General features: G+C 50.5%; 7 protein-coding genes across 12 annotated transcripts in view; 3 read left to right on the top strand and 4 right to left on the bottom strand.

Annotated features, from left to right (window-relative positions):
- Nucleotides 1-1,033, top strand: part of SELENOH (selenoprotein H) — a 3,509-nt gene extending 2,476 nt beyond the window's left edge. For all 3 annotated transcript variants that reach the window (XM_034762180.1, XM_034762179.1, XM_034762178.1), the window contains exon 5: nucleotides 776-1,033. The gene's annotated coding sequence lies outside the window, so the exon portion shown is untranslated. The remainder of the gene's footprint in view (nucleotides 1-775) is intronic.
- A 491-nt stretch (nucleotides 1,034-1,524) lies between these two features.
- On the bottom strand, nucleotides 1,525-11,782 carry BTBD18 (BTB domain containing 18). Its single transcript, XM_034759550.1, has 4 exons — nucleotides 11,720-11,782; nucleotides 11,086-11,218; nucleotides 7,503-7,669; nucleotides 1,525-4,866 (listed from the first exon to the last, which is right to left on the bottom strand). Exons 3-4 carry the CDS (start codon nucleotides 7,627-7,629, stop codon nucleotides 2,807-2,809), a joined length of 2,187 nt encoding a protein of 728 aa, XP_034615441.1. The 5' UTR covers nucleotides 7,630-7,669; nucleotides 11,086-11,218; nucleotides 11,720-11,782; the 3' UTR covers nucleotides 1,525-2,806.
- A 21,830-nt stretch (nucleotides 11,783-33,612) lies between these two features.
- CTNND1 (catenin delta 1) lies at nucleotides 33,613-77,920 on the top strand. Of its 4 annotated transcripts, XM_034762169.1 has the most exons (14): nucleotides 33,613-33,783; nucleotides 34,118-34,176; nucleotides 60,796-60,914; nucleotides 62,809-63,116; nucleotides 65,045-65,116; nucleotides 66,137-66,295; nucleotides 66,595-67,127; nucleotides 73,156-73,619; nucleotides 73,704-73,887; nucleotides 74,294-74,411; nucleotides 75,057-75,210; nucleotides 75,566-75,583; nucleotides 75,852-75,920; nucleotides 77,661-77,920. In XM_034762169.1, exons 4-14 carry the CDS (start codon nucleotides 62,922-62,924, stop codon nucleotides 77,903-77,905), a joined length of 2,211 nt encoding a protein of 736 aa, XP_034618060.1. In that variant the 5' UTR covers nucleotides 33,613-33,783; nucleotides 34,118-34,176; nucleotides 60,796-60,914; nucleotides 62,809-62,921; the 3' UTR covers nucleotides 77,906-77,920. The 4 variants fall into 4 exon arrangements, with proteins under 4 accessions (XP_034618060.1, XP_034618061.1, XP_034618062.1 ...); XM_034762170.1 differs by lacking the exon at nucleotides 60,796-60,914; XM_034762171.1 differs by lacking the exon at nucleotides 75,566-75,583 and having other exon boundaries at nucleotides 33,613-34,176.
- Nucleotides 77,921-84,232: 6,312 nt separating this feature from the next.
- Nucleotides 84,233-85,183, top strand: LOC117871785 (olfactory receptor 11L1-like). The gene has a single exon (XM_034759549.1). The coding sequence runs from the start codon at nucleotides 84,233-84,235 to the stop codon at nucleotides 85,181-85,183; it is 951 nt and encodes a 316-aa protein (XP_034615440.1).
- Nucleotides 85,184-98,374: 13,191 nt separating this feature from the next.
- LOC117871784 (olfactory receptor 10Q1-like) lies at nucleotides 98,375-99,307 on the bottom strand. Its single transcript, XM_034759548.1, has one exon. The coding sequence runs from the start codon at nucleotides 99,305-99,307 to the stop codon at nucleotides 98,375-98,377; it is 933 nt and encodes a 310-aa protein (XP_034615439.1).
- A 9,537-nt stretch (nucleotides 99,308-108,844) lies between these two features.
- Nucleotides 108,845-110,641, bottom strand: LOC117871783 (olfactory receptor 10Q1-like). Its single transcript, XM_034759547.1, has 2 exons — nucleotides 110,476-110,641; nucleotides 108,845-109,797 (listed from the first exon to the last, which is right to left on the bottom strand). The coding sequence occupies exons 1-2, from the start codon at nucleotides 110,639-110,641 to the stop codon at nucleotides 108,845-108,847; spliced, it is 1,119 nt and encodes a 372-aa protein (XP_034615438.1).
- Nucleotides 110,642-125,122: 14,481 nt separating this feature from the next.
- LPXN (leupaxin) lies at nucleotides 125,123-132,529 on the bottom strand. Its single transcript, XM_034762168.1, has 7 exons — nucleotides 132,428-132,529; nucleotides 128,965-129,119; nucleotides 128,558-128,613; nucleotides 126,644-126,746; nucleotides 125,944-126,126; nucleotides 125,422-125,595; nucleotides 125,123-125,278 (listed from the first exon to the last, which is right to left on the bottom strand). The coding sequence occupies exons 1-7, from the start codon at nucleotides 132,438-132,440 to the stop codon at nucleotides 125,138-125,140; spliced, it is 825 nt and encodes a 274-aa protein (XP_034618059.1). The 5' UTR covers nucleotides 132,441-132,529; the 3' UTR covers nucleotides 125,123-125,137.
- Nucleotides 132,530-140,712: the final 8,183 nt, after the last annotated feature.

The raw sequence follows: 140,712 nt of genomic DNA, 5'->3' as shown, positions 1-140,712 counted from the left end.
AGGAATAGAGTCCAGCTTGTGCTCTCCAAGCGGTGGTGTCTCTGCAGGGCTAATGGGAGCCGAAACACACAGTTGTCACTAAAGACAGCAGATCCGACTCCATGCACCCGGGGTCACTTCTGGAACCCATGTCCAATCAAATACCGGCTAGGGGGCATGTTGCCTTAACTGGACATGCTGAACTTGGCAGCAGGCTAATGCTAGGGATGTGAGAACGCGGCTGTCAGAGCCTCAGTCCATTCCAAGCCCGGAACGCCTCGAGAGGAAAAGCTAGTCCAAGCTGCGTTGGCTTGTTCCTGTGAGGGTGAAGTGTCTCCTTTCTCGGACATGGAAGCAGGGCTGGATCCATCAAAAATGCCTTGTGGTGGGGAGGAGGTAGCGGTGCTTCAGCGCCATGCTCTGTATTCCAACTGCTGAGCAGAAACCCCATCCACCTCATCGAGACCCTGCATGGTCTCTCCCCCATGGTGGGAGCCCTTTATCTGGGGGGGCTAAGGTAATATGAGTGTATCACAACACACCTGAGAATCCAGGTGCTGGGCTAGTACACTGACCTCTGGACCGCCCTTCCTCTCAAGGAGCTGTCACCCCTTAAGTTGGCAGGCTTGTCAGTGGCTTAAGGGTGACCTCAGTGTGACTGCTGCTAGCCAACAAGCTAATGCAGGTCAGTGTTTTGGGCCCAAATGACTGGATGCTTAGTGCAGGAGTGAGGTGGCGGTATATCATTTCCTGTGTGAACAGCCAAGGCTGACACCTCTCTTTCTCATCCCGGCAGCCGGGTCTAGGACCCATCCATTCCTTGTGTGGACCGGAGCATCCATGATGAGGCATGATGAAGTGGGGGAAGGGGCCAATGGTCAAACCTCAGTCATGTCTCTGAAGCTGCAGCTCTTCCCACTGGGAGTGGTGGGCCAGATGATGCCACTCTGTCCTTCGCTTCTGCTCTCACAACCGTCCTCTGGCCTTCCTTAGCAGATGATCTTTCACTGTTTTGTGGTTAGACTTCTTTTTGTAATAAAGCTTCTAAAAAAAACGATTTGTAAGTGGCAGCAAGGCGGGTGAGGGGTCAGAGGTCACCAGGCAGGCTGGTCAGCTGGACTGCACCTTCTCCTGCCACTATGTTGCACAGCTTACAGCCATCAGTGGAGAGCCCCCCTCCAGGACATGCTCATGCATTCTGCTAGGTATCTTGCCAGGTGTCCTGCTCCCTGCAGGAGGGAGGAAACGGCTCCTGGCAGTTTGCACTGCATGGCTAGGAAAGCAGGGTGGTGCAGTCCATGTAACAGAGAGCAAATCCAGCAGAACGAACAAGAGGCAAATACAACCATTTATTTCAAACAAGCCCCACCCTCTCACGCTCCAGGCTCTCCTTGCTATCCCGTCTTCTCCATTGCTAAAGGGGCTGGTGCAGCACGTGGTCGGTCCCTGCAATGAGAGAAGTGGAGGGAGCATGGCACAAAGCCCACATGCTTCCTGGGGTGGGGGGGGGGGGGGAGAGATGAAAATACATGCTGATGTTAAGGGTAACAGATGTTCTCATTAGGACAGTGATGCGTGAAGATGAGCACTAAGTAACTATGGAGCTGGTGTTCTTTGTCAGTGGAGGGATACATGTGCTGTGGGAAGCAGCAGGGAAGAAAGGGGAGCTGGGTAGTAACAGGAGAACATCAACTCTGGAGGAGATGCACAACAGGTCAACGGGGTAGCAATGTGATCATGGGAAATGAGGGACAGTAGCTTTGCCAGGCAGGAGTGGAGTTTGCGCCTGAGATAGCCGTGACTCCAGGTAGGTAGGCTGGTACCACTGCTGGCCAGATATTTTGCAAAACTAGAATCCTGGTTGCAGCCTTAGGAGCTTCTAATAGTGCTCCACCAGCATCTGTGGCCTGTGTCCCCATGGCCAGGCTTAGGAAGGTTAAGATGTTTACGTACATAAATGTAGTGGCTTAAGCTAAATGCACAACGGGCAGGAAAGAAAATGAAGACAATTAGGCAAGGCCTATCCTGGGTGCCAGCACTGGGAGGTGGGAGTGTGAGCTGCGAGCACTGTTAGCATCACCTTTAAAGAGACTCTACAACACACAGGGGTGCGGACTACCACCCCCAATGGATACTTCCACCGTTTGATCCATGTTGGGCCCATTCATTCCCTTCTCTCGCTGCACCCACACAACTGCCTTGTACTTCAACAAAATGTCCGTGGGTCTGAAAGTGGCTGTGACAACAGAAAAAGCGGCTTCACCGTGTGCAGCCCCTCAGCCCTCTGTCCCAACACAGGTGGAGGCTGGGGGACTCCAGATGACTGGGAAGGGCTGTTCTCTTTCCACCCCTCGCCAGCCTCCTCCCCTCCAAACACAGGCTGCTCAGCAGAACTGAAGCAGTGGTAAGAGATGATTCAACCACAGAGGTCAGCAGAGCGCCAACAAAGTAGTAGGTAACACTGGGGCCACCCCGTTCTCAGTCCTAGTGCACCATCGAGCGACCAGTGCATTTCTTGTTTAAATCCCAGTGACATCCCTGTGTATGGCTCAGCCCCCTCCCAGAATTAACGGGGGGAGGGGGGAGAGATGCTGCACCTCCATCCTGGCTTCAACCCAGCTGTGCCCTCCAACTGATCCCTGTCCCCCCCTTGCAGAGCGGTGGGAGAGATCTTCCACTATCAGGCTCTGCAGAGCTTCCCCACTCCAACAACCTGATTCATTTTGTTACTAGCAGCTTCCCATAGTCAGTCTCAGCTATGACAGCTACACCTCGGTGGCCGGCTGGCTTCCATAAGCCAGACTCCCTCCCCCTCTGCTAGAGACCACTAGTTCAGAATGTCCACTTCTTCATCAGACTCCGAGGAGGGGTCAGGCCTGACGCAGGTGCTGCCAGCAGGTACCAGAGCCTCCTCAGCGCCAGCCATGATGTCTATCTCGTCACCCTCCGGACTGTCCGGGGGCTGATGGTCCAAAGGGCCATGCTTTGGGCAGCTTTGGGGCAGCCCCCAGGGTGCCTGAAACTGGGACCCTGTCTCCATCCCAGCAGCCTGGGTGGTGCAGAGTCCCTGCCCTTTCCCCGCGCTGCCTTCCGCAGGAACACGGGGCAGTGGGCCCGACGGAGCCTCCCTGCTGCCAGTTGCCAGCTGTGGATGCTGAAGAGTCTGGGGGCTGGCAGGTGCCAGGGGCACTGGGCTGCATGAGGTGGGGTGGTGACCGCTGGAGAGAGCTCTCCTGGGTGCAAGATGGCCATCTGCAGGCTGCCCCGCAGGATCCCCATCTGCAGTGCTAAGGGCGGAGTGACCACCCCCCACCTCCCATCCTGGCAGGGGGCCCTTCCCTGGGTCGTCCCACTCTGGCCACAACTGCACCTCTGGGGGATGCCACGCCTCGCCTGCTGCAGCAGCACCCACGGGTGTTGTATTTGGCCCACGTGAGGGGCCCATGGAAGGGGCACAGCCTGCTGTCCCTCCTGGCCCAGCAGTGCCCAGACCCTCCACGCCACTGCCTGATAGCAGCAGGTCCAGCATCTGCTCCAGCGGGGCTGAGTCCCCAAACTCCTCACTCTCACTCAAGGGCTCCAATGCCGCCATGTCCAGCTCGTAAGGGTCCCTGCAGCCTCCTCTCCCATCTGAGGGCCCCTGTTCTACCATCGCCTGCTCAGGAAGCGGCACAGCCTCCAGCCTTCCAGCCAGCAGCTTGGTGGAGCTGGCTGCCCGCGTCTCTGGCAGCTCTGGCCAGCGCGTAACGTTGTGCGGTCCGGAGCTGGGCGGGGAAGCCACACGGGAGGTGCTTGTCTCTCCCACGGTCACTGGGGCTCCTTGGGGCTCCCTGGCTGGTGGCTCTTGTACCACCTCCCAGCAACTCCCGTTGACGACCTTCCTGAGCTTCACGCTCCCCACGTGCCCCTCCCCTGGGGTAGTGTCTGAGCCAGAAGCCGATGTACTGGAGCTTCGCTTCCTGTTGCTGGTCTTTGGAGGCACAGGGAGGCTCCCAGCATGGCAAGAGGGGCTGGCCTGCTCTAGCCCACCTGCTTCATCCCAGCCTGGGGTCTTCTGCCGCCAGAGGCGCCGGATGGAGGTGGGGGTCTTGCCGGGTGCTGCAGTGGGGGGTGCCTTTGTGGCACAGGCATTGTGGGGAGGCGGCAGTTTCGGGCGGCTGAGCTTGATCTTCCTTGGCAGCGGTGAGCAGTCTGTGGTGCAACCCTCGCTGGGAAAGGCCTGCTCAGCGCTCCTCTCGCCCGGTGACCCTTCAGCCTTGCCCAGGGGGCTCCCCACACCGAGGCTCCTGTCTAAGCCCAAGGAGCGGCTCTGGGTTCTCACGTTCCCGGTCTCCACAGGAGCCACCGCACCCTGCATCCCCGGCTGGGCTCCCCCGTTCTGAGGTACTACAGCCTCCCAATACTTGACGCTCTCCGCCTGACAGGCGGTGCTGCTGGCACGTACCCCACCATCACCCAGGGGCTTTGCCGTACGTTGCTTGCCTGCCCCCAGGGGGTGGAATGTCCGTGGGGTGGTGGGAGCCGGCGGACAGGCCTGCGGCACGACACTAGCAGAGATAGGAGCCAGGCTGGGCGGCTGTAGGCACTTCCGGTTCAAGCGCCGACCCAGCACCTGTTTCACCAGCTTCCCACCCTCCAGCTGCAGCGACTCCAGTTCTGCTACTTGGAACTGCCGGGCGGCAGCCAGGATATCCCGGGCCTCCTCCCGGGACACTTCCATCTCCGAGGTGTATAGGAAATCCACCAGCTTCCGCAGAGTCCCGATCTTCAGACCCCGCAGCTCCAGCACCACTTTGCACCCTTTGGAGGGCATTTGCCTCTCCAGGCACTCCATGAAGAAGGGACTGCAGGCGGAGAGAATGCAGCAGTGAGCCGGGACAGCCTCTCCTGCAAACAAAGGAGTGGACCATCAGTGTCATAGGTTAGCTGGGCTCCGCTACTGCATTAGCTATTACTACCCTGTTCCAACCCCTTTAACAATGGTGCTTTATTGGGTTTGGGTTGGCCTGCTCTGTGCTGCTCCAGTCCCCAAATCCTCTCAAGAACCCTGCTGTGTGTGGGACTCGGCTCCTCTCTATTCGGTATTAATAAACCTCACTTATGCAAAAGGGCAGTTCACATTTTAACTACCCCAAAGCCCTAGTATCGCCAACCCACAACAATTCAAAAATCAGGAGTTGGACCCCACCCCAAAAATCATGAAATTGGCTTAAAATCGTTATTTTTATTTGCCTTCTGATTTCAGAACCTTTCGGGGGTCCTTGCTTCACCTTTTCAAGCTTTCTTCCACAAGCACAAGGAAGGCTAGAAACACACGTTAAAAAAAATTAAAGCAAAGATTTTCTTCCTCTCTTCCAATTCCCGCAGCCGGGGCTATAAGAAAAGCACCAAATATTGCAAGACTCGTGATAAAAAATCACATGAGTTGGCAACTCTTCATTAGGGTTCCTGAGGCAACTCTAACTCAGCCTGCTTATGCTGGGATTTGGTTTCATTCTTGTCTGAGGAGAGATCATATCTCCATGGCCCCCTCTCCAGCCTTTCTCCCCCGCCCCCGACAAAGGATGCCACTCCCCGAGTCACTTCTTAGTAGCAAAGACCGTGCTTCCATTTCATACCAGGTGGAGGGTTAATTCAAGTGGATGCTTTTATTTCTGAGGTTCCTTCCACTGCTCCAGTTAACTGCATCGACAGCCAAATAAAACTAACAAACCCCACTCGAAATAAAATTAAGTTGTCTGCTTCCTTTAAAAAAACAAGCCACCCACACTTTTCTCCGTATCCCTTTTCTATCCCATGACACATGGTCCCTGAAGAGAAACTATGCAAGGGAGGGGCTCTGGGGAGAGCATGCATAAGCTACTAGGGAGGCCTGAGTGGTTCAGCACTGGTCCTGGGGGTTGGGGGCAGGAGGAATACTGGATGAGATCGGTGTCCCAGGATTAGGTCTGTCCTCTTAGGCATAGAGTGTCTGGACTCTGCCCAGACCCAGTGGACTGGAAAGCATGTGGGATCCAAAGATTTGGGTCCAATCCAGCAGTCTCATGACTATCCACAAAGGGGAGATTCAGACAGACCTGTGCCCTGGAGGAGCAGTGATTTTATTGAGAATGTATCCACTTTTCTGGGTGCCTCTCCTGCTGCCTTGAACCCAGCCAGGACCCCCAACCCAGCCTCTCCCTAGCACTGCTACTCAGGGCAGCTCGGAATACTGTAAGGATGGCCACCTTGGGTGCACCCATCTTTGGTTCTTGAGGACGTCCAGCCAGGAAGTTGCTCCAAACCCTCCCCTCCAGAAGGGGCAGAGAACCATAGGGGCAGGTACAATGCTGCCAGAGTTTTCAGTATTTCAGACTTCAACCAGGATGTTATCTTAAAGGAGGGATTTTATTTTTCATTTAATTTCCTCTTTCAAAAACCACCTAAGAAAGAGCACATTGAGCACTGGCACATCAAGGCAAATGTTATTTCAGCGAGGGACTGACAGGCATGTCTCTAGCTACAGAACAGCTGGTTTATGTGTCTCTGGAGTTCCATTCGGACACAGCCAAAGCTACCAGCCAGCAAGAAATAAAAGCTTCCTTACATACAGAAACAAACAATATACAGTATGAGCAAGACAGTGAGATGCATGGCCATGTTCCCCAAACACACACACTCTCTCGTGTCCATAACTAGAGTCCTGGGTCTTGGTTCACACTCTGTGTGCACCATCTGCTAAAAGTAAGATTCTGAAACAAAGGGCCAGGGAAACATATGGAAACCTCACTAATTCGAAGGATGCCACTCCCAAGACACTTCTTCTTAGCAGCAAAGACAGTACTTCCAATGAATATTAAAAAAATTAACTTTGCAGAGCAGCGGGGACTTTGCTTATAGATGCAATGAGATAGGAGGCTGTTGCTTGAAACTTCCCCTCATCCAATGAAAGTTTAAACAGAATAACAAGACACTTACAAAATATTACTGAGACAGTCACCCCCACGCTTAACAAATCAGGAAGCTTCAAGATTAGTTTGATTAATGAGTCAGAGACTTTCACAGACCAAAATATGCTCAAGTTGTCAGCTGAACATGAAGCAGCTGAGGGCAAAGTTCATATAAAATGGTCTCGCAATGCTCCAACCAAGGATGTACACTTAATTTCCATATGTCTGCTGACAGATAGCTGGCACCATGTAGGAAGGCTGCTATTTGCAAAATTTGCTCTTTGGAAGGACTTCCACTTTTGTGCAGACCTTTTTCTACTTATGATTCCCAAACATCATCAAGCCCCTCAATGCCGCCTATCACACAAGGCCGCATCAGTATCACGGTCCCCAATGATCCAACAGCCACTGCAAACAGCAAACCTAAGGGCCAAGCGTACCTATAGCGCCCTTTATGTTAAAATGTAACTACATACTCATGTATAATTAATATTCTCTGGAAATGTACATCAAATCACATCATTAGGGGCCCGGGCAAGGTGACAATTCAGCAGATACAAGAAAGGTGGGTACCAATCCCCTCTTTCAGGTTACCTTCTGCCTGCAGGATGACATCACAGAATACATCTGCCCTCTGCTGGCGATGGAGCTGCAGGAACGCCATGCGCAGGAGGCGGGAGTTCCGATAGAGAATCTTAGAACCGGCCACAGGGGAGCACATGGCAGCAGAGCCTCCCGCTCGTTACCAGACACCAGATTCCCTGCAAACGGAACACAGTCCTGGGAATACAGTCGGCTCTACCTAGCACAGCTCCCTTGGTGGATTTGGTACTATAAAGGGGAAAGACTGGAGGCAGGAAGTGAGCCTATGCAAGCTTCTGCCAAACCATCTCCCCCTGGAAGGGCAGTGACTGTTATAAACTATTTTATTCCTGGCTCAATGATAAATTGGGAGGGAGTCAGTGACGAGCCACAAGGATGATTAAGGGATTGGAAAAATACACCTTAGAGTGAATGACTCAAGGAGCAAAATCTATTTATCTTAAAGAGAAGGTTTAAGGGTGATTTGATCACAGGTTATGAGAACTACCTGGGGACCAAAAATCTGATAATTGAGGGCTCTTCAATCTAGCAAAGATCTGATAAGTTCCAATGGCTGGAAGTTGATGCTAGCCAAAATCAAACTGGAAATAAGGTGGACAATTTTAACAGTGAGGGTAATTAACCACTGGTACAACTTACTATGCCTTGTGATGGATTCTCTACCACTGGCAATTTTTCATTCAAGATGGGATGTTTTTCTAAAAGATCTGTTTTGGTTCAAACAGGAATTAATTCAGGGAAATTCTCTGGCCTGTGTTATACAGGAGCTCAGACCAGATTGTCACAATGGTCCCTGCTAGCCTTGGGATCTATGTATTATCCATGTGCTACTTTCCCTGAGGTAATGTTGATATATTTAACTAGCGGGGGCACGGAGCACAGACTCTCACAGAAAAGAGTATTGAATGGTACTGAAATATGATATTTTTTCCATAATTCAGTACACAGCCTGTCACCTCTGGGTCACTGGCCCCCACCCAGCCAGCTCAGGGGATTGGGGAAACAGATAGGGAGTCAGTCACCAATGGGCACTGGTTCCAACCCGGCTCAGGGTTGGGGGAACTGGATAGCTCACAGACTGCCACGTGGAGTCTCTCACCACCCTTCAGTGAGGAAGTGGATGACTTGGCTTGGGGAATTAGCGAATGGGATAGAGAACTTCCTCTCTAGAGCGGATTCCAAACCAGCCACAGGTTGGGGCAGGGAATAGCTGGCTTCAGAGCATCAGGGAATGGGACAGGCAGAATGGCTCCACCATTGCAATACTCAATTGTCTCAATAGACTGGCAAGTAGGATATGGACCTTTCCCTATATGGCCTTATCTACACTCCGAATTGCAGGCAATTCTCCCCCCATTTGTCTAACGCCACCGCTGCTCCACCGGCCCTAGCAATGGTGGGAGCACTACGGTCAGCCACCATCATGACTCTGTTCTGAAGTAAGTCAGATGACTCAGGGGTAAAAACGCAAGCAGGTCTACAATAATGTCTCTGCTGCTGCCACCACTGCTTGATCAACAGTGCAGATACAGCCTAGGCCATGAGGACAGAGGAGACCCAGTTCAATTCCCTGCTTTACCACACACACCTGGTGTGACCTTGGGTAAATCACTTAGCTTTTCTGTGCATCAGTTCCCCATCAATACAATGGGGACAACTGCGCTGCCCAGCTTCACACGGGTGTTGTGAGAACAAATACATTAAAGGTGCTCAGATACTAGAGTGATGGAGTCTGTGTAATTAACTAAGGCCTTGACTACAAGGGAAAGTTTTCTGCTGTATCCTAAGGTGTGAATTTAAACCAGCATAGTTATACCAATTATATAATTACAACTGATGCACACCTGGGCACTTTAAGGGCTGCTCTACAGTTTTTGTACATGGCAGGGGTGTTTTTTTTTTAACTGGCAGCGTTATACCAAGACAATACCTAGCGTGGATGGAGTTCTCCCTGCATAGCTTATTCCCTTTCCCATACAGGAACAGCTAGAAGCACTTTTATACTGGTATACTAATAGGTAGTCTTATACAGGGCTTTTCGTCAGTAGATCTCACAGGAGGTCAGTATCATTAACCCCATTTTACAGATGGGGAAACTGAGACACGGAGGGGTGAAGCGACTTGCCCAAGGTCACCCAGCAGGCTAGTGGCAGAACCAGGAATAGAATCCAGATTTCTCAAGTTTCAGTCCAATGCTCTATCCACTAGTCATAAATGCAGCCACACAAGGGCTCTGTATCGCTTTAACTATACCAGTATTGTTAAACTGATACTTGTGTGTGTGTGGACAATGGCTTATTCTGGGGCGAGGGTGGCCTTTGTTCAGTTTAGCTTATGTTGTTCAGGAAGGTGTTCCTGCTTAAACAAACAACAACAACAAAAAAGTCACTTTTATACAGGAATAAGAGTCTACACAGGGCACATCATCGATATAACTGTATCAGTATAACTGGCAAGACTTTCCCACATAGACAAGCCCTGGACAGATAGATATTGTAGGCAGGGCGAACCACTATAAGCATCCATTTTTGCTGGTTCAGCTTTCCCTGGTCTCAAAACAGGGATAAGCTCTACCCATACAAACTATCTATCCCCGGTAGTCACACGGCACCCATCGCAGCAATATCTGATTGCTTCACAATCTTTATTGTATTCAGCCTCCCAATATACCTGTGAGGTTATCCCATTGTACAGATGGGAAACTGAGGCTGAGGCTACACCTAAAAACGTAGGTAGACCTAGCTATGTCGCTCAGAGATATCAAAAATTCACACCCCTGAGATATAGTTAAGCCAATTTAAGAATTTTTCCATCAACCTACCTACCGCCTCTTGAGGAGGTGCATTTACTACAGCAGGGATCGGCAACCTTTCAGAAGGGGTGTGCCTAGACTTCATTTACTCACTCTAATTTAAGGTTTCACGTGCCAGTAATATATTTTAACATTTTTAGAAGGTCTCTTTCTATAAGTCTACAATAGAAAACTAAACTATTGTTGTATGTAAAGTAAATAAGGTTTTTAAAATGTTTAAGAAGCTTCATTTAAAATTAAATTAAAATGCAGAGCCCCCTGGACCGGTGGCCAGGACCCGGGCAGCGTGAGTGCCACCAAAAATCAGCTCATGTGCCGCCTTTGGCACGCGTGCCATAGGTTGCCTACCGATGTACTACAGTGATGAAAAAACCCCTTCTGTTGCTGTAGTAAGCATCTACACTGCTGCGGTATCGCTTGTAGTGAAAACAAAGCCTAAGTCACTTGCCCAAGGTCACACAGGGGGGTTGTGGCTAAGCAGGGAATTCAACCTGGGTCTCCTGAGTGTCCTAACCACTAGAGCATCCTTCCTCTCATGGCTTTACCAGTGCAGCTACCTCCATGTCTGTAATTGGAGCAAATCTCTAACTAGTCCTAAGCTCCCCTCACATTTTAGTGTCAGACACCTTCAGTGCTGAGATGTAATTAGACACTGGTTTGTTACCACCAACCCCTGCTTGTTTTCTTTCAGGGATAAATTGCCCCACCCCGATCCCCACCCCCTTTCTGCTGCTGAGGCAGGGAGCAACAGTAATGGGGTACCTGTTATTTAGGTTAATGGAGTGTGCACAGGGATGTTGGAAAGCTGGGGGCTGCCAAACACTAGGAATCTTAAGAGCCACCCGGGTGTGGTGGCAGCATTGAGGATGGGAGCCAGTCAGAGACGGGACAGGTGCTGCCAAGACACAGATAAGAAACATGGATGTTTCAGCATAAGAGGCAAAAGGATCCCGACATTCTTTTGGCCACAGACCCCTCCCTCCCCTCTCCAAATACACAACACATTGTTCAGAGAGTTGTAACCCATGCAAGGGGCTTCCCCTCACAACCATTCCCTGCTACTCCAAAAAGATCCACGTTCCTTCTCCATTCCAGTACACCACCCAGCTCCTGCGTTGAAGGGGGTCCATTCCCTCTTCATGATTAGCCCCCACACGCTAAGGGAGCTCAATTCCCCCCACAGCTGCCTCTCATACACAAGGGAGGACTCCATTCCCCCATAGTCGCCCCTCACACACATACTAAGGAGAGCTCCATTTCCCCTCACATACTAAGGGGGGGCTCCCTTCCCCCCCCGTTCCCCCCACTAAGGGGGGGCTCCATTTCCCTCCCCCAACTGAGACATGCTCTATTCCCTGCACCCCAATCATCTGCCTCCTGAACGGTGCCCACCGACCCCTCTCTGCAGCACTCCTTTACTGCTACTGCTGCAAACGCCAGCTCCTGCAACACTCAGCACGAGCCCCTCCCTAGCGCCTGCACGCGCGCCACGCCTCCGATGGAACCTTCCCCGGGAAGGGACGTGGCTCCTCCCCCCCCCCGCCGAGCCCAGTAACAGCCCTTTCATTGGCCAGACCCTCCGGCCAATCACAGTGGAGGAGCTGTTTTGGCGGGAGGAGTTCGAAGGGAGCCGTTGCCCCTGAGGAGAATGGCGGGTGGGAGGGGGGGAGTTTGCTGGATCTCAACCCAGTGAGCCGGGGAGCTCCAGGCCCCACCCAGATCCCAGCTCCTGCCAGTCAGTGCCCACCCTGGCCACCAAAACCACATGTCCCCAGCCCCCTGAAGCCAAATGGGGACTCCCTGCTCCAGGCCAGCCCCAACCCACCAGAGCTTGGGTGTTTCACTTAAAGACCCAGCTCCTGGAGTCCCGTGATTTTTTCAAGACTCTCAGTTCGCATTTCATTTCTAGCCCTTACGATTGTGCACAAATGCTCGAAAATGTGACACCCACTTGCAAGGGCTCAGACATCTAAAAGCAGAGAAAATGAACCCAAACTGTGTGGATTTAAGATCTACAACTCAGGATTTTTAGGCCAATCTTATGATTTTGGAGACCCTGACTTATGGCGTTTGAACGCTTGGGGCTTATGACGCTGCAGACCCAGAGCCCAGTCACTGGCCCTGGCCAGTCAGCACCCACCCTGGCCACCACCACCATGCCAATAGCACCAGGGGGATCCCTGACCCGTCCCAATCACTGGGCCTGCCTGGCAGTGTCCACCCTGGCCACCACCACCATGTCAATAGCACCAGGAGGATCCCTGACCCGTTCCAATCACTGGGCCTGCCTGGCAGTGTCCACCCTGGCCATCACCGCCATGTCAATAGCACAAGGGGGATCCCTGAGCCATCCCAATCACTGGGCCTGTCAGGTTCATACCCTCTGGGACACCTGGCATTGGTCACTGTCGGTAGACAGGATACTGGGCTGGATAGACCTTTGGTCTGACCCAATATGGCCATTCTTATGTTCTTATGCCTGCCTGGCAGCGCCCACTCTGGCCATCACCACCATGTCAATAGCACAATCAAGCACATGGGGAATTCCTTGCCCCTGTCCCAAAACTTAATTGCTGGACCTGTTCCATCAGTGCCCATACAGAAGGAGCACAACATTCCCCTTACAGACCCGCAGCACTTGCTGAGCATGGCTCTATTTGTGACTCTGACAAGATGGGTCACTGAGTTGCCAGGCATCTAATTTTCGACTGGAACAACCGGTCAAAAAGAGACCCTGGTGGCTCCGGTCAGCACTGCTGACTGGGCTGTTAAAAGTCCTGGAAGTGGCCAGCATATCTGGCCCCTAGGCACAGCGGCGGCCAGGAAGCTCCGTGCACTGCCCCCACCTTGAACGCCAGCTCCGCAGCGCCCATTGACCGGGAACCACAGCCAATGGGAGCAGGGCCGGTGCAAGGATATTTTGTGCCCTAGGCAAAACTTCCACCTTGTCCCTCCCCTCCACCTCCTCTCCCCCCGGAACATCGCCTAGTGGTTACACCAGCCCTGAATGGGAGCTGTGGGGGTGGCGCCTGTGGGCGCAGGAAGCATGCACCGCGCTGAGCCCCCTGGCCCCTCTGCCTAGGGGCCAGACATGCTAGCCGCTTCCAGGAGCAGTGTGGAGCCAGGGCAGGTAGGGAGCCTGCCTTAGCCCAATTGCACCACTGACCGGGAGCTGCCTGAGGTAAGCGCCGCCCAGCCAGAGCCCGCACCCTGAATCCCCTCCCACACCTCAACCCCTACCCCAGCCCTGAGTCCCCTCATGCACCCAAATTCCCTCCCAGAGCCTGCACCCCTTCCTATACCCCAGCTCCCTGCTTCAGCCCAGAGCCCCCTCCTGCACCCTGAACCTCACATTTCTGGCCTGACCCCAGAGCCCACACCCCCAGCTGGAGCCATCACCTCCTCCCACACCCCAAACCTCTGCCCCAGGCCAGTGAAAGTGAGTGGGGGGGGCTGGAATAAGTGGGGGCTCAGAGAAGGGGTGGGGCAGGGGCATTGCAGCGGGGCAGGGCAAAGGTGTTTGGTTTGGGTCAGGAACCTCGAGTTGGGTCCTCCCACTGCTTGACTCTGGGCCCATTTCTCACTTCAGGTCAGCGGGGGAGAGAGAGGAAACATGGCTTTAAGATTTAAACCACATTTGCACCTCCCAGTATTCTGGGCTTCTCCAGCCCCCAATATAAATTAGAGTCGCCTCAGGGCTGCTCTGATCCACAGTCAACCTGCCCATGGTCCCCTAGGGACTGTGAACAGCTGAGAATAATGAGACACGAACCAGGACATCACTTGTATTTTCTGGCATAAAGCCATTCCACAAACTATATACCAATGCCTTACACTGGGGTTATTTTCACCTATAAGGCAACAATTATAATGTAGCCCCAAATTAAGTGAGATTGGCTAGTTTTGAGGGAGGGGAAGTCAGGATAGTGTTAAAGGTGACATAGTCGTTATAGCACCGGACTAGAACTCTGAAGACCTCGGTCCCATTTCTGGCTCTGGCATTGCCCTGCTGGGGGACTATGGGCAAATCATGTCCCCTCTATGTGCCTCAGTTTCCCCATCTGCAAAATGGGAATAAAAATATTGCCCTTCTTTGTAAAGCACTTTGAGATCTACTCATGACAAGCACTACAGAAGCGCTAGGTATCAATTGTTATCATTTCACTGCTAAGACTCTAGTTCCAGTCTGTCCCAGATTAACTTTCAGCAGGATTTAGCCTCCTATGTGACTTTTGATAGCTTCCTACTATCAAAAGCTATCAGGAGCTTTTGATAGTAGGAAGTAAGAATTAGGCTCCTAAGTCACTTATTAATTATTATTATTATTATACAATGGCTGTAATTAAGATTCCCCTGAATCTTTTCTCATCACTCTATGAAATAAGAATTGTCTCTCTTTGCATGTGTCTAGGTTTAAGAAGTTCTGTTCCAGTGTAACTGCTGAGGGCTGCTAGAATAGATACTCTGTATGCCACCTAGCCCAGTGCTACACTTGGAAACCATTTTGTCGATGGCAATGGACAGCAGACCAGTTATATCGCTGCATTCACCCATCTTGGGAATGGTCCCAGGGTGAGGCATGATTCATTTCTCTGCTTTGTTTTATATAGCACAGAGCTGCACACTGTTGCCACTCAAGCAGTAGTACTAGACGTCGTAATGAATAATATGGTTAGTCAGGAAAGGGATCGCTAAGAGCCCAATGGAACTGATCTGACACCATCTATTTCCTAGGGCACACCCTTACAATTGGTCCTCCACCTCCAAGCAGCTCGAGTTCCCTCATTTTTGTCTGCATAATGTAGTGGTCAGATCATAATCAGACAGATCATCACAATTAAAATAGAGATTAAAAGCATATATGCATCTTTCTGTGTGCTTCCTGTAGCAACTTGGCACAAATGTTTTGGAGGCCTGAGGCTCTGTAGACTCATGTGCTGACAAAGATGTGCTGTTGTCCACACATGGAGGTTGAAGTCTCTCGGAACCAAAAGTGTAGAGGACATAATTACCAAAGCAGATACCATGCTCTGCATTTCTTCTCATTCATGTTGTTGCTCATCTTCATGGTCCTGTAGGCCAGTGAGCCAGAAGGCCAGGGTTAAAGACTGGAGCCTAGAGTTAGCAGATTGTTCTCATTGCATTAACTCCCTGTAGCCTACAGGGTCACATCTTGGGAAATGCACCTCCTATGTGGCACAGTTCACAAACATTCCTTTTCCTCTGCTTAGATATTCTGTGGCAGTGTAAAGATGAAAGGCCATGAGTGTATTCTTAGCAGCGGTTTTGAGTTATATTGTCCAGACATTCTGTGGGACATGGCACCATGAAGATGACTGTATCACATGAAAAATGTTCTACACATCTTATGATGGTTACTAAGACAGGAAGTCCATCAACTGCTGTGGAGAAACAGTAGGAGTACATCTCATGTTACTCTGTTTGTAAAGTGGTCAGGGCTCTAAAGTAGGGTGACCACCCATCCCTAATTGGGTGGGACAGTCCCAAAATGTACATTTCAAGGTCTGGTCCTGGGCTGAATGACTCCAGGATGGCATTTGTCCTGGATTCCCTGTGGCGCCACTCCACATCTGCCCAAAGCTCACGGGCGGTGCCAGCCTCTTCTCAGAAGGGGGTGGTGAGCGCTGAGGTGGGCCTTAGCCCCTCCTCACCACCAGGCCCCGCCCCCTGCTCCTCCTCTTCCCCCCGAGGCCTTGCCCCTGGCCAGATCAGAAGCCGGAGCCGGGCACTCAGGGAGCCTGGGACACATGGGGAGCTCCAGACCCTCCACCTGCCATGGATGGCAGGCCATGGGGGACAGGGACAGGGGCTGCTCTTGGGCACCCCGCCCAGGGCAGGTGAAGGGTCCAGGGCTCTCCACAGTAGCCTGGTCTCCCTGGGCGGCTATTACCACTGCCCAGCTCTCACTTCCGTCCTGGTCAGGGGGTGGGGCCACAGAGGGGGGCGGGGCTCCTGCATGTATCCCGTTTTTGCATTTTGAAAAGGTGGTCACTCTAATCCCAAATCAAAAATCCTCCCTGGAATCCCTTCTGGGTAGGTTGGCAGAGTGGGCCACTTTGGAATCAGATTCATTATCATCTTTGTCCCCTGCTGGAAAGTGACTTAGAGCAGCCTCTTAACATGTCAGCTTCACATGTCCCCCTTTTAGTTGACAACAGCCTCCACTGAAAATCCTGGGTGCAAAACAAATGGTGGACCCTTTGGTTGAAGGGGTCTTTGAAATTTTCAACAATATGCAGTTCTAATTCTCCTTATCCCAAAGCCCGGGGGATAATGCCAGCTAAACAACAGAAGCAATAGTCAAGGTGTGAACTACACCTCCCCTCTCTCTCTTCTATTGTGTTATCTTCCAGGCCTAGAGGGGTTATTAACATTATTATGCAGCCTGAAAAACAATGGCTTGTCTGGAGACAAGACACTTCCTCTCTTTTTTATTGTTTAAACTGTTGTCTTTACTCTCTCTTACAACCTTGATTTTTCCAGCAATGGTCTCTTTGTTCTTTATCACTAGACTCCCCCATCCTGCTGCTGGAGAAGGAAGGAGATTGCAGAAGGAGGGGGTTCCTCAGCCTCTCCATTCTTGGAATATTTCAATTTTTTATTTCTCAGCCTCCCTTCCTCTGTTACAAAGGGAAGAGTGAGGGCTGGGGAGAAGGACGGGGATGGGAATCAGACCCATGGGTAGGGGGGCCTGGAAAGAGGAAGAGGAGTTGAATGAAAAAGGGGCTGCATTATAGTGGAGTGGAACAGAAAGGGGAAGAGATTTCTGTCAGTCCTGCAGTCAGTTGGGCATTTGAGCTAAAGGTGTGTGAAAGTTTAGTAGAAACTTGAGGACCCATATAAGCAGCTACTACAATCTGATTGTCAGATTTCAAAGGGTTAGTACAGACAAGTCTGTGTACTAAGAAAACCGAGATACAGCAGGAGGTGGCACTGGTAGTTCTGTAGGTGGCACTCTTCCCTCTGAGACTGAGTCAATATTGGCCCTATGCTTCAATACAGAGATTGGGCCTGCTGAGCTGCTGGAAGTGTGGTCTTTCTGGTAAGACATGAAGGTAGTGTTTTTTGTTTTCGTTGTTTTTGTGGATACAGACTAACATGGCTACCCCTCTGATACTTGACAAGGTAGTGGTGTTGACTTCGGTGTTCTAGCAAAATTCCAGCTCAGAGTGGCAATGTTGGTCTAGAGTTTAGCAGAGAGGACTGGGAGTCAGGTAACCTGGATTCTATTCCTTAGTCTAGCATTGACTTTTGTGATGCTGCTGGACAGGTCTTTTAACCTCTCTGTGCCACAGTTTCTTTATCTGCAAAATGAAAATAATATTACACACCGTACATCACCTTGAAAGGTGCTACAGAAGTGCAAATATTATTATTATTATTATTTATTAGTACTTTCATCTTCCTAAATCCCCCCTGCCCTCTTGAGGGGATACAGCATTCTTCTTCACTTACTGTCCTAAACTGTTATATAGCTTTGCTCTGTTGCCTTGCTCCCTTCCAGAGGTGGCTGCATTTCAGTGGTGATGAATAATGCTATGTAAATGTAAAATTTTATTAATTGTTATTAAATAGTATTACTATAAAAAGATGTAAAATTTCCCCATGATACTAACTACATTTCTTCCAACATTTCCAGACTGCAGTGGGATGGTAGTTGTCTGCCATGATGATAGTTCTCTGAAAACATATGCTCAATGTGTTGCGACAGCCAAAAAAGCTAACAGAATATTAGGAACCACTAGGAAAAGGATAGCTAATAAGACAGAAAATATCATAATGCCACTATATAAATTCATGGTACGCCCACACCTTGAATACTGCATGCAGTTTTGGTCACCTCATCCCCAAAATAAAGACATATTAGAATTGAAAATGATATATAGAAAGGCAATGAAAATGATTAGGGATATGGAACAGCTTCCCTGTGAAAACAGATTAAAAGACTGGGACTGTTCAGCCTAGAAAAGAGACAGCTAAGGGGGGGATATGTTAGGGACTATACAATTATGAAAGGTAGGGGAAAAGTGGATAGGGAAGTGTTAGTTTCCCCTTCATGTAACATAAGAACTAGGGGCTACTCAATAAAATTAATAGGCAGCAAGTTTAAAACAATCATAAGCAGGGCCAGCTCCAGCTTTTTTGCCGCCCCAAGCAGCAAAGAGAAGAAAAAAAAGAAGCCACGATTGGCAGCACTTCGGCGGCTATTCTACCGCGTCGCTTCATTCTTCGGCAGCAATTTGGTGGCTGGTCCTTCCCTCCGAGAGGGTCTGAGGGACCCGCTGCTGAATTGCCGCCGAAGACCCGGACGTGCCGCCCCTTTCCATTAGCCGCCCCAAGCACCTGCTTCCTGCGCTGGTGCCTGGAGCCGGCCCTGATCATAAGGAAGTACTTCACACAACACACAGTCAACCTGTGGAACTTGTTACCAGGGGATGTTGTGAAGGCCAAAAGTATAACTGGGTTCAAAAAAGAATTAAATAAGTTATGGAGGACAGGTCCACCAATGGCTATTAACCAAGATGGTTAGGAATGCAAGCCTATGCTCTGGGTGTCCCTAAATCTTTGACTACTGGAAGCTGAGACCAGATGGGGATAGATCAGTTGAAATTGCCCTGTTCTGTTCATTCTATCTGAAGCATCTGCCATGGGCCACTGTCGGAAGACAGGATACTAGGCTAGATAGACCCTTGTCTGACCCAGTGCGGCCATTCTTTTGTTCTTACGATGCTTTAAATGGTGGCACAATCTACTGCTGTAAGAACCAAGGACAGAAAGGGTTACAGTGCTATGCTCTATCTGACTCTGAAAATAAACATGAACTGCTCAGAATCCCATTTAGGCAGTGACCGAACACTCTGAAATGATAGAAGGTAGAAATGGAAAAGACCTATAGGTCCCATCCAATCCAAATGCCATCATTGAATTTACTCCTATTGACATAAATGAGTTTTAGATAAGGCTCCGTCTCACAGCCAGTACAGGATTGTTCCCTATAGTACATTTTGTAGGGTTTCGTCCTGACCACTGTTGCGTTAAAGGTTAAATAAATTCAGATTGTGCCATCTTTTGCTTATGTTCTATAAGGAAGGCCTAAAAAAAAAAAAAAAAAAAAAAAAAAAATGAGAGGGATCTGCTTTTTCTTTACCTTAGAAATTCTTAAAACCCCAAGACTTCTCTTCCCTATTTTTGCTGGAGGACTCCTGGGAAGAGAATTGGAGTGTGAGCTTCCACATATTGGTAGAAATGGAGGGGGTAGAGGTATGCCAAAACGGTCAGAAAGAATACTGTTCTCCCAACTGTTTCGTGTTTGAATTACGTGACAACAACAACAAACAACCAAACAAACACCAAAGGGCCAGACTCGCAGCTGGTGCAAAGCAATGTGGATCCATTGACTTAAATCAAGCTGATTTAGACACACTGAGAATCAGGCCCAAAGACTTTTAAAATAATAGGATTGCAAATTATTCTAATTATTTATAGATTCCTGTATTTATTTACACAGCACCTCCAAAGTGTGCTAAGTGCTCAAAGGGTTGGTCTCAAAACTGATGTCATTTTTCTTAACAATGACCATCAGGGTGAGTAAATGGCCTGTTTTTTTAAACCTCAGTGATAGAGATGTCAGGGTCCTGCAGGTTGACTTCCTGTGAAGGAGAAATCAGTAATGCAGAGTCTGGATATGTATCTTAGTGTAGCTTGTTTATTTACACTATATACACAAGTCCTGAATCAGATGTGGCCACAAATGGCATGTAGTCAAACTCCTCTTTCAGAGATCTTAGCACAAACACCAATGCCCATGTCTTAGGCAGCCACTCTGCTCCCAGGATTGACTCTAGTTATAAGGCAGAGAGAAAACACTGTTGCTGTTTGCAACAGTTCACCTGAAAAGAAAAGAGCATCACAAAATGAACAAAATTACAGCATTTCTTCAAAGACTCTACACTGCTCCCATGCAAAGAAAATGACCTGGTAAGATTCTCGGTAACAGTGCCATCTGGTGATACCCGCCATAACAGGAGCTTACTTTTATGTTAACTTTGCATGTTATGGACCCCTGACTGACCCTCTCTTTTCTCTACCTCAGAGATTCTCAACCAAGGGCCCCTGGGGGGCCGCGAGCAGGATTCAGGCGGTCTTCCAAAATAAATCAGAGAGCAATGCTGGCGTTAGACTTGCTGGGGCTCAGAAAGCCAAAGCCCGAGCCCGGCCATGCCGGGCCGAAGCCCAAACAACTTAGCTTCGCAGGGCACCCTGTGAGTTGGGGTCTTGGGCAATTGCCCTGCTTTGCTACCCCCAATGTTGCCCCTGGCTTTTGATCTACTGGATATTCAGAAAAACAGTTGTGGCACAGGTGGGCCCTGGAGTTTTTATAGAATGTTGGGGTGGCCTCCGAAAGAAAAGGGTTGGGAACCCTGCTCTACCTTGTTCGGGCAGAAGCTCCACCCAGATGGAGTCTTACATCATCACAGGGTGCTGGGGCCAACTGGAGGAGCAACAGCTCCTGTGCAGCAGTCCTAAGGCACTGGAGGTGGGGAGAAATGAGGGCACACCTCCCTCTCCTAAGGAAAGGCATGGGGCGGGAGTGTGTGTGGCCAGGAGCACCTGTCCTCCCCCACCACCAAGGGATTTAGAGTAAATTGGAGGAGCAGGGGGAAAAATATCCCTCCCCTCTGAATGGGACCCACAACTTGAGGTGGGGGAGGGAGGAGCATTTGTTATCCCCTGCTCCCCTGCATGAGAAATTGGAAGTGAAGTGGAGAAGCCTCCTGCCAAGGAAGATGGATGGGTGGATAGCACTGCATGGGAGGGCTGTACTAAACCAATCACCGATGTGTTGTTCCCTGCACTCTCCCTCTTGTTTTTTTTCCTGTGAAAGGTGTAATGATGAAACAAAAGCCAGCCACTGTTTACAGACAACGACCCCGGAGACCACTCTTTCTGGGAGTGCTGTCAGAGGGGATGGGGAGACATCCGCAATGCGCCCTGTCAAGGCTGCTTCCCCACTCTGAACTTTAGGGTACAAATGTGGGGGCCTGCATAAAAACTTCTAAGCTTAACTACCAGCTTCAATCTGGTCCGCTGCCACCATTCCCAAGTGGATTCCCTTCCCTGGGAAGCCTTGAGAAACTCTTCACCAATTCCCTGGTGAATACAGATCCAAACCCCTTGGATCTTAAAACAAGGAGAAATTAACCATCCCCCCTCCTTCCTCCCACCAACTCCTGGAGGATCAAGATCCAAACCCCTTGGATCTAAAAACAAGGAAAAATCAATCAGGTTCTTAAAAAGAAGGCTTTTAATTAAAGAAAAAAGGTAAAAATCATCTCTGTAAAATCAGTATGGAAAATAACTTTACAGGGTAATCAAACTTAAAGAGCTCAGAGGACCCCCCCTCTAGCCTCAGGTTCAAAGTACAGCAAACAGAGATAAACACTCTAGTAAAAGGTACATTTACAAGTTGAGAAAACAAAGATACAAACTAACACGCCTTGCCTGGCTGTTTACTTACAAGTTTGAAATATGAGAGACTTGTTTAGAAAGATTTGGAGAACTTGGATTGATGTCTGGTCCCTCTCAGTCCCAAGAGCGAACGACTTCCCATACAAAGAGCACAAACAAAAGCCTCCCCCCCCCCCCCTATTTGAAAGTATCTTGGCCCCTTATTGGTCCTTTGGGTCAGGTGTCAGCCAGGTTACCCGAGCTTCTTAACCCTTTACAGGTAAAAGGATTTTGGAGTCTCGGCCAGGAGGGATTTTATGGCACTGTACACAGGAGAGCTGTTACCCTTCCCTTTATAGCTATGACACGCCCAATCTTCATTCCAGAACGAGCTCAAGCTCTGAGGGCTGACTGGGCACCAGGTCCAGGAGTCTTGGTCCTATTTCCACTTGTAGCTCGCAGCTTGATGTGAAGGGCAGTGATGCCCAGCACCTTGCTGCTGCAGAGCTAACAATGGCCTGCTGCACTCCCCTCTCCGTAGCCCTTTGATTTGATGCTGGAAGAAAAGAAGGTGGAGAAGGGTGTTCTTAGTTCCCCTCCATAGTGGGATGGGGAGGAATTCACAGGCTCCAAGGCCCAGATCCTCATGGAAGTTTGTGAATCTGCAGCAGATCGGAGTGTTGATTTCATAATCTCACTGTAGGGAGGTTTTCCCAGATAATCGTCCTAGATGCTTCCTTTTTTAATGTCATCCCATTCCCCTTTGCTATCCCCTGTGTACCACCCTCTTTCTCTCCCTCATTGGGGATTACTCTCTTCAAATGTTTGCAGGCTGTTATTGTTATCACTTACTCCTTGCTTAACCAAGCTATACATATTTATCTCTTTAATCTTTCCCCATAAATCAGTCTCCTCTTCATTCCTCATCTCCTCCGGCTTGTCAATATCTTTCTGGTAACATGGTGCTCAGAACAGAATACATTCACCCCTGATTCTTGGAATCCGGCAGACTTGGAACCAGAGGGTGGGGGACAAAGTGGCTTTATGTCACCTTTATGTCTAGATTCTGAGGCCAGCTGGGAAGAGGGGCAGGGTGTGGCACTGAGCTATGTAGACTCTACATCACTTGGGATTCCCCTAGGCTTAGGGAATTCCTAGGCAGCTATTTAATCCAGTATTACAACCCCTTTGAGCTGTGGACCCAAGAATCAGCTCCAATATTGCAGATGTGGTTACACCCACGTCCACAGATAAGGCTGTCACCTTCCTGTCTTGTGAGGTGATGTACTCAGCCCCAAATCACTCCAGCTTCTTTTCCTTCCAGCTCATGTGTCCCCTTCATTGCGTATTAGACTTCTTCTTTGAGTGCTTGTTCATGTCGATTCCAATCAGGTGTGTGGGCGTCGCGTGCACGGTCGTCGGAAACTTTTTCCCTTAGCAGCCCCCATCGGGTCGGCTAGGGAGCCCCCTGGAGTGGCACCCTCATGGTGCCCAATATATGACCCTGCCAATCTGACCCCCTTCAGTTCCTTTTTACCGTCTGTGGCAGCGTTGGAACTGTGTTTTGCTTGCTTGCAAGTTAGGCTATTATCTAGTCCTACCCAGTTTTTGTTTTAGTAGTTAGTTTATTGTTACCTGTAGTTAGTATAGACTTGGTGAGTGGGATCGTTTCTCCCCTCACCCTGCCTTGGACTTCGGCGCATGCCTCAAGCCCAAGTATTTAAATCTTGCGGTGTATGCAGAAAGCCTATGCCCCATAGTGATCCCCACGACTCGAGCCTGAGGTGTCTAGGGAGGTGCATCAGTGTGAGTGCTGCAAGATTGTTAGGCTTTCACGCCCAGAACTAGAAAGGAACGCGACTTCCGTTTAAAGCAGTTGTTAATGGAAACCGCACTCTGTCCAGCAGCACCTGACTGCCAAAGCCTGGGCCTGAGCTCAGTGTGGAGCGCCCCCGTGTTGGTCCACGAATCGGTACCGAGGAAGGACTCTGGTGCGAGAGACCCTCGGTACCGAAGATCCCCGGCACCACAGAAGGCGGATAGAGGGTGCTCTTCTCAGAGAGCGAGACCATCAGGGGAGGCTTTACGGCTCCAGAGGAAGGACTCAGCTTCCAAGCAGCAAGAGCTCGTGGCGTCAACTCTGTCGCCCCAGTCGGCACCGTTGAGCTCGGCACTCAGTGACTCTCTGACAGGGCAGTGCCTGGTGGAGGCGTTGGAGCCCCCCTCCACCCAGGACACTTTAGAGGCTGCCAAGGAGCTTATAGAAGTTACTGCGCCTCAGCCCCTTACTGTTAGAGAGAAGCCTCCGGCACCGCCTAGACCGGTGCTGTCTAGAGGCAAGCCCGCGATGATGAGACTCCTCATCACCAGACCAGCACCGTTCCTGGCACTGTTCCCAGTCTCCATCACCGCAACACTCCCTGGCACCGGCCTCGGTACAAGATTGCCCGGGGCCAGGAGCGCAATGATCTATGTGTCTGGCACCGAGGGGTCGGCACTGATCGCGAACACCCTTGCTGGGCTGGCACTGAGACACATCACCGGAGCACAGCAGCCATTGTCTGGCACCGGTCTCGGTCGTGGGACAGCCAGCGCCGATCCTCAACACGATCATCGCAGCACCGATCCCTGACTTCCTCTTCACAGCACTGACCGCCAGCTCAGGGGTTTTCGGCACTGGGATCCTCGGACTCTGAGGTCGACTCCTATTACTCGAGGTGCAGTAGACATAGGTCAGATAAGTGCCAGAGACACGTACAGTTGCCCTGGCAGCCACAGTGGCTGCCTGCCATGCAATGGCCCTTTTGGACCCCTTAGGCTTACCATCAGGCCCAGAGTACCCCTTCGAGGGTTTCTAGGTTGGTGGCATCGGGACGTCACCTTTCCCAGTGGATAGACCTGCCCCTCGGGTTACAGAAGCAACCCTCTCCAGACTGCCCCCTCATACTACTGAGGAGACAGCGGAACCGGCTCCAGACCCACCTGTTGCCCAGGTCACATCCGACTGTGTCGAACCACTGGACAAGTCCAATGCAATCCAGGAGCAACCCGAGCAGATAGAGGGCCACGAGGACCCTGTACCCCCACTTGCTTCCTTGTCATCCTTGCCTGATGAGGCGGCGGCAGGAGCGTCAGCTTCAGTCCTCTGCCCATTGACCACAGGGCGCTCCAGGACCTGCTCTGCCACATTGCCCATAACATAGGCCTACAGGCGCAGGAAGTCATCGAGTCAGAGGACCCGATGGTGGACATTCTCACCCCAGAAGGTCCTTCCAGAGTGGCGTTGTCGGTCATTAAAACTATTCACAACAATTATAATACCCTCTGGCAGACTCCAGCCTCCATTCCGCCCACCGCCAGAGGTATATAGAGAAAGTACTTTGTTCCCTCCAAGGGATATGAGTTTTTATTCTCCCACCCACACCCTTGTTCCCCGGTGGTCCCAGTAGTGAATGAGAAGGAGCACAAGGGGCAGCAGGCGCCAGCACCCAAGGCTAAAGAGGTCAAATGTATGGACCTCTTTGGCAGGCAAGTGTATGCTGAAGGGGCCTACAACTGAGGATAGCCAACCAACAAGCTATCCTCAGCAGGTATAACTTTAACTCTTGGGACTCTATGTCCAATACAAAGAGTTGCTCCCCACTGAGTCAAAGGCAGAGTTCTCAGCTCTAGTCGAGGAGAGGAAGGCAGTGGCCAGGACATCCCTGCAGGCCTGCTTTGACTCGGCTGACTCTGCAGCACATACCATCTCCTCTGGGGTGGTCATGAGGAGAACTGCCTGTCTCCAAGCCTCTGGGCTTCCCCCGGAAGTTCAACAGACCCTGCAGGACCTTCCCTTTGAAGGCTCAGGGCTGTTTTTGGACCAGACAAACTCAAGGCTTCACAACTTCACAAAGACTTGAGGGCAACTATGAAATCTCTGAGGATGCACACTCCTGCTACCCAGAGAAAGCCCTTCAAGCCTCAACCCCAACAGCAGCAGATGCAATACCAGCCCCGCCCGAGGCAGGATACATACCGCCGTAGGGGCAGGAACAATACGGGTAGACCTTCTAACCCTCCGTCAGGCCAAGGGCAGGGCCCGACCAAGCCATCGTTGGGATCCAAGCAAGGATTTTGAAGGGATGCCCAAAGACAGCATACCAGCCACTATCCCGGATCCTTCCCCCCACTTTCTGAACTGTCTATCTCACTTCTACCATGCATGGTCCTATATAGCATCAGATTGCTGGGTTCTTCGCATGGTAGAAGTGGGATATTCTCTCCAATTCTGCTCCTCCCCTCCCTCCCAACTCCCTCGCCCGTCCCTCTTCAGGGACCCCTGGCACAAGCAACTCCTTATCCAGGAGGTGCAATCGCTCCTCACCATAGGGGCAGTGGAGGAGGTTCCTCAGGAGCTAAGGGGCAAGGGATTCTACTCCCATTATTTCCAAATCCCCAAGGCAAAGGGGGGGTCTCAGACCAATCTGAGATCTGCGAGGACTCAACCAGTTCATGGTACAGTTGAAGTTCCGCATGGTCTCCCTGAGCCCAATTATTCCTTCCCTGGATCCGGGGGACTGGTATGCCGCCCTCGACATGAAAGACGCATACTTTCATATAGCCATTTGGCTGGCCCACAGACGTTTCCTGAGGTTTGTTGTCAACTGCATACACTATCAGTTCACGGTGCTCCCATTTGGTTTATCAACAGCCCCCAGGTGTTCACCAAGTGCATGTCCGTGGTCACGGCCTTTCTCCGCAAGAGGCAGGTACAGGTGTATCCCTGCCTCGATGACTGGCTACTGCGGGGGCGCTCCAGGGAGCAGATGGAGTCCCAGGGTCTGGTTAGTCAGAGAGACCCTGCCAGAGACTAGGTCTCCTCAATGTGGACAAGTTGAAGTTGTCACCGACCCAACTAATAGAATTCATTGGGGCAGTGCTGGACTCAGTTCAGGCAAGAACCATACTACCAGAGTCCAGATTCCAAACACTGTCAGGCATCATTCGGACTCTCAGATGATACCCCACCACAACCATGAGGACATGCCTCAGTCTCCTGGGACACATGGCGGCATGCACCTATGTGGTCAGGCATGCCAGGCTGAGACTCAGACCACTCCAGGCATGGCTCGCCTCAGCTTATCACCCAGGTCGAGACACTTTGGACTCGGTAGTAACAGTACCGGTGTGAGTCTTAGATACCCTAGGCTGGTAGTTGGACCCTCGCATGGTCTGCAAAGGAGTCCCATTCAACACGCCTCAACCGTCCATGACCTTAGTAACGGATACGTCAGACCTGGGTTGTGGGGCCCACCTAGGAGATCTAAAGACGCAGGACAGGTGGTCGCAGTCTGAAATCCCGCTCCACATCAATATAAAGGAGCTCAGAGCAGTGAGACCAGCCTGCCAGACCTTCCATACCAGATTACAGGGTCAGTGCGTGGTGGCGCTGGCCGACACCACCATGTTTTACATAAACAAGCAGGGCGGAGCCCACTCCTCCCCTCTCTGTTGGGAGGCTGTCCAGCTGTGGGATTCTTTTATAGCCCACTCCATTCACTTGGAGGTGTCCTATCTCCTGGGAGTACGGAACGAGCTTGCGGACCACTTCAGCAGGTCGTTCCACAACCACGAATGTTCCATCCAGCCAGATGTCATACATTCCATCTTCCAAAGGTGGGGTTTCCCCAGGTAGGCCTATTCACCACCAGGAGCAACAGGAAGTGTCCAATGTTTTTCTCTTTCTAAAAGCACAGTCAGGCTCTATCAGACGCGTTCATGCTACCCTGGGGGGACCATCTACTGTATGCCTTCCCACCGATACCACTTGTCCACAAGGTACTGCTCAAGATCCACAGAGACAAGGCAGAGGTAATTTTGCTGGCCCCTGCATGGCCACGCCAGCATTGGTACACCATGCTTCTGGAGCTGCCAGTGGACACCCCGATCGCGCTGCCACTCCTCCCCAATCTGATCACACAAGACCACGGCTGCCTCCTTCACCCGGACCTCCAGTACCTCCATCTCATGGCTTGGAAGCTTCATGGTTAAACCCAATGGAGCTCCAATGCATGGAATCATTGAGGGAGGTGCTGCTTGGCAGCAGGAAACCTTCCACCAGGGCCACTTACCTAGCTAAGTGGAAAAGGTTCTCATGCTGGTGTGAACGCAGTCGCGTACCTCTACTTCAGGCATCTATACCATTCATCCTGGAGTGTCTACTGCATCTGAAGCAGCAAGGTATGGCTGGATCATCCATCAAAGTACACCTCGCAGCCATCTCAGCGTTCCACCCAGGAGAGTTGGGGTGCTTGGTATTCGCCAACCCTATGGTGGGCCGTTTCCTTAAAGGCATGGAATGACTATATCCCAGTCTCGACCACTGGTACCTGCTTGGGACCTCAAACTGGTCCTAGCTAGGCTAATGGGGGCCCCATTCAAGCCACTGGCTACATGCTCCCTCCTCTCTTGGAAGGTGGCATTCTGGTTGCCATCACATTGTCTAAGAGGGTGTCAGAGTTAAAAGCATTAACCTTCGACACTCCCACCCCACACACACACAGAGTCTTCCACAAGGACAAAGTACAGCTCAAGTCGCACCCGGCCTCCCTGCCCAAGGTGGTATCCCAATTCCACATTGGCCAAGACATTTTTATACCAGTTTTCTATCCCAAGCTACAGGCTAATGCCCAGGACCAGAGGCTTCACTCACTAGATGTCCGGAGAGTGCTAGCATTCTACACTGAGCGCACAAAGCCTTTCAGGAAGTTGAACCAATTGTTTGTAGCGGTGGTTGAAGGGGATTCCGGTCTCCTCACAATGCATTTCTTCCTGGATCACGGACAGCATCCATACCTGTTATGACCTTGCCAAGGTCCCAGACCCAGCTATTACAGCTCACTTGACACAAGCTCAAGCCTCGTCCTCTGCTTTCCTGGCCCAGGTGCCCATCCAGGAGATCTGCCAACAGGCAACCTGGTCCTCGGTGCACACCTTTACCACCCACTATGCCATCACCCAGCATGCTAGAGAGGACGCAGCTTTCAGCAGAGCGGTTCTCAGTCAGGGATTCCTTAAAGTCCAACCCCACCCCGATGGGAGAGCTTGGGAATCACCTGATTGGAATTGACGTGAACAAGCACTCAAAGAAGGAAAGTCTTTCAAGATGTGTTGTTCACCGCCATTCCAATCAGGTGTGTGAGCGCCGCATGCACGGTCGTCGGAAACTTTTTCCCTCAGCAGCCCCCGTTGCTTCAGCTAGGGAGCCCCCTGGAGTGGCGCCCTCATGGTGCTCAATATATAACCCGGCCCGATCCAACCCTCCTTCAGTTCCTTCTTGCCGGCTACTCCAACAGAGGGGAAGCAGGCTGGGTATTGGAATGGACGTGAACAACACATCTCAAAGAACAACAGTTACAAGAAGGTGAGTAACCGTCTTTTTGGAAATAGGTGTCTTCAGATGGATTAGCTGTAGTTTTCCAAACCAACCTGTTTTTTTTTCCTGCCAGTGTCTCTTCTCTCTCTAGATCCCTTTGTAGTATTTCTCTACACTCAATGCTGTTTTAAACACTCTCCATTTAGTGCCTAGTCCTACTTCCCTTGAAGTCAATGGGAGCAGGATCAGACCCCTTTGTGGTCATCTGTTGATTTAATTGGCATACTGTTTACATCTGACCCCTTCCAGATCTGCATGAAAGATATAATGCGCACAGGACATAACAGAGATCCCTGCAGCATCCCATTAGATGCCTCCCCACAAATTGATACTCAGTTGTTTATCATTTCCTTTGCTTACAGTCCTTCAATGTACATGGCCTTGCCACAGTGGGGATTTTCTGAAATCCTTCCACCATTGTGCCTAGTACTGGTGATCTCTGCTAGGCAGGGTGGGTGTGCCAGTGTAGGCCAACCACCAGTGATTTTACCACTGTGTCTTCTAGACCTGCTCTGAGCAACATTAGACAGAACGGTGATGAAAATGTAGCAGATGGCCAGTCTACACAGGGGCTTTGATGTTTCATAAGCAATATATGTCAGGGGTTCTCAACCTTTTTCTCTCTGATGCCCCCCCAACATACTGTAAAAACTCCATGGCCCATCTCTGCCACAACAACTGTTTTTCTGCATATAAAACCCAAGGCTGGCATTAGTGGATAGCAAGCAGGGCAACTGCCCGGGCCCCAGGCCACTGGGGAACCCACAAAGCTACATTGCTCAGGTTTCAGCTTCAGCCCTGAGTGGCAGGGCTCAGGGCCCCGGGCTTCAGCCCCATGCGGTGGGGCTTCATCTTTCTGCCCTGGGCCCCAGAAAATCTAATGCTGGCCCCACTGGGCGCCCCCTGAAACCTGCTTGCGGCCCCTTCGGATTCCTGGTTGAGAATCACTGATATATATTGCAGCAGGCAGCCAGAGCTGTAGGAAAAAGATTTTTATTGAGCATGCACAGTGGCCAGGATTAGGTGCTAACGTGCTAAAAGGCCTATGTTTGTCTGGCAGCAGATTGGCCCAGCTTGCATGTCTGAGCCCCTGTGTCACACCAAATAAATTTGTTAGTTTTTAAGGTGCCACAAGGATCCCTCGTTCTGTTTACACCAAACTAAGTTACTCCTGAAACCTGACCCTCTTTCTCCATTTCCATTCATTGTTCTGCACCCACTGTTGCTAGGCTTGGTGGGAGAATTTCAGGAAATCCTCTGTGTAAAGACAGCCCATGAGGTTGGTGTTCCTTAGCCAGGCTAACAGGAAAAAGATCACACTGCAGGAGCGGTAGCTGGTACGAACAGGGCGCTGCTATGGGGAAGCTCCTATTGCTGGGGCCTGAGTCTCCTCTGACTAATACCAATTTTATACCACTACTGCAGTGAAGATGAGGTAAAACGAGAGGAGTATCAGGTCCCTGGGTGTTGATATGGCACTACTGCAAGGAAGCACTTGCTTCTGGAATCCCAGCTGGCACTGATGGGGGATTTCTGGCAGAAAGCAGTGCCACAGGGCTCAGAAGGGAACGTGGAGAACTCCCTTGGTTTAAAAAACAGGATGAAAGAATTTGCTCTAAAATGACAAATATGTACAATCTGCCCACTGATTCAGATATATGGCCTGATCTTTCTCAAAAGTATTTAGGCACCTAACTTTCATTTTAATCAATGGAAGTTAGACACCTAAATTCTTGTGAGGGTCTGGGCCAACGTGCCCTCTAGCATGTGGAACTTTTGGAGTATCAAACACCTCCACATCAGGCATACATTTTGAATCAACAACAATATGCATATCAAGGCCCGATGCTGCTCCAGTGGAAGTCAATAAGAGTTTTGTCATTGACTTCAGTGAGACCAGCATCACACCCCAACTTTGTACCTGCTCAAATGAAAACTGAGTGCCTAATAAAGAAAAAAACTCTGTTTAAAACTTATTTTTATAGAAATATCCAGATAATACCGCCCTCCCAGCAACTCCCCCACTTAACCTGGTGCAGCAAATAGCACTAGATATCTTCCAGGTTATCACTCTTTTGCAAACATAATCAGAGTAAACATCCTTTAGGACCTTGATGAAAGAAAACTTGTTGAAGCTTTTGTCTCTCTCTCTCTTGATTGGTGGTTTGGAATTTACAAACTGTGAATTGGATTAAATTAGTAATACAAAGCAAAAGAGCTATTTTCTTCAGTGATTTGAGAAGAAAAGGAGGGAAGTAAATTCCTTATCCACTCCAGACTTTTAAATTCACTTGCTTAATTGCCAGCAAAAGTCATTGACTGAAATAAAACAAGAGCTGATTGCAACTCCCCAATCTGGGCTCATATAATTAAAACAAAAACAGCAGAATCCTCACCCACAACCACTTCAGATTTGGGGACAACTTATACCTTCAAGTCAGCGGCACTGCTATGGGTACCCGCATGGCCCCACAGTATGCCAACATTTTTATGGCTGACTTAGAACAACGCTTCCTCACTGTCATCCCCTAGTGCCCCTCCTCTACTTGCGCTACATTGATAACATCTTCATCATATGGACCCACGGAAAGGAGGCCCTTGAAGAATTCCACCTGGACTTCAACAATTTCCACTCCACCATCAACCTCAGCCTGGACCACACAAGAGATCCACTTCCTGGACACTACAGTGCAAATAAGTGATGGTCACATAAACACCACCCTATACCGGAAACCTACTGACCGCTATACGTACCTACATGCCTCCAGCTTCCATCCAAGACACATCACACCATCCATTGTCTACAGCCAAGCCCTAAGATACAACCGAATTTGCTCCAACCCTTCAGACAGAGACAAACACCTACAAGATCTTTATCAAGCATTCTTAAAACTACAATACCCACCTGGGGAAGTGAGGAAACAGATTGACAGAGCAAGACGGGTACCCAGAAATCGCCTACTACAGGACAGGCCCAACAAGGACAATAATAGAACACCACTGGCCATCACATACAGCCCCCAACTAAAACCTCTCCAGCGCATTATCCACGATCTACAACCTATCCTGGAAAATGATCCCTCACTCTCACAGACCTTGGGAGGCAGGCCAGTCCTCGCTTACAGACAACCCCCCAACCTGAAGCAGATACTCACCAGCAACTACACACCACATGACAGAAACACCAACCCAGGAACCAATCCCTGTAGCAAACCTCGTTGCCTACTCTGTCCCCATATCTACTCTGGCGACACCATCAGAGGACCCAACCACATCAGCCACACCATCAAGGGCTCATTCACCTGCACATCTACTAACGTTATATATGCCATCATGTGCCAGCAATGCCCTTCTGCCATGTACATTGGCCAAACCGGACAGTCCCTCCGCAAAAGAATAAATGGATACAAATCGGACATCAGGAACGGTAACATACAAAAGCCAGTAAGTGAACGCTTCAGTCTCCCTGGTCATTCTATTACAGATTTAAAAGTCACTATCATTGAACAAAAAAACTTCAGAAACAGACTTCAAAGAGAAACAGCAGAACTAAAATTCATTTGCAAATTTAACACCATTAATCCGGGCTTGAATAGGGACTGGGAGTGGCTGGCTCATTACAGAAGCAACTTTTCCTCTCCTGGAATTGACACTTCCTCATCTATTATTGGGAGTGGACTACATCCACCCTGATTGAATTGGCCCTGTTAACACTGGTTCTCCACTTGCGAAGTAATTCCCTGCTCTCCATGTGTCAGTATATAATGCCTGCATCTGTAACTTTCACTCTATGCATCTGAAGAAGTGAGGTTTTTACCCAGGGAAGCTTATGCCCAAATAAATCAGTTAGTCTTTAAGGTGCCACCAGACTCCTTGTTGTTTTTGTAGAAGCAAGGTTGATTTTCAAATCCGAAATTCTCCCCAGATCCAAATATTTCCCCACACATCTTTTGTACCATTGTCCTTCCTTCATTTCATGATACTTGCAAAGATGGAGAAAACATAAATAAAAAGCACAGGAGACAAATAAAAATGAAGATATTTATTCTCATTTGCAAACAGGCAGAGGAGGTGAGTGGGAGAAAGAAACATACAGATCAAAAGAAACTGGACTGTGAATTGCAGATCACATCAATACATTTATCATCCTGCTAAGCCTGTTTTAAACTTCTTTCTTGCAATTGATTTTTGTAATATATTTTTATTTATTTTGTTCCCCCCCTCCAACAAGTTAATTTCTGCCCGCTTCCTTTTGTTGTTTTTTTCCCCTTTTTTTCTTTTTTTCATTTTTTATTTTTTTATTTTCTACAATAAAGTTTTCTATTGGATAGTGCCGGGTCCCTCATTGATGTCTGCTTCCCATTGGAGCTCCACAGAAGCTGACATCACTTAGGGAAAGAGGGGTTGGGCGTTGGGCTTGGTTGGAAAGCTTAGTTTGTTACCATCACCCCCGCCAGCTTGTCTTTGGCTGGGTCGGGTGCAACTTCCATTTTAGGTGTTGGATCTGAAAGAGGAGGCGAGGGGAAAAAAAGCCAGAAAGGAAGAAGCGGCAGCAGATCCCAGAGGAGAAAGAGGTGGAGGGGGAAAAAAAATCACTACATTGGCCGCTTTGCTTATTTTTTTTTATTTTTTTTTAAAACCAACACATTTTGGCAGGCTTTTGCCAAATGTTTTGCCTCTTGCATTTCCTTTAGAAATTTGTTGGAAAAGTGCACATTAGAGTTTTGGGTGTGTGTTTGCAAAGAGACCATAAAAAGGATCTCACGGAGGGAAATTTTGTTGGAGACTGACATTGTCACCCTGAGAGATTAGAAGGGAAGTTATAGGGCAGAGGAACGGCCACACTGACAACTTTTTTATTTATTTTTGCTTTTATTTCTTCCCCCGGTACTTTAAAAAACCCACAAGGAGGAGAAACAAACTTATAGATCTCGCGAGTGCAGCTCCTGAGAAGGGAGAAAGCCAGGGTAAGAATCGTGTGTTTTTTTTTGTTTGTTTGTGTGTTTTGGGGGGTGGGGGGAGGTTGGTAAATTCATCTCCTCTTGTTTTAACTCTCGTTGTTCAATTTGGATTTTTGTTCCTTTTGTACTGCAAACTAACAACTTCTCCTGGGTTGAGTTGTTGGGAAGCTGTTGTGTTTTTTTTGTGGTGTGTTCTGTGCAGGCTGGGGGAGGAATGTGATTGGGTTTGGAAAGTGGGGTTTTGATTTTATTTGCGCCCTTTAAGATATTTATTTTAAAGCTTTGTGGGAAACTGAGTTGTAGGGAGGTTTTGCAGTTGATAAAGTATTTGTATTAAGTTGTATTCTGGTTGGGAGTGTTGCGGTCTGTTCTTTATGTCCAGATCCACACTTCTGCTTGGGTGGATCCCATTTTTTTCCCCAGGTGCAGTTGGGTGGGGGCCTTTCTCCTTAGTCGTCTAAAAAGAATCCATCATGTTGAGCTAGAACCTCTTCTTAATTCTTAATTTGGAGTGGCGGTTAAAAAGAGTTGGGAAGGGGCTCTTTTTCACAAATCTGAAGTTCTAATCAACGATTTGAAGTGGGTGAGGAATGACTTCGTCTTAAAGCCTCTATTAAGTGTGGCAATCTAAACCCGGTCCACGTTCTACGCCCGAGACTTCGCTTATTTTAAAACTTACTGGGGAAGAAAGCAAAATTAAAAAAGGCTTTAAGCAAACTTCTTTAGGAACTCCGAGTCTAACAGACTTGTGTGGATTTTTTTTTTTGTAAGGTTGTTTCTCTGTAACTTTCCTTAAGCTCTTATGGTCAGTCTCTTGGAAGTGTGTTGAGGATTGGGGTTTTTAGACGCTGCTAAGAATGTACTTTGTGTAGCCAGCTCATTGGGAACCAGGACGTTGGGCTAGTTTCTAGTCCTGAGAGTCGTCATCTGTAAACTTAACTCCTCCATTCAAAACAAAACAAAAGCCTGGAATTCGATACGGCACTAATTGCAACAAACTGGGGCAGAGAGAGTGCTACTGTTCAAAATTATTATAAGAAGTCTAATTTGTCTCCTAAGCATAATTTTAAAAACATAATTTCTCTTCCCTTCACTCTGTATGCATCCGAAGAAGTGGGCTGTAGTCCACGAAAGCTTATGCTCTAATAAATTTGTTAGTCTCTAAGGTGCCACAAGTACTCCTGTTCTTTTTGCGGATACAGACTAACACTGCTGCTACTCTGAAACCTGTGATGCCTTATGTTAGACTTAAGACTCTTGTGGCTAGAGATCCTGGGGGAATTTTCCGAGGGGGGCGGGGGGAGCCGCAAGCAGTCTTGTTTCTGGAAACTTGTTAAGACCCATGTCCTGCATCTAAGCACCTGTCTCTCTTCTCCACTCGCCCCGGTTTTGGTCTTGGGTGCATCAGAGCAAGAAAAGAGGGTGTTCTATTTAGAGAGTGGCTAGAGCAGGGTTTGGAAATGGTCTGTGGGTTTCAGTGATGGCTCATGTTCTATTTAGTACCCCTCCTATCTGGATATAAAAGGTTGGTGAAAGGGGTAGCTGCTGTGAACAACTCCTGGTGTTGACTGTAGTAGCCTTTTGCAGCCAGGGAGCCCAGAGGAAGTGCTCTGACAGCTGGGGGAAGAACACAGGCACTTCTAAAAGTAGATTCAGAATGACTCGGGAGTCCTGCGACTTTGTAGGTTGTAGTACTTCCCACTCCCAAAGCTGATTGCAATACCCTGTTCCTATGATCAATTTTGTAGTCTGTCAGTAGCACAGTGTACATGGGGCCTGGGGTGTGGCCTTGGGCTCACTTATTGCCTTACAGCATTGTCTAACCCCCTCATCCTTGTCCTCCCATGCTAGGAGTTATGTTGGCTGGGTTCTGGGGTGTCTGTGCTTTGAGTGAAGCATGTAATCTTGACCTCTTGTCCCTCCCCTTCCCCTCCCCTCCCCCCCCAAGCTACCTTTCTGTGCCAACCTCCCAATTGGCACATGGAGCAGGAGTGACACTGCATCTCTTTGGACAGGCGTTTAATGTTGGAGCAAGGGATGGCTGGCATTGCAAATGGTATCCTGCTCTTTTCCCCCTGCAACATAGTTCCCTTTGTGTTGGAGTAAGGGAAGTTGCTTATGTGTGTTGGAAGCAGGGAGTATTTTTGGGTGTGCAGGCCTTTCCTGGGGGGTGGGGGGTATCCGGGCCCAAGGTTGTGTACTGTAAATCTTTTTAGTGATGCCTCCCTAAGATTTTGGCATATGGGAGGGGGGGAAAGAGTTGTGAATTGGGATTAGGTGTGTGTGAGGAACCCTATGCAGATTAGACTAAAACTGGCCTGGGCAGATCTAAAAAGATCTCTTCCTAGACTCTCCTGTTATCTAATTTGCCGCCTCCTTTGTTCTTGCAGGGAAGGGACTGTGCCTCTAGGGAGGGTCAAAACTGCTGGGTGGAGCCCATCTATTCTCTTCCTCCCTCCCCATCCCAAAAAAAACCCCCAAGAAAACACCCCAAAAAATCCTGGTAATGTAGCAGCTATTTTATTTATAATAATTTAAAAAAAAAAACAAAAAACCTTTTTCTCTGGCTCAGGCTAACAAGTGACATTGAAATGTCTCCAGTAAAGGAATAGTCCCACAGCAGCCTTGTTAGAGGGGTAGCCCTGTTTGTTTTTGTGGATACAAACTATGGGGAGTCCAGTGGCACCTTAACAGTTAGTCTTTAGGTTTTTAAGGTGTCACCGGACTCCTCCTCCATTTATTTTCCTGCTTTCATTGGCAGCATTTTTGTCAAATAGCAGTGCCTCTCTCCCCTCCTCACCCTGCCCCTTCTGTGCCTCTTGTCCTGAGGGACTGCTGCCGTTCGTCTTACAAAGCTCTCTTTTAGAATTGGGGCTGTCATTTTTTTTTTTGTGGGGGTGGGGAGGGGGAGTAGTCTTAGGTATTTATATGGCCCCCATCACCATATATCTGAGCACCTTACAGTTTTCAATGTATTTCCCCCCCCCCCCCCCCCCCCCCCCACACACACACTCCCAGTGCCCCAGTGAGGGAGGGCAGTGCTGTTATCTCTATTTTAGAGTCTCTCTGTGCCTCAGCTTCCTAAGGCTAGGTCTACACTACCCGCCTGAATCGGCGGGTAGAAATTGACCTCTCGGGGATCGATTTATCGCATCCCATCGGGACGCGACAATCGATCCCCGAATCGACGCTCTTACTCCACCAGCGGAGGTGGGAGTAAGCGCCATCGACAGAAAGCCGCAGAAGTCAATTTTGCCGCCGCCCTCACAGCGGGGTAAGTCAGCTGCGATACGTCGAATTCAGCTACGCTATTCACGTAGCTGAATTTGCGTATCTTAAATCGACTCCCCCCTGTAGTGTAGATGTACCCTCAGTCTTTGGCAGAGCAGGGACTTGAATCCTGGTTTTCAAAATCCCAGGCTTGTGCTCTACCCACAGGACCATCCTTCCCCTCCAGGAAGGAGTCTGTGGGTCCCCTGAGATGCCAGGATTCAGCATTCAGGCTCGATCATGTCTTGAATTCTGTGGGTGCCTTAATAGTAGGACAGAGGCCTTGAATTCTTCTTCCATCCCCCTCTCTTGCTTTGCTTGTAGTTTTTGGCTATTGATAGGATGGCGCATCACTGGGCACCTCACCGAGCCGAACTGGTTGGGGGGGGAGGGAGGGGATTCTTGGATCCTTTCTGTGCTTCCCGGATCCTTTCTGTGCTTCCCATTCATCACTTGGAACAGGACTAGATGTGGCTGTAATAATACTTAGCCTTTCCCTAGTGTCTTCCACCTGGGGCACTCCAAGCATTTTAGAGACACTAAACTTAGTTTCAGCCCCTCCTCAGTGGCAAGAAAATATGGCTGTCCCAAATTTATGGTGGAGAAACTTGAAGTACAGTGATTTCAGCAAAATCACATGGTGAGGTGGTGGCAGAGCTGGGAACAGGTTCTGGGGGTCTTGAATTCCAATCCCTTCTGACTATAGGATTAGACATTTTCTGTATTGTCCTTTCCTTCAGCTCCCCAAAGAAGTTGCTGCTTGCCTATTTATGGTGGAGCAGGGGATTAGAACTGATGCAGACTCAGTTTCCAGGTCCACTTTCAAATTCAAACTGGGCACAAAGATGAACTTGGGGCTCATCCTGTTCATCTCACCCCCTGCTCCCTAATGCACATGGTTGTGAACCTAGCTGGTCACACCAGGTTTTGTGGTTTGGCTGTCTGCTCAGAGGCACAAGTCTGGAATAGCAAAGGGTGATGCAAGGCAGAACTGAGGTGTGTTGAAAGAACTGTTGGTGGGTGAGATAGGAGCTGGACTGGAATGACGAGTGCTTTAGGGAAGAGTGGGGAAGCCTGCATGCTGTATGCCCTGCATACAGTCCTGATTTTAAGCAGATAGCAAAGTAGGGGAGACTGTCACAAACACTGTTTGCTCACATGCTTAAAAGCAGTTTTGAACCTTGTCCTCTCAATGTCTGATTGACCTTGGTTGGGACCCTGTGCATGCAGATGACTTACCTTTCCTTGTGCGGTGCATTCTTGCTGAAATCTTATAAGGAGCCTTTCTGGAAGAGTAGGAAGAGGAAAACAGCTGGCTTGGTGTGTGCTGGACAACTTTGCCCAATTCATGCGGGTTTTCTGTTATATGACTAGCTGTCTCCCTTCTGGCTCTGATGCTAGGCCTTGGTGCAGTAGCTGTGGAGCTCAGGAAGATTGATCTAGAGGACAGGGCTCAGTCATGAGATTTGAGTTTTATTTCTGGCTTGTGCAGTCTCCCCTAAGGGAAATTGAGGCACAATCGGTAAAAGGGGTAGCTCCCTACTTTGGAGGAGTTGTGAGGTTTGACTCAGTGTTAAGATCCTTGGACAAGTGTCATTTGTGGCTGCATCAGCAGATGTGAAGCTCGATGGCTTCAGTGAGCCTTTATCCTGGAAGAAAATGATCTCCTTTCCCATATAATTTCTTTAACAGCCTCTATTGCTAACAGTGACAGGTGGAATCAACCAACAGTTTGGGTTTATAAATGTACAGGTATGTTAGCTAACGGGATGATAAAACTCAAACCCGTTGGCTAAAATGGGTAGCCTTAGTTGTCCTGGGAAATGGCTCTGTGCCTTTCATAGGGCTTGACTGTCTGAGGTACATCAACTGTTGCTGGGAGGACAAGAATGTTTTCTGTAAGCATAATGCTCTTGAAAAAAGTCTGGATTTATAGCCCCTTATAACCAAAGTCTCCTGGATCCACATAGCAGACACAGGCCTGGCATAGCAGTAAAAGCTTCTGCCTTTGTGTCTCAATTCTGGGCCTAGCATGGACAATCCCCCTACATGTGAAGGGGGAGCTCTTGGCCCAGCTGGTCCTGGGTTAGAAGACCCACAGCACCTGGGGCAATGGTCACCAGTTTGTGTGGACTCCTCTCACTGGGAAATGGGCTGACTCCCACCTGTTTTCACATAAGCCACCAATGGTATCTACTTCCAGCCACTACCAACCTGTAGCCAGATTGGAACCAGGGCTCCAACAGACCTCTTCCTCCAGTGATTCACTTGCAAGTAGTGATTTAGTGAAGATGGTTGATGTTTCTATTGGATTTTGCTGCCAGGGGGACTTGTCCTGAGTAGAATTGCTGATCTTGTTAACCAAAGAATTTACTAAGTTTCTTGTTCCCTTGTGTCTTGGGTGGGGACAAGGCCTGGGGTTAGATGTGGTTATTGACACCAAATGGTCATCAAATCTTCTGTTCCTCTTAAAGGAAGAGATGAATTTCCCCATTGGTGATATCACTTCTTATTTAGTGGTCTGTATCAAACCACACAACAAAGAGGGAGGGAACTGAGGGGGTGGCTATAGAGGAAGAGAATGGTTATTTTTTTCTGCTGCTTAATTATCAGGCAGTGTGCCAGGGGAGAGGAAGAGTCACTTGAGCTTTTAATGGGGTGCCATCTGTGCTCCTGCCCCTGTCCTTGCTTGTGAACAAGGAATAAGGACAGGTGTCTGTACCCTGATGCTCACAGTGGAAATTCCAGGTGTCAATCCTGGAAGCCAAATGTGACCGTGGTCATTGACCTCTTAGGCCTGGTCTCAACCTACAACTTAAGTTGATCTGGGTGTGTGTGTGTGTATATATGTATATATAGCACACGCGCTATTGTAAGCGCGGCGCTGTTGTAAGCACTTGTATGTAGACCTACAAACTAAGGGTATCTCTGTCTGAGCAAGAATGATTGGAGGTATCCTTTCCCTGCTCTTAGTTGTCTTCGTAGTGTAGGCAGATCTGGCTCCAACACTGTCATGCTGTTTAAAAACCACTATTAACCATATCTTCCACCATGATGGCTGGTGTAGATGTGTCCTGTGTGGTGCAGAAACTATTGCTGCTTGTGTAGCAAAGACTGGAGTGGTGATGTAGCACAGCCTTGAAGATAATGCGGTGGACATACCAGTGGAGGGAAAGAATAGCCTCTCCTCCAGTAACTAGAGCAGTCTGGCAAAAGTTGGGAATTGGAGGGATATCTGGGGTTTCCTTGAGAAGGTAGCACACTAGGAAACCAAGCAGCATTTGCCAAAGCTGCAGTGAGACTGTTTTTTAAAGCACCTCTTTTAAAATGGCTGTTAATGTTCCAGGACAGGTGGTAAACCACTTCTGGCTTCATGCTTATCTGTATCCAGTGGACTTAACTTGGTAGGCCACAGGTTGGGATGGGAAATGGGGGATGTTGGTGTCAGGCCGTTGGCTAAACACATTTGGACAAGACTTATCTCCATCTCTTCTTTCCCAGCCCTGGCTGCTCTACCCTTAATAGAAGCAATGCCCATTGTGGCAAACTCTGCTCAAAGTTCACTGGCTTCCCTCCACCAGCAAATCCTGGCTGTAGGAATCTGGAAACTGAATGAGATGCTGACTGAAGCCTGCTGGCATATCATTCCCTAGTGTGCTCTTTCAGCAGGCAGCTATTTCATAAAAATGGGGGTTGGGAAAAAGTGGCCTGGACACCACTTCTCTGCCCACTTCCTTCCCTTCAGATTTCTCTTCTGCTTCTTGTGGCTTTGCAACTGCAGACAGGTTATTGTGAACAGATACCAGCTCCTGAAGCATGTGGTGTCCTTCCCCACCCCAAGAGCTTAGGTGCCCTCTAGTAGAGGAGCTGTGTGTGGCCCAGGAGTACACTAACAACATGGAGGCTGAATTCCCATCCTGAATAGGAGCAGGAAAGTGCCTCTAACCCCAGAAATGGGGAGGATTCTTCACCAACCTCATCTCACACTGCTTTCCATCTAATCTCTGGGCCTCTCTAATCAATGCAGGTGGCAAAACAAATCGTGGTGCTCCTTGATGAGACTCTTGTCTCCCATTGAACCCTTAAGTGGGGAACCCCTGCACCCTGTCCTCTCCTCCACCGCCATCCCGACTCCTTTCCTTAGTTGGACAGGCTCTCTGTCTAAGAGAAAAGTAGGTTCTCTCAGCCAAAACAACACTGTATGGATAACTTCTGCAGGTGGGTGAGTCACGTCAACCTGAGAAAATACATAACCGCAAAGGCCTCTTTCCTTCACTAGATCAGTAGTTCACTGATCTCGTTTGCATGTTTCTGGCATGCCCCTGCACTATAGGAGGAGTGCATTCCTCAGAGCGTGTTACTGCATGCAAAGCTGCTGCTACTACCTAGCTATGTGATGTCAGGCAGGTTGATTTTTGTCTAGGGGGAAAGGGGGAGGGTGAAGCGAGTGACACTTTTCCTTTTATGAACTAAAATCCCATATCAGGGGCCCACTCCCTGGAGGGATCCTCTGTGATGTGGAAACAGTCTTGGACCCCAAGCCCCACCTCCTTTGAACGTTCCCTCTTGTCCCTTTAATTACCAGTGTCCTGTTACTGGATGTGGTCCTTGGGAGATTACATCAGAGAGTGACCAACAGGAAACCTTCTCTCCCTCCCCTGAAGCCTCGCCCTGTTTCTGTCTCCAGTAAATGGCCTGCTTGGAAGGCCACTCTGCTGGTCCACAAACACCTGCTCTGTGGCCAGTCTGAGAAGGGCTCACCTCTGTGTGCAAAACAGGAGATGTGGCTACAAGCCAGGTGCGGAGAGGGTGGAAGGAGGAGAGTCTCCGTTGTGCTCTTGCTCCCCAGATTTACGCTGTTGGGAACAAGCATAGGCATTCACTTCTGGCAGCTGATCAGCATCCCAGGTTACAACTACTAGTGCTTCATCGCTAGTATTTCCTTCAATGCCTAGTGTGGGAATTCTCCTACCTCCCCCCAAGGGGTGCTTGTGAGGTTAAGGGGGAGATGACCCCGATTTTGGGGACATCCACCAATTATGGATAGACATGAGGGTCTGCACACCTGAAAGATTCTTTTAGCTTCAATAAAGTGAGAGGTTTAAGGAGGCCAGTGGTGGGTGGAAGTGGGACATATCCACAAGTGGGGAGTGTAACTCCATTGACTCATACCCTGGCACTAAAACCATGTGGGAGCATGGTGCCAGAGTGGATACTCCTGTTTCAGGTGTGAGTGCACTGCTCTAGCAATGCAAGGTGGCTATTTAGCATGCCCTTTGGAGAGGGGACATTCTCCGGCAGGGGGAGGTGGCCTGGGCTGGCTGCCCATTGTTCTGAGGAGACAGGTGGAGAGTTGGGTAAGTTTAGTGAGGAGATGAATCTTTTTGTTGGTAACTGATACAGTAGGTGAATTAAGGGTTCACTCTCGCTCCTTCTCCCCTTGTGCAGATACCTTGTGGCAGAGATGGCACTGTCTGTGTTGCAGCCTTGGTTTATAGTTAAATGTCTGTCTCCAGCCCTATGGAAGGGAGGGCATAACCTCCCTGGGCAATGGGTGGGTAAGCCTGGCATTCTCGTCCATTGGTTCCAGGGAGTCTCCTCTCTGCACTTCGGGGGATGCAGGGAACAGCGCTTGGCAGGACGTTGTGTTTAGAACCTTGCGGGAAAGGAAAGACACAATGTCACTTCCTGTCTGATCAGGAAATGCTGGTTTCCTTCCCTTCTGCCTCCACAGAGGGCAGGGAAAGCTGTTGGGCGGGAGGAGGGGATGGATGGGGGAGGGGATATACAGATGCAATGCTGGGGAAAGGTGCTAGAGCAACGGACCATGGATGATGGAAGTCCTCCAGCTTTGCTGTGTGCCCTGGGGCAGGTAGAGGTGGGGCAGTGCCAGTGCTGTTGAAGGGATGGGAAGCTCTCTACCCTGTTTGCATTGTATTTTTGTTCTCTAACATCCATAATGATGCCATTCAGTCTTTATTTGAATGGGATAGATAGGTGCTGTGCAGGTCTCCTTCCCTCTGCCCTCATCTCCATTTGCTGATGCACTTTAATCTTGACCTATGGCATCCTGTTGTTCCAGTCCTCCTCCTTGCTCACAGTCAGTTGCATGTAATTGTGAGCTCTGGTCTCAAATACTGTGCCAGATGATATATTCACCAAGACCGTTTTATTTTTCTTCTCCTGTGTGTGTGTGTGTGTGTGTGTGTGCGGTTATGGATCTCAGCAGGACCCTGGGGTGGTGTTATCTGGTGGCACATCCATGGTGTGAAGAGCTGTGAGTGCCCACTACAGCTCCACACCCCCAGGGGAAGGTGGTTACTGTTCCAAGTGGTGAAGTGAATCTTCCCCTTTAGTGGTGATTCAGTCTTTGGCTCTCGTATTCTGCTCCTCTGATTGCTTTCCTTACCCAATCACTTCTTTCATCAGGATTTCTAAATCCGACTCCGAGCATGCGTGCATACACAGTTGGAACAAGGGGCATCCGATGAGGTCATGCTGAATTGAGCTAGGTTTCTTGTACCATCTTCTGATACCCTGTGTGACTGGCGCTGTGAGTCAGCTTCTGAGCATACCTGAATATGAGGGGTGGGGGAAAGGAGAGGTGGAGATTTGGCAACCCACAGAGCATCCTTGCTTGTATCAAGCAGAGCAGCATGGTTTGTTTGGAAGGTGATTCCCACCTCACTGTGCAGATTCCCCCTTCCTGGAAATGCTGTATAAGACTGATTTCAGCAACTCCCTGCCCACTACTCCCACACAAAACATGACTTCAGCCTCTCTAAACCACCTGCCTGTTTGTTCAGAGTGGTGAAACAGGAGCTCTGTGAATTAACTGGCAGGGTTTCATTTGAGGGAGATGAGGGATGGGCTCAGAGGAAGAGGTGCATGTCTGGGTGAGGGAATGGATAGAAATCAATTTTGAAAATGTCTTATTTTTCTAGCTGTTCAGCAGTGGAGGGTGTCCCTCCATGACTGAAGTTTGTAAATGGAAAGTAAAACTGCAGGGCTTTCTGAGAGGATCAGTCATTCTTCAGTCAGTGGGATGGTGGCAGAAACATGTGCTCCAATTCCTGCAACTGCTGTTCTTCTGGGATCTCTTTGAATTAGGTTAGGATGGTCAGTAATTCAAAACCCCTCTTCTGGGTGTCTGATATGGACCTTAAAGGTGGGCAGGAGCTTTGGAAGCTTTACTCTGAGGGAGTTTGCCAGTGCATTGCAAGCTGTGCAGTGCCCCCTGCAAATCGACTCCTGGTTCATCCTATTTCCCTGTGTGCCTTCATGCGTTCTCTGATCCCTCAATATACCAGATGCAGGGTAGCCCTCAGCATACAGGCTACAACAGTTGGTCAGATTAGCGCTCCTGTGCTGTAGCACCTTATTCTGCCCCCTAGCTGTGTGGTTTCCCCTGTGTCATGCTGTCAAAGAGGAAATGGCCTGAACCCAGTCGGTGAGATGTGGGCCGCACGGAGGGTTGAAGACCAGTGATGGCAGGTGAATGGGGCAGGAGTGAAGTCCATGTAACTTTGGCATCTGCCCACCAGCTCAATCGCTTTCCCTTCTGGCTGCTTTGTTCAGACTTCTCATATTGTCCCCGTGGTGCAGGGCTAGGTGGCAGTTGTGACTGGCAGAGCTATAGTCTTGGGATGCTGGTGCCATGGGGACATCTTGGTGCGTGCTGTCCGGTGGCACTGCTTGTCCAGGCGCAGTCCCTTAAACTAGACAGCCCTCATTAACTGGTATTCCCAGTGTGATATGCTGCTAGTATTGCAGCATCTGTTGTGGGTACAGATGTGAGTCCTCTGCAGAAGAGTCTGCTCTAAATCCCCTCTTAGATGCTGTGGCTCTGCTAGCCCTCCCCATCTGCTGCACCCTTCCTCTCAGTGTGAAAAGACCACACTCCTGACTGGCACGGTGTTATGTTGTCACCAGGGATCAGCCCTCCTCACCCTGAGGGACTTTGCTCCCATGCAGCTGATAGGAGAGGCCTTATCTCTAGGAACTTGTGGGGCCTCTGTTTGCCGTAAAGCTGTGCTGGAGAGGCTGTGTGGACTTTTCCATTGAGCATCTTTTGAGGAGTGGGGAGAGCAGGGAATGAAGGCAAGGGACATCCTAACCTGTAGGGAGATGGAAATGTTTTTTTCAAGGCTGTAGGAGGAAAAGGGGCGAGGAGCTTTGAGGCTGCTATGGGACAGGGTTCTGACCCAGAGCCATGGTGGGAGGAGGGGTTGGAGTATGGGATCTGGGGTTTTAACTAGCTTAGCTTCTCTGCTGTCTCATAAGGAGTCCCTGTAGGCACAGTGGCAGGAGCCGTTGAGCTGAACTGTAAATCTGTAACCTCCTCCCCGCCCCCAACCCCAGAGTCCCTGATTCTTCACCTGCTATGCCTGTTGTGAAATGGCCTCATCTCAGGCTGGCCCGAGGGGTGTGGGTGGGGGGCAGTGCAGTGGGGAGGGAAGGGCTGTTTTCACTGACAGGGAGCTGCACTGGGCGAAGTGGGAGTTCTGGCTGGTGATTGGCGGATGGGCCACTCTGGAATGCTCTGGCCCACTTCCCAGAATCCAGCACTTTGTGTTTGTTTCTGAGCCATAGGTCTGGTGCTACTGTGACAGGAAGTGGAAAAGCTGGGAGGGAGGGGGAGAGAGGAGACGTCTGAGTGTGTGCCTGTGAAATCCCTTTGTCCCCAGAGAGCAACTCCGCCTCAGCTGCAAATTCCCACAGAGGAGAGAGCTGCCTTTGTGCGGCTAAAGGGTTTCCAACATGTGAAACTCCTGTGCTGGGTGGGGGCTGGGAGTGTGAATCTTGACTTGGGTGCCCATGGCCTGCTATGTGGATCCTGCTATGCCTGGAAGGGAGGCTGGGGTGCATGGTTGCTGGTGTGGGGCAGGCAGCTCTGGGGTATCAATCCAGCACTCTAGTGCATGGCTCCTGCTGGGACATGGACCCTGGCATTAGTGTCCTGGTACATGGCTCAGGTTGGAAGATGTATTCCACTGGGGCATTTTAAGTGGAGAGGAGCTGGTTGGGTGGATATTGTGCAATGAGACCCACATGCCCTCTGGGGGCTGGGGATGGATCTGGCTGAACTGCAGGAAGTGGGGAGCTGAGGCTAGTTCCTGTGGCTGTAAGATCTAGAATGCAGTGGTTTGGCTACTCACAGAGCCACTTTCAGCATGGTACTGCTCTTTCCTCTCAAAGTGGGGAGCTCTTAAGGTCTGTTCCCAGCTGCATTGAGCCCTTCGGGAGGAGGGTACAGGGAGAAACAAGTAGCAGTTAACATGAAACCTGTGACAGGCTTCCCTGCCATGGCCAGTCAGGCCCCTGCTCCAGTTCTCTGCTACATACCTACTCTCAAATCCGAATGTGGAGAGGAGTTCGCTCTCCGATCTCTGAGGGGAGTCAGGAAGTGCCTGCAAAGGGATAATTCATCTCTGTCTAGACAGAAATGGAATAAATCACTTTTTTTTATTCTGCATTTCCCCCCCCTCCCACTCTGTATGGGTCCCCAGCTGTGCAGGGAATGGGGGGCATCTCAGGCGTTTTGTGTAGCTGAGCCCATAGCCTCTTGCCAAGGAGGGCAGCCCTTGAATACACGCATACAAATCCGCCTTTGACTGCTGGAGAGGACAGCTGCCCTGGAGCCAGATTGCTGACATACCAGTGGAACAATCTTTTCCCTCTGTTCTGCTGCCGACCCGCCTGGCTTCCTTCCCTTCTGCCAGCTCCACTTGGTTTTCTCTTTCCCCCCCCTGCAAGTCGAGAGGAGGTGTAACTGAGTTACAGCCTGGACAGGTCAGCGCTCTGGTTGTGCTCCTGTTGCAATGGTGCTTGTGAGCAAGGTGACTGAACTGCCTTGGCCTGGAGGGATAGGGAAATGGGGGCGGAGGAGAGGTTAGAAGAAGCTTCACGTGGAATGAATGCAGAGGTTGAATTTCCTGGGCACCCCAATAAGTGTGGGGGAATTTCTGCTGTTACTCGGTGGGTCTCTTGTATGTCTAAAGCAGGGGTTCTCAAACTGGGGGTCAGGACCCCCTCAGGGGGTTGCAAGGGTATTACATGGGGGGGAAGTTGTGAGCTGTCAGTCTCCACCCCTAACCCTGCTTTGCCTCCAGCATTTATAATGGTGTTAAATATATAAAGTGTTTTTTAATTTATAAGGGGGGGTGGGTCACACTCAGAGGCTTCCTATGTGAAAGGGGTCACCAGTACAAAAGTTTGGGAACTACTGAAAGGGATTTCCTCTCTGCAACAGAGATGGATTTAGGGACCTGCAGCAAACTGGCTCAAACTCTCCCATTCCACTTCCCACAACCTCCCCTGAGAAGCAGAGATCTCCACTGGTCTAGTCATTTGTTCCCTCTCTCCTGTGACCTCTACTTCCAATTCCTTGCCTGACTGCTCAGTCCCCTGCATGTAGAAACTTATCCTCTAGACCTGACTACTTTAGGAGAGTAAAGTCCCATTCTTGAGTCTCTCTCTTGCTTGGGGGGGAGGGGTTGCATCTATTTCCTCCTCCTCCTCCCTTTTTCTTCAGCGCCCCCCCCATGTGGTTTGTAAGTGCCCTGCCCTTCTTATCTCTCCCTCCTTATCAGCTTCTCCTAGTCCTGAGCCTTCCCCATATAAGGCAAGCTGAGGCTGTGGTGTGGGTGTAAGCAGGGATGCAGGTAACTCTCTCACAGGAGGCCTTCCTAATTTAGATATGTAATCCTCATTGCTGGGAGGGGATGGGGAGTGTGGGAGAGGGAGGTAGCCAGACTGTTCTGATATCAGTGTGACTAGTCAGACCAGTCCTGTGTGTGTGACACACGCTAGGGAGCAGCTTTCTCTTTCAATCCGAGGCCAGTGCTCTGCTCAGCATGAGATACGCCCTGAATCTAGCCAGAGCCTCATTGCTGAAGCGTGGCTCATTCCAAGGAGGCAGGGCTCTGTGGCGTTTGCATGAGTATGTGGTGTCTAAAACGCCTGTGTGTGGAGGATCCAGCCCTCCCAGTGGAGAAGCAGCTGACTGGGGGGCATCAGGGAGTGCAAAGCCCATGTTGTGTTTAAAAAAACTGCTTGTGTTTTTTTTTTAAAAACAACAAGGAGTCTGGTGGCACCTTAAAGACTAACAGATTTATTTGGGCATAAGCTTTCGTGAGTAAAAACCTCACTTCTTCGGATGCATAGAGTCATGTGTTTTTTTTAAACAGCTTTCCTAAGAAAGTCCCTTTTACTTTCCTAGGGTAGGGTGTGAGGCCACAACAGTGGGAAGCAGAGAAACAAGTGAATAAAACAGAAAGCAAAGATGAGTTTCAGAAGCACCAAAGTTCACTTGAAGAATCTAAAAGCTGTCAAAGCAGCAGCCATGGAGACCAAAATTCTTGACCTCTCCATGGCCCAGGCTCTCCCTGGCATGTCTCCTGATAGTGCAAACAAGAAGGTGTTGGTGGCAGCATCTGTCCACTGAGAATTGAGCTCTGAGCCCCAGCACACTTCACTCAGCGCCAAACAGCCATGGTGTAATGTGGTAATAGTTTCGTGCTGACCGCTCTCTTCCTCCAGGCTATTCCAGAATCTCCTTTAGGAGGGAAAAAGCTAAAGGCCAAATAGTGTTCTGAGATATGTAATCCCTCATGGGCACTTGGTCTCTGAGTGCCGAGTCACTTCTAGATTGAACAGTCAGATTTCAAGCCAAAAATGTTCCTATTCTAGCAACTTGGCTATCTCCAGACTTTGAGAGTATGTTGGTGAATCAAAGCTTCTGATCTGGTGGTGCTTGCTGTCTGTTCTGCTTTTTGGGGTAGGGCTATGCTGCTAGTTGGTCCCCCTCCGCTTATGAAATTGACAAACTTTTCTTAACCTGAAATTTTGTGTTAAACATTTTTTGTGATAATTTGAGTTTTGTCAGTCATTTTGTTGTGTGCCCCGCCCTTGACCAGATCAATGGGGACCAGAATTCAGGGTCTCTAGATCTTTCAGGAAGGTTGGGGCAAAACAAACTGACTTCATGTGCTATTGTGAACTGAGTGTGTGGAAATTAGGTTAATTTTCCCCCCCTCCATCTACTGTTACTCTAGACTGGAACTGGGTCAGGACTCCTAGGCTCTCTTACTGACTCAGTGTGACTTGCACAAGTCAGTTTGCCTCTTGGTACTAGTGTCCCAGTGGTATGCTAGGGTTAATACTTCCCTCATAGGGGAGTGATGGTTGATTCATGTCTGTGTGTGTGTTTATAAAACAAACAAACAAAAAAAACCCCTCTTCAGAGCCTGTTTGGAAATGGGTAGAAGTCCCAAGGGGTTCTGTGTGTAGTTTTAAAAGACACACACAAAAAAAAAAAAATCCCAGCCAAGTCCTACTGATGACTAGGAGCGCGCCGCTGGATTAGCAGAGGTGAACCAGTGCAAAGTAAGCAAGAGTAATGTGCTACCACGTACTCAATTTACTGACAAATGCCATTTTTAATTTATTTATGCTTAATTTTTACAAAATGCACCATAGTATATGATTTGAATCTTGGTAACATGATGCTTCTGCTATTAAAGGGAAGGTCTGGGCTCCATTATCACTGATCTGAGGGTTATCTCTTGGGAAGATGGGATGGCAATTGACCTTGTACCAGCTGTTTTTTGAAAACTATTGATTGATAACACTCAACCTGTAAACACCATGTCTCAAATCACTGGAGGAGGTTATTTGGAAAGAGCTCTTGGAGTAGTTCAGTCCCAAGCTGATATCATGGGTGTCTCCTGCCTCACCAGCCTGGCTTCAGGTGTTGGGGTGTAACATAAAGGATTCTTGATCTATGAAGGTGTGTGTGTGTGTGTGTGTGTGTGTGTGTGTGTGTTTCCATTCTTACTTAGGGTGTTGGAAGCCACTGATAGAATAAGCTCTTCTAACTTGCCTGGGGGCCTTTGAAGGAGAGTTTCTCCTTCCTTTGGAGAAACCCCCAGGGTTGTGACATGAGGTTTTGTAGAGGTGTCTGTCCTGGTCCTTGGATGACAGAACATCTTGTCCAGATGTCGTCTCCTTTAGTTGGGGTGGAGCTGTTTCTGTGCTCTCTGAGTACTGAAGTGGGGAAGTTGATGCTCATGGAGGGGAGTTGGTGAGGTCATCTCCCACTGCTGTGTATGACAAACATCTTGCCACTATGGTTCTTGGTCACTGACTCCATTGCTGCATCTCAGTTCTCAGGTAGCAGTTGTGCAGTAGTTCTCATCTTGCAGCTTTCAGGTCATCTTTAGACTATTTTCCTCTGAGTCAGACCTTGTCGGAGAGAGCGCTGCCGTTGGGGCTTCAAGGCTTGGGGGCCCTACCCTCAGGGAACCTAGAAACTTCATCTCTAGAACACAATGAACACCCCAACTTGAGTTGGATGAAGTAGTCTGAGCGCACAAGTGGCGGGGGCACTGCAGATCTGCTTTAGAACACGGGCTGGTTTTCACATGTAGAGCCTTGTGTGTGCTCTGGGACCTGGTTATCTGACAGATCTCTCTAATTCACCCTTCTCCTGGCTTGTTGTGTAAACCACAATCTGCTAGGTTAATCTGTAAATTCTTGGGTTTAGACTCTCCACTGCTGGTAGTGAAGCATTCTCTGGAGGGCCTGAGTTCTGGAACTCACTCCTTCCAGCAATGTGCCCTGGAGTCTGAGTGACGAGGCTTATCTTTTTAGTTATTCCTCTGAAACACGGGTGGTTCTTCGAGTGCTTGTTCATGTCAGTTCCAATCAGATGCGTACACAGTAGCTGGAAGATTCTCTTCCCCGCGGGGCCCCCCGCAACAACCATAGGGTTAGGCTGGGCACCGCCTGGAGTCGCGTCTTCATGGCGTCCAATATAGAGCCCTGCCAACGCTGCACCCCCCAGTTCCTTCTTGCCCCCAGTGACAGTAGCTGGAACTTCTCCTTGCTCTTCTCTTGCTTCAGCAAGTGGATTAGCAGTACTCTGTACGCTGTGCATAGTTAGTTTCCACTAGTTAGTTTAGTGGTTTCCTTAGAAGTTTTAGTTCCTGGGGGTTACACCCCTCCTCCCCCATTTGTTGCCGGGGAATGCCACGATGCCTGGGCTTTAAGACTTGCCCAGATCTGCGCTAAACGCATGCTGAAAAATGACCCCCACACCTCCTGCTTAAGGTGCCTTGGTGAGGGTCACCAGAAAGACCATTGCAAGATCTGTCAGGAGTTCCGACTGAGAACCATCAAGGAGAGGGAGCAGCATCTCAAAATCTTCCTTATGGAGGCAGCCCTCCGACCTCAGTCAGACCCAGGCACCGTGGATCCTGCTCCCAGCAAGTTGTCTTTTGGCGCAGAGCGCTCTAGCGCCATCTTCAAAAGAACCGGCGCTGAAGAAAGATGCCAGCAGGGAAGCTAGGCACAGTCATGCAACCTCTCGGTCATTTGAGCCTTTGGCACCGGTCCCAATCGCTGGCACAGAAGAAAGAGTTCGGAGAGAGGTCGATCTTCCTCGGCAAAACCCAGGGACCAGCCCCCAGTGACACCTCAGTCGGGCTATGACTCGGGGACTCATGACTCCTGCCCAAGCGAGGCAGTCTAGTCCAGGCCCGTCTCGCTCACCACACCCATCGGAGCATCTACCGCTCCTGTCCACCCCTGAGGCTTTTGAGGCTCATGGCGCCGTTCTAGCCAACAAGACAGGAGAGCGTCCTGGCACCGCAGGTCTCCTCTCGACACTCCCGTGATCTCTTTAAGAGCGAGCCAGCGATAATGGCACACTGATCCCCATCACCTTGGCCAGCTCCACCACCCAGAGAGTATAGTCAGGCCCCTGCTTCTCGATGCTCTACCTCGAGGAGCAGCGCCACCCTGGTCTTCCTAGTCAGAGTCGGACTCGTACCACTACAACTATAGCAGGAGCAGAAGATCCTCCTCATGGCACCATAGGTGGTCCTGCCCAATGCAGTGGGCCTCTCCGTGGCAAAATCCACAGCAGTGGCCTTTTTCGACTCCGTGGGCCTTCCATCAATCCCAGGGTCGGAGCCAGGGATCCCACTCAGGTGCAGCATCAGTGGCCTCCACAATATTCGTCCTGCCACAGTTGGGACCAGAACTAGTGCCTCGGGCATTAACGCTGAAACCTGCGGCACTGTTCTTGGCACCAGCGCCGACTGCAGTACCACAACTGACGGCTTCGGCGGCATCGGGCAGCCCCCATCACAGCCTCGGCGCAAGACGCAGCCCCGACACCAGCACCAATACCACCTCCGTCATTGGTGCCAGCTGCCACAGTGCCCCCAGGAACCTCACGCTTCACCAGATGCTGGCACTGCTGGCGGTCCTGATGCCAGCACAGACACCCGTGCCTTTTGCACCTGCGGGACCAAGCCAGCCTTCTGCTTTTCCCACTGGGTCAAGAGATCCCTCGGGTGGGTCCAGTAGGGAGCAACCACCTACCCTGGTGGTCTCCTTTCTCCTCACCAGATGAGGCCCTAGTGGGCACATCAGTTGCCCCAGCTCTGGAAGACTCCAGAGAGTTGCAGGAGCTGCTGCACCGGGTCACCCAGAGTCTGGGCATTAAGGGAGAGGAAGTTGTGGATGATGTGGACCCTATGGTGGACATCCTGGCTCCTCTGGCCTCACCCCTATTGCTTTACCACTAAAAAACAATAACGGACATGAACAAGACCCTTTGGCACACCCCAGCCTCACTGCCACCTATAGCCAAGCACAGTGAGTACTTTGTGCCCTCCAAAGGCTATGAACATCTCTTCCCGCCCCCAGCCTGATTTCCCTGGGGGACGCCACCGCTAACCAGTGGGAGAGACAAGGATTTAAAGGCCCTTTGCCCGAGAATAGAGACGCCAAAAAATTTAGACCTTTTCAGGCGAAAGGTTTATTCCACAGGGGGACTGCAACTCTGTATATCCAATCAACAGGCCATTGTCAGCCGATACACCTACAATGCCTGCTCGGCGATGGCTAAATTTATGGAGTTATTCCCCTCGGACTCCTGCACTGAATTTTCGGCTTTGGTTGTGGAAGGGAGACTGATCTCCAGAGCCTCCCTTCAGGCGGCACTGAACGGGGCAGATGCAGCAACGAGGTTTATGGCTACTGGTGTGGCCAGGAGAAGGCGCTCATGGCTCCAGGTTTCTGGCCTCCTCTGAAGTACAGCAAACTATTTAAGACCTGCCCTTTGAGGGTGAGACTCTTTTCTGAGAAAAGTCTGACAAAAGGCTGAACAGCCTTAAAGATTCCAGAGCTGCCCTGAGATCCCTGGGCCTCTAGACTCCCTCCACACAGCAGAGACATTTCTGCCCACAGCCCCAGCAACAGTTCGGTCAGCAAAACAACCAAGACAAGTCCAGAAGGAGGAATTGTAACGGCAGGAGAAGGCAGCACCAACCTTCTGGACAGGGCTCGGGACAACCCAAGCCATCTTCAAGGTCCAAGCTGGCTTTTTGAAGGCACGGTTGAGGACGGTGTAGCACATCTAACAATGGATCCATCCTGCCTTACCTTCTTATCCCGAAAATCCCCTTTCTACTGTGCATGGTCCAGTATCACCTCTGCACGGTTGGGGGTGGGGGGGGGAAGAGAGACACCATCCAATTCTGTGCCCTTCTGCCCTTTCACCATCCCTCTTCAGGGACCCTTCCCACGAGCAGTTCCTTTATCGAGGAGGTGCAGTTGCTCTTATCTTTAAGGGCAGTGGAGGAGGTTCCTCAGGAGCACAGGGGCGAGGGCTTCTATTCCCAGTATTTCCTAATACCGAAAGCTAAAGGTGGCCTCAGACCCATCCTGGACCTGCAAGAACTCAACAAGTTTGTGAAGAAACTCAAATTCCTCATGGTCTCTCTGGCCTCCATCATTCCCTCATTGGATCCAGCAGACTGGTATGCCACTCTCGACTTGAAGGACGTGTACTTTCGTATCACGTACTTTCATATCGCGATCCCCCAACCCCACAGAAAGTACCTCAGGTTTGTGGTGAACAATACCCACTACCAATTTACAGTCCTTCCGTTTGGCTTGTCAGCAGCATCTCGTGTCTTCACCAAATGCATGGCGTTTCTGCACAGGCACTGAGTACAGGTGTATCCTTACCTCGACGACTGGCTGATCAAGGGCCGCTCCAAGACCCAAGTGGAAACTCAAGTCTGATGAATCTGAGCCACCTTCAACAACCTGGGTTTTCTAAGTAAAGCCAAATTGACTCTGTCCCCGGTCCAGAGGATAGAATTTATTGGGGTAATATTGGACTCGACCCAGGCCAGGACATACCTACCGCAAGCAAGATTTCAGGCCCTGACCGATATAATTCGAGACCTCAGATGGTTTCCCACTACCACAGCAAGAAACTGCCTGAGGTTTCTCAGTCCTATAGCTGCCTATACCTGTGTAGTGCAGCATGCCAGGCTCAGGCTTCAACCACTTCAGTCGTGGCTTGCGTCAGTGTACTGCCTGGACAGGATAGTGACCCTGCCTCGCCTGGTCCTTGACTCCCTCCTCTGGTGGCTTGAGCCTCAGGAGGTATGCTCAGGCATCTCCTTCACCAGTCCATAGCCATCTCTGTTGCTAGTGATGGATGCATCAGACTTGGGCTGGGGTGCACATCTGGGAGACCGCAGGACTCAAGGCCTCAGGCGGATCTGGCTCTCCACAAAGAGCAGTGCGCCTGGTGTGCCAGACCTTCCGAGCATACTTAATGGAACCATGTGTATCGGTCATGATGGAGAACGCTACAGCAATGTTCTAGATCAACAAACGGGGGTGGGGTGCATGGTCCTTTCCCCTATGCCAGGAAGCCCTCAAGTTGTGGGACTTGGGTAGAACATTCAATATACCTGCAGGCGTTGTACCTCCCCAGGGTACAGAACAAGCTGGCAGACCACCTCAGCGGGTCCTTTCACAGCCACAAGTGGTCCCTTCGCCTGGATGTTGAGATTTCAATCTTCCAGAGGTGGGGCTTTCCCCAGATAGACCTATTCGCCACTTGATACCACAGGAAGTGCCAGCAGGTCATCTCCTTTCAAATTGCGGCTTGGGCTCCAGTGCAGATGCATTCCTTCTCCATTGGGGAGGTTGCCTCCTATACGCCTTTCTGCCCATACCGCTTGTTCACAGGGTACTCAAAATCCAGAGGGAACGAGCTCAGGTCATATTGATAGCACCAGCCTGGCCCCGTCAGCACTGGTACACATCTCTCCTAGACATGTTGTCTATAGACGCCCCCGATCACTCTGCCCAGACCTTCTGTCACAAGATCGTGGTTGTCTTCAACATCCAAACCTCAAGTCGCTTCACCTTATGGTGTGGAAGCTCCATGGTTTAAACCCGATGGAGCTTTCCTGATCAGGTTAGGCAAGTACTTCTTGGCAGCAGAAAACCCTCTGAGAGACACATACCTTGCCAAGTGGAAGAGATTTTCAATCTGGTCAGTGCAGCACCATTTGCCCCCGATGCTAGCCTCGGTGCCGCTTATTCAGGACTACCTCCTCCATCTGAAGCAGCAGGGGCTTTAGTTATCCTCAATAAGGGTGCACTTAGCCGCCATCTCAGCCTTTTACCCAGGCGAGGAGGGCTGCTCTGTGTTTGCTAACCAGATGGTCAGCTGGTTCTTAAAAGGACTCGACAGGGTCTACCCTAATGTCAATCAGCCTGTCCCTGCCTGGGACCTCAACCTGGTCCTCTCTAGACTCATGGACCCCCCCACTTTGAACCTTTAGTGACATGCTTCCTGCTCCACCTCTCTTACACGGTGGTGCTCACGGTAGCAATAACCTCGGCCAGGAGGGTATCTGAGCTCAGGGACCTAACATCAGAGCCTCCTTACGCCATCTTCTATAAGGACAAAGTTAAGCTCAGGCCCCATCCTGCTTTCCTCCCGAAGGTTGTTTTGCAATTTCACATCAACCAAGACATCTTTCTCCTGGTATTCTACCCTAAACCACATTCTAGCACGGGGGTTGGCAAACTACAGGCCGCATCTGGCCTGTCAGACCTTTTACTCCAGCACTCAAGCTCCCGCTGGGGAGTGGGATCGGGGGCTTGCCCCACTCGAGCCGAGGGGTGGCATTAGGGGCTCTACCCGTTCCGTGCGTGCTGTGGCTCCGGGGGTCTCTGGAAGCAGGAGCTGCAGGGACAGTGTCTGCGGACGGGGCAGCATGCAGAGCCACCTGGCCATGCCTCTGCGTAGGAGCCGGATGGGGGACATGCTGCTGCTTCCAGGAACTGCTTGAGGTAAGTACCACCTGGAGCCTGCACCCCTGAGCCCCCCTCTGAACACTTTGATCCCAGCCTGGAGCACCCTTCTACACCCCCAACCCCAGAGCCTGCACCCCCAGCTGAAGCCTGTACCCCAACCCTCTGCCCCAGCCCTGATCTCTCCCCCTGCTCTCCGATCCCCTCAGTCCCAGCCTGGAGCACCCTCCTACACCCCAAATCCCTCATTACTGGCTCCAGCTGGAGCCCTCACCCCTTTCCGCATCCCAGTCCCAGCCTGGAGCCCCCTCCTGCACCCTGAACTCCTCATTTCTAGCCCCACCCCACAGCCTTCAGCCCCTCCCACACCCCAACACCCAATTTCATGAGCATTGCCCACCCCTGAGCTAGCACAACAGGGCTCCAAGGTGCTACTGTGATAAAGGGGTAATAGCCATGAACACTTGGTCTGCCAAGGTTCCATATTACACACACTCATCCGGAGGAAGATTGTACCTGGTTTCTGATTGGGGAGTACTTGTGCCAGCGTGGCGCTGTTTATATCCATTAGTCATGGATACTGGACAGGCCTGATCTGGTGGACTGTGTGTTTGATGCAGTCTGGTCCTCAAGGCTGAGCCTGAACAAGTGAACCAGACTGACATGTGGGTGTCTGCGTCGTCTGGAGTGCTGCTCACACAGATGTATTCCACCGTGGGTAGAGGGAAGCAAAGGCACCATCTTGTTAAGTGCCCTCTGGCTGGCTGACTGGGAGCACTGATCTCTCTACAGTGCTGGTTCTCCCCCTGAGTGGAGGTGAGGTCATAGATTTCAGGGTGTCACAACTTTCCCTCAGTGTCATGGCAGGTCTGACCCTTGTGTGGGCTACTGTTTGGAAAATGCTGGCATTGTAATTTTGGTCAGAAGGGTGCCTGGCTGAGTCTTGGAGAAGCCCAACATGACTGGAATAAGGACACAGTGGGCAAGGAACTGAATTTTCGCCCCTTCTCTTTGTGTCTCGCAGGCTCTAATGTGAAGGAGACAGGAAGGAAACTGCCTCATTACTGCTACATTCCCATAACTTGTACATCATACTCCTAACCATTGTGTTCATTGCATTAAGTTAGGAACTAAAGAACAGGCTAAATGCATCTGTTAAAACCAGATTCCCAAAGGACATGGGCTTGCTAAGTATGCGCTTGTGCAGATCATGCCAGTGACAGCAGATGCCCATCCAGTTGGGCCTAAGCTGGCAGCTAGGCAGAAAGCTGCAATATCTTTTAGGTACCTCTTACCATAGTATTTTGAGCACCTCACAATCTTCTAAATACTTATCCTTGCAACTCCTCTGATACAGGATGGCGCTATTAGCTGCTCTGCCTCAATTCCCTCCTGTCAATAAAGATAAATCTCACCCAAGGTCCAGGCAGGAGTCTGTGGCAGAGGAGGGACTCGAACGCAGGGCTCTCAAGTCCCAGGTTCATCCCCTGACTACTGGACTGTCCTTTCTGCTTTGAAAACTACCTATTACACTTGGCTAACGGGGCAGCTGATGCCAACGGAGGAAAGGTGGGGAGCTGTTGTCACAAATGTGCTATGAAGAGACAGGAGTAGCTGTCTAATAATGACACTGCTGGGATTGGGGGGCAGACCCCTAAATAAATGGTCTCTGGGGAGGGGGTGGCTTTTTCTCCAGGATGGAGCACAGGACAAAATTCTGCTCTGGAAACTAACACTGGAAAAGCAAAACAAATAAGTCAAAGGTTCTGGCAATGGCTTTGAGAAACCCCTTGGCTTATGGGACCCAAGGGGTGTGATTATGCTCAGTCCTTGGAGACGGAGCTGGTTTCCTGTGTTTTCATTGGCTAGCACCTCAGGGCAGTCCTTGCCCATTGGATAGCGAAGGGTGGGGAAGGTTTGTCTAAGTCAGCAGCACTGCCCTGTCTCAAAGCTTTGGCTTGCAGCCTCTCTAAGTACAGGTCTATGCCCCAGTACCCCATAAATGCTGGAGCCCATGGGCAGCCTGGGGCCCAGCCCTCACCCTTGCTTAGAGTGGCAGTGGAAAGTCACTCACACCAACCATTTGGGGCTAGCAGGCAGCCTGCAAGCACTCGTCTCTGGACAGACTGGGGCCTCTTTCTCACCCCAAAACCATGACCCAGTTTACATGTGGAAAAGGGGCCCATCCTGGAGGAGGGAGTATTTCCCCCATTGAGCAGAAGAGGGGTGTGTGTGGGCGGGGGGAGGGCACTAAGACCACTCTGGCAAGCCATAATAAAACTGTTGCATGCTCCCGAGCTGTGTCAGGCTTTCTGTGGACTCAGACTGGTGTCGCAGCATCAAGATACAGCTCAAAGGTTTTCTTAATCATGAAGGCTTGAAAAATGACTTATTATTATTATTTATTATTAACTGAAGCTTAGATCTTGATATTGCATGATGCCAGCAGCTGGGCTCCAGGTAGTTTCTAGCTTATGCTGGGATCTCCCTCCCCCACGCCCTTGCAAAAGCCCAGCAGGCCTGTTAGGTTTTGCAGGTACCTATCAGCTTGTTGCATTGCAACCCAACTGGACTAGGATGAGTGCTGGAAGATAAAGCAAACTGACTTGTGTGTTGGGAGAGGAGGCAGTGCTGGTAGGGATGGGTGTGTGCATGCATATCATGGTCTCATCTGCTTGTGCTTAGCATGTGCCCAGCAGTAGAACTGGATTTTTTTTATTGGTGAAGGAAGATTACAGGGCGGTGGCCACCAAATGTTCAAATGCAATTCAGACTGTCTCCAAAGCAAACTAAAAATCTCTTGTTGGGCTCAAAGTCCTCTCAGTGCTGTAGTGCCTGATAAGAACTGAAGCCAAGAAAGCTATTGTATGTCTAAAGAGGTCTTGGAGGACGAATGAATAAGACCTGCCAAAAGGGGCAAGCTTGGTTTGGTTTTACTGTCACAATTGAAATGACTGGAAGTCCTCTGTTTTAGAGATCCGTGCATTGGAGTAACTGGGTTTGCTGTATATTGTGTTTGAGGGGCATATGTGGAGCCCAGGGTTGGAATAGCAGGGTACAGTGGGTTGGGGGACATCAGCAGGAGGAAGAAATGCAGCGCAGACTTCCTGTGTCTGTTCTTCAAACCGTGCCTATATCTTCCTTGTAACATTGGGCGCACAGCCTATATGTGGCCCACTCTCCACAAACTGGTTTCTTGCTGGGGAGCATGGGAAAGCAAGCCAGGCAGCTGGTGCAGAGGCCAGACTAGTGCCCGCCCTCCCTGCCATGGCTGTATCTGTTGCTAAAATATCTTAATAGATATGCTGGGATGTGGTGGCTCTGAGATGGGTGAAGGAGGGGGACCCACCCAGGGCCGGCTCTAGGTACCAGCCCACCAAGCATGTGCTTGGGGCGGCGCCTGGAGGGGAGCGGCGTGGCGGGGCGCTCCGGCCCGAGAGCGGGGCTGCGACTAGGCTCGCTGCCCTCCCCGCGGCGCTCTGGCCACCGGGGAGAGCGGAGCCGCAGTGGGCTCGCTGCCCTCTCCCCCCGGCGCTCCGGCCGGTCGGGGAGAGCAGAGAGCCGCGGCGGGCTCTCCGCCCTGCTCCCGGCCCTCTGGCCACCCGGGGCTCTCCGCCCTGCTCCCGGCCCTCTGGCCGCCGGGGAGAGCGGAGAGCCCCGGCCGGCTCCCTTGCCACCCTCCCCTGCCGCGCTGGGGCGGGGGGCGGCGGGTGGCTTTTTTGTCTAGGGTGGCAAAAAAGCCAGAGCTGGCCCTGGACCCACCCCTTGACTCTAATGTAGGTTTCCTCAGGAGAGTGGGTGCTGAGGGTGCCAGTGAAGGGCTACCTTCCCCTGGTGAGCTAGTGGCAGTACATGTGGACGATGGTATGAGGTAGTGGGGACCGGCGACCTTTGGAATTGGGTAGGCAGCACTGGGGCAGGTCTGGTCACAGCCAGTTTGCAGCAGGAATTAAAGGTCTGCTGTGTTGGATGCTGCACAAGGTGTGTCGGGCTGACCCAGAGGAGCCCCCACTAATGAGGCATGCTCTTTTCCCATGACCATCCCAATCCCTTGCAGAAGGGGGTGGAAATGATACTTGAAGATCACATTGAGCAATTCCATGTCCCCTCCCAAAATCCCCTTCACTCCTGTTCAGTTCCAGCCTGCCCTCTGTTGCCTGCCTCCCTCCTTCCCTTTGTTATATTCACTCTGGTTTTCCCCAACTCTGTCTACAGCTCTCTTCCCTCCTGCTTCCTCACTGGTGGTGGCTGGGCTGCTTCTCCCATGATTTTTTACATCTAGACCTGGCTGTGCTGTGCCTTAGCCAATCAAACCCGACCTTCCTTCCTTACAGGTGTGTATGGAAAACTGTTTATTTTAATATTTAATTAAAATCTTTGATTTCTTCGTTTTTCACTATGTAATTCTCAAATACAGAAGGTGTGTCAGAGGGCAGGGTGACACCTGCCTTTTTAGGATTTAGGGTCACAGACCTTCCTCGCAGGTTGTCCTAGTGTCATTGGTCTCACTGGGTTGAGATTCATATTGTCTAAAGTTAATGTGGAAGCTGAATGTTCCTCATGGGGCATTAGGGGAACAGTGTCTAATTGGGTTTGTGAAACTCTGGCCTGAATTAGCATGGACTGGCAAGTGGGTAATCCTCTAAACTGCAGCACTCTGCCTCCATCAATGAATGGGGTGGCAAGAAGCCTCTCCCCTTACCAGAGCAGATATCCACCAAAACTCTAGTCAAAACACCTCCCTAGAGGGCCTCTTCTCACTTGAAGCTGGTGGAGGGGCCTATGATTCCTCTCTCCCTTCCAGCCGGACTTATCACCACCTGTCTTATGACTGTGTCACTCACCCTTCCTTCCCCCAGTTCGTAAGAGGGGAGTGTTAGATGCCCCTCAAATAAAATGGGAGTGTGTTAAGCACTACTGGCTTTGGAGACTTCCCTCTAGGCTACTTACACAGGCTTCTCTCCTGGTCAGGGTTGGCTCCCTTCCTATCCACCAGGGGATCTCTTCGGAGAGAAGACTGTCTCTGGCAGGACTGGGGCGGGGCGTAGAGAACTGCCTTGCACGTACAGATCCTATCCTGGTGAGGCCTTCGTCTAAGAAGGAAGACTGAAAAGTCTCATTCCTAGACTTGAGGGCAGGAGCAGCGGAGAGCACAGATCAGGGTTTCCTGTAGTAGAGGTAAAAACAACGAGGAGTCCTTGTGGCACTTTAGAGGCTTAACAAATTTATTTGGGCATAAGCTTTCATGGGCTAAAACTCACTTCATCAGATGCATGGAGTGGGGAAAATACAGTAGGCAGGTATAAATACACAGCACATGAAAAGATGGGAGATGCCTTACCAAGTGTGTGTGTGGGGGCAGGGAGGGTCAATGCTAACGAGCCAAACTGGACAGTCTCTATGCAAAAGAATATCTGGACACAGATCAGACATCAAGAATTATAAACTTCAAAAACCAGTAGGAGAGCACTTCAATCTCCCTGGACACTCAATAACAGACTTAAAAATAGCAATTCTTCAACCAAAAAAAACTTCAAAAACAGACTCCGAGAAACTGCAGAACTGGAATTAATTTGCAAACTGGACACCACCAAATTAGGCCTGAATAAAGACTGGGAGTGGATGGATCACTATAAAAACTAATTTCCCTCTGCTGTTGCTCACCTTCTTGTCAACTGTTTGAAATGGGCCACCTTGATTGGATTGGCCTCACTAGCACTACAAATGTGATTTCCCCTTCCTTGGTATTCTCAGCAGTTGACAAGAAGGGGTGAATAGTCCACTTCCACCTTAATTGAATTAGCTTGTTAGCATTGACTCCCCCCTCTCCCCACACACACACTTGGTAAGGCAACTCCCATCTTTTTTTGTGCAGTGTATTTATACCTGCCTACTGCATTTTCCACTCCATGCATCTGATGAAGTGGGTTTTAGCCCATGAAAGCTTATGCCCAAATAAATCTTAGCCTCTAAGGGGCCACAAGGATTCCTTGTTGTTTTTGCTGATACAGACTAACATGGCTACCACTCTGAAGTAGAGGTGACACTCTTCCATGTATGGTAGGACGGTTGCCCTGGGCTGGCCAGCCGCTATTGTCCACTGGGGAGGGTGGCAGAATTGACATTTGCTCTTTCTTTGAGTGCTGAGAGAACCTGGCCTTAGGATTGATATTTCATCTGTCTCCTTTGATCTCTTCTCTCCTTCCTTCCCTCAACTGTGTCATGAAGTGAGGGGCTCCTTCCCCTCTTTCTCCCTCCTCACCCGTCTGACCCTGGTGTTCTCACACGCCCCGTGCCCTACACCCTCCCTCCCCCTCCCCCCGTGTGGGGCCCTCATCACCATGGACGACTCAGAAGTGGAGTCAACTGCCAGCATCCTGGCCTCCGTCAAGGAGCAGGAGGCGCAGTTTGAGAAGCTGACCCGGGCGCTGGAGGAGGAGCGGCGCCACGTCTCGGCGCAGCTGGAGCGCGTCCGGGTCTCCCCACAGGACGCCAGCCAGACGATGGCCAACGGCACCCTCACCCGCCGGCATCAGGTAAACACCCCCCCCCTTGGGGAAAGGTGGGCACGTGGGGCTCGGCGGAGCCCTTATGGCTGCTCCTGCATGAACTATGGTGGACGCAGGAGGAGTATCTGGCAGTCTGGCTCCTATCAGAGTTGCCCTGCCCCCTCCCAGAGGAGCTGTCTCCACACCTAATGGATTTGAGTAACTGCTGTAAGAATTTACCAGATGAACTGCAGGTCTGGGGGTGTGAGGTGGCATTGCTTGACCCCCTCACTGATTCATGGAGGGCTCCCCATACATCTGAGTGTAGGATTAGTGTGCTGGGGAACAGATACATGAGCCAATCTCCATAGTGCTGTAGACTCATGGATTGGGACTCCATGACGGGTGCAGCCCTGCCCAGAAAACCAGGGGCCTCTGGCTCCCTTGCCCCAAAAGCCCTGTAACTAGTTGTGAGGCAGGAGGTATTGGCATCTCTGCTCTCCTGGGGTGCTTGCCTGGTATCCTCTCTAACCTGGTGACGTGACGCCTGTTTTGCAAAGTGCCCACCCTGGGGATGTGGCTGGCAGTCCAAGAACTCTCACAGGGGGCTTTGAGTGGCAGTCTGGGCTCTAGCTAAGTGTGCGTGCGCCTCCCCCCCCCCCCCCCCCCCCCCCCCCCCCGAATCTGCTACTGCACCAATCTTAGAGGCTATGTTGTGATTATGTGGCCCCCCCACTGTCTAAGTATCTGGGTACCTCATAATCTTCAATGTATTTATCCACCCCCTAGCCTTGTGTGGCAGGCAGAGCTCCAGATGGGGGACTGAGACCAAGAGATCAAATGACTTTGCCACACACACCTGCATGATCCTGGGAGAGACCGGGGGGTTCAGTACCCTACTGTGAAGTCCCAGGCTCCACCTTTAAACACGGAGTAGTCAAATGGGACAGGGCAAGTGCCAGGAGGGGATGAGGGAAGAGTCTGCCTGAGTCACCAGGGCTCTTAACTTGTACTCCCCGCTGCGGTGGGTCTGGCTTGATCTCCTTTCTGCTCTTGTGGCTATCGTCTGTTGGGTTTTGTTAAGGGGTAGAAGTCAAGACCCTCTGTGCCCTGTTTTAAAGGGCCAGAGGACAGCTGCACTGGCAATGTTGGGCATAGAGGGTTTGGTTGTCTGCCTGAGGATACTGGTGCTACTGAGAGAAACTTCCACTTGTCTAACTCCAACGTAGCTGGGATTTATATTCTTCAAAGGCAGGGGGAACAGTTCCCTGGGCTGTAAGTGGGAGGAGAAGTGAGTGTGTGTGAAGATCATAGGCAGTGAAAAGCCATTATGCTCTGTGGTCTGCTTTTGACTCCCCACGCTGTTCCCTCTAATCTCCCTGAGATTCTGGGATGTGTCATCTGGTGGCCTGTGGCTCCACATCAAAAGAAGATGTGAAATGTCTTGTCTCTTCTCTCCCTGGTGGAGTTGGGGTGTGCGTGCTCAGAAGGGAGCGTTAGCCCTTCTGGTAGGAGGTACATAGAGTTCTGAATAGTCTGGCAGCCATGTGGAGCACTGGGATGTCTGGAGGGTGGAGCACTAGAGATGGCTGCTTATTAACTCCTCCTGGGGACTCCCCAGACTGCACTGGGGAACAGCATTAGTCTCCTGCTTGGCTGTGTAGCACCAACCTTTGCAGCACCATGCCCAGATCTTGTCACTTCACCAAGGGCATTGAGATCTCAGGGCATGGAATCGTCCTGGCTGCTCTTACCACCTCTACCTGCTGCTAACCTCTGGGGCACTGGAATTGGCCGCTGCTGAGTCTGGAGCTGAGACTAGGGTGTGAGGCAGTCAGTACAGTCTTCACAAGGTGGAGTGGGGCACTAACCCCAAGGGCATGGGGCCTGGCCTTTCTTGCTTGGAGGCAACAGGATGATGCATCTGAGGCAATGGATAAGGAAGCATTATAATGAGCTGATGTGGCTTGTTTCAGAACGGCCGTTTCCTGGGCGATGCTGACCCGGAGAGGCAGAAATTTCCAGATCTGAAACTCAACGGACCACCGGTAAAGGACTTCTGGGAAGAGCTGGGACCTCTTGTTGGGGGTGAGGGGGCAAGGCCTGAGTTCAGGGGCTCAGTGGCTAGTCTTTCCTCTTTGTGGAAGGGATCCATCTTTTTAGGTGTTGCTGGCAAGGCTTCCCCACCCCTCTCTGTGCCGTGGTACTTTCTCTGCAGCCACCAGCAAGCAAGAGTGATGCCAGGGAAACCTCTCTCCTCTGGCTAGATGCTTTCTGACTTTTGGCAGAAAACCCTACCAGAAATCCCTTCATCCTGGGCACTCCTCCCATTTCACTTCTAGGGCATGTGCCATGTAGTGGCAGCTGGAGGGATGGGGCTTGGCCTGTGTGCTGGAGAGTGGGCTCTCCGGTCAATCACGTACATGGGGGTGGGGGGCAGCAGCAGCACAGGACCAGTCTCCTTGTAGCCAGTGGTTTCCATTTAAAGGGGGGGACCCCCCTCCCTGCCCTGACCGTGTTGTGGATCGAGAACTCTAAGGGCTCCTGCTACAGCCATGTAGTTGTCATCACTCCTTTAAATGAGAATGGAAGACCAGATCCAACAGGAAACACAACAGCCCTCCAGGCTCAGAGATCCTCTTATTTCCTTTATGCACCACCTCCCAACTGACGCATCTCCCTCCCAACAAGGGGACCATGCAATCCATCTTCCCCCTGCATCAAGCTGAGGAGAGCACCCTGCTTGGCTTCCCCCTTACCCCCGGTCTGGCCACCATTGCTTCTGCCTACTGTGCCAGCCTAGCAACAGTTAGAATGGGGTTGAGGGAGCTTCTGGGGCCTGTGAGGATGGGGGGGCAATGACAGGTGACCCACCTAGATTCTTCCCACAACCCACTGATGGGTTGGGACCCACTGTTTTGGAAATGCTGCTCTAGCCAGGAGATGGCTCAGGGCATCCTTGCCTAGACAGTACAGGTAGAGCTAAGGTCACACAAATGTTTCCTGTGGGTGGGAGCTGGCGCTGGTCACAATCTGGGCTGACTTGGTGTGCTCTTCCCTCATCCCAGGACCGCAGCCATCTCCTCTACAGCACGATCCCCAGGATGCAGGACCCTGGCCAGATTGTGGAGGAGACGTATACCATGGAGGAGGACCCAGAGGGCGCCATGTCTGTTGTCTCAGTGGAGACATCTGATGATGGGACCACCCGGCGCACAGAGACCACGGTGAGGGACAGTAAAAGAAAGGGGACTGTCTTGTCTTCAGTAGTGTTGATCTGCCCCTGCCCCCCCCCCCCCTCCCCTGGGGTTGGTGAGACAGCATATGCACTAAACTTTCTATCCTGCATGTTTTTGTAGCACTGTTAACTAAGGCTGGGGATGAGGGCTACTGGTCAAGATGGAGGGGCACAAGCAGAGCTCAGGGAGTCCAGGCCTGAGATAGCAGGGGAGTTGGGATGATTAGGGGACATCAGCAGCCCTTGCATTTGTAATCTGAGAGCATCTCCTTTTCCCCATCTGTTCAGGTGAAGAAGGTGGTGAAGACTGTGACCACGCGGACAGTACAGCAGGTCCCCGTTGGGCCGGATGGGTTGCCTGTGGAGGGTTCTCCTGTCTCCAATAACTACATCCAGACAGTGGACAGGAACTTCCGTAAAAATGGCAACGGGGGGCCTGGCAGCTACCTGGGCCAGCCTGGCACCGCCACACTCCCCCGTAACTACCACTACCCAGATGGCTACGGTCGCCCCTATGAGGACGGCTACCCTGGCAGCGACCACAGCTATGGCAGCCTGTCCCGTGTGACCCGTATCGATGAACGTTACCGTCCCGCCATGGATGGCTACCGGGCCCCGAGCCGTCAGGATATCTACGGTCCCCAGCCACAGGTGCGGGTAGGGGGGAGCAACGTGGACCTGAACCGCTTTCACCCAGAGCCATATGGCCTGGAAGACGACCAGCGCAGCATTGGCTACGAAGACATGGACTATGGGATGATGCCGGACTATGGCACTGCCAGGCGGGCGGGGACTCCCTCAGACCCCAGGCGGCGACTCAGGTAGGAACAGCAGGCTTTACGCACTGTCGCAGGCCACTTGTCCTCTGAGTATTACGTGCCCCTTCCCTTCCCTCCGTTAGTGCCCAGCAGTGGGTGATTCCAACAAAAGTGTGTACCTCCATGAGGCAACTACTAATAGCTTGTGTGTGTATTGGGGCTGTGGTTATTACTCCTGTGTCAGAGCCTAATTGTCATAGATTGCCCAATTGGCATCTAGCTGACTCTAAAATTACGCAGTTGCAGCATTTAACCTCCTGCAGCAATGAGTTCTATAGAGCTATCGTGCACTGTCCAGAGGGTTTTGTTCTGGATATACTGTCTCTTGATAGCATGCCCCATGGTTTTGATGTTGGTGGGCAAAGTATAATGAGCGAGACAGGGACTGATTCTGAGTCCTGCGACTCCTTGGTTTCCTCTCTTTCCCCCCCCCCCCTTTGCATTTTGTCAAGATGCGCCCTGCCAGTTTGGCAGGGGGTTCTGTTCCTCTGAGCCTGGCCCTCAAGCCTGAGTCTGTTTGGGTTGAACAAAATAATAGTTTGATAGCAAAGGCTGCATTTTGGTTCATGCCACTGCACAACAGCACCAATCCATTGTTGCTGTGCATCGATGTAGATGTGAACGTCTCAGCGCAGTGTAGGCTTAAACTTGCAGCTACCACTGAGCTGGGATCCTAGGATGTGAGGTTTCAGGCTGGAGGAGGATTGATTCTTGGGCTGGTGGCTGACTTGGGTTGCACAGCCCCTTGAAGGAACACCCTGTGGGGGAGAAGCAGTCAAATCTGACAATAGCAGTTGGTTCCCCTGTGCAGATCAGTCACTTCCCTTGCTGATTAGCCAAGTGTTGCTTTGACTGGATGACTGCACTCTGTGGTCCTATAAAAGTTAGGCATTGCTGCTTCTGTGACACTGTATTGTCCTAGGAGGGCTGCTAATGTACTATTACACAGAATAAACTGAGGAGCCAATGTGAGGAAGGGAACCAGACAGGAACAGCCCCACAGGAAGTTGTTGCCTGCACTTAAATATTATCTAAGTATTTGATGCTCCAACCTGCTTGTGTGTGTGTGTGTGTGTGTGTTTATATATAATATTAAAAAAAAAAAAAAACCTGTGGAAAGGCTTTGGCTTTGTGCAAGTGTCTTGGCTCCTTTTAGCTGAGACTCTCTAGGTTTACTCACTGCCTTGGGGCTGCTGTGTCTGAGGGGATCTGAGCCCCAAAGCTGAATGCTCAGTAAAATTCCTAGCATGCATGATGCTGTATAGCTGGTCTCTGATTGCAGAGAATGAAACTATAAAGGCCTGGTTCAGCATCCCGTTAACCCCACTCGCCTCTCTCTGAGCCCTGAAGGTCACTTAGCTCTGGCTCTGGGCTGCCAAGGGGAACGAATTCCAAAGGCTAGAAGCCCTGCCACTCAGCGTAGAGCAGTGGTTCCCAAACTTTAACAACCTGTAAACCCCTTTCACTAAAATGTCAAGTCTCGCAAACCCCCTCTTAAAAATGAATATTTCCAGGGATTTTCTCTTTTTTTACCTGTTTATAAACTATAAAAGCAATGATCTTGGAAATATAAAATTTCTTTTTATGACATGCTTATTACACACTATTTATTATAAATTACTATTTATTACAGTATTTATTACATTATGAAAAGGGCAACATTCTTCCAAGATCTCACTTAGCTTATCACTTTGAATAAGCCTGTTATAAGACAAGGCTCCTATGTTTCATCAAGGAGTATCAGATATGAAACAGCAAGAAGGTATTTAAGAAGCCAACTCAGAGTTCTTCCTACACAAGCATTCAGGTCTTGAGCAGTCCAGGCAAACAACATACGTTACAACAAAGCTTAAACTTGCTCTTCATAATTTTAAAAACAAGATTAGCTGCCTATTTAATTTTAAAAACAGCAAAAAGTATCCATCTCCCTTTCCATTTCTTATAAGGAGTCTTGAAGTTTAAATCTCCTCAGTGTGATAGCAATGCTTGCTTTGATCTGCTTAGCTCTTGGAAGTCCAGGAGCTCCAGGCTGCCGGTCCCGTGCTGCCTGGGGTCCCTAAGGACAGCTCTGTCCGCCATTAGGGAATTTTTTCCCAAGAACCCCCTGTAACATTTCGTGAACCCCCAGGGGTTCATGAACCCCAGTTTGGGAACCACTGGCGTAGAGGGATCAAACTTGCTAGTCCTGAGCCTGGACTGGGAATGAGAAACCTCTTCTGAGCAGCCTGGTCTGCAGCCATTCTGGCCTCTGGCATCTTGATGCCTCATCTAGGTTGAGCAGCAGCCTCTCTTCCATCCAGGTCCCCCACTCTGTCTGGGAGGAGTGGGAGGCTGTAAGATCCATACTCAGTGAAAGAAATGATATAGACAAGTGTCCTGGGGTTGCTGCAGCACCTGCAACGGGCTCTCAAGCTCCCTGTTGGCTTCATGCAGACACCAAACAGGAAGGGGCACTAGATGAACTCTGCTTCTCCCCAGAGCATGCCCCAATCTCCTAGCACAGCCCCATGGGCTCTCATCTGGGAAGGACTGAACTCACTGAAAGGTCGCTTCATGTCAGCATCCTTGCACCTGGCAGCTAGCAGTACTCTGTCATCACTGGTGTCACAAACTGCAGAAGCTGTATGGCTCCCATGCCCTTGTCCTCCAGCTCCCCAGCTGTGGAACAGGCTCTGTTTTATCCACAGACTGGCTGATAAAAATCACAGAAATCCATGGAATCCAAGCATTGTTGGCGTTGGCTCATCACCACTATCTCAATTACCTTTTTGTCTCAAATCTCCCACTTTTGGAGATGGTACCTGGCAAGATTAACAGCCCCAAGATGTTTGTTTTGAGCAAGGTCCTAAACATTACTTACTTTGAAGTGTGCTTGGCGAATTGCCCTCCTGAAGGAAGTCCATTAACAATCCCTTCTCTTCTCTCCTCCTCCCCCTCCCCCCCCCCGCCCCCAAGTGTCTCTACTGGTTATAATCAGCCATGACGGACATGGGTCCATCTTGCATGTCTAGTTGCAACTTGTTAAGGGCACACAAATCCTCAGCATGCGAAACTGAATGAGATCAAAGTGCTGTAGATGATGAATTCTTTCCTCCTTCGCTTTCCCATGGAAACACTTGGACTGTCCTGAGTCAATAGAAACAAGTTGACCTTTCACAGTAGCAAGAGGCATTCAGAACTGCCAGTGTCCTGATGCAGCCCAACTAAGGGTGGCTGCTTAATACTTAGCTGAACTGGGGTTAGCAGATGTAACCGTTAAGGAGTACTCCGTCCTGACCACAGCCATGGCATAGGAACAAACAGTCTACAGTGTGGCTTGTCACTGAGATCAGGTGTTGTCGCTAGAGCTTCAGCCTTTTGTCACAGACTGCAGAGGATGACGTGGCACGCAATCTGTCCACCCTGTCACCATGGCACGTGGCTGTGGGGCACAGGATTGCAGGGTAACCACTGATGGTGGCGAAGCAGCAAAATCTCCATTGACCAGAACTTGCCAATCAAAATGGCTTCCGAGGGTGACTCTCAAACAGAATTGCCACAGGAGTAACTGGTCTGACCTGAAGCTGTACCACTGATCAGATCATTACTCCTTCTGGCTAATACATATCTAGCATGCTCACCAGTGAGTGGAATCAGAAACCCTTCAGATAATCCATGGTTGTGTTGTAAGAGTGGGCATGTCCTAGGCGTGATCAGATGCAAAGAGACAAGTGCACGATCAGTCAAATACTCCTCTAGGCAAAGCTGATTCAAGGTACAGGACCTAGCTGGGGTCTTGTCTAGACTAGAACAGTTTTGCAGGCAAGCCCTCCTAGTGTAGGTGCAGCTTGTACAGCATGACAGAAAGTGGTTTCTACAGGCATAGCGTACGCTAGTTCCCTGACAAACGATACTGGTATAACAGTTCTTGTCAGTATAGGTGTGTCTATACTAGTGCTTATACTGACATAACTGTCCTGGTATGTTTCAGGCCTGGTTGACACTTGTGTGAACACTGCATTGTATGGGTACTGCACGTGCAAGGCATTTTAAGCAGCCTCTTACTGCAGCGCCTCTTTCTTAAGACTGGCTTTACTTTTAAACTGGGCTTCTTGGATTTGCAATCCAAGTAAATGGGCAAATCCATTTTTGTCCATGCGTGTTCCTTGACCAATACCTTTTCTGTTTCCATAATAAAAGGACAGGCAAGTAGGAGTATATTTTTGTGCCTGGGATGATCAATTTAATTTCAACGTTGTAGGGATTAAAACAAAGTAGGGCTGTCGTGTGATTAAACAGACCAAATCAAAGTATGGGAGAAAAGTGTTTTCTCCACTCTGCAGAAGAGGGGTAGCCCAGATGTGCAGAGACTTGGTCAGGGTGACCGTGTCTGTGTCAGGACTGGGAACTGATGTGACATCTCCTCCAGAGTCCCACTCCAGTGCTAACATGCGTATAGGCCAGGGATCGGCAACCTTTCAGAAGTGGTGTGCCGAGTCTTCATTTATTCACTCTAATTTAAGGTTTCGCATGCCAGTCATACATTTTAACGTTTTTAGAAGGTCTCTTTCTATAAGTCTATAATATCTAACTAAACTATTGTATGTAAAGTTTTTAAAAAGTTTAAGAAGCTTCATTTAAAATTAAATTAAAATGCAGAGCCCCCCCAGACCGGTGGCCAGGTGAGTGCCACTGAAAATCAGCTCACGTGCCGCCTTCGGCACGCGTGCCATAGGTTGCCTACCCCGGTATAGGCTTTTCCCTTGCTGGTCCCCATGTAGGAACGCTGTAATTTTGTCTGTATTGCATTAGCACCTAGGCCAGGATCAGAGCCACGTTCTGTTCAGGGAGAATATTTTTGTTTTGCTTTTTAAGTTGTTCTCCTTTTCTTTCTCTCTCTCTCTCTCTCTGTCTCTTCCCCCCCCCCCACCACCACACACACACACACACACACACACACACACCAGTTGATGGGGTGATCACTTCAACATTAGTTATGTGGAAACATCTCTGTCCACATTTGGCTTCTCAAAGTATTTTGTCAAAAGCAATTTTGTGCTTAAGCGGTGCGCGTTGGTAGCTTCAAAGTCATTACACAATGACTCCTGGGAAAAGGAGGAATTGACTGTCTTGATGCATCACTATTACTATTTATTGTGTCCCATAGGAATTGGGTACCCTTGAAATCTGACCCAGCTACTAACAGGAGTCTGTACCCCTTAATGACTCTGTAATTCTGTAGTCCTCTTTGCATTAAACATTTAGAACCAGCCTGGCCAAGGCTCTGGAGAATGCTAAATAGGAGCGATCCTTCACTAGCATGGGGAGAGCAGGCTTAATGACCTAATAGGTGGCTTCCGTCTCTGACTTATCTGGATTTACATTGCCCTCTAGTGGCCAGAGGATGGAACTGTTCAGCAGACCTTTCCCTGTCTTAAGGAAGTAGAGCTGCTGCTTCTGTGTGTTTTAGGGTCTCTGAGGATAATCATGACGTACTGATGTAACACCCAGGTGCCCTGACTGAGATTAGGGCTCTGAGTCAGGCACCATAAGCCTAGTAAGATGCTGCCCCAAAGGGTAGAGGGGAAAGAGTAGCTGCAGTTGCCCTGGGCAATGTCATGCTATTGCACACTTATCTGTCCAGGCCAAGGGAGCTGCTCCCATCACATGGCTTAGGTTGAAGGGCTGAAGAGAAGAGGGTGTGGACCTGGCTGGCCACAGTCCAGCTCCTAGCAGACAAAAACCCACATTTGGCCTCCTTCACCCTACGTGTCAGTGGAAATGGTTCATTGTAGAAGCTAAGAACCATGAAGACCGAGGGAAAGAGCTCTCTGGTCCTGGGGGCCTGTATGAGGGGATGCTGATACTACTGTGCAGAGGCATATGGTTTCTAGCATTCTCAGAGTCCCAGTGTCTCAATGGGATTTCTGTTGTTAACCTCTCTCTGGTTCTGCTGTTTCCCAGCGCTAGGGGCTGGAGACTGAGGTCCGCTCCCCTTCATGGAGCTTATTCCCTGTTCCCCTTTCTAACTCCATTCCTCTCTCCTCTGCAGGAGTTATGAGGATATGCTGGTGGATGAGGTGGCCCCTGATCAGTACTACTGGGCCCCCCTGGCCCAGCATGAGCGTGGCAGCCTGGCGAGCCTGGACAGCCTGCGGAAGGGAGGGCCCCTGCCAGCCAACTGGCGCCAGCCAGAGCTGCCTGAGGTGATTGCCATGCTGAATTTCCGTCTGGACGCGGTCAAATCCAACGCGGCGGCTTACCTGCAGCACCTGTGCTACCGCAACGACAAGGTGAAGACGGAGGTGCGAAAGCTGAAGGGCATTCCGGTGCTGGTAGGGCTGCTGGACCACCCCAAGAAGGAGGTACACTATGGGGCCTGTGGGGCCCTCAAGAACATCTCCTTTGGCCGAGACCAGGACAACAAGATTGCCATCAAGAACTGCGATGGTGTCCCTGCCCTGGTGCGGCTGCTGCGCAAGGCCCGTGACATGGACCTCACTGAGGTCATCACAGGTAATGGGTGGTCTGGGAGTGGTTGCTGGGGAAGGGGACCTGTGTAGTGCCTTGGTCTCACTGGCTGCATGTGCTCCGTCTCAGGGACGTTGTGGAATCTCTCTTCTCATGACTCTATAAAGATGGCCATTGTGGACCACGCGCTGCATGCCCTCACTGACGAGGTCATCATCCCACGCTCCGGTTGGGAGAAAGAGCCCAACGAGGACTCCAAGCCACGCCACATAGAGTGGGGGTCGGTGCTCACCAACACCGCTGGCTGCCTTAGGTATTTGCGGGAGCGGCGATGGGAAGGGGGCAGCTGAGCCTGTGGCACTTCAGGCTGAGCTTGTGCTGTAACTGGAATTTCCCTCCCACCTTCGGGAGGCTGGTGGCTTCTTCTTCACCATAGCTCTTTGGGGAAGGGGCGATGACCAGACTTGGTGTCTGGATGACTAAAGGCAGAATTGCATGGCAGTGGTAGTGCTGGTGATGAGAAGGTATTAATCGCCTCTCCGATGCATGATCAGTCCCTGATGTGCCTCTTATTACTTGTCTAGCTCAGTTCTTCTCTAGGTCAGGGAGAGACTTGGGTGGTTCAGCTTGGTGGGGAGCAGGAAAGTGAGAGCAATCTAGTCCTTCTGAGGTGCTGCCACTGTGGCCGTCTCACCCTCCAGTGCTCTCTTCCCCTCTAGAAACGTGAGCTCTGAGCGGAGCGAGGCTCGTCGGAAACTGCGTGAGTGCGACGGGTTGGTGGATGCCTTGATATACATTGTCCAGTCAGAGATTGGCCAGAAAGACTGCAACAGTAAGGTAATGGAGCAACATGGTCCCATCCCCAGTAGATGGGAGCATGCTGCAAGGGCCAAAGCAGTGCCTGTGCTGGCATTTGGCTCTGTTTTTGTTTCTGACAGTGCCTTTAGGAAGAGATGTTCTACTGACCTGTCTTCAGTCACTGCCTTTCCTTCCTGTGACTCTCCTTCCTCCTTTTCAGCATCAGCTTCCTTCTAGGGCCGGGAGGGGGGGAGAGATTCTGGAGCCACCTGATGTTCTGAAGGTGGGGGTGGGGACTGAGTTTCAGAATGGTTTGAAGCCTGGACTGATCTTTCTGTGCTTGGATGTAGAGGCTGCTCTGAATTAATGGTATCCAAACACTGGTCCATGGGTTGATCACCAGCAGGTGACGGAGCCCTTGGTGCCCACAGAGCAAAGCACAATGTGAGGATCAAGCAGTGGGGTGGGGGATCTGAGGCAGGGGAGGTGGTGATGGAATTATCATCTTAAGCAGTAGCCTGAAGCATGGAAGTGCTGGAGAGCTACTGCCCTAAGCCAAGTAACAGTTACCCCTTCCTCCTTGTGACATCTGAACCTCCACACCATCCCTTATGGCTCTGAAGTATCGGGTGACCAGTAAGCCAGCTGTGTCTCACTGTAAATGACTCTCTCTCCCCTCTTCAGCTGGTCGAGAATTGTGTCTGCCTGCTGCGGAACCTATCGTATCAAGTCCACCGTGAGATCCCGCACGCTGAGCGCTACCAGGAAATGCCTCTTAACCCCGCCAACAACGCTGGGCCCCACGCTGCCAGCTGCTTTGGTGCCAAGAAAGGCAAAGGTAAAGCCTGTCTTAGTGAGGAGGAAAATGAGGCTTCTTATCATGCACTAACAATCTTTGGCAAGAAGGCTAAATCACTGCTTTCCTCAAGACCTCTTGTGACAGCAGTGAGACTGCCCTGCCTGTATCTCTAGCCTTTGGTGTTCAGGGCCCTGTGGTGGGTTGATATGCTGTGTTGTCAGGAAAATGTCAGAAGGATCGCCACTAACTTCAAGCCTTTCCCATCTCCTCTCTTCTCTTCCTCCCCCCTCCCCCCTCCCCCTTTGCTTTCCTGCCAAACCACCCTGTGATCCTGTTGGTATCTCTCCTCTCCTGCTTCCTCTCTCTCCTGTCCTTCTCTCCGCTTCACCGATAGATGAGTGGTTCTCCAGAGGTGAGTACACTCTTGTCTTTTTCCCTCTTACATGTTAGTTTGGGTGTTCTCCTCTGCCCACTTCCCAGTGGGTGCATGTGGGGTGGATGTTCACAACTCTGGCTAAGGAATGATCTCTGTAGGAGATGCCCACTCGATCCCAAGAGCACCTCTAGAGTTATTCTGATTCTCTCACTAATTGGAGCAAGTGTAATGAGTAATCTGGCTGGGAGGTGGTGGAATAAGCTATGCTAATACCTTGTATTCACTACTCTCATTCCATATGAAGGCAAAAAACCTCTAGAAGAGCCTGGTGCCGATACAGTGGACTTTCCCAAAAGAACAAGCCCTGCAAAAGGTATACTCCCTGGTGCATTTGCTCTACCCGTCTCTCCTCCCCCAGCTCCTCCTGATCTTATCTCAAACTCCATTAAATAGAAGCCAGTTAAATGAAGACCAGTTTTACGAGGGGTGGAGATACAGACAACTAATGACATGAATATAAATGCTGCCTAGCATAATAAAGCCATGACACACATGAGTTCTGGGAAGAGCCTCTCCTACTTCCCTTATAAGAGGGAGGATGGTGCAGTGGTCAGGGCACTAGCCTAGGACTTGGGGTCAATTTTTTGCCATGCCATACTGTGACCTTGAGAAAGTAACTTGGCCTCAGTTCCCAATCTGTACAGGGATAACAACACTACCCTGCCTCCCCAGGGGTGTTGGGCATAAATACATTAAAGAGTATGAGGTGCTCAGATACTGTGGTGATTTGGGGTGTGTGGGGGAAGCAGAAAAGCACCAAGGGTGACTGGAGCTACACATGACTTAGGTAAGGTAAGGGCGATAACAGGTATACCTTTGTCATAGCAAGTGTCCAGTAGCTACTGTTAACTTTAACTTCCCTGCTGTGCAAAACAAGTACAGCAGTGGTATTGGCAAATGTCCCAGATTCTTTTGAAACCAGGAAGACTCTGTGTGCACATTACACCTTTTGGTAAAACAAATAGTGAGTGTTAAACTCCAGGAGCTGCAGGCATTCAGAACTAGAACTGGTTGGGAAAGGTGGAGGGTTTGAAACCCATGGAATGAAAACTTTGAAAAATTCAAAACTCTCTTCAAACATCTGTGAACTTTTGGCTTTCTCTCTCTGTTCCCCACTGGAAAATGAGGTGTGGAGAAGAAATAAACTTAAACTCCATTTTTGACAAAATGAAAAAATTCAGACAACTTTTTTGCAGAAACTTTAGCTTTCAAAAAGGCCATTTTAAAAAAAGAAAATTTCAAATTAAACTTCACCAGCCCTACTCCAAACAAAGGAACAGATTCTCATGAGACTTGTATACCCACTGATAAGGGTGCAGAGTCTTTCAGTAAAGCACTTCGCAGGACCGGAGACTAAACCCCTCTGCTTAATGTCACCTGGATGTCACTGCAACACCAGCACTTCCAGCTGATCTGGCTTGAAGACCTGTTCTGTACAGTTGTGGCTGTGAACACTGTTGAAGTGTCCCTGCCGTGCTCATGTGTAGGCAGGAAAGGCTTTTGTAAACATTACAGTTGCTTGAACTAGCTCTGTAGGCGCCAAGAGTATCTACTGGTGATGAGGCTTGAGTCCTCCCTCTCTTCCCTGTACCAAGCTTTCAGACAATGCTGTGGCTGGCTGCTGTGAGCAGTACCTCACCTAAATCTGGCCTGGTGTAAGAGCACTGGCTTAAAGGGGCACTCTGCATCAAACAGCTAAACCTGACCCTTTATTAGTAACCCCTTAGGATTTAAAAATTATTCTAGCACCTATCTGAGTGCTCTGCTGCTTGAAGTGCAGAACACCACTTCATTGACGGAAGTAACTGTCTGGGCTAGTGCAGGAGTGGCACCCACAGTGCTGTGCTGCCCGAGTTTCCAGTGCTGTGGGGCAATGGTTTAAAAACTAAACTGGTTTGATCCAGTTCTTATACTTCTAGTCACTTGGGAAGGGGAGAGGCAAAACCTACACCTTGTGTAATTGTCTAACCTACTGGATAGGCCATTGCTTACTCGGTTACTTAATGAGCCTCTCGGATAAGCCTTACCTGTTACTCCCTGTCTCACTTTGTAGGGTATGAGCTCCTCTTCCAACCAGAAGTAGTCCGGATATATATCTCGCTGCTGAAGGAGAGCAAGACCCCTGCCATCCTAGAGGCCTCAGCAGGAGCCATCCAGAACCTGTGTGCTGGTCGCTGGACGGTGAGTCACTTCCAAGGAGAGACAGACTGGGAACTTGATCTTAAAAATGAGGAGAGAATGAAGCCTTGGAGCTGGGTGGGGCTAGGGCACATCAGAAAGGAGGGATCATCCATCTAGTACTGGCATAGGGGGGGCCAGGCACCCAGAGGCAGATTAAGGTTTCCTGGGGTCCTGGGCCAGAGCAAGTGGGGGGGGGGGCCTTCTGCCCCTTCCTGGGGCCAACCCCTGTTCCACCCATGGTCCACCGCCCCACTACAGCCCCAAGAAGCTCTATCCTCGTGCATTGGCCCTAGGGCTGCAGCGGTGAGAGCTCCTCCAGGGCTGCTGCGGGGGGTGTCCAGGTGCTGGGGCTTTCCCTGTCACCCCTGCGCTTTTGCGGGGATGGTGTGGGGTGTGTGCGAGGGGGGGCAATCAGGCTTCCCCTGGCACCCTCAAGATTTCTGCCTAGGACAGGGTATGGATGCGGGTGCAGGGGCTTCTGCCAGGACAGGAGGTGCGGGGGATGGGGAGCGCAGGGGCTTCTGCCGGAGACCAGGTGTGCCGGGGGGGTCGGAGGGGAGTGGGGAGAAGCAGGGGCTTCCCCTGTCACCCAAGGCTTCTGCCCACGATGAGGCATGGGCGGGGGCGTGTGTGTGTGTAGGGGGGGGGCTGCCCGACACTTCTGGGGACAGGGGGTGGACACTGCTGCTGGGTCTTCCCCTTCCGCAGCAGATTTCTGCTGCACGGGGTGGGGGGTGGGGTGGTTTTTTGGGGCCCCTGGGCATTGGTGTAACTGATGATTTCCAGCATTACCATGGCATCAAAGCTGCTGTAGGAGCCATGTCCCACTCCCAGACTCGTTACTGGGACCAACCCGGCATCAAAGACACTAGTAATGTCATGGAGAGAGACTAATGCTAATTCTAGCACATACCCCTCCCTCCGGAGCCATGCCTGGGCACTCCTTCAACATAAATGCCAACGTCTCCCCTTCTGCCCAGTGTCTTCAGCCATCTGTGCTCTTGGTATCAACTCTGTATTAGTGTGCACTATAACTGGTTGCACAAGCTGGTGGTGGGCTCTCTGAGGTTAAGCCTCATGCAGGAATGCTAAGCAGTTCCTGCTGTAGGAGGTGAGAGACAGATGTGACCGAGGGTGATGTTGCAGGGAAGACCAATCAGGAGCTCTTATTTCTTTTTCTAGTAGTGTCCCTGCGGGTGCCCTGCTTTAGGTGTTGGTGCGTCCCTGTGCTGGAAACTGGAGATTTTAGGTAGCAGTGCTCGGTTAGGGGGTGCGCGCACAGCAGCTGTCTGTGGTGTTGGCGCCTCCTTGTAGCGTGCGCACAACCCGACCCCCCTCAGTTCCTTCTCTACAGTCCTCAGTGGCAGTGCTGCGGCTTTGAAAATCTTTAGAAAAGAAAATAGCTTACATGGTAGTTTTAGCTTTGATAGTTTAGAGTTTAGTTAGCCAGTTATTTGGGCGGCAGGGGGTGGGGGGAGAGATTTTTCTTTTTCATTCCCTTCAGATTTAGTTTCTTAGATTAGCAGTAGAAATAGTTTTCATTTTAACCAATTTCTACATTTTTCTTCACATTTCACATCCCAGTTGCGGGAAAAATCATAGGACACAATATGCCTGGCTGACCTGGTTTTCAGAGATGCGACTCCTACCACAAAGCAATGCCCGTCTCTGATGGCCACGCATCTTGTGTCCGCTGCCTGGCGGAAACTCCTATCCCCCAGAAATGTAATCACTGTACAAATCTAAAAGCGAGGGCATGGCGAGGCAGATCTCCACATTAAAATGATTATGATGGAAAAGTCCCTGCAGCCGTCTCAGGAGACACCAGCAACTCAGTCACAGACCAGCAAAACTTCTGACAAAGGCAATCCTCAGCCTGCCAAAACCTTCGGGAGCTTCGACCTCCCGAAACAGGGTGGCAGTCAGCCAGGAGATCACACTAGAGGAGGTACAAGAGAAGCTGCACAAACGGCTGAGGCGGATGGTTGGAGGATTTGCAGCCAAGATTGCTCTCCCCATTAACGAAGCCATAATGGAGCCTGTGGAGGCCATATAGCAGGCACCTGCATCAGCACCACCTACCAGTAAAAGGGCTGAAAAAAGTACTCGTCCTAGCTAAAGGCATGGACTTTCTCTTCCACCTACCCACAGCCCAACTCCCTGGTGGTGGAAGCTGTCAATCACCGCAGCAAGCAGCCCCAGTTCTGTTCCACACAGGACAAGGAACATAAAAGATTAGACCTCTTTGGTCGTAAAATATACTCCTCAGCCCCACTCCAATTCAGGGTGGTGAACTATTCTGACCTCTTGGCAAATTATGACTTCTCTAATTATGGCAAACTGCAGGAATTCTTGGAGGATCTTCCTGAAGACAAACATCCCCCGCTCAAGGCCATCATGACCAAGGGACAAATAACAGCTCGCATGGCTCTACAGGCCTCAATGGATGTGGCAGACACAGCCGCACAAACAACTGCCACAGCAGTAGTGATGCGCAGAGCATCCTTGTTGCAGGCATTGGGAATCCTGAAAGAACTACAGCTGAAAATGAAGACCTTCCTTTTGACAGCAAAAAGCTCTTCTACTCTAAAAACAGATGAGGTTTACATACAATGAAGGACTCTCAGGCCACATTACGTACCTTAGGCCTATAAACCCTACCTAACAAACGATGCCGATACACACCATATCAAAGAAAAAGACGTGTCTTTTCACCCCCAACAACAGTGGCATTTTGACCATAATCAGAATAAACGTCCTCAGACAGAGCCCCGCAACATCAGGCCCCGTCTTCTCAATCATCCATTACCAAACCTCAATTTTGAAGTCTTGGTCGAGAGTCTGAATGACCTCCCCCAGACTAAGCGCTATCGGACACTCCTGCCACTGCTTACACCCATTTTACCACACTTTGACAGCTATAACAATGGACCAATGGGTACTGGAGATCATAAGATCTGGTTATGTTCTCCCATTCCTTTCCATACCACCCACTCTCCCCCTTTCCCTGTACCTCTTCAGAGACCCCTCTCACACGCACCTCCTACAGCAGGAAGTGGACTATCTCCTGTATCTTGGTGCTGTGGAACAAGTTCCACATCAATACGAAGGGAACGGTTACTACACAAACTATTTCCTCACCAAAAAGAAAAGCAGTGGATGGAAACCCATCTTAGATCTCCGGAAGGTAAACAAATTTGTCCACAACCGCAGTTCAAAATGGTCACATTAGCCACAATCATACCAGCACTAGACAGGGGGACTGGTTTTCAGCCCTTGACCTTCAAGATGCATATTTTCATATCACCATACGTCTGGCCCACAGACGATTCTTGAGGTTCACAGGAGGATCCAACCACTACCAATACAGAGTCCTACCCTTCGGCCTCTCCACTGCCCCTCGAGTTTTTTTTTTCAAAAACACTCGCGGTCGTAGCTGCACACTTACAACACAGAGGGGTGCTGATCTTCCCGTACTTGGATGACTGCCTATTGAAAGGTATGACCTGGGAGGAGGCGACACACATGGTACAAATACCCATAGAGCTGTTCCACAAGCTGGGTTGCAGATAAATTCAAAGAAATCTACTCTAACCCCGACACAACACCTGGAGTTCATAGGCACCTACCTCGACTCCGTACAAACCAAGGCAATACTACCAAACCACAGGTTCATGACAATGAACACTCATTTCCACGATCACAGAGTCCACAAACATCTGTGAGGACTTGCCTTCAGCTCCTGGGACGTATGGGGGGCACGACTTTTGTCGTAAGGCACGCGCTGTCTTTAGGGCTGGCTGAGCACTGTGTATATGCCCAGCAAACACAACCTAAGCAAAAGAGTCACATTGCCTCCAAAGGTCCTCACATCTTTACACTGGTGGATGAAACCAGAAAATGTTTGTATGGGCATCCCCTTTCAATAGGACCTTCCATCACTCACTATCACGATAGATGCATCCCTGATAGGTTGGGGCGCTCGTTTGGACCACCACATCGTATAGGGCAAGTGGGGGGGAGGGATTGCTCAGTGGTTTGAGCATTGGCCTGCTAAACCCAGGGTTGTGAGTGCAATCCTTGAGGGGGCCATTTAGGGAACTGGGGTAAAAATCTGCCTGGGGATTGTCCCTGCTTTGAGCAGGGGGTTGGACTAGATGACCTCCTGAGGTCCCTTCCAACACTGATATTCTATGGTCGGTGATGGAAACTGAACTTCACATCAACCTCCTAGAGCTCAGAGCAGTACACAACGCATGCCATGACTTCCTGCCAATCCTACAGAACAAATCAATTCACATACTAACCGACAACATCACATGCATGCTCTATATCAATTGACAAGGAGGAGCTTGCTCCCACTCTCTAGGCACAGAAGCCCGGAACTTATGGAATTGGTGTATCCGCAACAACATAAACATCACGGCAATCTTACCAACCAGGGTGCTGGAACACAACAGCAGATACGCTAAGCAGACACTTCTCAGAAGAACACAAATGGGAAATACATGAATGTCCTCAATGATATTCCAGAAATGGGGCTAACCAATAGTGCACTCTCTTCTGCTCCAGAGCAGGTCTAACACCCAAATCGTTAGGGGATGCCTTCCCCATATTGTGGAACACATCACTCCCTGTATGCATTCCTGCCGATACCTTTAATCTCGCAACTGATTGACAAGATACGGACCAACAGAGCACACATCCTGATTGTCCCCACCTGGCTCAGACTTGATTTCCCCTACCTGCTGCGCCTGGCAGTGTGTGCCACACACACACTTGCCTTATGGGGGATCTTCTGTCACAGAAAAAGGGCCAAACACTCCATCCCAATCCAGAGAAGTTCCACCTCAAGCATTGCTCCTACGTGGTTTCAAAATGGAGAACTAGACTGTTCAGAAAGTCTGCTGTTTAGTAATCTCTGTTTCACTCTATCTACCACTAGAAATACTTGCCTACAGAAGTGGAAGAGATTCTTGATGTGGTGCCAACAAAAACAAACCGATTTGGTCACGGCGCCTCTATCTACTATATTAGAATTCAAAGAATCTGTCTTGACCATAAGCTCAATTAAATTACATCTAGCAGCTGTTACAGCCTTTCACAATAAGACGGGACGTCTGCCTTCGCTCATCCAATTACGAGATGCTTCCTAGTGGGTATACAGAACATGTATCCAGAAGTCCGACAACCTACTCCACCATGGGACCTGAATCATGTACTCAGATGTCTCACCAGACCACCCTTTGAGCCACTAGCACCCTGCTCTCTCCTACATATGTCAGTGAAGGTCGTGTTTCTGGTGGCCATTACATCAACCAGAAGAGTCCAGCAAAATAGGGGCACTGATGGCTGAACCTCCCTACGCTGTAGTCACCAAAGACAAAATCATGCTACGACCTCACCTGAAATTATTGCCGAAAGTAGCTACATCCTTCCACATAAAGCAAATGATACTTACCCTCATTCTACCCTAAACCACACAGGGATTCTCAGGAGGCCGCCCTCCACGCACTGGATGTCAGGTGAGCCGTAGCATTCCATTTAGACAGAACCAAACCCTTCTGGAAGTCACCTAGACTCTTTATCTCGCACAACCCCTTTGATTGTTCTGTTGTGAATATCGACCCAGAGACTAGCTAAATGGATCTCCACCTGTATCTGAATCTGCTACCAACTACACAATAAAGAGCATCCCTCAGGCATCAGATCTCATTCTACACTTGCTATGGCTACATCAATAGCCTTCCTAAACAATGTCCCCTTAATAGATATATAGAGCTGCCACCTGGGCATCAGAGCACACCTTTGCTAAACACTATGCCAGCACCCATGGTGCTATGTCAGACACCATAGTTGGCCTTACATGTGTAGTGGTTGAGAGCATGGTAACTCCAAAGCCCCTACCATCCACAGGGGGGCACTGTGGAGCACCCACAGGGCTACTATTCGAAGAAGTAGTTGCCNTTTCAACTTTTTAAAAACAATCTTTTTTTTTCTAGCTAAAACTTTTTGCTGAAATTCAACCTGAACTCGTGAATGGTTTTGGTAGCTCCAAAACTGCATATTTCATCGAATAAACTATTCCTCTGAAAACATTGCACCTTGCTCTTTCCATAGCTCGGTCTCCAGGGCCCTCCACTTCACTGGCATCTTCCTGGTATCAAGGTGCCCAAAACTGAACAGAAGACACCAGAGATCCCTCTTCTCCCCTTGCAGGATGCAAATAACATACTAGGAGCATCTTGTATCCTGCAAGGGAGAGAATATAGCACTCGGTTTGGTCACAGCAGAGACACAGAGAGAGGCACCAGCCCTTCCCTGATCTCTGTGCCTGCTGTCCCTGAATTCTCTCTCTGCTTGCCTCTTGCCCTTAGCCCCCATCCCATTCCTCCTCCTTCTCTCACACTCGCTGTTCCTCTGAAGGTAACACCCTTGGCCAATATGAGCATGGAGAACCGAACGTCTGTCACCGAGTTCATCCTACTGGGCTTCCCTCTCCCGTGGGAGCTTCGGCTCCTCTCCTTTGCCACCTTCCTGGCCATCTACCTCGTCACACTGCTTGGCAATGCGGTGATCATCACCCTCTCCCAGTTGGAGGCTGGCCTGCGCACCCCCATGTACTTCTTTCTCAGCAACTTCTCCCTGTTGGAGATGTGCTACACCTCGGTCACGGTGCCCCGGCTGCTGGGAGATTTCCAGCACGGCCATCGTGCCATCTCCTTCCGCGCCTGCATCACCCAGATGTACTTCTTCTTCTTCTTCGGCTCCACAGAGTTCTTCCTCCTGGCGACCATGGCTTATGACCGGTACCTGGCCATCTGCCACCCGCTGCGCTACCCGGTGCTCATGAATGGCCGAGCCTGTGCCCGGCTGGCCCTCGTCTCCTGGGTGAGTGGCTTCCTTACCCCCTTCCTGCCCACAGCTTTCATCTCGCAGCTGCCCTTCTGTGGCACCAACCGAATCAACCACTTCTTCTGTGACACAGGGCCCCTGCTGAGGCTGTCAACCGGTGATACCCACGTGGCTGACATCTTGGTTTTCTTGGTCTCGGCGGTGGTGGTGCTCAGCTCCTTCCTCCTGACCCTCACCTCCTACACCCTGATTGTCTCCGCCATCTGCCGTATCCCATCAGCCACGGGGAGACACAAAGCATTCTCCACATGTGCCAGCCACCTCACCGTCGTCACCATCTTCTACGGCACGGTCATATTCATGTACATTCGTCCGGGATCTGGCCAGGCCTCCGACATGGACAAGGTGGTGTCGGTCTTCTATGCCATTATCATCCCGCTGCTGAACCCTGTCATCTATACCCTGAGGAACAGGGACTTCAAGAGAGCCCTGGGGAAGGCCCTGAGGAGAGTGAAGGCTGCCTTTACTGTCCTGACCTGAACCTCATCACACCCCATCAATGGGATCAGGAGTGGCCAAGCCGGCTGTACATCTGCAGAGAGGAATGATCTTCATGGAGCCGACTCGCCGGCTGGGACTCATTTCCAGGCATCTTTCATAGAGCTTAAGGCCAGAAGGGACCATTAGATCATCGAGTGTGACCCCAAAAGCTACAGCTGGAACTGGGACATGAATCCTGGACCCTCAGATTAGAAGTTTGTTACTCTTCTGACGGAGCTATCCAGGCAGGGATGGAGGTCGAGCAATAAAACCAATGTACTCAAGGTGTGTTAAAGTGTCTCCTTTTCTTTTAAGAGCAGAACTTTCCTGTTATTATTAATTATTATTATGGTCCTATCTAGAGCCCAACTGTTCTCCCTTGCGCGGAGGGCTGTACATGCACAGGTAGATCATTTCACAAGGAGGGGTTTATACATCTATTTGTGACAGTGCAGGTGGGCGAGCGTGCCAGAGTTTAAAAATCCTAGCGGTCAGCGAAGGTGGGCTATGGGCATCGGGCTTTCTGAGGGCTAAGCTCACTGTTGCTATTGATGTATGTGCCTCTGGGCAAGTGGTTGCATTGCTGTGCCTCAGTTTCCCCCGTTGTGAATGGGAACGATGATAACACTCACCTACCTCACATTCCCCCATGGAGAACCATGAAACGGCTGATCTATTTTTATAGAAAAAATAGGCGTGACTCAGTTTCCCCTTACTTTGTATTGCTATCTGGCGGGGGGAGGGAGATTAACTTCTTTCTCGTCCTGTGGGAAGCTGTGACAGAGTGAGACCTTATAAGTGTGGAAACATCAAAGACTATTATTTTGAGATGTTGCGGACGCTATTGGCACATGGGGTATTCATTGTATTGTATTAAGTGATGTATATATCTCTTGTGGCAAAGTACCTTCTTCTCCTCAGCAGGGTCAGTCCTTTTTAGCCTTGGAGTCACAAGCTTGGGCAAAGCAAATCCTTGTAGGTAGCACAGGGTCTGGCTATTCCTTCCCTCAGTCAGTCCCTTGTGCTTGTTTATCTTCCCTTCTGGGGACAGAGTGCGGCCTTCCTGCTCCTAGCTTACGGGCAGCTTCCCTACTTCTCTCACTCTCTCTCCCCCCCCTCCCTTCCACGCCGGGGAGGGTTTAAAAAGGTCCCAAGCAGTTGGAGCCAGCGGAACCTAATTGGTTCCCTGGTAACCCCTTGCCCACCTGAACCTTATTTCCCCATGGTTCTCTCTCCTCAGAGGCTTGGGAGAGGCCTTTTTAACCCCCTGGGACTGATTACTACCCCTGCCCCCTTTGTAGCTGTTTGTCCTGGGTTTGCCACAGTCTGCGGTCCTGGCTCACTGGTGGGTTACCTGTGGAATCTAGAATCACTAGTGGGGAATTAAGGCAAGTCCCTAGACAGTTAAACAAACCTGTAGAAGTACCAGCCCTGGGGACTCCATGTGGCAGATGGGCGATGCCTGGTAAGCGTAGCATGCATGTAGAATATGTATTATTTTATTATGTTTCCTCTGTAATGCTTGTGTCCTAAATAAATGTCCTGTGCTCTGTGTGAAATGGCTGTTCACTAGTAACCCTGTAACACTAGTAAGCCTGAATTTATCTAGCTTCAGTTTCCGGCCATTGGATCTTGTTATGCCTTCGTCTGTAATTTAGGAGCATAGGGATTGCCAGATTGGATCAGAGCCCAGCTCCAGCTAGCGCAGTGTCCTGTCTCCAACAGTGGCTGGTATCAGATGCCACAGAGGGAGGTGTAAGGACCCCACAGTAGATGATGTGGGATAATCTGCCCCCACATTGGGGCTCATTCTGGTCTCTGATAGCCAGAGATCAGCTTATACTCTGCAGCAGGAGGTTTAATATCCCAACACAATATTTGTTAACATTGACTGTTATAACTCTGGAGAGTCTTGTCATCCATAGAAATGACCAATCCCTTCTTGAATTTTGCTAGGTTCCTTGGCCTCAGCAATATTCTCTGGCAGGGAGTTCCACGGGTTAATGAAGTACAATGTGAAAAAGTGCTTCCTGTTATCAGTGTGGAATTTGCCACCTCCCTATTTCACTGACTGTCCCCTTGTTCTTGTCTTAGGAGTCAGGGAGAACAGCAGCTCCTAATCTCCCTTCTCAGGGTCAATCAGGATTTTATAAACTTTCAACCTGTCCCCTCCTCCCCACCCCCTCGCTAAGATTTTTTCAATTGCTCTTCATAGGACAGTTTTCCCAGCCACTTGATCATTCTCCCTCTACTCTGTGATAGCCTTCTGGAGATGGGATGCCCAGTCCTGCACAGTATCCAGATGAGACTGCACCATTGAGACTCCCACCCAGGAAGAGGCACGCTCCCCCCTCCCCCATTCCCCCTCCCCCCCGGCCATAGCTAGTTCTGAGACTGCACTGCCTTATATAATGGGTGCGAAGGGGGCTGAGGGTGTAGGCTGGGAAAGGAGGGAGGGAAAGTGGTTTCACCCTGAAGCTGACTCATCAGTCTGTGCACTTTGCAAACATCCCCACATGGGCCAAACTGGATGAGTAAACCGCTAAAATGGTGATTCAGCCTGTCAGCTGGGGACAGTTAAAAGAGCGACTGGAAGGGAAGGGCTAGAGAAGCCCAAGATCTCAGAGAGGTGAGATCTCTGGCCCTACATCTGGGGAGAAGGTAAAAGCCTTTTGTTGTGGGGGACAAGCACTTGTAGAGCACATTATAAATAAAGCACACGGTGTTCAACCTATGCAGCAGAGTGTGAGGACTCTATTCAGGGTGAGGGAACCCCACCCTGTGACACACCCCAAAACCTGGGTCTCATCAGCTTCCTTTCAGGCAGGTACGACGGATCTATAATAACAGAACCCCCTGTGAGTTTTTCACGGAGGGTGTTGTCAGATGTTCGGCTGTGTAGGTGTGTTCTTCCTGCACCTTGCACTGGTTCTGGTCAGTTAGCCCATGAAGGAGGAAGAGAGCCTAAAATATAAGCCCTTGTATTAGAGGCCTGGTATAAGTTAAAGTAGTGGGCAAGCTTTGCTGATATAAAGCAAAGTTAGCAAAAGTTAGGCGGTAAGCAAACGTCAGGCTCTGCCTCCTTGCAAGTTCACAACATTTGGCAAGAACGGGGCTGATATTACAAAAATACACATTCCTAAGAAGTGCTAGGCATAGAGTACTCATGCACACACATTCCAATATCAAGTGAGACCAAAATATCCCAATATCAAGAATGGCACAAAAACATTCCCCAAGAATAACAGGAACACACTAACCCCTCCTAAAAGATAATGTCAGGATAACAGTACGTAATAAAAATGTTTAATCAAACCAACGTGTACAAGGTGATGGGTAATAACTAGCCATGTCAGGGGGCAGCAACTAACTATGTCAGAGGGGCAGTACTAATTTGTTTGTATGAGGGTATAAAAATATACATCTCAGAGGGAGTATCTTTGTCCATCCGAGGGGGGAATGGAAAGTCCCGCCATTCACTGAGCTGTGTCCATTGTCATGAGCACATGTCTTAGTATCCTCATAGAGTCTGACAGGTGCTATTACCATGCTTCGTTGACAATAAGCCTGGCCTGGTGCCTTCGTACCTTAACAAATCTTGTGGTCATCGGGTAGTTCGCTCAAGGTCTGCTGTGCCAACTGTCTGTGCAGAGCTGGGGCAGCACACAGGGAGAACACACACATGCAGCCAAATATCTAACAACAGCCGTACAGCAGGCTCTGATCAAACTGCCCAATGAGATCACAAGACCCATTTTAGTAGTGAAGGAACTCGGTCAGGTTTGTTGCCGACGAACCATGGTCCTAGCTCCCTGGATCAATGTCTACAGGTACACTAGCACATGTATGCCCTGACAATGGATGCAGCTCAGGCAATGGTGGGACTTTCCAATGTCTCCTAGCTTGGATGAAGGGTTAAAGCGAGGTAGCCCAACGTATATAGACTGAGACAAACAATCTAGGATAAACAACTTACGTCTCACCTTACGCGTTTCATGACACGCTTGGTACCTCCCCTTGTACTTTCACTCCTGATGTTTCAGACAAAATATCACTATTCATCACTTTTGTCAAACCATTTTATCACGTGCTGCATTGGGGTGTTCTTGTGCTGGCCTGCTGGAATGTGTTTACATATTCCGTGTTTTAGCAATGCAATGTTCCAGGTGGGCCTTGAGTGGGCCTGACTGTTATAAAAAGGCAGTCAGCTGCGAACCAGCTGAGCAGCGAACAGCGGAGAGGCTGACAGAGGGAGTTTGACTGGGAGTTCACCTGGGGAGAGCCCACTGAGGCTTTCATCTCGCAGGCTTCTCTGAGCGGCTACTGGAACAGCCGAGGAAGCTCTTAGAAGGAAGGTAATATGGATGGTGAGCGATCAGCTGTTGTGACCTGCACAGGTTGTGCCATGTTTGTCTTTCTTCCACAGGACAGAAGCGACTTTGTCTGTACAAAGTGCAAGCTGGTCTCCATATTGGAAGAGAAGGTTCAAGGTCTGGAAAAACAAGTATCGACCCTGCGTTGCATAAGAGAAAATGAAGATTTCCTGGACAGACGTCAGGATATACTTCTACGGGCACAACATTCTGAAGAATCAGAGCAGGCTGCACAGCGGGGACAGAAGGACGGTGAAGAAAATTGACAACGTGACCTCCAGAAGAAGAAAGAGGAGCGTCCACATACCAGCAATGCAGATACAGGTGAGTAACTGTTTTCAGGTTCTCTCCACAGGTACTAATGCGGAGAGTAGACTAGATGATACATCTGAGGGAAGGGAGCAGAAGGGGACTCCACGGATTGGAAGGCATGAGATGCGCTGTCCTAGGGATGGGGGTTCCACGACCACCGCTCCCCAGAGAAGGAGGCGGGTGGTAGTGGTGGTCGGGGACTCCCTCCTCAGGGGGACTGAGTCATCTCTCTGCCGTCCCAACTGGGAAAATCAAGAAGCGTGCTGCTTGCCAGGAGCTAGGATTCACGATGTGACGGAGAGACTGCCGAGACTCATCAAGCCCTTGGATCGCTACCCCTTCCTGCTTCTCCATGTGGGCACCAATGATACTGCCAAGAATGACCTTGAGCGGATCAGTGCAGACTACGTGGCTCTGGGAAGAAGGATAAAGGAGTTTGAGGAGCAAGTGGTGTTCTCGTCCATCCTCCCTGTGGATTGAATTGTGGAAGTCAACGAATGGCTACGCAGGTGGTGTCGGAACGAAGGCTTTGGATTCTTTGACCATGGGAGGTGTTCCAAGAAGGAGGAGTGCTAGGCAGAGATGGGCTCCACCTAACGAAGAGAGGGAAGAGCATCTTCGCCAGCAGGCTGGCTAACCTAGTGAGGAGGTCTTTAAACTAGGTTCACCGGGGGAAGGAGACCAAAGCCCTGAGATAAGTGGGGAAACGGGATACCAGGAGGAAGCATGAGCAGGAGAGTGCAAGAGGGGAGGACTCCTGCCTCATACTGAGAAAGCAGGACAATCAGCGAGTTATCTTCAGTGCCTATACACAAATGCAAGAAGCCTGGGAAACAAGCAGGGAGAACTGGAAGTCCTGGCACAGTCAAGGAACTATGATGTGATTGGAATAACAGAGACTTGGTGGGATAACTCACATGACTGGACTACTGTCATGGATGGATATAAACTGTTCAGGAAGGACAGGCAGGGCAGAAAAGGCAGGGGAGTTGCATTGTATGTAAGAGAGCATGTGACTGCTCAGAGCTCCGGTATGAAACTGCAGAAAAACCTGAGAGTCTCTGGACTGTTTAGAAATGTGAGCAACAAGGGTGACATCGTGGTGGGAGTCTGCCATAGACCACCAGACCAGGGGGATGAGGTGGATGAGGCTTTCTTCCAGCAACTAACAGAAGTTACTAGATCACAGGCCCCGGTTCTCATGGGAGACTTCAATCACCCTGATATCTGCTGGGAGAGCAATACAGCGGTGCACAGACAATCCAGGAAGTTTTTGGAAAGTGTAGGGGACAATTTCCTAGTGCAAGTGCTGGAGGAACCAACTAGGGGCAGAGGTTTTCTTGATCTGCTGCTCACAAACAGGGAAGAATTAGTAGGGGAAGCAAAAGTGGATGGGAACCTGGGAGGCAGTGACCATGAGATGGTCGAGTTCAGGATCCTGACACAAGGAAGAAAGGAGAGCAGCAGAATACGGACCCTGGACTTCAGAAAAGCAGACTTTGACTCCCTCAGGGAACTGATGGGCAGGATCCCCTGGGAGAATACATGAGGGGGAAAGGAGTCGAGGAGAGCTGGCTGTATTTTAAAGAATCCTTACTGAGGTTGCAGGAACAAACCATCCCGATGTGTAGAAAGAATAGTAAATATGGCAGGCGACCAGCTTGGCTTAACAATGAAATCCTTGCTGATCTTAAACACAAAAACGAAGCTTACAGGAAGTGGAAGATTGGACAAATGACCAGGGAGAAGTATAAAAATATTGCTCAGGCATGCAGGAGTGAAATCAGGAAGGCCAAATCACACTTGGAGTTGCAGCTAGCAAGAGATGTTAAGAGTAACAAGAAGAGTTTCTTCAAGTATGTTCGCAACAAGGAGAAAGTCAAGGAAAGTGTGGGCCCCTTACTGAATGAGGGAGGCTACCTAGTGACCGAGGATGTGGAAAAAGCTAATGTACTCAATGCTTTTTTTGCCTCCATCTTCACGAACAAGGTCATCTCCCAGACTACTGCACTGGGCAGTACAGCATGGGGAGGAGGTGACTAGCCCTCTGTGGAGAAAGAAGTGGTTCAGGACTATTTAGAAAAGCTGGATGAGCACAAGTCCATGAGGCCGGATGCGCTGCATTAATGATCTGGAGGATGGCGTGGATTGCACCCTCAGCAAGTTTGCAGATGACACTAAGCTGGGGGGAGTGGTAGATATGCTTGAGGGTAGGGACAGGATACAGAGGGACCTAGATAAATTAGAGGATTGGGCCAAAAGAAATTTGATGAGGTTCAACAAGGACAAGTGCAGAGTCCTGCACTTAGGACGGAAGAATCCCATGCACTGCTACAGACTAGGGACCGAATGGCTAGGCAGCAGTTCCACAGAAAAGGACCTAGGGATTACAGTGGACGAGAAGCTGGATATGAGCTGACAGTGTGCCCTTGTTGCCAAGAAGGCTAATGGCATTTTGGGCTGTATAAATAGGGGCATTGCCAGCAGATCGAGGGACACGATCCTTCCCCTCTATTCGACATTGGTGAGGCCTCACCTGGAGTACTGGGTCCAGTTTTGGGCCCCACACTACAAGAAGGATGTGGAAAAATTGGAAAGAGTCCAGCGGAGGGCAACAAAAATGATTAGGGGGCTGGAGCACATGACTTATGAGGAAAGGCTGAGGGAACTGGGATTGTTTAGTCTGCAGAACAGAACAATGAGGGGGGATTTGATAGCTGCTTTCAACTACCTGAAAGCATAGTTCCAAAGAGGATGGATCTAGACTGTTCTCAGTGGTAGCAGATGACAAAACAAGGAGTAATGGTCTCAAGTTGCAGTGGGAGAGGTTTAGGTTGGATATTAAGAAAAACTTTTTCACTAGGAGGGTGGTGAAGCACTGGAATGGGTTACCTAGGGAGGTGGTGGTATCTCCTTCCTTAGAGGTTTTTAAAGTCAGGCTTGACAAAGCCCTGGCTGGGATGATTTAGTTGGGGTTGGTCCTGCTTTGAGCAGGGGGTTGGACTAGATGACCTCCTGAGGTCCCTTCCAACTCTGATATTCTATGAGTCTATGAATGTTTTCAGAATGGAGAGAGGTAAATAGTGGTGTCCCCCAGGGGTGTGTACTGGGACCAGTTCTATTCAATATATTCATAAATGATCTGGAAAAAGGGGTAAACAATGAGGTGGAAAAATTTGCAAATGATACAAAATTGCTCAAGATAGTTAAGTTCCAGTCAGACTGTGAAGAGCTACAAAAAGATCTCTCAAAACTGGGTGACTGGCAGCTGAAATTCAATGTTGATAAATGCAAAGTAATGCACATTGGAAAACATAATCCCAACTCTACATATAAAATGATGGGGTCTACATTGGCTGGTACCATTCAAAAAAGAGATCTTGGAGTCGCTGTGGATAGTTCTCTGAAAACATCCACTCCATGTGCAGCGTCAGTCAGAAAAGCAAACAGAATGTTGGGAATCATTAGGAAAGGGCTAGATAATAAAAGAGAAAAGATCTTATTGCCTCTATATAAATCCATGGTACACCCACATCTTGAATACTGTGTGCAGATGTGGTCCCCCCATCTCAAAAAAGATATATTGGCATTGGAAAATGTTCAGAAAAGGACAACCAAAATGATTAGGGGTATGCAAGGTTTGCTTTGAGGTTTGGTTTTAAGCAGTCTCAGGGCCTGAGCCAAAACCCATTGGAAACGATGGGAGATTTTCCATCGACTTCTGAGGAATTTGGATTAGGTCCTAAATAATAACAATCCCTAGCTTTTCATCAGCAGACCCCAAAGCGCTTTACAAAGGACATCAGGATCATTAGCCCCATTTTATGGATGAGGAAACTGAGGCACAGAGAGGGAAAATGACTTGCTCAAGATCACCCAGCAGACCAGCAGTGGATCCAGGAATAGAACCAGAGAGCTGGTTCTATTCCTGGATCCACTGCTGGTCTGCTGGGTGATTAAAAGCGATTTAAAGGGCCCGGAGCTCCGACCCCTGCGGGGAACCCCAGGCCCTTTAAAGCACTGCCTGAGCCCCGGGCCCTTTAAATCACCGCCGGAACCTTAGCATCTGTTGGTAGAATGAGTGAAATATAATAGTCACTTGAGATCCAGTGTCAAGCACGGCTTTACATTCCGCCCCTTGAATCCTCACCGTGACCTCTGCTCAAGGCCCTATCAGTCCTGAGGGGATCCCAGCTGGACAGTCTCTTCTATGGGAGCCTTCAAGTCCTTTGGATCTGGGTAGCCCCTGTCTCCAGACCCTTCGGCAGTTCCTCAACCCCTCCCCACTGATCCTCAGCTTTCCAAACACTAAGGAGGGATTGTCTTCATTACGACACTTGGCAGCACTGTGTCCATCCTGACCACAGTGGTAGCAGAAGAATTGTCCTTTCCCCCTTCGCCCAGGTGGGATGGTGGCTCTAAATGCTGACTTCTCCATCACCACAGCCAGAGGCTCCTTATGCCTGGAAGTCTTAGCTCGGTCAATGGTGCTTTGCAGCCCAGCTATCTGTTCTGTCAGGACCTGCATTTGTTGGGCCAGTTCCTCTCTGGTGCTCACCACCAGTACACTGCCTGTTCATAGGGATGCTGTGCTGGCTGGCTCCGATGTTTGGGCTTCCCAAAACTCACTGGCAGCCTGCCTTTCTTCCTCCTCTCTGACCTCTTTTATCAGCCGGGAGTAACTTGGGGGATGTTCCTGTCGTTCTGTTAACCAGAGATGAAATAGAATCAGGTTCTGACATTGAGTTCCTCTTACAATTGGAGCCAGTCTGGTCCGATCCATCTATTCAGAAGTCACTGCTCCCCTCTGGACAGCTCTCTGAAGCGGCCTCTCCAGCCTCCGCATATAGGCTGAAACCTTCTCGCCCCTTCGCTGTTGGGAATTAAGGAACTTACAATAACTGTCCTCAGAGCCCTCTATGCTCCCAAAGGTGTGATCAAGGGCCTCTAGGGAATCCTTCCCCCCAACCCCAGGGTTAGTGAGCTTCAGGGTGCAAATCACGTCTAATGCTGGGCCCCTGAGGCTCTCTACTAGACATCTTCGCTTTCCTGCATCTGGTACGGCCCACTCCTGCAGCATTTCAGTGGTATGTTCCAACCAGGCTTCAAACTCCTCTTCTTCAGGTTTGGGGAATGGGACCCCCAGCAAGTAACCTTAACTTACGGTAGGAGTTTGATGTAGCATGGGACAACACAACCTTTTCCAATGTTTGCCCCAGGGCTTTTGCCCAATCATTGGCCAAGGCTGCAGCCTCCGAGCTAGGGGCTGCTGAGTCATGGCCCAACAAACCTGACACATTAGCAATTATACAAACAGTGATTTCCCCAAAATATAAGCACGATTGTTTCCCCAACTTAGTGGATCACTCAGGAGGTGCTTGCGAGGGGCACTGACCCAGTAGCCCTGACGAGCCCCCCCGAAAATGGAACCCTTCTGCCAGGTGGAGCCAGCAGCAGTCAGGGCCGGGTTCAATATCTAGGGGTTCCTTTTCAACAATACAGCACAGAACTGGCTTGAGCCCTGTGACGTTACTGACATACCCTGTGACCGTATAGATCATTGTTGCAACCGCTGTTATATATTTGCCGCAAATACTGTACAAAGGTTGTCATGTAAGGTGTCTATGGAAAGGTTATGATTTGCTGGTTATGATTACGCTATCTGTATGTGTGTATCATTTTTGTAGTTTAAGTTATGAATATTGGCTATGTCCTGGCATTTCAATGTGGTTTGATTCTAAGTAGCCTCAGTGAAGCATTTGGTCAGCTTCTTGAGAAAGGACTATTCTCAGTAAAAGCCCAATCAAGAAACACTTAATTGACAATGGAGTTTGGGAGACGCCAATCCACATCTGAGCTTTCCTGGGAACGTTCAAACTAACATGTAAACAATGGCGTCAGCCTGTAAAGAACGGAGTCATGCATGGATATGTGACTTGCCCATGTGTCTCCAAACTCCATCTTGCTGCTGTGACCTTCCACGGGCAGAGGATATAAAAGGCCCTGAAAACCCCTCCATCTTGTCTTCGATCCTGCTTCTTGCCGCTGGAGGAACCTTGCTACAAACAGAAGCTCTAAACAAAGGACTGAATGACCCATCCCAGCTGGGGCTGTAGTCCAGAGACTTGATTTGAACCTGCAATTTATTCCATCACTGCCACAAGCCTGAACCAAGAACTTTGCCATTACTGTATGTAACTGATTCCATTTAACCGATTCTAGCTCTCATCTGTATTTTTTTCTTTTTATGAATAAACTTTTAGATTCTAAAGGATTGGCAACAGTGTGATTTATGGGTAAGATCTGATTTGTATATTGACCTGGGTCTGGGGCTTGGCCCTTTGGGATTGGGAGAACCCTTTTTTCTTTTACTGGTGTATTGGTTTTCATAACCATTTGTCCCCATAACGAGTGGCACTGGTGGTAATACTGGGAAACTGGAGTGTCTACGGGAATTGCTTGTATGACTTATGGTTAGCCAGTGGGGTAAAACTGAAATCTTCTCTGTTTGGCTGGTTTGGTTTGCCTTGGTGTGAAAAAGGAACCCTGCCTTGGGCTGTAACTGCCCTGTTCTAAACAATTTGTCTTGAATTGGTACTCTCAGAAGTGTCCCACCAAAGGTAGCATCGTTACAAGCCCCCACCCAGTAACCTGGGAAAATTACACACCACTACTGGGCGCCTCTGAGAAGCAATACTTCCCCACTTGCAAGCACAGAGTCTGAGTATAGAAAAGAAACTTTTAATGAAAGGAGAGAAGTCACCCGACATTAATTAGGGAAAATGCCATTCATAATCATAAAGCCGTGAGCAGGACACCCACTCCAGAGTGTATGGGGCAGTGTCTTCTGCCTCATGTTTGTGAGTTCTACAACCAAAAGTTCCTTTACTGCACCCCGCTCTGCTCCCTCACCATACCCCGCTCACAGTGGTTGTCCTTGGTCAGTGAGGACCCAGGGGTCAGAGGTGCATCTGTGTGAGTTCTCTTCCCACCTGGGGAAGAAGGCACCTTGCTTGCTCCACCATCTGAGCACCTGAAGTTATATATATGTTGATATATGCCATCATGTGCCAGCCATGCTCCTCTGCCATGTACATTTGCCAAACTGGACAGTCTCTACGCAAAAGAATAAATGGACACAAATCAGACATCAAGAATTGTAACATCCAAAAACCAATAGAAGAACACTTCAATCTCCCTGGACACTCAATAACAGACTTAAAAGTGGCAATTCTTCAACAAAAAAACTTCCAAAACAGATTCCAACAAGAAACCGCAGAAATGGAATTAATTTGCAAACTGGACACCATCAAATTAGGCCTGAATAAAGACTGAGAATGGATGGGTCAGTACAAAAAATAATTTCCCCCTCTGCTGATACTCACACCTTCTTGTCAACTGTTGGAAATGGGTGATGTCCACCTTGATTGCATTGGCCTCGTTAGCACTACAAAAGTAATTTTCCTCCTTTAAAATTCACCCCTTCTTGTCAACTCTTGAGAAGAGGCCACTTCCACCTTAATTGAATTAGCCTCGTTAGCACTGACCTCCCACTTGGTAAGGCAACTCCCATCTTTTCATGTGCTGTAATATTTATACTGCTTTCTGTATTTTTCACTCCATGCATCTGATGAAGTGGGTTTTAGCCCACGAAAGCTTATGCCCAAATAAATTTGTTAGTCTCTAAGGTGCCCCAAGGACTCCTCGTTGTTTTGGCTTAACAAGGTCCTTTCAGCTGAGGGTGACCCCCTCATTTGGGACAGGTTGAGCACAGTTCTGCTCCCCTTTATTCATACAATAATGACAACAATATTGATAACAGCAATTCACTATTCCTGCATTCAGTACTAAAGTGATTTGTAACCCACCACCAGCCAAAGTTGATTACTTTGAGCAACACTGCTCTATCTGCCGGATATCTGAGCAGAGTAGGTATGTTCATTTAAATACAGTTTGCTCCTGAAATCTCTCCCCCTCCCAGTTAGCTGTCAGGGGAGAATTCATTCAGACCCTGCTTACACAAGAATCTTGAAGCTCTGCATGCTAAAAGAATTTTCACTGGAGACATCCAAGTCTCTCTCAGAGAGAATCCATCTAACACAGTGAAGTAACTTAGTTAAGCGTCAGCAAAATCTTACGACTAGCATCTGCTGTGAATCCAGCCAGGATGAAAATTCAAAGGGTTCCAATTTGTATTCTCCACAGCAGAAATGAGTTAGCCTATGGGGCTGAGAAAAAAATCCCACCCTGTCACCTACAGTACACAAATCTAGATGAGTCCAGATGCATTATTCTGTAGCTTGGATTGATTTTTGCTTTCCTCTGAAGCATCTGTCCAGATCCCAGACTGGATGGATTGTTAACCTGGTCCAATGAAGCAGGAAGTGGGCTGGGCTACTGGTCTGCAGGAGGCAGGATACTCAGTGAGGTGGACTAAGGGCAGCTACTCACTGTGGGAGATCCAAGATGTCATTTCCCACGCTGACCTGTATCCTCTGCAAAGCTGTTACCCTGTTCGTCTCCTGAAGACTTTTGCAATGGCCTCCTTGAGCTCCTTGTTTCTCAGGCTGTATATCAAAGGGTTGAAAATGGGGCTTCCAAATGTGTATCCCAGTGAGATCAACCGGTCCAGTTCATCCGACCAGCTGCCCTTCGGGTGCAAGTAGACCAGGCTGAGGCAGCCGTACTGCAGCAGCACCACCATGAGGTGGGAGGAGCAGGTGTGGAAGGCATGGCGCCGGCCCTCAGCCGAACGGATGCGCAGGATGGTGGTGATAATGTAGACGTAGGAGACACAGATCAGGAAGAAGGGGAGGATGACTATCAGGACACTGGCAATGAACTGGGCGATCTCCTCGGAGTGGGTGTCGGTCCTGGCCAACTTCAGCACCTGGTTGACGTCGCAGAGGAAATGGTTGACCCCACTGGAGCCATAAAAGGGGAGGCGGAAGATCAGCACTGTGATCTGCAGAGAAAGCAGTCCTCCAAGGGCCAGCGAAGCGGCCACCAGCCACAGGCAGAGCCGCCGCGTCATAATGAGCGTGTAGTGTAGTGGGTGGCAGATGGCCACGTACCGGTCATAGGCCATGGCCACCAGCAGGAAGCAATCTGAGCTTCCCAGACCAAGGAAGAAGAACATCTGGGCCCCACAGCCCCCAAAGCTGATTCTCTTCCTCTCTTGCAGGGCATTCACCAGCATCTGCGGGAAGATGGCTGCAGAGTAGCCAAGCTCGATGATGGACAGGGCCTCCAGGAAGAAGTACATGGGGGTGTGCAGACGGGCATCCCCCCGGATCGCCACCAGGATGATCAGGTTCCCTGTCACAGTGGCTGTGAAGACCAGGATGACGCCCATGAAGAGCAGGGTCTGAAGATCCGGACGGGTGGGAAAGGCCAGGAATACAAACTCTGTCACCACTGTGCGGTTCCCTGGGGGCATTGGTCCCGCTGTCTCATGCTCTGCTGGGAGACAATGAGCAACATTGTGAGATGGGTAAGACGCCACCCCAGGGGCCAGATGCCTCAAGGCACCCAATCCCACTCCTTTACCCCATTGCTTCTCAGAGCTCTCCTCAAATCCCACAAATCTCCTCCCACCTCTCCTCTTCCAGCCTGGGAGACCTCACAGGTTCAGAAGACATGTGCTCTCCAATTCAGCTGTTTAAAAAGAGGAAGCATGAAGGCTGGTGTCACTATCTCTCATGAGGTTCACACACACACACACACACACACAGGCATCATTCATGCCTCAGCTCAATTCGGGCAGCCTGGGTTGCCTTGCTAAATTAGCTACTCACTTGGAGTCCCCTGAACTGGATCAGAATTGGACTCTGGTCTCTCTTTCAAACGTTTCAGGCGTCTGTGGGCCAGAAATGACTCCCTAAAAATGACCCCCCTGCTTAGAGGATCACACTTGTATTAGCACTGAGGGCCTTCTAGCTCCTCTTTTCCCCTGAGCGGTCTTAGTTATTCTCTGCTCTTCACAGAGCGGAGGCACCGGACTCCTCAGAAGGAAGGGAGCAGGTATTGTTATCCCCACTCACAGAGGTGGAGCTGTGGCCTAGAGAGGTTTTGACCTGTGTTCTCAAAATGGTCTCTGAGTTCGAGGAGGAGGAAGCCAACCCAGGCTGTGGATTATAGCACCTGCCATGCAATGGATGAGAATCCCTGAGGATATACAGGCTGAGATGGGATGGAAGGGTTGGTCAGCACACAATGTGAGAAGCTGATAAATTGGGAGAGAAGGTACCCATACTAATGGAGCTTTCAGTGCTACCCAGGAGCCAGTGGGACCCATGGGCCAGCCCCTCAGCTGGAATCCTTGGCACTATGTTGATTTGGGAGCCATGTGGGGAATATTTGGTATCTGGAATGACAGGGTCACGGCCAAAATAGTTACATCCGAGTGTAGGGCAGGCCTGGGGCCCATTGACTCCATTGAAAGTTGCACCCGGCTTAAAGTTAAATATATGCCAGGCTGCTGTCCTGAAAACGGACATTTAGCTAAATCAAGGGCCTGTAGCAGTAAAATCTGATTAACTTCAGGCACCATGATACCTGGGAGCCGCTGCATCATGAAGCCATTTGCAGTGCGACAACTGCAACGTGCAAATATCACATGTGCCAACTCCACATAGCAGGAAGTCACCAGAGAAACCCTGAAAAGTCGCTAGATGTCGCTATTTAAGCATTCAAAAAATGTCAAAATTGTCAGTAAACAAAACTTCCCACAGAATTCAAAAGTGAATTTCTATATCCCTGCCCGGGCGAGAGGACACGCCGAGCTACTGAACGGAAAGCAGCAGCCATGCTGGGTGCTCCCTCTCCACCTGGATAGTCCTGGCAGCTGGGGTTTCTGGCTATCCTGGTTACACAAGACGATTTCAGGCAAGATAAGAGAAGGTTGGGGGAACCAGTGCAAGGCATCAAACGCCCGCTTTACAGGGTCACCATTTCCATGGCACCAAACTGCCCGGCCTTTTGCTCTCTTCCTCTCCTTCTTTCTATGGATTGTCTTTCCTTGTCTTTCTTCCCCCTATTTTTAACATTCTTCATTTTTTACATTTTAATCCCCCCTCTCCTTTATGTAAAGGGCTATTCTCTTTCTCCGGTTTCCCCCTGAATGAATCTCACGGAGAAGCAAAGTCCCTTTGCATCTCACTCCTCTGAATGTTTGCTACCAGGCTAGCTGTCGTTGGCGTGGTCTAGAAATGTGCAGATCCCTGTTCCATTCCCCGCCCCCCCAACCGCCTTCCTCCCCAAACAACTAAACCCCAAAATGCACACACGGGCTGACGGAGAGAATTGAAAAGAAGTTCAGAGAATTCAGAATCAACAATTGCAGCAAAGCCCCTAGTGATCCCAGGTACGGTTCGTGGGTTTCGTTGGCTGGGACCTGAGCCCTAGGATCTAGGGGAGGAGTGACCCTCTGGTGGGATTTGATCGGCACAAAGAGTCACCTGTTCTACGGCTGGAGAGACCAAACTGCCCCTCTTGGGCAGCACGGAAAGAATTCTAAAGGAGACTTTTCTCAAGGCAACATCTGCTCTGGGGAAGGCAGGTTTGCTCTGCCCAGCCCAGCTCAACCCCGCAGGGGCTAAGGGAATCTGGGCTGCGCCCCCAGACAGCAGAGCTCCGAAGGGAGGACTGGAGGGGCAGCCAAATGCCAGGTTAAGAAATAGGGGGACTCCAGCTCTGCCCCGTGTAGCCAAGACAGCCAGAAACCCCCTGCCAGCCCCCTACCAGCTGAGAGACACCAACAGAGCCGGTCAATGATAGCTTCATAATCTCAGCTGTCAGGACTATCCAGCCAGAGAGGGAGCACCCAGCATTGCTGCTGCTTTCTGTCCAGCAGCTGGGAATGTCCTCTCGCCCGGGCAGGGTGAGTGCAGAAGCTAGTTCCAAGGGCAGGTTCAGCAGAGGCCCAAGGAATTGCTCAGCCAGACAAGCCAGCGTCTCACTCCTGGGAGAGGGATTTTGATCAGGTAACATTTCCGTGGGCAAAGGCTCAAAGATCTGTGGACCAACGTTTTTTCCTGCATCTGCCTCGCCCAGGAGTGGTGCCTGCCCTGGTCACTAATAGTTTTTATTAAGCAGAAGATCATGACCTTTCCCCTTAGTGTTGGATCCTTCCCTCTGCCAGCCTCCCCTCCCCATTAAATCTGGCTTTTCACCCCCTCCCCGTCACCAAGGAATCAAAGCTGAGCCCCAGTTATGTGCTAAGCATTTATTCTGCCACCCGGAGCTCTCGTCAAACCCAGCTTCTCATTCACAGCCTCTAAGCCCAAGAAACCCTGGAATGCACTTCCTTCGGGGGCCATGCCCAAGTGAGCTGGGATGACATTGACTTGGTATGCACAAGAGTGCAGTAAGAAGAGCGTGGAATGGATTTTATTAATACTATTGAGCTGCTTGTGAATGATTTTGTGACTATACAAATTGGCGACGTCTTTCTCTGAATATCACTGTCATTGGCAGTGAAAGTCACTAGATTTGTCACCGGTCGCTTGGACGCTGATTTCCTCGCTAGGGAAACCAAAAAGTCTCTAAATCTCCTGACAAAAATCACTAAGTTGGCAACTGGGGGGGAGGGGGGAGGGAATGGCATATAGTGCATTCCCTGACGTCTAACCATTGACAGCCGCGCTGGTGAGATGTAACTGGATTGCAAACACAGTGGCAGATAAAAGGCCCATTTGTTTATAGACGAGTTCCTGTGCCTACCTAGGCAGCTTTCAATGTTGTGTGGCATGGTTTGTCGGACCTTGAGCACGCAGATGGATCTGCGGGCGGCTCTGTGGAACTCCATCCAGAGTCACATTTTAAAATAGATAAATTGGCAGCAGGATCCCCGATACTAACAATCCCTGGGTCTTTTGTAGCCCTTTTCATCAGGAGAGCTCAAAGTGCTCCACAAAGTAGGCCAGTATCATTATCCCTCTCTGTAAGATGGGAAAACTGAGGCACAAAGAGGAACAATTAACAGCCCCACAGCCTTCCACCAATACCCTCTGCCCACCCCATGCATGGCCTTCCCAGCATTCACCACCTCCTGAGGAGGGAAGGGGGGCAATGAGGGAACAGTGTCCTTCAAGCCAGAGGGGATAAATCTGCACAGCAGAACTCTGAAGGTACCTGCCTTACCTCGATGGGTGGCTTCTCCTGAGCGGTCCAGCCTGCACAGATGGGAGTCTCCGTTGGATCTCAGCCCCCTGGAGAGGACACGGGAGTCAGGGGGACCAGCACAGGGGTCAGGTGGCTCAGCCTGGAGCTCAGCAAGTGGAGATGGTGGGGAAAACTGGAGCTGCCCAGCAGGGAGGGGTATTTATCTGCCAGGCAAGACCAAGGGCTCCTCCCCTCTGAGCTGTCAGGAGGAGCTGGGCTGAGAATAGGAGAGGATTGGAGGACGTGGCTCCCTGGAGCCTACGTGGTCTCAGCCCCTGGAGCGAATCCTGTGCCAGGCTCCCCTCTGGGGGGGACTTGTTCTCCCATCTACATTCCATGAGAGTCAGATGGATGCTGGGGAAGGCCTGTCCGTCACTCCAATGTCAATGGGCTGGTTAAAAAGGCCCAGTGGCTGAACTAACCCTCTCTCCAGAGCTGGGGAAAAGGTGCAGTTCATGCCAACGCCCCCCGCCCTCCCCGGGACATTCCAGCCTCATCAGCTGGCACTTTGACTGGAGTTGTTTCAAGTGCCCCAGAGCTCATCCCTCTGATGTGGAACTGAGGCCCCAGGAGGTGAAAGGCTCCACATCCCCTCCCTCCCCGCACCAGCCCCTCACCCTCAATCGAGCTTGGTGGAGTGTAAAATCTCTGGGGTGTCTTTTTGTTCTGTGTTTGTACAGCACCTAGCGCAGTGGGGGTCTGCTCTGCGTCTGGGGTTCCTGGGCAACAGCAGAACACAAATAATGATGGCGGTGAGACACTATGGATCCCGTTCTCCCACACCTGGAGTTATCCAGCCTCGGGCCAGGTTAAAACCAGTGTCTTAGAGCGCAAGAGATCCTGCCTCGGTCTCCTGAGCAACCCATTCTCCGTGCCCTAGCCTACATGCAAACCACTGAGTTACAAGTGAGGTAAAAGAATGGAGAAGGCGAAGTCACATCTGTGAGGGCATCAGTGCTGAGTCCTTGGGAGCCCTGGGGCATTTCCTGTGCAAACCCCTGGAGAGGCCGGGGCAGGTGAGAGAAAGGTGGGAAGTAGGTTGCCCTGGGATGGTCAATTTGGCTTTTCTCTTGTGGAATTTCATTGCTGCTTTCCCCGCACCTACCACTGGGCCCATTCTAATATATCCCTCTGAGCCTCTTGCCAAATGTTCCCTTTGCCACTGGGAAATGCTTTAGGCAAAGGGGCTCATTAGGGAGAGACAACAGGTCTGATCTGATAGACACAAACTTGGCAAAATGGCAGGTGAGACACAGACAAGGGTTGTGCCCAGCAGAGACAAAGGGGCCATCATGAGTGGGAGGGAAGTAACTCCACTAGGTGCAGGGTCAGCTCCCCACACGCAGCTCTGATGATGCACCTCCATTCCCGCTGCTAGTGCAGTCCCACAACAAGTCCAGCGACAGCTCCTAGCCTGCAACACCCCTCCCGGCTCTGCCAGTTCCTCTCAGTCCCCTTTCCCTGTAGCACCTTGTGCTACTTCAGTCCTGTCCCTCGCCCACACACGCAGCTCTACCGCAACATCATCCTTGTCCTCTCCACTACAATCTTCCTCCTGATCAGTCACTGAAGATTGACCAGGCTTAAGAGTCTGACACACGCCAAGCCGAGTTGTCATCCAGGTCTCTTTAGGCCCTACTTTGATGGACCAAAAGAGTGTGGTTCTAACTCGGTGGCATTATCCTGACTTGACTGAAAAGGCTCATTAGGAGATAGGCTGACATATGAGAGGTGACTAAAGGCACTTGGCGTGTTTGTTAAGCCTGTGTGAAGGACCAGGACATGGGTGGTCTTGCCTAATGGTCAGGGCAGGAGGCTGGCCTAGTGGTTGGAGCAGAGGTGACCAGAGTCCAAATCAGGAGCCACTTTACCGAGCCCAGGGAGTGAGCTGGAGCCATGAGCCACGAATCAGGAGGCCGGGGTTGGAGCCAGAGTATCAGCTGTAGCAGGAGTAGGAGTGGAAGCAAGGATCCCAGAGCTGTGGGGAAGGAAACCAGGCGTGAGCTCCAGGACCAGAAACACAGCTGCAGGTGTGGAAGGCCACTGAGCAACCAGAGATCCATGCCTGTACCTACTGCACTCATTGGCCAGTCAGAGGGCCAGGTGTGTTCGATGAATCAGCTGAGGGCAATGAGCTGTGTCTGGGCTCAGCTGTGGGTCCCTGACAGCCTAGCAAACCGGCAGCTGAGAGGGGATTGGATTGCTCTCTCTACATACACCAGGGAGGGAGAAGAGCTGTTTAAGCTAAGGGATAGGGTTGGTACAAGAACACATGGAGATGAAACTGGTCTTGAGTAACTTCAGGCTGGAATTTGGAAGTCTGTTCTGAAGCATCAGAGGAGGGAAATTCTGGAGTAGCCTCCCAGGAAGACTAGCAGGGACAAACAACCTAACTAGTTTTAAGGTAGAGTTTGATACATTTATGAACAGGCCTATATGACGGGGCTTCAAAGACCCAAGAGGGCCTTTCCAGTCCAATGTTCCTATTTGATGCCTAGCTCCCTTCTAGGCTATAAAATGGCCAGCTAACATGGCTACACACATCAGCCCGTGTGCTAAGGGAACTCCTTTGAGCTAGCACATTTGAAAAGCACTTTTTTTTTTTTGGTCCATGAAGAGAAGGACCTAGCAGCTCGGACTGGTCTGCGGGAAGCATTGCTTTGACTGCATTTCCTGGTTTTCTTACATTTGTGGTTTGGGTTTTTTGGTGTTGTTGTAACACTAGTGTTCCTTTAAAGTGTAGATGGGGCACCATGACTGAGCATTTTCTCAGGGGAGAGATTTTCCAGCAGCTGAGTCTGGGGTACAGAAGTCTCACATAGATCATATGGCCAGAATTCAAACTGGAATAGGTGCAGGGAAGGGCTACTGTGATGAGCAGGATAATGGAGAGCCTATTTTATGAGAGGAGACTAAAAGATTCATAGATTAAGTGACCAGAAGAGACCATTGTGATCATCTAATCTGACCTTCTGCATAACACAGACTAGAGAACTTCCTTGACTTAATTCCTGGTTGAACAAGCACAAGGAAAAACTTTCAAACTTGATTTAAAAATGGCCAGTGATGGAAAATCTGGTTCACTATCCTCACTTAAAATGTTGCACCATATTTCCAGTCGGAATTTGTCTGGCTTCAGCTTCCAGCCACTGGCTCGTGTTAAACCTTTGGCTGCTAGATTGAAAAGCCCATTCTCAAATATTTATTGCCCATGTAAATGCTTATTAACCAATGCTCTGGAAGGCAGCCACAACTTTAACTCCCCTCCACAACGTTTTGTGTAAATGAATAGTGTCTCAACAGGACAGACTGGGCAATATCCGTATCATTTCAGGTGAATGAGGTGCCTGCCTCTGTGTGTGTGTGTGTGTGTGTGTGTGTCTGAGATGGGTTATTTGTTATGGACGAGACTGCCCAGTGCTGGGCATCCCAGGATTTCCTGGCTTCCCGCTCTGGGGCAGCACTTCCAGGCTTTTCCTTCAGCTGGAGAGATCAATGTCAACCCAGAACATTTCTGAATCAACATTTTTGGTAGTTTTTGTTGTGTGAAAAGTTTTAATGTGTTCGCATTTCATCCTAATTTGGGATGAAAACAATGAACAAAATACTGGATTCTCCCACAGGATGGAAATTCCAATTGTTTTGACCGCCAGCCCATTATTCTTATTTATTAGCCACTAACTTTGGGTGCCTCCATGGCTGGTGCCCAACTTGAAAAGGGCTTTTCAGCGAAGCTGAGCACCTGTAAAACTAGTCACTGTCCCTGGGAGCTGCAGGTGCTTGGCCCCTCTGAAAATCAGGCCAATACCACTCAGGTTGGGCACCCAGACATGTAGGGACCCAATATTAGTTGCCACTTTTAACAACCCAGACACCTTAATCATAGGTTCTAGTAACACATGATGCCAGAGAAAGGAGAATCATTTGTCACATATTTTATTAACCAGGGTGCCACGTAACCAATAATTTCTTCTCCAGGCTTAAGCAATTCCTTGGCATCGCTATCTGGAGCTGACTCTAGGAGGATTCTTGGCCTGCCCCTTTTTTATTCCCCCTTCCCATACAAGCAGTCCAGTAAGAGTCGTCAAGAACAGGAAAATCAATGATCGCTTGGTTCTGGTGTATTGTGACCCTTCAGCCAGGTGTTGTCAGCAGCAAAAAGGGCCAGGTACAAATATCTAAGGGTTCCCCTTAAAACCAACCAATACACCAGCTCGAGCACCCACAAGAAGCCTGGGAAAACCCTTCCCTAGGAGCCCTTAACAGGCAACAGTTCCCCTCTCACGAGCAATGAGTCTGTGTATAGAAACAAGGAAACGTTATTAAGGGGGAAAGGAACACAGCATTCATTTGGGAAAACACAACAAATCAACTGTATATTTATGTGAATAGTAAGTAAAACACAATATCATGGGCAGTCGTCCTTTGCCTCAGTTTCCCCACAGGCCAGTGTGCCTGTCTGATGGACAAATGTCCCTTTCATAGATTCATAGATTCTAGGACTGGAAGGGACCTCGAGAGGTCATCGAGTCCAGTCCCCTGCCCGCATGGCAGGACCAAATACCGTCTAGACCATCCCTGATAGACATTTATCTAACCTACTCTTAAATATCTCCAGAGATGGAGATTCCACAACCTCCCTAGGCAATTTATTCCAGTGTTTAACCACCCTGACAGTTAGGAACTTTTTCCTAATGTCCAATCTAGACCTCCTTTGCTGCAGTTTAAACCCAGTTTCACACACCCCTTTCTCCCCTTCCCCTCCAGTCCATGGTTAGCATAGTCCAGACCAGCGTGCACTCAAACAGGTCCATCCCCAGCCCCAGGGATGGGGGCGTGGTGCTTGACTTCTATGAAGAGATGCTTTGCCTTTGCCTCTGTCATGCCCCCTCTTCTAGCTGCAATGCTAGCTTTGTATCACCTCACACCACACCATCACCTGGAGCCTCTATGCCAGATCTGCAGCCTGAAGTGCCAAACACAGCTATTGCCGTTATAACTCTAGTGGCACTGAATAGGCGCACCTTGCTACAGAGGGCTATCTGTCAGCACTATATTCTCAGGATCCTAACCTACACCCCTTCCCCTATTCACTCACTTCTATCGGAGAGCAAGTTAAAGAGCTAAAATGAGGATTAGACATAATCCTTCCATGCTTGTTTGCATACATACATGCACTCACTCAACAAACCAAACAAAAAAAACCAACCGTACCCCCACTTCCATTTCCCAGGAGTGCCAGATGGAGATTATGGTTAGGGTGACTTCACTCAGCGCACACTAAATACAGTCCCATTGCCTTTTTATCACCCAGTCAGGATGAAAACATTTCATATCCTTATCCCCCAAAGTTCATTGTATTTTAATCAGAATGACCAAAATGTTGTTCACGTTGGAAGGGCCGGTAACAAACATGCAAATGAGGTCAGGCATTGTGCCTTTTCCTCCAGTTCACCAAGAGATGGTGGCAGAGAGCTCCTTCCTTATAGCAGCCATAGGCTGACACTAGTTTTCACCCTGATCTTCTGATTTCTCTTGTCCTCTGCGGGTTTACACCTCATGCACTGCAGCAACCAGGGCTGCATTTCAGAGCCTGTATGTTCCACTCCCAAATCGGACATCCCTGCCTCCTACCTGTGGCATAGAAACAGGTGGCTTCTGCTGCATGGAGTGACCAGGCCTAAGAGTGGAACCTGGGTCTGCCCATTGCAGAGGGGCAGGGGAGGCAGGGATGGGGCTGGCAGGCATGGCCTGGGTCTGCCCATGGTGTGGGAGGCAGGGACTGGTTGCAGAGACATGGCCGTCCGGCCCCTCACTGAGGATGGGATGCCAATGCCCGCCTCACGGCTCTGCTCAGGGCCTGCTTGACGTCCTTGTTCCTCAGGCTGTAGATGAGGGGGTTGAGCAGTGGCGTGACAAAGGTGTAGATCAGAGCGACCTGTCGGTCCTCGTCCTCTGTTGAGTCGGCCTTGGGGCGCAGGTAGACCAGGCCGCAGCAGCCGTACTGCAGCAGCACCACCGTCAGGTGGGAGGAGCAGGTGTGGAAGGCGCGGCGCCGGCCCTCGGCCGAGCGGATGCGCAGCACGGCAGCCGTGATGAGGGCGTAGGAGAGGCAAATCAGGAGGAAGGGGATGGCCAGCACAGCCACGCCCACGCTGAACAGCACAGTCTGGTGGAGGCGCGTGTCGCCGTAGGCCAGACGCAGCACAGGCGGCACATCGCACAGGAAGTGGTTGATCCGGCCACTGCAGAAGGGCAGGGCAAAGACCAGGGCCGTCAGCTCCAATGAGAGCAGCCCCCCGAGGAACAGTGAGGCGACCACCAACCGCCGGCAGAGCCGTCGTGTCATGATGAGGGCGTAGCGCAGCGGGTGCCGGATGGCCACGTACCGGTCGTAGGCCATGACTGCCAGCAGGAAGCAGTCAGCACTGCCGAGTGCCACAAAGAAGAACATCTGGGCCCCGCAGCTGGCCCCAGGGATGGTGGTGTGGGCATCCCAGACACTGACCAGCATCTGGGGCACTACCACAGTGGTGTAGCACACCTCCAGCCCCGAGAGGCTGCCCAGAAAGAAGTACATGGGGGAGTGGAGGGTGTGGTCGGTGCAGACCACCCAGAGGATGGAGGCGTTGCTGATGATGATGGTCAGGTAGAGCAGGAGGAAGAGCACGAAGAGGAGCTGCTGTGTCGTAGGCACGGACGAAAAGGGGCGGAAGACAAACTCGGTGGTGAAGGACTGGTTGCCGTGGCCCAGATGCATCTCACCTGCTGGGAAACCACAGAACCAAGAGTTACACAAGGGGACGTGGATCTCCCTGCGTCTATCGGCTCTCACCGTGCACCACACTCTGACTCCTAGTGCTTAGGCACAGGGGTCAGGGTACCCTGCAGCAATGCGGCCTGGATACAGCACTGTCCTGGGAGCCTGCAGACCTAGGTTCTCATCCCTACGCTGCTGTATGAGCCCAGTGGCATCATCTCCGCTCATAGGGCAACTTTAAACTTTCACGGCTAAGAGTTTCAAAAGCAGCTGTTGATTTTGGGACCCAAATGGACATCTCTTAAAGGAGCCTGTTTTTTTAAGAGGGTGGGGTCAGATCCTCAAAGGCACCTAACTTAGGGTGACCAGATAGCAAGTGTGAAAAATTAGGACAGGAGGTGGGGGGGGGTAATAGGAGTCCATATGAAAAAAAAGCCCCAAATATCGGGACTATCCCTATAAAATCGGGACATCTGGTCACCCTAACCTAACTTCCATTGATTTCAATGGGAATGAGGGCTGAATACCTTTGAGGATCTGGGGCTGAGTACTCAGGACTTTGTTAAAATCACCCCCCGTTTGTGCTGTCCCAGGCTGGGCACCCCAAAATCACAAGTCACTTTGAAAATGTGGAGCCCACCATTGTGATATTTCCTGAGCTTTCACCTTGACTTGATTTTTACCATCCCGGGGCAGGGCTACAAGGCCAGCAGAACTCAAGAGCGGCCCAGCTTCTTCCATGTGTGAGATAGCGGAGCGCAGATTCCGCTTGCAATGCGGGAAGGAATCAGTGCGTCGCTTCACCCTCGCGGCGTTCTGCGGGGGCTCCCGCGCTCCTAAAACAGTCATACTCACAGCAAATGGATGATCGCAGCCTGCAGGGAGTATCTGGAAATGTGGGGTTAGAATGGAAACCTGAATTCTAGATCAGCCGCACCCAAGCACTGCTGTCATGGATGGATGGATGGATAGATGGGGTGTATAGACCTAGCTAGCCTGAAGCAAGCCCCCCAGATCTGGGAGTTTATGGAAATCAGCCAGCCCCACACCTGAGGGCAGTGATGGGGCCCTATGTTGCAGGTGGGTTCAGACCAGAAGGGCTGTTCCTTCTGATTGATTGTTCCCCCCCCCCCCCCCCTTGTCTCCAAGCGCTGGATCCTGATCGGAATGGCCAGGTTGCTTGTACACCACCACCCCCCCACACACATCCTGGAGGCTGGGGAGGTGTCTTTGCCCCCCCCTAGATTGAAGAGCAGCAATGAAGCTGCTGCCTAGTACCTATTGCAGCCATTGCACACCCTGGGCCTGACCCTGCTCTCACGCACCCTGGTGAGAATCAGAGTGACTCCGGGGAAGTCACTGGGTTCACACTGGGATCAGAGTCAGGTCCTGTCTGCAGGATACACTGGCCAGTGGATCCAACAGTCCGGTGCCCAGACGAGGGCAGGGAGTGTTTGCAGGACAGAGCTGCATGGCATTCAGTGGGGAGGGGTGCCCACAGCTGTCGCACACCGACTGGGGCAGGTTGGCAGTTGGCACAGTACCCCTGTTCCCTGTGGGAAGAGACAGGGTCCCAGATGCCTGGGTTCAGCCAGCTCTCTGCCCGGATCCCTCCCCTCCAGGCCTGCTGTGGAGAGAGGACAGGACACAACCAACCGTCCCCTTGGATGGGAGTCATGGGAACAGGCGTGGAACACATATGAATATACACCTATAGGTGTATACGCACACGTGGATACACAGACATGCACATGTACACACGCATACACATATACACACTCTCATGCATGTGCACACATACACAGGAACCCCGGCTGCCAGGAGGGACCATCCCTGGCAGGTTTAGTTTCTCTCAGAGCACCCAGCCCACAATGAGAGTCATCCTTGGCCTGACTCCCCGCCAGCCCTATGCGGGAGCCGTGTGGTTGGGGTTGTGCCCATTCCAGTCACTGAGGACACAGGTAAGCAGGGGCACGGTGTCCCAGCAGCCAGGACAAAGTTACCTGCCTCCCCATTATTATCCCCATCTCTGGGCAGCACAAGGCACATCTGCAGGCCTGACACCCCAGTTCCCAATCTCACCGACAGACCCTGGGCTGGTATAAATCACCATGACAGTCATTGACCCCAGCGGAGGGTCCCAGTAACCCCACGGGGGAGACAGATCAGCCATGCTCGGGAGAGAGCTGGGGAACGCACTGCACTGTAGGGAGCAGCCCTGAACGGGCTAGGGGGAAACCCAGCGGGGTTCCCCTAGAAGAGCGGATGGTACATCCCATCTTGTAGGGAAGGAGGATGGTCCAGTGGTTAGACCACTAGCCTGATTCCAGTACCCGTCCTGCCCGTGTCACTCAGGGTACGTCTGCCTTTGAGCCAGGAGCTGCGAGTCCCACTTTGAGTAGCTGCACCTGCTCAACCTAGTGTCTAGAAATAGTTGCGTGTCTGTGACCGCATGGGCTAGCGGCCCGAGTTATACACCCAGGGGGAGGGGTTGGATTGTACTCGGAGCGTTTGACCAAGCCACTGGGCACACGCTGCTATCTTTAGGCACTAGCATGAGCAGAGCTAGCCCGGGTGTGACTCACCCCGCCCAGCTCAAACGTAGGTGTGCCCACCATCTCTCTGGGCTTCACTGCCTCCTCTGCCCAATGGGGATAACTGTTCTCCTGCACAAGGGATCTGGGGGGCACCCAAGTTCTCAGGGGGTGGCTAAGTGCCCGGGAGAGCTGGGCTAAGGGAACGGAGGGAGATGCTGCAGGATTGACCGCCTGAGGTAATGAGCCATGGCATAGGTCCAATAAACCACAGCGATAAATCAGTTCTCAGGGAAATCTCTATCTCTGGCCACCTTTTCTCCGGTGTCGGCAGCTGACTGTGGCACGGGGTCAATGAGTCTCCAGCCTTGTGCTTCAGCCCCCAAGCCGAGCGGGGAGGAGTCCTGCATCAGCCGCTGTTGGAGACCGGGCCAGACAGGCTGGCAGTTGCTGGGGCCCCCCTCCCATCACCATGCCAGTCGGTGCAGCTCTTTGAGATCAACAGAGGCAGGGCTGGCTCCAGGCACCAGCCGAGCAAGCTCTAAGGGGCAGCATTCCCATGAATCCTTTTCTTTTTGGGTTGCCGCTCCGGCCGCCCTGTAGGGGGTGGCGGCACGGAGGAGGGGAGTGGACTGCGTGCTCCGTCTGCCCCAGCCAGTGCCAGGTCTGTAGCAAGCCCGGCAGGGCAGCCCGCGTCCTTCCCTCCCCGCTGACCGGAGTGGCGCGGAGCCCTCCCAGGAGGTGGCACGGCAGGAGGGGCTGCGTAGTGAGCGCCCCGCTGAAGGAAGCCCTGGCTGACCCCCTTCTCTCTCTCCCCCTGCTCCCTCCCCCTCCCCCCCATTGCTCGGGGTACGTCTGCGGCGCCAGGAGTCCCCCTGCACCCGCGCTCTGGCTGCCCTGCACTGTTTTTTTTTTGCTCTGCCGCTCCGGCCGCCCCGCAGGTGTTTTTTTGTTTTTGTTTTTGCTTGGGGCGGCAAAAAAGCCAGAGCCGGCCCTGAACAGAGGATCCCAGAATGCTAACAGGGGAGACATTAGTCACGCCAGGGTGAGAGCTGGGGAACGCACCACAGAGAGCAACCCCGTACTGGCTATGCGGGACCCAGTGGGCTTCACTCACAGGAACCCATAGTACGTTCGCCCTTGCAGGGAAGGAGGGTGGGCCAGTGGTTAGGGACTCCTTCCCCCCTGGATGGGTTGTCATCATGGGGATCAAACCCAGGATCCAAAGACCTGAGTCCAAGGACCCATCTCTGCTCCCCAAGGCTCCAGCAGACTCAGAAGTCTCTCCGTGCTGCAGTTGCTAGCAGAGGACAAAGTGCTACATGGAGTAAGCCAGGGTTACAGACGCATCCAGGTTGCATCTGAAGAAGTGAGGTTTTTACCCACGAAAGCTTATGCCCAAATAAATCTGTTAGTCTTTAAGGTGCCACCAGACTCCTTGTTGTTTTCGTAGATACAGACTAACACGGCTACCCCCCGATACTTGAGAAGCATCCAGGCTGCAGCTACGGACTGAGTCAAGTTATCAGACCCTAGAGATCATTGTTCTGCTCCAGCTAGAAAATTTCTGAGCGTACCCGCTGCTGGTCAGGGGCTGAGTGCCCAGATATTCTGACACCACTTGGCCAGCAATGCTGCTGCTGTTGTATTGAAACAAGCCAGCTCTGACCTAGTCCCAGTTCCCGCTACGCTGAGGCTTCGGGCATTTTCCTACCACCCACGAAGACTGGGGAGAGGCTTATATTAAACATCACAGTGCAGCCATGGAGGGTAAAACCTGGCGCTGGATGGAGCAGCAGTGAGGAGAGAGCCCCCACCCGTCCCAATCACAGCCAGCAAAGCCCAGGGAGAAGAAAGACCGGGGGAACCGGGGGAATCTCCACTAAGTCATTGCCCCCCTGACCCAAACTAGGACACTGCCATGGAACTGGTGCATTCTGGGTAAATACATATGCAAATGAGCATGCTGAGCATCTCCCCACACACACACATTCTGGGCTTCCCAATTCCAGGCCCCGGGCTCCATGGGACGCTGAAGCAGGATTTGCTGGCTAAGCACAGGGGTTGAAATTACGTCCTTACCCTGCCGAGTCTGGTCAGGTTCCTGGAGCCGCTTGGGGTGCTGATGGACTGAGCTTCATGCTGTCACCTGGCTAGAAGGCCAGTCCCAAAGGCTGGGGATGGCCCATGTCCCAGCCGAGACCTTGGGGACTATTGGGAAATGGAGGGCAGAGAGCTAGTGAGTCTGGCAGTGTCCAAAGACTCCTTGACAACGGGCTCTGGCTGCAGAGGGAGCCGGTATAGGGATCTCAGAAAGGGGGAGTGTCTTTCTTTAGCAGCATCAGGAGACAACATCAAAGTGTCCCCCTCTCCCGTGACTGCCTCCGCTTTCACCCTGATGCAACTGGGGTATTTAGCTTCCTCCCCGAGATCTCTCCCTGGGGGGGGCCGCCTGCCCTGCCTTCATCCAGCACTAACATGCACTTCCTCAGTCAGAAGCAATTGATCCTAGTGCCAGCCTACCTGTGCCATTCTGGGTATGGAGGCCACACACCTGTCCCCCTACCCTGCTAGCAGGGCCTTTGCCAGGGTCTCACTCTGAGTTCAAAGAAGAGCTAGATAATTTCATGAAGGATAGATCCATCCCTGGCTGCTAGCCACAGTGGTCAGGACACAACCCCATGCCCAGGGGGAACCAAAACCTCTGCCTGCCAGAAGGGGATCGATCTAACTGCCCTGCTCTGTACACTCGCCCTGGAGCTCTGGTATGGGCCACAGTTGGAGACAGGATACTGGATGAGACCATGGTCTGACCTAGTGTGTCAGCTCTTATGTTCTTCTCACTGTGGAGTACCCAACAACAAGGCTCACTGGATCAGAAATTTGACAAGGGCCTCAGATTGTCCACACCACCCCTTTGCATCTGGTGGGCACCAACTACTCAAGTAGCGAGTGCCCTGTTAACCTAACCAGCACCTTCTTCATGGAAGTGCATCTATTGGCTACCCACCACCTGAATCGCTGGATGCTACAGCTCCATTCCCAGCAAAACCTCTACACCCTCTCCCCATCTTCTCTGTACAACCAATGCTTTCTTCCCAATCTCCAGCATGGTCCAAGGCTCCCAGTGCACTTGCTGGGTGCCACCAGAGCATTGTGGGTCATGGTATATTCAAATGAGCATCACCTGGCAGGCACCCCAATTTGGCAACTGAATTCATTTCTCTTGGTTCCCCTGAGCTCCCTAGCTGTGAGTAGGCAAAGCATTATGGGTAGGGTATATGCAAATGAGCAGCACTTAGGCATCCCCATTTGGCATCCAAATTCCTTGGTTCCCACTCAGCTCCCTAGCCAAGAGCTGGCAATGCATTGTGGGTAGTGTCTTATGCAAATGAACGACACTGGGTATCTCCATTGGGCCTCAGAATCCTCCAATCCTCTGCCACCCACAGGAGCTTCAGGGAGTGCTGGCAATATTTAACCCCAATAGAAATCATGGGGGCCTGGCTGCATTGGGAATGGAGGGGTCCCTACATCCATCCATCTGCCGTGTGTTGGATTTCAGGGTATTTTATGCCAGATAGAATGTGTCCCCTAGCAGCCAGTCCCAGGTAGTCAGACCCCACCGCAGCCAGGCTTTGCCAGTCCCAACCAGTCCACCCCCGCCAGCCACTGCAACATGCCATTCTCATGTCACCGACCAGAATGAGCGCTATCCACCCAGACTGGACATTCGGGCTATTTCCTGAATCATATTGGTCTTTATGTGTCTCTAGCAGTGCTCCAGATAGCAGCTCCACTGCCTTTTTATTGGCCACTGCCCCCCCTCTGCCACCCAGCGCCGTTGCACCCCCTGCTCTCCACCGGCACCCTATTGACCGAGGTAGATGGCTGTTCCAGATGCTCTAAGCTCAGACCCTGGGCCTGTTCTCAGTTCCCGTGTTCCTGTGCCCAGCGCAAAGGCAGTACTAAGCCACCTATGACCTCCCTGCCTTCTATGGTCATGCATGGCACTGCCCAGCCTCTGCTGGATGGGGCAGCTGCTGCTGTGAAAAACACAAGCTCTCCGTTCCCTGATGCAAAGAATGTGCCCCATGTGAGTTAGAGCAGTGTTGGGACTGCTCCAACTTAGTCTCTGCTCTGCAGGCTCTGGGGAGCAGAGAAGACCTAGAACTCCAAGCACTCCAGCCATGCCACTGATACATCCCCTATGACGTAGACTGAGAACAGGGCTGATGCAGGTTCTTATGCCAGTTCCACACCAGCCAGAATGGCCCCTGCTCTGGGCGATTCTCAGAGAGACTTTAAGGCCCCTCTACTCTACCAGAATGATGGAAAGGGGTCTGCATGAAAAACCATGCTGCTATCAGACAGAGGCCAAGACTGTCCCAGGAGCTGACAGCCTGGAAGCCCTAACTCCTCTCCAGCTCATTGGGTGGGCAGCCATGGAGCCTGGGAGTCCAGGGAAGTGGGTCTGCAATTTTCTAAAAATTCAGTTTGGAAGGATTTTGGGGGGGGGACAGGGGTCACCAAAAAGTTGAAATTTTCAACAATTTTTTTCCATTTTCCTTGAAATTTTCTTGGGGAATAAAACCCCATTTTCCAAACAACTCTAGAAGACAGAAGCAATGGACTGGAAGGAGAGAGGATAAATCATTGTTATGGGTGAATAAGTATGGATGAAATGATGGATACAAAGGAAGGTTCCCTTCTGGTCTTAAAATGTATGACTGTAAGCATTGTAACCACTGAATATGGATGGGTGGACCAGTGGATGGATGGATGGACCACTGGATGGACCAACCACTGGACGGACAGACGAATGGAGCTGCTATAAGGTGGGTGCATAACTGAGTGGAAAACAGAGAGTAATTATCAGTGGTTCACAGTCAAGCTGGAAGGACATATCGAGTGGGGTCCCACAGGGATCAGTTCTGCATTCGGCTTAATACCTTCACCAATGACATAGAGAGTACACTTATAAAGTTTGTGGACAGTACAACGCAGGGAGGGGTTGCAAGTGCTTTGGAGGATAGGATTAAAATTCAAAATGATCTGGACAAACTGGAGAAATGGTCTGAAGTAAATAGGATAAAATTCAATAGGACAAATGCAAAGTACTCCACATAGGAAGGAACAATCGGTCGCACGCATACAAAATGGGAAATGACTGCCTAGGAAGGAGTACTGCGGAAAGGGATCTGGGGGTCAGAGTGGACCACAAGCCAAATATGAGTCAACAGTGTAACACTGTTGCAAAAAAAGCAAACATCATTCTGGGATGTATTAGCAGGAGTGTTGCAAGCAAGACACGAGAACTAATTCTTCCACTCTACTCTGCGCTGATTAAGCCTCAACTTGAGTATTGTGTTCCGTTCTGGGCACCACATTTCAGGAAAGATGTGGACAAATTGGAGAAAGTTCAGAGAAGAGCAACAAAAATGATTAAAGGTCTAGAACGTGACCTATGAGGGAAGATTGAAAAAATTGGGTTTGTTAAGTCTGGAGAAGAGAAGACTGAGAGGGGACATGACAACAGTTTTCAAGTACATAAAAGCTTGTTACAACTACAAGGAGGAGGGAAACAATGCAGCAAGATCCCAAATAGTGGCAAACTGCTCAGGTTGAGGGACAACACTAATCAGCCCGCATCAAATCTCATCCTGGTGTCTAGTAGAGATCAGCGTAAGCCCTGAAGCAGTAGGTTTATTAACCTGCCACAAGTTTTTTAGTATTAACTATGATAATATTCTCAATAGCCATAGAAGTATCAACAAAATTCTGTCAAAACTGGTTTTGAAGGCAACTTTGGTTTATCTAAACAAAATATTTTTGCAAAACCTGAGCAATTTTGGCTGAAAATCAATTTTTTTCTCTTCTTTGGGCTGGGCTCCCCTGCTGGACTACATCTCCCATGATGTGTCACAGCAATGTAGCTCCCATGATGCACCACGGTATCTCAGCAACAGGGGAAACCATGATGCATTATAGGGGATGTAGTCCAGCCAAGGAGACTGGGAATGGGAAAAATGGGCAAATGGGCATGAGACACTCAAACCAGCTCCCATGGAACACTGAAGTTTCATTTCTAAATTAAATTTTTGGTTTTCAGCCCTAAGTTTTCCATTTTTTTGGGGGGGGGAACTGCTTTGGCTCTAAATTTTTGATTTTTCACCAAAAAGATGACATTTTCAGGTTCAAATATCTAGAGGTTCCTCTTAAAATTAGCAAATGCACCACTTACTTTCCCTGGATGCCTTTAACAGGCACTACTTCCCCTATCACAAGCACTGGGTCTGTGTACAAAACAAGGAAATGTTACTAAGAGAAAAAGGCATTATTTTGGGGAAACACAGCAACAATAAATCAACAATATATTTATATGGTTGTCAACTTGTGGGCGCTCTAGGGAAGGAGCTCTCTGCTGCCATCTGTTGGTGAAACTGGAGGAAGAGACAGAATTAGAAAGCCTTAGTTGCGTGTTTGTTATCCACCTCCTTGCCCCCCAGTGGGAGCATTTTTGTTAAAATTCATTTACATTTTGGGTGTAGGGGTAATGAAATGTTATTAGCCTGGTTGTAAGACAAAAGGGCCTCAGGACTGTACCTAATATTCCCTAAGAGAAGAGTCACCCAAATCGATACCTCCCTCTGGCACCACTGGGTAATGGAACTGGGACAACCAGAAAAATGAAAAAGCTGCTTCTTGGAAAGGAATATGATTATAGAGGTAAGGATTCTGTTTCATGTTGCAATCTACTGTTGAGTTCTCTTGACAATGTCAGGGGATAACTGAGTGAACTTCAATAGGGAATTAGATCTAGTCCATGTCCAACAGTTCTAGAGTTGTCTCACTTACTAAAGAACCTGAAAAACTGGTTTTGAAACAGTTTCAGATTACACCTGAAACCTACAGGGTTAAATTCAGGAGTCTTAAGAGACTGGATTAAGTAATGTGGCTTATGAAAATGAAATGAGAGATTTGTTCGATAAGTGGGTGAAGGGAAAAGGCATTACAAGCTTTGAAGGAATGTGCGATTTGGTTACTCAGGAACAATTCCTGAATATGTGCAGTGATGATGTAAAACAGTATTTGTGGGACAAAAAGGTGGATACAGTGGATGGATTGGCTGAGTTTGCAGACTCTTTCGAGCAGTCACACGCTGCAATTAAACATAAACCACTGGCAGAGGGGTACAGGGTTGGTAGAAAGCACAATCACTGTTTTACCCCTGGGGAAAAAGGAGGCTGGGCGTTCACCTCCCCATTCCCCTGTTACTTGTCCCACATCTCCTGTACAAGCAGAGGAGCCCAAGTGGTGCTATCATTGTAAGTCCATTGAGCAGTTTGCAGGTCAGGATAGCAGCAGCAGCAGCAGTAGCGTAGCTAGGGGGGGTGCAGGGGAAGCAGCCGCTTCCCCTCAGCACATTTTTCAAAAGCGGCGCCTGGCGGGGTGTCTGGGAGCTGCCGGAGCTCTGGGTCCCTGCGCGGCACGGCGGCAGGAGGGGGGAAGCTGCTGTGGCGGCAGCTCAAGACATTCTGGCACTAGGCAGAGCGCCGGCGGCTTCGTGGCGTGGACGGGCTGCAGTGGGGCGCCCGGCTCGGAGCGCGTGAGAAGAAAGTGAGGGACGGGAGGAGGTGCTGCCGCTGCCCGGGCACAGGTGCTGCTGCCGCTCCAGCTCTCCGGGCAGTGGGGTGCAAAGTGCTCCCTGAGCAGCACCGCCCGCAAGGGGATGTACCGGCTGCTTCGCGGGTGCAGGGGCCAGCAGCAGTGAAGGCTGCAGCGACCGCTGTGTTGGGAGCGCAGGGCTCCACCCCCTCAACCCAGCAGCACTAACGTGCACACACGGGTGGGGATGTGCGAGCGGTGAGTCTCCCTTCCAGCTCCTCTCCACGGGCGCAGCCAGAGCCGCGCGTTGCAGGACTCCAGTGCAGCTGCCCATGCCTGGCCAGGAGGGCTGCGCGCTGCCACGCGGGGCAAACGCGCCCCACACGGCTGCTGCGGGAAGCCTGGCCACAAACAGGGGATTAGCTGCAGCTGCCTCTCTCTCCTCCCTGTTCCCGCTCTCCTGCCAGCACTGGACGGTCGGAGCATGGGCACCTCAAGGTAAAGACGCGCTTTTTTGCTCGGTGTTTGCCGCCCTACCTTACAAGACATACTTTGTATCAGATTTAGTGCAATTGTGCAACAGTGGTGGAGCAGTAGTGTGCACCTGGTCATCATTCTTTTCTATACAGCATCTGTCACGGAGTCCCCGGGCGATGCTCTGGAACTGCTCCCCACAATGCCAGTCAGGACTTTGGGGAGCCTCCTTTCCCTTGGAGCAGACAGTCTTCAGGGCAAGAAGCTCACACGGCTTCACCTTCCTGGGTCTGACCTTGGAGCATTCAGCATATGCCCCTCTGTGCGCTTCCCACAGCAAGTCCGCCCAGGTGGGGTCCTGGGGAAGTCAGAGGGTCCTGCACCCCCACTTCGCAGTCAGACGTGACTCTTAGCCAGCCAGTAAAACAGAGGTTTATTAGATGACAGGAACACAGTCTAAAACAGAGCTTGTAGGTACAGAGAACGGGACCCCTCAGCCAGGTCCATTCTGGGGCCCAGCAAGCCAGACAACCCCGTCTGCACTCACTTCCCGTCCCCAGCCAACTCTCAGCTGAAACCTCCCCAGTCCCTCCTCTCTGGCCTTTGTCTCTTTCCTGGGCCAGGAGGTCACCTGACCTCTTTGTTCTCCCACACCTTTAGCTATCCCCTTGCAGGGGGGAAGGGCCCTGGTCATTAGTTGCCAGGAGACAGAGTGTCGGCCAGAAACTGAGGCACCCACAAAGTATTCAGAGGAAACATTAAGAATAGTCACACTTCGTCACAGTATCATACAAGCAATGGGCTGGCCTCATGTGTAATTACCCAGGGGTCCAGGCGGGTATGCCCAGCCCACACTGCTGCACCTTCGCTGCCCTGGGACCCAAGCTAGCTCGAGTGGCAGTCACACCCAGTGATTGCAATCTAGACAATCCAGATTAAAACTAACTCAGGTACGTTAGCTCAAGTGCCATCACATGCTATGATTGCAGTCTAGACATACCCAGAGCACATGAAAATCCCTTCGCCAAGGAGCTCACACTCTAAATATACAATGGAAGGATCATTATCCCCAGTTACAGATTGGAAGCTGAGGCTAAGGGATTTGACCGAGGACGTACAGAGAGTCTGTGGCAGAGCCCATAAATGAAGCCAGCTCTTCTGCCTCTTGGGCCAGTCCCCTATCCACATGGCTGCCCTTGATCTCACATAGCTGTAGTGCACATTCCCGTGACCTGTCCAGTAGCATTCCCATTAAAGATGCTCTTATATAATGTCATGCAGGTTGTCCCGGGGTGCTGATCTTGGTCCAGCGACATGCATGATGGGTAATGCTCAATAATCTCAGAGAGGCCGAAAGAGGTCCTTTCCCTATGTCACCAGGGGTGCTATTTCTGTTGTGATGCTGAATGTCAGCCCTGGCTAACGACTTTTCATTGACTGCCACAGCAGCTATACGTGGTCGGATCCTCCTTAGGAACACAGGGACAATGGAGATGCCCCCACCCCCTCCCCGTTATGTACATCTCTGTGGCGGTTGCTGCACGCTGCTTATTGTCCTATATTGGCGAAAGCACAGATGAGCGTAGACAGCAGGCTACAGAAAGGGCATGTCTTTCCCTGCTAGTGGGGCGGGGAGCTTCAGCACTGCGGGCACTGTGATACAAGTCACACCCCACCTTCTACTGCGGCTTCCACCAGCTGTTTCCCCTTAGCTGGGAGCAGGAAGCAGATGCGAGGGTATCAGACTCCGCTGTGATGCCGATTAGCAAATGAGAAGCTCATAGCAATGCTTCTCTCAAGATGATCTCTGAACAGCCATGGGCTCACTGCCCTCATTTCAGTATGGCTGGCTGGGCCAGTGCCTTTATAGCCCAGCTCCAGCTCCCCTGCAGCAATCAGTGAAGGAATGAACTAACAGCCTTTATTGTTTGCAGCACAGGACACCTAAAGGCCCCAGCTGAGATCCAGATCTCACTGTGCCAGGCGCTGCACAGATCCCCACCAAGGCTGGGGCCCTATTTCACTAGGTGCTGGACAGACCCGCTCGGGGACCCCCATTATGCCAGACACTGCACAAACCCCGGTTGTGCCAGGTGCTGTGCAGACACATAGTACGAGGCTCTCCCTGCCCTGAAGAGCTTACAATCTAAACAGACAAAAGGGAAACTGAGGCAGAGGGCAATGCAACGACTTGCCCATGGTCACCCAGCAGGTCAGCAGCAGAGCTGGACTAGAACCCAGATCTCTCATCTGCTGCCCCTATCAGAACCATACCTTCTAATTTGGCTACCTCTCAGGCTGCCAAATCTCAAATCCAGCCCATGGGAGCTCAGGGCTGCCTGCAGGATTCCTCCCTGAGGCATGGTCACTTGTGCACGAACAGTGGATAACCGCGGAGCTGTGTGACCTGACCCAGAGAGGCCCAAGCAGGGATTTGTGTTTGACTACACCTGCAGGGCAGCTAGGCAGTGTATACACATGGGCAGAGGCCCCAGTGCTTATTGCCGGGCTGCGTCTGGCAGCACGTTCACAGCAGCTAGGATGGCACTCAGGGTACCCAGGGAAGGAGGGCTGGAGATGTAACCAATGACAGGGACTTTGTGTAGCTCCTAGAGGAGTTGACCACCCAGCTGTGGTGGCCACCAGCTTTGTCTCCCAGACCCTGCCATGGTGGGCCAAGGCCCATGCCCCCATCCCCAGCCCGAGCGCTCAATCCCTAATCTCATTAAAAGCCTGAACCATCCCTGCTGTGATGGAACCGCGCCTCTTCCCCAGAGCACCATCCCTTCCCCCACTGGAGGTTCTACTGCAGTCTAAGCAGTAAGCACTGTTCTCACGGAGGGAGGGTATGCGGCCCTGGTGCTGAGAAGCTGTAAGACTGGCAGGTGGCCTGTCCATAACCAGAACGGCCATTACCAGCCTTGCTCAGGATATTGGACCTACAGGTGTTCTTCTCTCTCCACGGCATGGTTAGTCCAACTGGGCAAGCCTAGATCCGGCCTGATTCTCCACTCCCAAGCCTTCTGCAAAGGAGGGCTGAGAAGCCACCAGAGCAGAATGGCAACAAGGAGAGGCCCAGATCTTCAAAGGTATTTAGCTCCCATGGGAGGATCTGGCGCCTAACTGCTCATGCAGGGGGCATGGCAAGTGGAGAAGTGATTTTGGCGGCAATCTCTTTCCGCAGCTGCTGACTGCATTCTGCTAAATTACCATCAGCCGGAATGGATTAATCATGCCAGACCACAAACAGCACCTTCCAGGAGAGCAGCTAGCTACAACAGTTGTTCTGAGGCATGCAAAGTGGCTAGCAGCAAGGAGGAGACAGCCTGCCGTGGTTTGGTGCAGCAAGCTCCCGCCGATAACACCTACCAAGGCATATCCTGTTTATACGAGCAGCATAGGCCTGTGGGATGGCAGCTGGCCAGTTTGTGCCTGTGAGAAAGACATAGTTACAGAGAACTTTGATACTCAGGGCAGTTACGACAGGCAGAAATTTTCCATCAATGTGAAAATTTGGGTTTTTAACTAGACTTCCCCCACCCCCAAAGGGTTTGCTCTCTTCACCATTTTTTNATAAGGCAATGGTCACTGTGCCAGGAATAGGATTGGGATCATGGAAGAGGTCCGAGTTAGGATCATGGCCCCATTGTACTGGGCATTGTACAATACTGTGCACAGTCCCTGCTCCGGTGAATAAGCAGCCTATCGCTAGCCAAACTCCTCAAACTTAGCACTAACAAGAAGTCGCTGATGTGGGGAGAGAGGTCCCCTGGAGAACAAAGACAGGATGCAGGAGGGGACAAAGAAAGAACCAGCCCCAAGAGGAGCTGGGGCCTGAACTCATCAGTTAAACTTTCCACAACACTGCTGTAATTAGCAGCGTGGGAATGAGCAAGTGGGAATGAGCGAGGCCCTCGGCACCGGCTCTCTCTCAGGTGCCAATTACTGAGCAGGGCTGGCGGGAACACAGCCGCTGAGCGCCTACCTAGAAAACCAATCCCTTGGCAGGAACGGAGTGTTTTTGCTCTGGCCACCTGGGGAAATTAACGAGCATCTACCACCGGCGCTACAGCAAGCAAGCAATTAACACACACGCACACTGCAGGGGTAGGGAGATGGGGCCTTAAAGGGGAACTGATGGCAAAATGTATGGATGGACAACTGCTGCTGCTGTGGGGATTTCGTGCCACTGGCTGGGCTGTGAGCAAGTGGTCACCGGGGTTGTTACAGGTTCCGCTGTGCCACCATGACACAGTTAAACAATGTCTGTGTGATACCTATGGGAAATGGTAACCAGCACTCCACACTGGTGCTAACGGCCGGAGCTCTGGCCCCAAAGTCTGCATCCCGTAGGGCCTCAGAGGGAGGGAATCTACTCATATGACTAAGCTCTTTAGCAGCGAGTGTCCAGCGAAATGACTGGTCCCTTCCAGAACTGTCCCTGATCTGTGCACCTGGCAGAATCACGACTCATGACCGGAGGCTCAGGGTTGGAATAGCAGGAGGCGGGAGGGTGGGGAACCCAACTAAGGAATATGGGGAACTGGCAGAGGTGTAGGAGGAAGCCTAGAGCTAAGATAGCAGGCGGTTGCAGTCGGGCTTGAGGGGCATGGGCAGAGCAGGGGCGGGGATAACAGGGGCCTGCGGGTCAGGATTGAGGGCATAAGCAAAGCTTCTGGGGGGAGGCCAGGGCTGGAATAGCAGGGGGACTGTGGGTCAAGACAGAGGCCTAGATCCCCATGGAATCCCAACTTTCTACGTATGGCAGGAGAAGAGCAGGGGACGCACCATCATTGCTGAACACCTTCCCACAGTGAGCACAGAAGAAGTGCTCCGGGTGCCAAGTCTTGTCCATGGCCGTCAGGACTTTCTGCAAAGAGAATGAGGTGACTAGGGTGTGCGCTATGGGCAGAGAGCTACAAGGGGCGAGGAAAAGCAGCCTCCTGGCTAATCCAACCAGGAACCTTCCCTGGCAGGAGTTAGAACCAGGAGGGCAGAGCCAGCTCTATTTACCTCCAGGATGGGCGCGGCACAGTAGGCACAGCGGGGGGAGAAGAGCTGGTGATAATCCTCCTGGCAGTACGCCAGTCCGCCTCGCTCGTAGAAAGCGGTGGAGCCGATCTCCTGTCCACACTGGGTGCAGGTGAAGTGCTCGGGATGCCACGTCTTCCCCAGAGCAGTGATCATCTAGAGACAGGACAAAACCCAGGAAGTCTTTGCCCAGAGAATCTCCGCCACTGAGCCCATTCAAATTCACGGGGGACCCAGCAGTCTGGGGAAGCCATGATAGGAATAGGGACCCTCGCATGGTCCTAGAGGTGGTGGCTGAGACAGCAGGAGACTCAGCTGTTATAGGACTTTTTGGCGGGAAAGAGATCCCCTCCCCTAAAGGAGGGATGGGGGAAACATACTGTCCGACCAAGCAGATCTTATAGCTCTGAGCAATCAAGAGTGGAAGGATCCAACCCCGGTGAGATAGAGGGACACGCAGAGAGACGGACAGACAGCCGCAGGCTCCATGCCATCCCCTCTCACCTTTCCAGCGATGGGTTTGCGGCAGGAAGCACAGTCGCCCTTAGGCACGGCAGTGATGCCAAGATCCTGCAGCTCTTGCGTCAGGTCCCCCAGCATGCTCTCAAGGGTGCTGCCGGTACTTGGCCCCACTGCGGACGGCCCCTTAGCACGTTCCGGCTCCGCGGCAGAACCCACCGCTGAGATCTGCCACAAAGGAGGAGACGAGGCCGTGAGAATGTTCAGCTTCATGTTCCCGCCAGGAGCTGTGCCCTACAGCTCCCGCCTTTTCCCCTCACCTAGGGAGCTGTTTCTACTGCACATGGGACCCCCCAACGCCAGGCTTTGCCATTGCCAGCTGGAACGTGGGACAGGGGCAATACCAGGTTGCCAATGGCACCAATGGCGCCATAGTGCCGGGCCCACACTCAGAAGGGGCCCCAGCGCCCAGACCATGGCCCTGCTCCCCTACTCCACCTGCGTGCCATCCCGAGGCCCCGGCCCCACTGAGTCTCTTCCCCCGCGAAGGCCCCGCCCACCACTCGCTCCTCTCCACCCCTTCCCGCCCCATGCAAGTGGTGGGCAGGACCTCAGGGGACGAGGCTTGAGCGGGGGTGTGGTCTCAGGGCAGAGCAGGCGCAGAACGGGAGGGTGGGGCCATGAAGCTTTGCGAAGTGGTGCCCCTGGTTCTTCTGGAGGAGGGGGTTGCGTGGCCAGGACTCACCTTGGACTGCATCTGGCCCAAATGGGATAAGAGCTCATCCAGTTGTTGAGCGGCCGTCGGGGGAGGAGGGGAAGGAAGCGACAGCTGCGGAGTTGGAACCTCACTGCGGGGGGAAGAGAGACATCCATGTCAAAGAGAGCAGGTCACGGCTTCTACCCCACCATGAGCCTCCTTTACCCAGCTCCCAGCAGCCAGACCCTCCCTGCCACCATCAGGAACACCAAAGCGTTCACTGGAAGCACGGTGCCCACCCCAGTGAGCATGGAAGTAGAGCAGGGTGTGAGGGACACCCCTAGAGAAGGGAAACAAACGCATCTCCCCATCATCAGTGATCGTCTGACCCCCAGAGCAGATGCTGGGTGTTCCTGTTCAGGAACAGAATTAAGATAAGCTGAATTGAGGGCACTTTAATTCTGAACGAGAGCATCCACACAGGGGTTTAATGAGGTTTAACTAACCCCCTTTAAAAGATCATTTAGATGAGCTTTCCTGAGTGTCCCCATGTAGACAGGCACTAAATACAGTCAGGGACTTGTGAGTGGAGGGCAGGACAGGTGGGGATATATCTGGGGAGGGAGCTGTGGAGTTTAGGGAAGGCGTCCCCCAATAGCCAGTCAGCAAGCAATGGCCCACTGAACTAGTAGCAGGGAGGGAGGGGTGGAGTCAGTTCTGGGTGCTTGGAGCGGGAGGAGTATAACCAGCAACTAGTGGAGGAGGAAGGAGAGGAAAGGATTAGTAACTGGGGAGAGGGTCAGTGGAGAGGTGGGGGGGGTATTCTACCCAGGTACCACCCCTTAGCCAAGTCATGCCCATACACCTAAATACCACCCCCTTAGCCAAGCCACTCCCACACACCCAGGTACCATCCTCTTAGCCAAGCCACTCTCACACACCCAGGTACCATCTCGTTAGCCAAGGCACACCCACACACCCATGTACCATCCTCTTAGCCAAGCCACACCCACACACCCAGATACCACCCCCTTACCAATCTAGAGACCATCCCCTTACCCAACCTGGCCTACAGACTCCCCAGCCCCTTAACCAAACCCTTCTCACACCCCAAGTACCACCCACAGACTTCCAGTAGCTGGCTATTTCTTGTACAATGGTCAGCAACGACTTAAAGAACAATGTGATATTTAAATCATTACTAAGCTCCTGATTCAACTATTTTAATCAAAGTGTGCAAGGCCTTCAGGCTAGAGGCCTTTTTGCCATGTGTACAGCAGTTAGCGCAATGGGGTGATCCTGATTGAAGCCTCTGCTACCCCAATACAAATAAATAATTAACCCACTAGTACAGTTCCCTCCTAGCCCATCCTGTGGGCTTCACACCGGGCAGCACAGGGAGCCGAGGAGGCTTGGGCACACAGGTACCAACTGGTAGCTTGGTTCAGTTTTGCTGCTCTGTGGTCACTACTACCAGTCCACTGGTAGTAAGCAGAGCTTGTGGATTCTCTCCACCTTCTGTGGGGGGTGTTAAGCCTGTTGATTTGCATAATGGCAGATCCACTGGTAACTCCTCTGCACCACCATGTCACCAAACCCCTCCTCCACACTGGCAGTTCTGCCATGTTTAGACCCGTCTATGCCCTGGAATGGGGCATCATTCGGTGTGTCCCCCTGCCTGCCTGCAGACTCAGCCCTGAATTGGGTCCTGTTCAGACTGAGATGGGCACAACCAGAAGGGTTGGAAACTTTTTTGACCCATGCTTAGACCCTGCAGAAACTGACGAGGCCACCAGAGAAGGGCTGGTATGGGCAGTACCACTGCAAATCGGCTCTGTCCGGCCGTGGCAGGGGAGCAGGATGGGTTACTTTTTCATTAAGCATTAAGCAGTGGTGAGGAGATACAGGTGGGTGTCCTGGAAGGATCAATAAAACAGCTTTCCCCCCTGATACAGCATTTACCTGTAGACATTTTTGCCATCTGATTCCTGGAGCCGAGTATTTAATGCAGGCTGTACCTGGAAACACAAAGAGCAAGGGATATACAAATAAAGCAGCCTCTTTCCCTACACCCAGTCCAGCTATACTGTATTTCCAGATCCTGCCTCACTGTGAACATGGCTAATTAAGGAGAATTAGTGGTTAACTGATCATCTGGAAATCCCTCCTTCACTCTGGGCATTCTCCTAAATTATAGGCAGGAGGGGCTGGATGGGCCCGTAACATCTCTAGGGCACAGATACAACTGTCTGCATGGGACAATCTTCATGTGCTGAGTTCTGCAGGGTCTCAGCCTTCCTGTTGTAGAGGATGGATTTCTGCCGGGTACTTTGTGTGTAGGCAGCCCTTGCAGGCACTGATGGGAATACCTTACGGGTCCCTGAGTTGACTAGCTTCTCGTTCTGGACAGTGCCTGTCTCGGGCACTGCTGCGGCCGGTCTCTGCTCACTGGAGCTGTGTGTCAGAAGGCAATAGCCCCCTTTGGGCTCCTTAGAGCTTTGTTCCAGTTCTTCCAGCAAAGCATCTGAACAAAAAAAACCAGTTAGAGACAAACAATATAAACTGCGCCCTCCACACCGGACACATAACACTTCCCCCAGCGTTCTCCCCCCAGCGCTCTCTCCCCACACTAGCACCTGGGCCCCAACCTGCCGCAGGAGGAGTGCCCCTCCTCCGGACCCAACTCAGCCTGTGGCCTGGACCTGCTGTGGCTGGAGCAACGTGGCCCCAGACATGGCTGGCCTGCTCCAGCCGCACTTGGGTCTGGGCTGCTCCAGGGTCAGGCCGCACTGCGCCACACCAGCCATGCCTGGGGCTGGGCCGCTCTGGCCGTGTCGGGTCCAGGGCTGGGCTAAGTGGGGGCCAGGGGAGTCCCCGGGTGGGTGGCGCTAAATAGGTTGTTGCACAGCCGCGCGGCTTACAGGGAATTTTGCTATAGATCATGATCAAGTCTCCGCCTAACCTTCTCTTGGATAAGCTAATTGGATTGAGCTTCTTAAGTCTTTCATTCAGGTTTTCCAGACCTCGAATCATTCTTATCTCTCTCTTCTGATGCTGTATCTGCCACAACACCCATAAGAATCACCCAACATTTAGGTTGGTGTTTGCCAGAGAGCCTAAGGATGTTCAGCACCCAACTGCCACTGAAAGTGAATGTGAGTCTGGCACCTGAAACCCTAAGGGTCCTTTGGAAATCCCAGCCTAAAATATCTAGGTTGAGGGGCAACCCGAGAAAGTAGATATTACTGATGTATTGATGTAGACAGTCAGCTAAATGATCTTACTATCAAAATGTACATAACAAATTGCATGTATTCCACCGCCTCTCTTTTCCCCATCCTGTGTGTATGTTATGCAAGAGGGTGTCAATGGCAGCCATAAATCATAGACCAGGTTGAGGCTGATGGCTGTGTTCATCACCCTTCATTCAGGCTAGATGGAAGGAGCAATTAAGGCCTTTCTATGTAGTGATAGTGAGAAACAGTAGAAGCCACCATCCAAGGCTGCAGGAAAAGTTCTTGAGCCAGAACTAAGTTAGGGAGAAAGAAAATGGTTTCCCTGGGACTGACTGAAAACAAAAGGACCAGGGAATTGTTTGGCAAGCTGTGTGTGTGAGCGAGAGAAGAGAGGCAATAAGCGAGAGAAGCCAGCATGAACATAGCCCTGGGAGGAAGGCAAAAGACAGCACTTGTTTGGAGTACTCCCTGGAAATGTAGACTTGGATTTCTGAGCAAGGAAACAGTTTCTCATTGTTGTTTTTCTATAATGTGCAGGGAAATGGGACTTTGTGTCCATTCTATGTAGATGAACAGGATTGCACCAAACAACAGACCTGATTCACAGCTCTGATTTCTCATCCTAACGGAAACAAGTCAGCAAGGCCCGGAATATTGGTTAAACGTTTGGGCCATGTGTCCTTTTTCTCCTTAGCTGGTAAGATCTTTGGAGCAGGGACCAATGCTTTGTTTATACCAGGGCTAGCACAACGGGGCCTCCTTTTCAAGTCTGTGGTTTCTCAGTGCTCCTGCAATAACAAGACAGCCAGTCTTGTGGCTAAGGTACCAACTTATAGTTCAGGACACGTGGGTTTGATTCCCAGCACTACCACCATCCAGTGTGACCTTAGAGAAGTCACCTCACCCTCCTGTCACTCTTCTTTATATTGGGCATACAGCTAGAGGCCCCAATCAGGGAAACTTTGTGCTAGATGCTGAACACTCGGATAATGAAAAGACTCAAGATGCTTTCAGTCAAGACATCTGGTGGATCTAGCCAACAGGTGGCGCATGTGCTGACCCAGTAGCTTCTGCCACTGGCCCACTGGATGACCTTTGGCAAGTCACTTTCCCTCTCTATGCCTCACTTTCTCCATCTTTAAAATGGGGGAAATCATACTGCTTGCCATCATAAATCATTTTGAGATCTACTGATGAGAACTGAGATAGACAAGTTTGGTATTATTATTGCGATCGGTGTAATAAGCAGCAGTCCCAGCACACCAGCTGTGTATCAATTGTTTCTTAGGCATCGCGGCAGGAGATTTAAGAAGAGACATGAAGGTGCCTCAGCTTTCTGTCTGTTTCATTTTGTGGCAAGGAGTTCCACAGTCTAATTAGGGCCTGTGCGGGAAAGTATTTTCTTTTATCCATTTTGAACTTGCCAACTTTTAATTTCACTCAATGCCCCCTTGTAATAATACTCCCCTACCTACCAGGGGTGTTTTGAAGATAAATCACGTATCCGTGAGGTGCTCGAATACTACAGTGATGGGAGTCAAATAAGGACTCAGAGAGATAGTAAAACCCATCAGACTGCTGGGTTGTGCAAAGCCAATAAGACCGATCTTCCTAATCTGGAAACAGGCCCCGGGTGCTGAGCAGGCACTTCTGAAACATTGCTACTGCCAGGCTGGATCAGACCGGACAACAATCTAGGCCAGCACTAGGCACTTAACAGGAAGGTGCAAGAAACTTCTTATCCCTAGTGGTTAGAGGCTGGCCTAAATACAGAAGCAAGAGGTTTAATATCGCTTTCAAAAATGTATGCAAGCACCATTATAAGCAGAACATCCAGTTATCGATCTGTGTCCAATCCCTTTTTGAGTCCTGCTAAGTTCTTGGCCTCACTTACATCTTGTGGCCAGGAGTTCCACAGTCTGCGTGGGAAAAGATTTTCTTGTAACCATTTTGAACTTGCCACCTTTTAAATTTCACTCACTGTCCCCTTGTCCTTCCATTATGAGTCAGCGTGGGGGTGGGCAGAAACCACACCCAACAGAGCCTCTGAATCATCACCTCCCGCCCTTTTCTTTCCATCTGTGTGATGACCGTCCCTTGTTGAGATTAGCAACCCTCCACACCAGTCTCTCTATCTCATTATCATGTCCTCTTGATACATCATTATCAGACATCTCCCTCTCAGTCATCACCCAGCCTTTGGTATCACACCTCCATCTCCAGTTAGCCTTTGCTAACTCTCTGCATTTCCTGAAACTCAGTAGCAACTGTTAGTTCCAGACTCTGGTGCAGTCTGCCCGCCTCTCCAATGCCCTTAGTAGCACACAACTTCATTGTAACCACCCTCCAGGCACTGCTTTAACTGGGAAGAGAGGGGTCATGCTGCAAAGGGTATATTAGAGTTACAGCCCCTTCTATTTCATCTTCTAAATTTGCAATTCAGGGAAGGAACAAAGAGAAGAAGAGAAGATGGAAGATAGAAATCCTCATGCCCTCCTGGTAGCCTGGATGCTATGGTGTCAGTATCAAACCCAATTTGGGGGCCTAACTCAAGAGTCCACTCCTTGCTCGTCCATTCAAAGGGAGGTGCACTTACCCAAGTCGTCCATTGCACAGAACCCTCTCTCCCCTTTGCTCCAAGGAGGAGAGCCAAGATGTGTCTGGTGGCACGATCACAGGGGAAATGAGCGAGAACAACTTTCAGTTCCTCTCTTCAGCCGCACTTCCTCTCTTTAGAGGCTGGGGACTTTTTTCATGGGTCACATGTTTCAACTAAAGCATGATGAACTCAAATCACTGAAAGAACAGGAGGACTTGTGGCACCTTAGAGACTAACAAATTTATTTGAGCATAAGCTTTCGTGGGCTCGAAAGCTTATGCTCAAATAAATTTGTTAGTCTCTAAGGTTCCACAAGTACTCCTGTTCTTTTTGCGGATACAGACTAACACGGCTGCTACTCTGAAACCTGTCAAATCACTGAGAAGGGAAAGCGGGGAGGACTGGCCCAGGTAGAGTCTTACAGTTCTACCACAAAGGTAATCCGGCTGCTTTCTTCCATGTGTTCAGGGCACTCTGCTGACGGAGAGCAATTGTACACAGTGACTCTATCTCTGAACCCATTCTGGTGGGAGTTAATGGGTGAAAAACCCCGATGTCTGTTGAAAGCTAGCAAAGATCCATTATTGATGGGGATTGTAAATTGCTCAAGAAACCACCCTATAATGTTAATATCTTTATCTGTTACCATTTTGTCCCAAGCCTACCCTTTCTGGGGAAGTTCACCACATAGGTCATGGGGCGGAAGTTCCAGCTTCACAGCATTCAGAAAGCTGGAGGAATCTGCACCAAACTAGTTTCCAGCCTACACATGGTACAGAGGTAGCATCAGCATTCTTCATTGCCGATTTCCTTCTGGAGATGAACAATGGTCATGGGGCCATGTAGATTATAATAGATCTAGCATCAGCCTTTGATACCTTTCAGTCTGTGGTGTTGCTGACAAGCCTGTGACACCTAGCATCTGATAGATAGCGAGGCACTGGGAAAGCAAGGAAACTGCACGGTCCAGATCTGATGGAAAGGACACATAGAGAATGCAATCAGTCTGGCTGGTTAGCTGGGGACAAATCAATGAACCATTAAGGAGAACAATAGGTCTTTGAAGACGCTAATCGTCCACCTTTCTTTGACTCATGGCCGCTTTGACACTGCAGGATTCTGTCTGGTGGACGTTCCCCAGATGCAAACACTTTTGTAGTTCAGATGCATAATCAATATTCCTAACTTTTAAGACTGGGAGTGAGATGATTGGAGTTCGTTATTCACTGAATCCCCGCCCAGGATGACTTCTGAAAACATATAAGAAACAAAGACAAAGGTGGGGGGGAAGGACTGAGCCAAGGCGAGAGGGTGTCTGGCCTGTGAAAGAAATACCTGGAGTTTTAAGCTGCAAGCAAAGGCAGCTTGCCTTCAAGATACTCTGCACTCTGCCTAAAACAACATTTAGGGTGAGAAATTTTTAGTTATACCCAAAAACAACGAGGAGACCTTGTGGCACCTTAGAGACTAACAAATTTATTTGGGCATAAGCTTTTGTGGGCTAGAACCCACTTCATCAGATGCATGGAGTGAAAAATACAGTAGGCAGTATATGTATTACAGCACATGAAAAGATGGGAGTTGCCTTACCAAGTGGGGGGGGGGGGGTCAGTGCTAACGAGGCCACTTCAATCAAGGTGGAAGTGGCCTATTCTCAACAATTGACAAGAAGGGGTGAATATCAACAGAGGGAAAATGACTTACATTTGTTAGTCTCTAAGGTGCCACAAGGATTCCTCGTTGTTTTTGCTGATATAGACTAACACGGCTACCCCTCTGAAACCTAGTTATAACCAGTTTCTTTAGTATTAAGTTTAGCTGGCATATTTTTTCATTTGCTGGGTAATCTGCTTTGATCTGTTCGCTATCCCTTATATTCACTTAAAATCTATCCTTTGTCGTTAATAAACTTGTTTTCGTTTGCTCTAAAACCAGTTTGTGGAATTGGTAACTGGGGGCAGAAGCCGCGCAGATCTCCCTCCACAGTGAGGGAGGGGGTGAATTTCATGAGCTGTACAGTTCTCTGTGCAGCACACGACGATACAATTCGTGGTTTACACTTTAGAGGGGGTGTGCACTTGAGTGCTGGGCGATTCCCTAGCTGAGCTTTCCCCCGCAGAGCTGATTTCAGCGTCTGTGTCTTTCTGCAGCTGGGTGTGGCCCTACCTGTGTGTGGGCTGGAGGAGGCTTGAGGGCTGGCCCAGCAGGACAGTGTCAGGGCGCTCAGGCTGGTGGAGCAGGCAGGCTCAGGGGTACCCCAGTACATCAGCTGGCACCGGGAAGCGGGAGGGGATCCGTCACACCAGGTACCAGTGAATCCACCTTCATGTAGTTAAAAGATGCAGCCTTTTCTTAAGAATGCAAATATCTCCACAGCCATGCGAGGCCTTTGTCACGTCCAGGTTAGATTGCTGTATCATGCTCCACTTAGGGCTGCTCTTCAAAGCCATGCAGAAATTGTAGCAGGAGTAGCCTGATTTCTCAATGGAGTAGGGTCTCCATGAGTCAGCAGTGTGCCCTTGTTACCAAGAAGGCCAACGGCATATTGGGCTGTATTAGTAGGAGCATTGCCAGATCGAGGGAAGTGATTATTCCCCTCTGTTCGGCACTGGTGTGGCCGCACCTGGAGTATTGTGTCCAGTATTGTGTCCGGGGGGCTGGGGTGTTAGAGGGCTTATTCCTTCACCCTCCCACTTCGCTGGTCCTTCTCACATGAACAGAGAGCAACAATACCCGAAGTCCAAAGGTGCAAACAATTTAATTCAATGTTTATTGGGGGTGAATTTCCAGCAAGCTTAAATCCAAGTTCCTTTTTCCTTATTTTTGAATCCCAACTTACTTCCTGTTTGCCCCTAATTTATATAGTAATATTCTCAGCTATACCTTAACCAATCATTTTACTGAAATTTACCTAACCAAGCCTAACATTTTGTAACATGATGAGCTAACCAATAATATCCCACTTTAATTAGTTTACACCCAGCAAAATTAATTATACAGCAGACAGAAACAATCACAGAACCAGACACAGACTATGCAAATAAACAACAGCAAAGTGGGAACTATAATGACAAAACAATACAGAAGTGAAAATTTCACAACTACATCTATAAAGACATAAGAGTTTCCCAACTAAATTTCCTTTTACATCTTCTAGGCTCTTCCCTTTATCTGGAGGCAGGGCTGGCGCAAGGAAGTTTCGCGCCCTAGGTGAAACTTCCACCTTCCCCCCCCCCCCCCCCCCGTGGCAGCTAACCACGCCCTCCGCCCCTCCCCGGCAGCTAACCATGCCCCCCCCCCCCCCGCGGCAGCTAACTCCACCCAGGGAGCCTCCCCTCACGGTAGCTATCTCTCCCTTGCAACCCCCCCTCCACGGCAGCTAACCCCACCCGGGGAGCCCCCCCACAGAAGCTAACCCCGCCCCCCTCCATGGCAGCTAACCCCGCCTGGGGAGCCCCCCCCCCCTCGCAGCAGCTAACCCCGCCCGGGGAGCCCGCCCCAACTCTCCTCTGCTGAGCACGCCGCTGCTGCTCTAATTCTCCTCCCCTCCCAGGCTTGTGGCACCGATTGGAGGAGAATTAGAGCGGGGGCTGTTTGCTCAGCAGAGGAGGCAGAGTGGAGGTGAGCTGGGGTGGGGAGCTGTTTCCCTGTGCACCCCCCCTCCCGTTACTATGGGCGGCCCTCCCCACCCCAGCTCACCTCCACTCCACCTCCTCGCCTGAGCAGGCTTTTAAGCGCCCCCAACCACTAGGCGTCATAGGCGGCCGCCTAGTTTGTCTAAGTGGTTGCACCGGCCCTGTCTGGAGCTGGTAGACCGGATGACCTTTCTAACAGCTCCAGATTGCCCAATTTCAATATGACTGGTTTGAAATGTGGGAGGACGTGACCGTTCGCTTTCCAGTTTATGGCTGCTCCCACTGCTTAGCCAAAGGCCTTAGCGTAGGAACAGGGCCTCAGACTGTCACAGTGAGAGAAGGCCCTTACACAGGCAGACAGTGATTTTGATTCTTTCTTTTATACCTCTATAACTAGCTAAATGATAAACATGTACCTACATTCTTAAAGTATAGGCCTTTACAGACAGGCCTGAATATCTGTATCCTAACACTCCATCCCCCCATTTTTTTTTCTTTTAAAATCCTCCTGCCCAGGTATCCCTGGAAAAGCATAGGACATATGGCGACACACTTCCTGATAGGGCCAGGCATCAAGGTGGAAGTTGTCAATATTCCATCTGTCCCACTGCCCCTTGTGTAGTACCGTGCCCTGCACCTTCTCTCGTACGGGCACACCGCACCTATTCCAATTAGCGTTACAGACTTCCCGTTATAGTGGGCCCGAGAAGGTTGGGTCCGGGTTGTCTAGTACACTGAGGGGGAGGGATTACTACATTACTTATAGGTTATAATTAGTGGTTGTTCTCTAGGGGGGTGTGCCCCCCTTGATCGTTTCCATATGCAACATAACACAAATACAGTTAACAATACACCAGCTGCTATGATAATCCACAGCAACGCCGAGAGTCCTGACCACTGCAGTATGGTCCAACATCCTGGCCACCACCAAAAACACTGCTCTTCCTCCTTTGATAGGGTTAAAATTTTGTCAGTGCCATCCTGTAGTGTATTGTAAATGTGTCCAACGCTTGCAGCAAATTGCTCTTCTGATCTTTGTGTACTCTTGTCCATTTTGCGTGTCCATCGAATATCCACAGTGAAATTTGATATTGTCCAAACCAATTCAACTACTTGGTACGGCATGGGGTAGTAGGTTCAATTGTTTACAATGAGTAAGTCCACTGATCCATTGGTGCACCGTAGTCTAGGTGCCAGTGTATAAAAGTTCATACTTTGGTCATATACTGGAAGGATTTTGCCTCCTAGTGTTATATTGCAGGATTGCATACATTCCCAACAGAATACACTGACCCCATATACATTACCCAAAAAGGCCCCCCCTTTGCAACAGGCCATTGATCCTGCACCTCCATAGTCATAGGAGAGGGGCACATCCATACTCCTCCTCTGGATATACAACTGCTTAATGTGATGACAGTCCAATTTACCCCATTCCACCCCTCCACACACACACCTATTTCCTAGTGGCTCCCAACGCGCTCCCCCTTCCCTAGTTACTCCCATAGGGTTCAAGGGACTACCTTATTTGCATTTCCTTCCCATGGCATCATAGTAACAATTACACAAGAACTGTCCCCACAGGTCGGTTTGTTATTTTCCAGGTAGATGGGTATGTTTTTGCAATTGTGGATAAATATGGGTTAGCCTCCCGATTTAATACTGAAGGCCATTGTTCTGACCAAGCATCTCTCATAATATCCATTAACATTAATAACTGAGCATTTTGAATACCTACACACACTTCTCCCCATGTTAATGGGTGGAGGAAGCCATACACACATAACAAAATTTACACGTCCCCTTTCCCAATCCCGTTTGTACCTTTTTATTTTTGTGCAGTGAACCCACTCCATTCTCTGTACCCAATAATAGCAGACTGGGCCCTAATTGGTCAAGGACAAGATAGGGGCCCTTCCATTTAGGAGCTGGGAATGGATGGTGTTGACCTGCAATCTTGTACATCACTAGATCTCTCACTGTGGGTAGATTATGCTCCCCGGGCAAGTCATACCATGCTTTGACTTGCTGCTCCTTGCTCGTCTCAGCCTTTGATACCATTCAACACCACGTGTTGCTGACAAGCCTGTGGGATTTAGCAGAAGTGGATGAGTCTCTGATCCTTTCTGGTAGCATCGGGACGCTGTCCATCCACCTTCACTTGCTCTGGCTGGCCGCCCCACCAGCTGCCATTCCCTCCACTGGCCACCCCGCCAGCCGCTCGCTGCTCCCTTGGCCACCCCACCAGCTGCTCCGCTGGCCACCCCGCCAGCTGCTGTTCCACCGGCCACCCTTGCTGGCCGCTCCACCTGTCTGTCACCTTCTGCTCCCACCTCTCTGCTGTGACCTCTGGAGGTCAGTCTTCTGAGGTTTCACCCAGCTCCTAGTGACTATCATCTCTTAGTGGGAGAACTGCCTTGCTGAAGCAGGCTGGATAAAAACGCTGTCCCACAACAAGTGATTTACTCTAGTAAATCAGATCTAGTGATCACTTTACAAAACAAAAAACTCATGAAGCCTTAATTAGCTCTATCTTTGGGAGAGGCAGGTTAAACCATGCCTGGAACTATGAGATAGAGTCCACGCCTCCTGGCAGGGACCTCTGTCCCCACCCTTTCTTACCTTCACAGGGGTCGGGCATTCAAGCCCCTGGCTTAGCAAGTTCATTTCAGTTGAGGATGACCCGCTCAATCAGGACAGGCTAAGCACAGTTCTGCTCCCCTTTACTCATACAATAAAGATAACAACACCGATAACATTTCACTACCCCTGCATTCAGTACTTAGGTGATTTGTAACCCAACACCAGCCAAAGTGTGGGCAACACAGCTCTGTCTGCTGCATACCTAGGCAGAGTGGGTGCATTCATGTGATCCTGAAGCCTTTCCCCTCCCGAGCTAGCTGTCAGGGGAGAGCTCATTCAGACCCTGCTTACATTAGAATCGCAGGACTGGAAGGGTCCTTAAGAGGTCATCTAATCCCGCCCCCTGCACTATGCCAGGACTATGTATCATCTAGACCATCCTTGACAGGTGTTTGTCTAACCTGCTTTTAAAAATCTCCAATGACAGAGATTCCACAACCTCCCTAGGCAAATTATTCCAGTGCTTAACTACCCTGACAAGTAGAAAGTTTTTCCTAATATCCAACCTAAACCGCCCTTGCTTCAATTTAAGCCATTGCTTCTTGTCCTATCATCAGAGGTTAACAAGAACAATTTATCTCCCTCCCCCTAAGTGTTGCTTCATGTTATTGTTCCCAGTCAGGAGGAGGAGGAGTGCATACTATTTATTTTATTTATTGCATTTTAATAGGGAATGCACTTTGCATTACCTGAACTAGCCACTGGGTGTCAGGGTAGCACCACAAGAGACCAGGATCTCAGAAAAATGCTTTCCTGATTTTACTCCCTCATCAACGCAGAGCTGTGTGTACAATTTGCTGTAATGGGGACTAATAGATAATGAGCTGAGACTGTGGATAAGACAGGGGCATGAGGGAATGTCAAATTCATCACTCTTGTAACCAAATTCTGCCCTGAACCCAGTGAATACACCTTAAACGTCACCCCAACACTCAGTGAGACTTTATTAAATGTATCTCAAACTTATCTAGTCATTTTACATTAAACCTGGAGCTTAAGCCTCCACCCTCCAAGGCCCAGGTCCCCTCCGATACAATGCTAGAGTGCTTGCTGAATCAGTACTCCAAACCTCAAGTTCCAGGGCCAAAGGCACACCTAATCCTACACCCTGGGTCCCTCAAGATCAAGGTCACTCCTAGTCTAGTGTCATGACCGTCCTTGCCTGAAATCTAGTGCTAGAATCATCCACAACTGCGTACAACAACCCGGCAACCCCCTCAAAACCCAATGCATGAATGGTCCATTGAAGCACAATCAGCACTCCTCAGACCCAGATCAAATGCCACCCAATCCCCTGCTCTAAACTTTTCACCCCAGTCTAAAGCAATGAGTTTCTCTCCCCCATGAGATCCCAGGCTTGAGCTCCTAATCAAGTTCCCAGCCAGGGAAAGACCAGGGTTTTATGTGGGGGAAAGGTAACCCCCTTAAGATGCACAGCAACTAGGGGCTGAACAGGGGAAGAGAAAATGAAACTTGGAGCAGAGAATTGTCATTCCCACCACAAACCATTCAACACCTCAAAGGAGCTGCCCTCGTCACAGCCTCAGTGTTCCATTCCTACCCCTGCTCAGCTGTCACTCTCTGGCATCCCCACCCCACCCCTGGGATAGCCTCGCCTTTTCATTGCTGCTCACGTCATAGCTCCAGTCAACTGTCATCCCCAATGGTACAAGGCCCAGCAGGACTCAAACCCAGGCCTACCGAGCTACCAGGCAGGGAACACCTCCACACTGCCACCCGACAGCTGCCGTAATCAGCTTCACCACCCATAGCCCACTGAGGACACAGACCCCAGGAAGCCCCAACTCAAGGGGTCCGACAGGCTGCAGCCTCATGGCTCACCAAGGCACGCCCCAGGCACGGTGAACATTTCCCAGGCCTCAAAGTCCAGGTCTGCCTCCATGTTCCACGGGAGCATTACTGAATTCCCCCACAGTGGGCACTGGTGGATTCTGGTGCAGCAGACAACTTCACAGATGCCAATACAGCCCAAGCCTTGGCTAT

Source organism: Trachemys scripta, chromosome 2, assembly GCF_013100865.1.
Source record: "Trachemys scripta elegans isolate TJP31775 chromosome 2, CAS_Tse_1.0, whole genome shotgun sequence".
Classification (NCBI taxonomy): Eukaryota; Metazoa; Chordata; order Testudines; family Emydidae; genus Trachemys; species Trachemys scripta.
This window is presented reverse-complemented; position numbering and strand designations above follow the sequence as displayed.

Excerpts from the sequence above, each read along its gene's own strand:
- BTBD18 (XM_034759550.1), bottom strand. The coding sequence starts at position 7,629 with ATGTGCTCCCCTGTGGCCGGTTCTAAGATTCTCTATCGGAACTCCCGC. Across the intron at positions 4,867-7,502 it reads TGTCATCCTGCAGGCAGAAG|GAGAGGCTGTCCCGGCTCAC; the intron begins GTAACCTGAAAG and ends CTTTGTTTGCAG.
- CTNND1 (XM_034762170.1), top strand. The coding sequence starts at position 62,922 with ATGGACGACTCAGAAGTGGAGTCAACTGCCAGCATCCTGGCCTCCGTC. Across the intron at positions 66,296-66,594 it reads CCCGGCGCACAGAGACCACG|GTGAAGAAGGTGGTGAAGAC; the intron begins GTGAGGGACAGT and ends CCATCTGTTCAG. Across the intron at positions 73,888-74,293 it reads AACACCGCTGGCTGCCTTAG|AAACGTGAGCTCTGAGCGGA; the intron begins GTATTTGCGGGA and ends CTTCCCCTCTAG.
- LOC117871785 (XM_034759549.1), top strand. The coding sequence starts at position 84,233 with ATGAGCATGGAGAACCGAACGTCTGTCACCGAGTTCATCCTACTGGGC.
- LOC117871784 (XM_034759548.1), bottom strand. The coding sequence starts at position 99,307 with ATGCCCCCAGGGAACCGCACAGTGGTGACAGAGTTTGTATTCCTGGCC.
- LOC117871783 (XM_034759547.1), bottom strand. The coding sequence starts at position 110,641 with ATGACTGTTTTAGGAGCGCGGGAGCCCCCGCAGAACGCCGCGAGGGTG. Across the intron at positions 109,798-110,475 it reads TGTAGCCCTGCCCCGGGATG|GTGAGATGCATCTGGGCCAC; the intron begins GTAAAAATCAAG and ends GTTTCCCAGCAG.
- LPXN (XM_034762168.1), bottom strand. Across the intron at positions 126,747-128,557 it reads GATGGCAAAAATGTCTACAG|TGAGGTTCCAACTCCGCAGC; the intron begins GTAAATGCTGTA and ends TTCCCCCCGCAG. Across the intron at positions 125,279-125,421 it reads GTGCCGCGCCCATCCTGGAG|AAAGTCCTGACGGCCATGGA; the intron begins GTAAATAGAGCT and ends TTCTCTTTGCAG.